Source organism: Diceros bicornis, chromosome 6 (assembly GCF_020826845.1).
Source record: "Diceros bicornis minor isolate mBicDic1 chromosome 6, mDicBic1.mat.cur, whole genome shotgun sequence".
Classification (NCBI taxonomy): domain Eukaryota; kingdom Metazoa; phylum Chordata; class Mammalia; order Perissodactyla; family Rhinocerotidae; genus Diceros; species Diceros bicornis.
Genome location: NC_080745.1, coordinates 36,169,167 through 36,310,847, shown reverse-complemented (window position 1 = coordinate 36,310,847; position 141,681 = coordinate 36,169,167). Strand labels below are relative to the sequence as shown.

At 53.2% G+C, this 141,681-nt stretch overlaps 1 protein-coding gene across 1 annotated transcript; it reads left to right on the top strand.

Annotated features, from left to right (window-relative positions):
- The first annotated feature begins 48,049 nt into the window (after positions 1-48,049).
- COL13A1 (collagen type XIII alpha 1 chain) lies at positions 48,050-136,450 on the top strand. Its single transcript, XM_058543287.1, has 36 exons — positions 48,050-48,054; positions 53,153-53,179; positions 55,977-56,012; positions 58,910-58,936; positions 61,463-61,513; positions 69,542-69,577; positions 70,394-70,420; positions 71,558-71,584; positions 76,092-76,118; positions 76,215-76,241; positions 77,056-77,082; positions 83,812-83,919; positions 86,021-86,047; positions 86,839-86,874; positions 97,337-97,381; positions 98,263-98,295; positions 98,825-98,851; positions 102,272-102,358; positions 103,937-103,990; positions 105,070-105,114; positions 105,516-105,581; positions 106,648-106,671; positions 108,181-108,243; positions 109,313-109,357; positions 109,674-109,826; positions 110,437-110,535; positions 111,898-111,942; positions 114,360-114,401; positions 115,336-115,362; positions 116,306-116,386; positions 122,700-122,753; positions 123,969-124,022; positions 124,968-125,003; positions 130,193-130,279; positions 134,298-134,336; positions 136,013-136,450. Exons 3-36 carry the CDS (start codon positions 55,998-56,000, stop codon positions 136,013-136,015), a joined length of 1,644 nt encoding a protein of 547 aa, XP_058399270.1. The 5' UTR covers positions 48,050-48,054; positions 53,153-53,179; positions 55,977-55,997; the 3' UTR covers positions 136,016-136,450.
- The last annotated feature ends 5,231 nt before the right edge of the window (positions 136,451-141,681 follow it).

Here is a 141,681-nt window from a genome sequence, read left to right as displayed (position 1 = left end):
AGTCACAGCTGTGTGCTGACTTCCCGCTCTGTGCAGGGCACTGTGCTGGGTGTGGGGTTCAATTGCATTCTCCTCAATTAATAATAATGAGAAGTCATAGCTCAGGAGGACTTTTGTAGGTTGCCAACCATTATTATTAGGCCATGAGATTGACAGATGAGCAAGTTTCACGATTCCCATGGGAAGCTGGAATGGGCTGTACTCCTTTGGCAGTGAGGAAGGGTGCTCCAAGAAAGGTTTGGGGGAGACAAGGTAACACTTCTGAGTAATCGCCGAGGCTTTGCCCTGCTCTGGGCCCCTGCCAACTCAGAGTGTGGCCCCTCAATATCCATTGTGGGCAGGTGGCATTCGCAGGACTCTCTGTGGGCCCTCTACTGGACACAGGAGCCAAAGGTCCTAGTAGCCCTCACCCAGGGTCCCCAAGCCAGGGAAGAGAGGCTGACAGATGTCGAGCATATGGGAAATGGAGGGATCACATTCTCCGGAGAGTCAGAGGGCTGAGGTGGGAGTCACAGTTCAGGGGTGCTGCCACGGAAGACGTGAGACCGTGACGGCATTCAGCTGGCCCCAGTCAGAAGAGGGTCGTCCGGGTTAATTAAAAGGGTGTCCAGAAACTCTGGGAAGCTCCCTCCCTCCCTCCCTCCCTCGGGGACCAGGAGATGGAGCCCAGGGATCTGGGAAAGCCATTGGGAAAAGAATGCCAAGGTTAATGAGATGAGATGAAGGCAAGGGTGGGGTGACAGGGCCTGGGCAGAGCAACTGTAGCATCAAGATTTCTAGGGCAGCCTGCATTTCAAATAATTGTGTCTGTTGTCCCCGTAACTCTTAGTCAATTGCAATTGTTTTTTGCTTAAAGCGTAGAATGCTGGTGAAGGGCAGGAGATTTGGAGCCACGGAAGATATAGGTTCTAGCTCTGACATTTACCGGCTGTGTGACCTTCAGGGAATTATTTAACCTCTCTCTGACTCAGTTGCCTTGTCTGAAAAATGGAAATAATATCCACCTTGCAGGTAGATGGGGGAGATTCGGTGAGATAATTGCGGAAAGCACTTGGCACCTTTCCTGATTCCTAGTAAGCACTGTTGTTCTTTTTTCCCCCTCAATTCCTCTCCCACTTTAAAAATGCACAGAAATCCTTAGCACACCCCATGTCCTGGCGCTGGGGGCAATGTGGGCTGCTCGTTTGTGGCAAGGCAGAGGATGGCCCTCCTCCGTTCCCTGCCTGATGGCCTTCACATGTTCTTCCCACTAGCGCAGTGCGTGCCTAACCCATGGGTATCAATTTTGTGCTCGGGAGAGACTAGGTCAGGTGGTCCTGGGATGCCGGGAGCTGGGAGAGGATGGAGCAGGAGGGAGGAAGGCTTTGGAAGAGTGCTTCAGCTCTCCTCACCTTCCTGGAATCTGTGTGAGACCAAGGCTCTTGGACGGGGAGAAGAAAGCTGTGAGGCAGCATGAAGGCCCAGAGGTGGTGGGGAGGAGGGACGCAGTGGGAGAAGGAAAGTTTTGACACAGGTCAGAGCAGGGGCTCCTGGGAACAGTGTCCCAAATGTTAGAGAATTCCCCAGAGGGCAGTTTGACCTGATGTATAGACCAGAACCAGGTGGGTAACACCAGGAGAATTTAGAGAGAAGACCCCAAATTGAGGCAAAATCGGAAGGAGACCCAGATGCTCTCCCAGCTTTTTGGAGAGTCAACAGAGAAGGACTGGAAAGGCTGCACAGAGGCGTCTCAGACGGTGGAACCACGCAGTGAAATGCATCTGCGGGGAGGGGCTGGGTCCTGCCGGGTCCCTGGACCTGCCCCCTCTGTCCAACCTGTGGCTTCTCACCCTGCAGTAAAGTTACCTCCTCTGCACGGAAGCCTGCGGGCCATGTGCCTGCCAACCTGCTCTGAGTAACAGCAGTTACTGCCACTGCCCCTCACTGAGCACCCAGTATGTGCCAGGCTAGTCCTGAGCACTTCATATGGAGGGGCGACCTTCCCCAGAACACTGGAAACAGGCAGAGTGGAGCTCTGACATTCTGCAATATTTGCAAATCTCCGAACTCGTAAGTAACACACCACTCTCGTTCTTGCACCTAAATGATGCATCTCGGGTTATTTCCTTAGGGTGAGAGTTTATAAACCACTTTATGAACCACTTCAAGGCTCCTGATACTTGTAGGAGGACTTACACAACTGTAAAGTGCTACACACGATGTCAGAGCGTTATTCATTTTTGTCTTGCCATCATCTGATATCGTGCCCCAAACATGGTAGATCCTCCATGAATGCTCAGTAAATTATCGTCAGTAATCATTCCTGAGCGATTCTTTCTCGTGTTCTCCATCGGCCCTCTGGTTGGTTTCTGACACCTCCCCCGCCTCCACACACCACACATCCCACCCCCCGCCCCACCCTGAGACTGCGCCTGATGCTGAAATCACCACTGTTGGGACGCAGCAAATAAACACGCTCTTCCCTCCCACTGTAGCCGCTGGGATCAGAGCCTAGAGCCTCAAACCCGTGCCTGCCTCCGGTTTGCCTCTGCGGCCGGCTGGGCTGAGGCCGGAGCCCTGTGGTGGGTGTGTTCTTCCTCGTGGCAGCCCTGGGCCCCTGGGCGGCATCCAGAGGGCTTGGGACACATAATCATGGGCAGAAAACCCACCTCCTTCCCTTCCTACTCTGACCTCGCCAGCATCCTCCCAGGATCCTCCCTGTCCCAAAATAGCCATCTACTGGCGGAGATCTGGCTGCATCCTGCTTCTGGGCTGCATGTGCTGTTTGCCAGGGGAGTGATGGGCCTGCAGGCCTGGGACGGGATGCCAAAGGTCGGGCCTCATTAGGAGGGTCAAGGTGGCCAGAAGTTCAGAGGAATAGGTGTGGGCCATTTGCAAAGCATATGGCCTGGTGGGACAGGAGAAGGGCCTTGGGAACAGATATAGAGACCGTGGGACTTACTAGGCCACTTGAGAAGAATACAAAGATCAGGGAAACTCTCCCATTCTTTGACCCTGTTCTTAGTAACAAATGAGGAGCAGGACAATATAGGCTCCAGCCAGCCAGGAAGCAGCTACTTCAGGCCCGCCATGCTGGGGCTGGGTGGGGCTGGCAGCGTGAGGGATGGTACGAGGTTGCGCACACAGAGGGAGCCGTGACCCGCTGAGCTGTCTGGGCCTCATCTCTAAGGTGATGAGTAGGCCAGAGTTGTGTATTGGCCACTAGACCAAGAGGTCTGGACTGCAATAGCGGGGACAAGGGGTCGATATGGCCAGGTTTGTGCCTTAGTGCCATAGCCAGCTCTGGTACAGAGGATGGATGAAGAGGAGAGAAGTTGCCTTCAGCCTGGCTAGTGGGAGAGCCCACAGCCGTCCTCTGGTTTACAGTGTGCTAATGAGAGGTGCATACGAAGTGCTGGGGTCCCAGGACACTTCACTGGGGAGGTGGCACTGGAGGTTGTTTGTAAGGAACAAGGAAGTAGCAGGGAGGGCATATCATTGGGGTGTAGACTCAGCTGCCACCGTAACAATCGACCTCCGAACACAGGGACTCTGACAAGGTGGGCGGGGGGGTCTCTTCCTTAGCAGACCAGAGGACAGTGGTCCAGAGCTGGGAGGGGCTCCCTGCCATCCATCTCCGGGCCCCTGGCAGCTGCTCCGTTCTCACCATCCCTGGCCAGTGTGAAAGGGGAAGGGCCCTGGGGAGTATATGCCCAAACCCGTAAGTTTTTCTCCAAAACTTGGAGGAAAAAAGCCTGACCTGCATCACCTCTGCTCACATCCCGCTGGCCAGCACTTAGTCACATGTTACCCCCAGGTCCAAGGGAGACCAGGCAGTGTGTTTTGCTGGGCAGCCATACACCCGGATGCAACTCTATTACTATGGGAGGTGTGAGAACAGATACTGGGGAACAACTAGCAGTCTGCATGGAGGGCATTCCAGGCTGAGGCCCTGGCATGGACAAAGGCTCTGCGAGTCAGAAAAAGGCAGGGATATTTGGGAATGGCAAGCAGTTGAAGGGAGCTGGAGAATAGAAGCAGCGATGGGAAGTAAGGGTGGAAAAAGATAACAAAGGGCCAGGCTGAGGAGTTCTGTCCAATGGGAGGGAAATAGTTTTCCTCCTGAGGGTGACTGATTGGCAATGGCTGCCTGGAGGCTGTGCTGAGTCAGATTCTGAGGCTGCATCCAGGCTCAGCAGAATGGCAATCACTTGATGCCTGCTGTGGGTGTAGGAGTCAGTGGCAGCGACACCTGTGCCCTGGCTTTGTTACCCGACAGGAGATGATATGGCATCAGAGAAGGTTTGGGGCACAGCATGTGATCTGATCCAGAGCAATAACTAACAATGATATGGAGGTTGGCTTGGAGGGGAGAAAATCCCCTTCCAGCAGCAGAAGTCTGTGATTCTATGAACGGGGCTCTATTTTCTCAGGTGCTGCTATCTTGGTTCAGGTTGGAACTGCCTTTCCAGCTTGGTTATCGGTGGGGAGAGCTGGTGTCCACACATCCTGAAGCCTCTCCTTTGTCTAGCCTTGCCCTGTTTGTCCTGGCACAGATTTCGCCCCCAACAGTCTCATGGCATTTACGTGGGCAGGGCCTATGGCCAGAGCTTCCACCCAAACTGGGCCCGTCTCACCTCCCCTGGGCTGCAGCAGGGCAGACACACAGCCCCGCCTTTCTTTGTGGTTTTCCTTTTTCAGACTTGGCTAACCCGGAAAAGGGAGAATTCAGACCAAAGTGTCCCTTGGTGCCACTAATGAAGAAAATGATCGCAGAGCTGATGGTTATTTTAGGGAGAACATTTAAACTAAAAAAAATACTCTTTTCAGGTACCTCAGAAACCCTGCTTTGCGTGCAAATAGTTGATGGGTTAATTCTTGGCTATTCCTTGAAGCGTATTCCTGAAGGCCAGGCTGGGAAGGGACCCTTCTATTCGATTCAGATTCTCCCTTGTTCTGCTTCAGCCAGAGGGATGGGCTTTCAGGTGTTGTGTCAGCTTCATTCCCCCTCCGTCACCCCACCTCCTTCCCCTGACTTTACAGTCCTGTCTCACGGCCCGTCTGACCTCCCAGACACCCAGGCTCCAACCCATAGTGGCTGCATCAAAGCCTCCTTCTCCCTCACCCACTGCTCTCCATCGGTTGCTGGGTTCTGTCAATTCCACTCCTCTGCTCAAAAACCAGCCATGGCTCCCTAGTGGTCACACACATCTCCACCCCAATGATAAGCCCACCTTATCTCTCTAGCCTAGTTTCTGACCAAATCCCACTGTGTCGTACTCCTTTTCTTTTAGAAAAATGCGGCTACTCACCTGCCCTGCTCATACGCTAGTGTCTCATCTGTGCACATCCGCTCACGCTGCCCTGATGCCTTTGTTCTCTGTTTCTCCCTGATGAACTCTTCACTCCTCCAGGCCTGCCACAGCATCCCTGCAGCTCCTTCCATCCTTCTCTGCTACCACAGCCTTGTCCGTTAGTTCTGCTGTTTGGTTACTATATTAGCATAATGCCTGGTGTGAGTGCAATGTACAATCCAGGCAAAACCACATACTAGGACAAGTAATTTGTCTTCAAATGAGAAGTAAAAACAGACCAAGATGTGTACACCTGTGAAGGCTCCTCCTTGGCCACGATTGCTAACCAACCATTTGACTTGGATTCTACAGGCCCTTGACAGCAATACTTTTAGTATGAAGCTCTTACCTGGTGAGAGGAGCCTTGGTGCGTGTCCAGCTAGGGAGAACCTTACCCGCCCATGAACCCCCTGGGGCAGCCTCCTTGACATCTCCACCTGGATGTGTTATAGGCTGCTCATCCTCAAAGAGCACATGGCTGAAGCCAGCGTCTTTCCCCCACACCTAGCCTTTCCCCAACATTCCCAATCTCGGGGAATGGCGCCACCAACACGCGTGCCAAGCACCTGGGCTGGTACCTGGGAGTCCGCCTGGACACCCCCTTTTCCCTCACATCCCGTCGATCACCGAGTCTCATTGATGCCGCTCCACTGATTCGCTCCATCTCCACCGCTGTTACCCTTGTGCAGGCTGCCACCGTCCCTCACCTTATTCACTGCAATAGCTCCTAACTGGCTTTCTCCAATCGCTTCTTCACCCAGAAGTCGAAATGGTCTTTTTAAATTAATGCATATCCCTAGTTAAAGCACTTCAGCACTTTCTATCTCCCTTAAGATAGAGGCTCAAATCCCTAATGTGGCCTCCTGTCCTCCTCAAGTCTCTCCTCCTGCCATGATCCCTTCTGCACGCGCAGCAGGCTCCCCGGTAACACCGGTGCTGCGGGTCTCTGACGGCATTTGGATGGAGAGGCTGTAGGTGAAGGGAGCCACGGGCAAACCAGAGCCAGGCTGTTGTGGTTTAAAAATCACACAACCAGTCAATGAAGCTCGGACCCTGGGCTCCGCACAAAGGCGCTTCCTGCAGCTTTTATCGCCCGTTTCAGGCAACCACCTTGCCCCAGAAGGAGGGCTGGCTTCACTTTGGGGAGGACGCCTGGAGGTAATCAAGGCCCCAGCCCTCGTGCAGGGAGGGTCAGGGACTGGGCGTGGGAAGGGTGATGGGGACCCACGGCCCAGGTGCTGCCAGCTGAGAATCGCTCCCCCCTACCTGCCCCTGGAAGCGCCCCTTCTTTCAACGCCGTCTGTCTGCTCTGAGGTTTAGAGCCGTCTGGGGAATTCTCTAAAGTTAATTTCTTCCCCATTTCCTCCCGAAAGCATTTCCAGATCCCCAGCCCTTCTGGACGAGGCTGATAATGTGTTTCTCCTAGATCGGCTCTGATAACACCCGCCCGGGTGGTCGCAGAGATTTGTAGAGAAATGAAAATAAGGAAATGGAGGTCTCCGGACAGGCAGTGTGCTGCGGCCAGGAGAGCCCTGGACCGGGAGCCAGTCCCAGACCCAGAGGGACGCTGAGCAGGTCATTGCCCTCTCTCTAGGCATCAGTTTCTCACTTGTGAAGAGAGGGGAAGGATTTTGAAGACAATTTGGCAGTATCTGGTAAAGCGTGGAATGGCCCCCAAGAGAGCTGCTCCCCTCCTGGGCACATCCCAGAGAAACACTCGCACGTGTGTAAGAGAGGAAAGAGTGTTCACTGTGCGCTGTGTGCACCGCTGAGAAAAGGAAAAGAAAACCTAAATACATGTCAGTTAGCAGAGTGGAGGCACGCTGTGGGGTACTAAATTGTGGAACTTTCACCAAAGAAATACCTTACACAGTAAGCAGAGATGAACTTGACCTCCAGACCAAGCAATACCATGGATGAAGCTCATCCTATTGAGGGATAAAAGCAAATTACAAGAGAATATTTACACTACGTTTCATTTATTTAAAGTTAAAAACATATGAAACAGCACGATACATTATTCAGGGAATACATGCCTGAGTAATAAGTATATAAAGAAATGCATGGGAGTGAGGAATGCAAATTCAGGGGGGAGGAGGGACGAGGTAGAGATTGGGGTCCCTGGGAGTTTGGCTATACTGATAACTATTAAGCTGGATGGTGAGTATACCCGGTTCATTGTATTTTTTGTAGCAACTTTATTGAGATATAATTCACATATATAATTGATCCATTTAAAATGTACAATTCGATGGTTTCTAGTATATTCACAGAGTTGTGCAACCATCACCACAATCAAGTTGAGAACATTTTCATCACCCCAAAAAGAAACACTGTGCCCTTTAGCAGTCATACCCCATTTCCCCCCAATACCCCCAGCCCCAGGCAGCCCCTAGTCTACTTTCTGTTTCTACAAATTTAGTGTAATATTTTCAAGGTTCCTCCATGTTGTAATGTGTCAGTACTTTGTTCCTTTTTATTGCCAAATAATACATTATATTATGTTTATACCTCTTTGAAGCTCTGAAATATTTCAAGATACAACATTTTTTAATCACAAGGCTGAATAGAGGATGTTGTGGATTAGAGGATGTTGAAGGAAGCCTTCAACAACCCTTCGGGCCTGACTCCAAAACTCATTGGCATTCTCCACCAATAGGATGTGTCATTCATTGCTTGGACCTTAGATCCTGTATGTGGGGCCTTCAGACATCTGTGGTCTGGCAGCAGTAGTGCCAGCCCTACCAGGATCCATGTCCAGGGGGCCAAGCCCTGCTCAACTGGACTCTAACTCCCAGTCCCTCCTGATCCTGTGCTCGCCTCCTCTGCCCCTCCCGGCATCAGCACCTCTGAGACGTCGCCCGTGACTCTTAGGGCCGGTGGCTCTTTCTTCTGAGCTCCCCCAGAGTTGTGCTCTGATAGCTGTTTGGCCAGATGGTGAGGGAGCCGCAGCCAAACCTTGAGGGCTGACAGCCCTGCCAGGTCTTTAACTTCTCTGAGTCTCTGCCCCTGCCACCATAAACTGAAGGTGCAGGTACCCGCCTGATAGACCAGAGGTGAATGTTCAATGAAATAAGTTATGTGTTATTATCCATAGTCTTATCTTGTTCAAGATCTGCTTTTATGGCTCTGACTCCCGCATTACAGGAGGCTGGTCCTAGGCAGGGCTGTGCTGTCTGTAGAGAGGAGCAATTGCCTGGCTTCTCTAGCAGTGGTCCCTAGTTGACCTGCCCAGGGAGAGGCAGGTGAACTTGGTGGTTACTTCCACCAACCCTGGGTTCAAATCCTAGTAATCTCATTCTATTCATGATTAGTCATGGGACTGTGGATGAGTTACCCTCTCGACCTCATGTAAAATGGGGATGATTATAGCACCCAGTCTGTTGGGCTCGACATGTGGCCTGACACCTACTTGCCTGTAAACGGTTGTTAGTTGCCATTATGGTGATGATTATGTTGAGAGAAAAGAGTTCTGGTGAGACTGGGTCATGAGGAGAAGGTGGGGTCTTCATCCAGTTGCATCCAGCCGTGTGAGGCCCTGGAAGAGAAGGGCCTTGCCACTGAATACATGCCACGTCATGCCACTGAATACGATGAGAAATGTGGCTTAGGCTGCAGAAGATGTCAGCTCCCTCCTGCTTCCCTCTCCGCCCTGTTGGAGGCCAAGTCATTCTGACACCGTGAAAAATCCTGGGTGCCTCTATTTAGAGGAGTCTATGCAATGCTCTGCAAGATGGGTGAGACACATGTCTGCCCTCAAAGATGTGGCGGTAGCATTTATGGTGGGGTGGAAGCCTTCAGTTTGAATCCCAGCTCTCTATGCCTAGCTCTTCAGCATTGGAAAAGCCACTGAAGCTCTCTGAGTTTCTGTTAGCTCATCTCTTCCGTATAAATAATGATCTTACAGCGTTATTGCAAAAGTTCTTGGTCAACTGTGGAGTACTATACAAATGAAAGACATTACAGAGAATGGAAGTAGACTTGTCCACAATCCAGTTAATTTAGCGGAAGGTAGGCTGTGTTGAGTGCTGTGGGTGGTAAGCACAGGGCCATGGCCTGTGACAGAGGGAAGGTTAATTACAAGTGGGGTGATGGTTGGCTTCTTGGTTGGAGATCCTGGTGATACCTAGGGTCAGAGGACATTGGAACCCTGGTTTATGAAGACTCGGCCTCCATGTACTCCACTGTCTCCAGCCATGGCCTGGTGCAGGAGCTGCAGGGCAGTGGGGCTTTTCTGGAAGGCTGTGTTCATGCCTCTTATCCATACGAAGCCAGGCAAAGGCCTCACTCTGCGTCTTGAGAGGGAACAGGCCACCTTTGTAGCAGCTGTTGACTGGGGTGAGGGTGACCCTGGAATTTTGCAGGAACTCCAAAGAACAAGGGACAGCTGTCTGGCTAGGTGGGCTCGCAGGTTAACGGCAGCCCCTGCTGTGTGTTCATTCCTCCCTGTCTGTCCAGCCCCCTGCCTCAGAGAGGCCAGTAGAGGAGACAGGAGAAAGAAGAGACCATTCTGCCCCAGGTCCCAGGAGGATCATCCACTCCTGTGATGATTCCACGTGTTTATATCACACACTCACCTGTCAGAGCCTTTCCCTTAGAACCTGCCCTGTGAGGGGGGGGACTGTGGCCAGAGGAGTTAAGTGAACCCCCACTTCCCACCCCCTTACCCCAACTCAGCAGAGGCAGGCCAGGGGCCAGTAGCCAGACTGCTGGGCTGGCTGTGTGCTCTTTCAGGATCCAGGCTACTCATGGGCTACATCAGCAGGTGACCTTGGCCCACTATGAGCCATGCTCAGTGCCCTGGGGATACAAGGTAAATCAGACACGGTCCCTCCTATCCAGCATTAGGTAAATGCTACACAGAAGCATAATCATCACATCTGGAAAATGCAAGAGAAGGAATGATTACTTTTAAAATGATTTACATTTTAAAGAAATGCTTCATGGAAGAAGTGGCATTTGAAGCAAGCCTTGAAAGACAAGTGAGATGTCAGTAAATGAAAACATATACAAGGACGTTGGTTGTCAGTGAAGGGAAGAGTGTAATCACAGTGTAGAGACCTAAGGAACGTGGAGGGATGGAGTAAGAGATAAGGCTGGACAGAACAGTTGAGGTGGGGGAGGTAAACATGGAGGGAGCCAGACGTCACCCTGACTATGCCGTGGAAGGTTTCTCAGAAAGGGTGTGACGTGATCCAGCTGTGTGCAGCCTTGGTGTAGAGGACGAATTGGAGTCACAGAGAGGAGCAGGGAGAGGCTGCAGCGGTCCCGCTGAGAGAAGACACGTAGTAGCATGTGGAAGGGGCCGGGGGAGTGGGAAAATCGCAGAGGGGAAATTGGCAAGTGTTGGCCACCTGTTTGGTGTGGGCAGCGGAGGGGTCAGGGCAAGGGTGAGCCTGTGAGCCCAGGTAACTGATAATGGTCATGGCACATGTTTATATTAAAAGATGGCGTCATACCTCATGCTTTAAATACAGTATTGCTTATATTCCCGTCAAGCACTCTGTAATGTAGGGCTATGGTAATCCAAAGATGAGGAAACTGAGGCTCAGAGAAGTTCAGGGATCGCCCAAGGTCTACATGGCTGGGAGACAGGACAGAGCAGAAGGGGAGGTGGGTGGGGAGGAAAGATGCAAAATGCGGTTCTGGACAAGCTGGGGTGGGCCAGGTGGGGATGCAGGATGTCCCTGTGGAAGGGCAGAGGGCCCGGCCAGCCGCTCACCTCAGTTACTCCCTGGCAGATCCTGTTCCACCGTCGAGGGGGTGTGGATGGCCTCTGACAGCCGCTAGCATGAGTGCCCACTTTGCACCTTGCACACCTCACTGCACCCTCCCCACGTCTCTCCGGGGTTAAGACTCGCATTACCCCTTTTTCCAGATGAGGACTCTGAAGCTCCGAGTACTTCGCTCAAGGATACAGGGTTAGGAAGTGGCAGGGTTGGGACTGAAAACCAACTCTGAAACATCAGAAGATATGTCCTTCTCAGGTACATCCTACAGTGACCAAGGTGCTACCCCAGAATGCGTCAGGGAAACTGAGGACTTGGCAATGGCCATGATGATTGTCCAGGGAGGTGGTGTCAGATACGGCTGGAGGACATTAATTAATAGTGATAGCAACAACACATGTATTGAGGACTTTCTCTCACTTTATAAGCACTTTATTGCATTATCTCATTTAATCCTCATAATTATTTTATGTAGCAGGTTCTATTATTATCTCCGTTTTACATATGAGAAGACTGAGGCCCAAGAGGTTATGTAATGTGGCCATGGTCACAGAGCTGGTGTGTGTGCTGGAGCCAGAATTCTTTAAACCCAATTAGTTTGACTCAGAGCAAACCAGAACAGTGTCAGAATGCAGACTAGCTCTCTCTCCGTCTGTCTGTCTGTCTCTGCATTTTTCACTCACTCACTAGACAAACAGTTCTTGAACACTGGCTCTTTGCATGCCCTGTCCTCAGGAGACTCAGAGGAGTTCATGGTCCCAGTAAAGGGATGCACAGGTAAAGCAGTGGCTGCTGCAGAGATCAAGGGCTCGGGCCGGGACAGGTGGGTGTCCTGCATGGGACAGTCTGGCTGTAGTCCCAGGGCCCCAGCCCCTGGGATCCCAGCCCCTATGAGGTGGGCCACAAGGAAGGTGGGACCAAGGCAAGGACACCAGTTGAAAACCACGCTATTGATAGTGGCCTGCACAGCTGGCGTTTGTACCTAAAGCACCAGCCCTGGGCGTCAGAAGGGACCCCATAGCCCAGCTGCACTGGGCTCCTTGGTGAGAAGCAGGAGAGGCCCCCAGCACAGAGGGGAGCCAGTTCTGCATGTGGGCTGCGTGGGGTGTGGCAGAGGTTGGTGGGGGCAGGGCAGGCGGGGAGGGAGGAGAGGATTGCAAAAGGGTGAGACCCTCCAGTAGCTGAGTAGCAGCGGGGCTGGCTCGGGGCCTGCCTGTCGTTATTTCCAGCTCACTTCACAAACTCGTTTTCCGCCTGATGCTTCTTCCCACCCCCTCCAGCCTTTGCCATCTGTCTGTGTGTGGCAGGTATACCAAGCAGGGCATTGTGGGGATGTCTCCAATGGGGTGGCGGTGGGGGAGGGGAGAACCGCTAAAGGAGCCGGAGATGGCTGTTCTGGCCCACATGGAGCTACATCCTTTGGCAAGCCAACTCCTCCACCAAGTGGAGACCCCCGGGGAGGCCCCCGGAGGCTGGAATGAGGGTCGAGCCTGGGCAGAGGGCTCTGACAGTGCCGGCCACTTCAACCCGCCCAAGTGGGGAGGAAATGCGATGAGCCGGCCTGGCGTGGAGCAGCAGCAGGTATATAAGTGGACACCAGCTCGCCACATAGTTATGTGAGCTGTCACCGAGTGGCCTGGCACACCATGAGAGGCCAGCAGGGAGGGCGGGCAGGTCCCAGACCTCCTGGGGGCAAGGTGCTCAGGGCAGAGTGCCTGTGTGCTCCAGACCTGCCTGTGGGCTGGCATGGAGGGCTCTCCCGGCCGCACCTCCAGGCTCCCGGATGCCCGAGGCCCAACGGCTTCGGCAGCCTGAATGTCCCTTCATTGCCCTTTAGGCTTGGAACCTGGTGCCAGTCCTTCTCGAATGAAGAATTTCCTTTCCCTCCTGGTGCTCGTGGGTCTGGACATTATGGCCGCATCGCCCTTCCGTGGCGGCCTTACCCGTTAATCTCGGCTGGTGTTGGTTCTGATTGGTGGGTCCCGCGTCGTTCCAGTTCCATATACTTGACAACACCACCCCTGGCTGCGTCATTCTTTGCTGATTGGCACTCAGAGGCATGACCAGTGCGTGATGTTCTGTTGTTCCTCAGGGAGTGGGGATGAGAAAGGGGTAGATGATTCATTGGACTGAATGTGTGCTGACTCTGATGGACAACACTGGAGGTCCATGGAGATTTTTAAAATCTCTATTATGTTATTATTTTGAAGTCCCGTGCCCCTTTCTACTAAAAGTGCAGTGTTCTGGATAACCGAGGCTCCTTTCTGGTTAATCGAGGTTGTACATGTCTGTGATGCCACTGTGCCTAATTTTTTGTTGATACAGATCATTCAGTTCCCATCCCCACCTCAGCCCTTTGTTCCTTCTCCACCAACCGTGAGGGAGAACTTGACTTTGGAAAGTCTGTTCAACTCTAGAAGAATCAAGCTCCCAACCCTAACAATTATAACACTGGCATCTGCCAAGTGCTCCCCAACTTAGCTGAGGAAGGAGCAGGAGCAGCAGGCTGTGCACTAAGAGAGGGATCATGAGGAGCTTTAAGCTATGGGGCGATATTGGCCTAATTCTGGACTCAAACAACCCCATGACTGGGCACGGAGGAGGGAGTTTCCGCCGTCCCAGTCCCACAGGGACCGAGTGGAGCACATGCCCCCTCCTTACAGCTGCCCAGCCCAGACTACACCACCAAAGGGACGGCAGAGGTCACCTTGGGCAGGGCAGGGCAGCAGCAAACCCTTTCTTTGAAGGGAATCTTACATTCTTGTCCGTAATGTCTGCACATGTGTACATGTGTACGTACACGTACATGTGAATGGACATTCTTACAAGGGGGACTGGGGTGCCCAGGGTGTGTCCCACTGGTGACCCCCTCCAGGCACCTCAAAGCTCTGGGAGCAGCATGTAAAATCCACTGGTGTCGTCTAATCCATTCATTTTGCTGTTGGGGCAAATGAGGCCCTAAGAGGAGAAAAGGGACTTGCCCCAACCTGCATAGCCAGATGGGGAATGGATTCTCTATTCTGGTCAGGCTCTTTCCACCATGTCTTGTCCCCCCATATGGGTCCCCAGAGCCACTACTGGGGACACAGAGAGGCAGGAGTTTTATGGAAACTGAGGTAAAGCAGAGGGATATAAAACAGTCCGGTGGCCAGTGTCGGCAACACCACGGGCCCCTGGTGCCTCCTGCGGCCAAGAGCTCCAGCCAAGCTGGGTATCTGGTTCCGGGTTCATCTGTCCATTAGACAGCCCGTCCTTCCTGATGGAACAAAAGATGCTGCCACATCCCTAAAACTGATGGGCCCTGAAGACACCACCCACCACACGGCTATTTCTAGGGATGGAGTCAGAGCCAATCTTCTCTGCTCTCCCCCGGGGCAGTCTCTCCCTCACCCTTCTCCCGGCTTCTGTGGAGGGTAGTGGATTCCCTTGAGAGTTAGAAATCGGCCTTGACTCTCCCTTCTCCTCCATCCTCCGTGCCCATCCCCGTCGTGGGGTAGACACTTAAGGCAGTAGGATCATGTTTCTGTAGAACAACAGACCCAAAGATTCTGCTAAAAAAAAGAAGAAGAAGAAAGAAAGAAAGAAAGAGACATACAGAGAAGGGACCAGCTTTTATTATCCAGAGGAAGCTCAGGCTGGGAGCCCATCCCTGATGTTCATTTTAGCAGCTCTGTAGTGGGGCTGGATGTTAGTCATAGCATTTGCCCACCTTAAAATCCCCCTGTGGATATGATGAGTCACTTTCTTGGCCTTGGGAAACTCCAAGATCTCCCAGCCCTTCTCCGTTCCCGTGGGACCCTGGGCTTTGTCATCCAGCCAGCACAGGAGGCCGGGGCCCTGTGGATTGGTTACCCCTGGACACTCCATTCCACAGCCCCTGCTCCAGGGTGTCCAGGCAGCCCCTTCCACAGGTTGCAAGGGGCCATAGGAGACAATAGTGGCCATACATCCTGCTCTCATCCCTCCCCCACTCGTCTCAGAGTCACACAGGCCTAGACAGGGTCTAGTATGAACCCAGGCTTTACAGACAGAGCCTAAGACCCAGAGAAGGCAAGACACTCTTTCACCCTGCTCCCCACCCCCCTAGACCCTGGTAACCACCAAACAGTTCTATCTGTCCTTGTGTTGGTTTATCTTCCACATATGAGTGAAATCGTGCACTATTTGTCTTTCTCTTTCTGGCTTATTTCACTTAACGTAATATTCTCCAGGTCCATCCACGTTGTTGCAAATGGGATGATTTTGTCTTTTTTAATGGCTAAGTAGTATTCCATGGTATATATATACCACATCTTCTTTATCCAATCATCAATCTAGGGACACTTGGGTTGCTTCCGTATCTTGGGCTATAGTGAATAATGCTGCAATGAACATAGGGTTGCATAAGCCTCTTTGGATTGTTGATTTCAGGTTCGTTGGGTAGATACCCAGTAGTGGGATAGCTGGATCATAAGGTATTTCTATTTCTAATTTTTTGGGGAATCTGCATACTGTTTTCCATAGAGGCTGCACCAGTTTGCGGTCCCACCAGCAGTGGATTAGGGTTCCCATTTCTCCACAGCCTCTCCAGCATTTGTTGCTTTGTGTCTTGGTGATTATAGCCATTCTAACGGGTGTAGGATGATATCTTAGCGTGGTTTTGATTTGCGTTTCCCTGATGACTAGTGATGTTGAGCATCTTTTCATGTGCCTATTGGCCATCTGTATATTTTCTTTGGAGAAGTGTCTGTTCATTTCCTCTGCCCATTTTTTGATTGGGTTGTTTGTTTTTTTGTTGTTCAGTTGTGTGAGTTCTTTATATATTATGGAGATTAATCCTTTGTCAGATATATGGTTTGCAAATATTTTTTCCCAGCTGGTGGGTTCCCTATTCATTTTGATCCTGGTTTCCTTTGCCTTGTAGAAGCTCTTTAATCTGACGAAGTCCCACTTGTTTATTTTTTCTTTTGATTCCCTTGCCTGAGTAGACATGGAAATCAAAAAGATCCCTTTATGGCTGATGGCGAGTAGTGTACTACCTATATTTTCCTCCAGGAGTTTTATAGTTTCAGGTCTCACCTTCAGGTCTTTGATCCATTTTGAGTTAATTTTTGTGTATGGTGAAAGAAGGTGGTCTACTTTCATTCTTTTGCAAGTGGCTGTCCAGTTTTCCCAGCACAATTTATTGAGGAGACTTTCCTTTCTCCACTGTAAGTCCTTAGCTCCTTTGTCAAAGATTGGCTGCCCGTAGATATGAAGTTTTATTTCTGGACTTTCAATCCTGTTCCATTGATCTGTGTGTCTGTTTTTGTACCAGTATCATGCTATTTTAATTACTATTGCTTTGTAGTATGTTTTGAAGTCAGGGATTGTGATGCCTCCGGGATTGTGATGCCTCCAGGCTTGTTCTTCTTTTTCAGGATTGCTGTAGCTGTATGGGGTCTTTTGTTGCCCCATATGAATGCTAGTATTCTTTGTTCTATTTCTGTGAAGAACATCCTTGGGATTCTGATTGGAATTGCATTGAATCTGTAGATTGCTTTAGGTAGTATGGACATTTTAAATATGTTTATTCTTCCAATCCAAGTGCATGGAATATTTTTCCATTTCTTTATGTCATCATTGATTTCACTCAATAATGTCTTATAGTTTTCATTGTATAGGTCTTTCACTTCCTTGGTTAAATTTACTCCTAGATATTTTATTCTTTTTGTTGCAATTGTAAATGAGATTGTCTTCTTGAGTTCTCTTTCTGTTAGTTCATTGTTGGTATATAGAAATGCAACTGATTTCTGTAAGTTGATTTTGTACCCTGCCACTTGGCTGTAGTTGTTGATTATTTCTAATAGTTTTCCAATGGATTCTTTAGGGTTTTCTATATATAAGGTCATGTCATCTGCAAACAGCAAGAGTTTCACTTCTTTGTTGCCTATTTGGATTCCTTTTATTCCTTTTTCTTGCCTAATTGCTGTGGCCAGAACCTCCGGTACTGTGTTGAATAAGAGTGGTGAGAGTGGGCACCCTTGTCTTGTCCCTGTTTTCAGAGGGATGGCTTTCAGTTTTTCCCCATTGTGTACGATGTTGGCTGTGGGTATGTCATATATGGCCTTTATTATGTTAAGGTACTTTCCTTCTATACCCATTTTGTTGAGAGTTTTTATCATAAATGGATGTTGGATCTTGGCAAAAGCCTTCTCTGCATCTATTGAGATGATCATATGGTTTTTATTCCTCATTTTGTTAATGTGGTGTATCACATCGATTGATTTGTGGATGTTGAACCATCCCTGTGTCCCTGGTATAAATCCCACTTGATCATGGCATATGATCTTTTTAATGTACTGCTGTATTCGGTTTGCCAATATTTTGTTGAGGATTTTTACATCTATGTTCATCAGGGATATTGGTCTATAGTTTTCCTTCTTAGTATTGTCTTTGTCTGGCTTTGGTATCAGGGTGATGTTGGCCTCGTAGAATGTGTTGGGAAGTATTCCATCTTCCTCTATTTTTTGGAATAGTTTGAGAAGGATAGGTATTAAGTCTTCTTTGAATGTTTGGTAAAATTCTCCAGAGAAGCCATCTGGTCCTGGACTTTTATTTTTGGGGAGGTTTTTTTTTTGTTTTTTTTGTTTTTTTTTTTTTTTGGTGAGGAAGATCAGCCCTGAGCTAACATCCATGCTAATCCTCCTCTTTTTGCTGAGGAAGATCGGCTCTGAGCTAACATCTATTGCCAATCCTCCTCCTTTTCTTTTCCCCAAAGCCCCAGTAGATAGTTGTATGTCATAGTTGCACATCCTTCTAGTTGCTGTATGTGGGACGCGGCCTCAGCATGGCCGGACGAGCGGTGCGGCGGTGCACGCCCGGATCCGAACCCCAGGCCGCCAGTAGCGGAGCACGCGCACTTAACCGCTAAGCCACGGGGCCGGCCCTAGGGAGGTTTTTGATTACTGTTTCAATCTCTTTACTTGTGATTGGTCTATTCAGGTTCTCTATTCTTTTTGATTCAGTTTTGGGAGGTTGTATGAGTCTAGGAATTTATCCATTTCTTCTAGATTGTCCAATTTGTTGGCATATAGTTTTTCATAGTATTCTCTTATAATCGTTTGTATTTCTGTAATATATGTTGTAATTTCTCCTTTTTCATTTCTAATTTTATTTATTTGAGCCTTCTCTCTTTTTTTCTTGGTGAGTCTGGCTAAGACTTTGTCAATTTTGTTTATCTTCTCAAAGAACAAGCTCTTTGTTTCATTGATCCTTTCTACTGCCTTTTTAATTTCAATTTCATTTATTTCTGTTCTGATTTTTATTATTTCCCTCCTTCTGCTGAATTTAGGCTTTGTTTGTTCTTCTTTTTCTAGTTCTGTTAGGCATAGTTTGAGGTTGCTTATTTGTGCTTTTTCTTGTTTGTTAAGATGGGCCTGTAATGCTAATGAGTTTCCCTCTCAGGACCACTTTTGCTGCATCTCATATGAGGTGGTACAGTGTATTTTCATTTTCATTTGCCTCCAGATATGCTTTGATTTCTCCTTTAATTTCATCAATGATCCATTGGTTGTTTACTAGCATGTTGTTGAGTCTCCACAGCTTTGTCACTTTCCCGGTTTTTTCCTTGTAGTTGATTTCTAACTTCATGGCACTATGGTTTGAAAAGACGCTTGTTATGATTTCAATCTTCTTAAATTTATATAAGCATGCCTTGTTTCCCAACATATGGTCTATTCTTGAGAATGTTCCATACGCATTGAGAAGAATGTGTAATCTGCTGTGTTTGGATGGAGTGCTCTGTATATGTCTATTAAGTCCATCTCATCTAGTTTTTCGTTTAGGTCCATTATTTCCTTATTTATTTTCTGTCTGGATGATCTGTCCATTGATGAGAGTGGGGTGTTAAGATCCCCTACTACTATTGTGTTGTTGTTAATATCTCCTTTTCGCTTTGTTAATAGTTGCTTTATGTACCTTGGTGCTCCTGTATTGGGTGCATATGTATTTAAAAGTGATATGTCTTCTTAGTGGAGTGTCCCTTTTATCATTATATATTGCCCCTCTTTGTCTCTCATTACCTGTTTTATCTTGAAGTCAACTTTGTCTGATATAAGTATGGCAACACCTGCTTTCTTTTGTTTGTCATTAGCTTGGAGTGTTTTCTTCCATTCTTTCACTCTGAGCCTGTGTTTGTCTTTAGAGCTGAGATGTGTTTCCTGGAGGCAGCATAATGTTGGGTCTTGTTTTTTAATCCATCCCACCACTCTGTGTCTTTTGATTGGAGAGTTCAGTCCATTTACATTTAGGGTAATTATTGATATATGAGGGCTTGTTGTTGTCATTTTATCGCTCTTTTTCTGGTTCTTTTGCATTTCTTTTGTTTCTCATCCCATGTGTTTTGGACTACCAATTCAGTTTGGTAGTTCTGTATGGGGGTTCGCTTAGTTTTCTCTCTCTTTATCGTATGAGATTCTGTTCTGATTATTTGGTCAGTGGTTACCATGAGGTTTGTATAAAAAATCTCATCGATGTGGTAGTCCATTTTTTGATGGCCTCTTTTTCCCTTAGACTGAGTTGATTTGATCCCTTCCCTCTTCCCCTTCTAAGTTATTGTTGTCCAGGCCAGTACTCTTTTGACTGCCCACATTGCCGCTCCTCCCAGGCCTCTGAAACACCACTGCCCTGAGGACCAGCCCTTCCAGAGGAATTTGAACAGGAGCACCTCTAAGCTGCCTGTTGGCTGCAGCAAATGCAGAGATCTCCACTGAGCCCTGCTATATACAGACCCCCGGGCGCTCAGGTGGAGACAGGCCTTTGTAAAGGCTTCAGATCTGCACTGGGAAATGGGGGTAGCCCTGGCTCTCATGTGCACTGTGTGTCCCTGACTCTCGGGGCCTCAGCTTCTGCATCTGTAAAATGGGGCTATGGCAGCCTCACTGAGTAGCTGGGAGGGGTTAGTGAGTTCATGTATATGAAGTTCCTTCAAAAGCTCTAAAAAGGATTGCCATTTTCTACGAACAAGCCAGTTGTTATTTTCGTATTTACACGAAGATAGACAACCTGACCCACTCCTTCTAGAAGCCCATCCCCAACTGAGTCTCGGAGCAGTGTCCCCAGGAAACATTTCACCACTTATATCCTGCAATTTATCCAGCTGTGGAGTTGGTGGTCTTAGAAGCCTCTCTGGGGTAGGCGACCCCTTCACTCACGCATTCTCATGGGCAGGCACGGTGCTCGGCTCCTGGGATACAAGGATCAACCTGACAGACAGGTCTTGCCCTCCTGGAGCTCCCAGTCTCGTGGAAGAGATAGCTAATAAGCACATAAAGAAATAAAGAAGAAAATATCCATCGACAGTTATGACAACAGTGAATCAAGAGCATATTTTCTACAGGGTCTGGTGGGTGGGGGCAGTGGTATGTGTGTTTGGTGGTGGTCAGGGAAGGCCCCCATGAGAAGGGAACAATTGAACTGATGAGAGGGAAACAGCCATATGAAGAATTAACAAGCAACGCAGAACTTGAAAAGTGCTTAGACTAAGCCTGGCATAGAATAGAGCACTATAAAAGTGTCTATTAAATAAGTTAAATAATTAAATCATAGAATGCGGAGTGAGCATTTCAGCCAGCAGGAACAGTGCATGCAAAGGCCGCGAGGTGGAAATGAGTTTGGTGTGTCTGAAGAAGAGAAAGAAGGTCAGAGTGGCCAGGTGGAATGAGGGAAAAGGAGAGAGGAGAGAGAGAGCTCGGAGAGGTCGTGGGGCCAGCCCTGTGGTGCCTCGCGTAACTCTGGCCTGTGGGGTTGGGAAATTTCACCCTCAGTGAACCAGGAAGCCACTGGAGGGTTTTACGAGGGGGAGCCACATGCTCAGGGTTACGTTTTGTGTTCCTCTTGGCGCTGGTAGAGAATGGATTACAGAGGTGGGGTGAAGAGACAGGGAGGGAGTCTGTTGTGGGTGTCCAGGTGAGAGGCAGTGGTGACAGAGGAGGTGGAGAAAGCAGACAGACCTGGGATAGGTTTTGGAGGTGACATTGGCAGGCCTTGCTGTTGGGCTGCCTGTGGGGGTGGGAGACCAAGAGAAGCCTAGCAGGACTAAAAGTTTTTGCCTGGAGCTGTGGCCCAGGGTGGGCTAGGAAGGGGCCGGAGCTGGAGAATGGCTTCAGCCCACGGTGCTGGGTGGGGGCAGGTTTCCTGGAGAGACGGGGACAGGACTGGAAGAAGAGGCTGGAGGGACCGTCACTGGAGGAGCCTGGTTACTTAGGGGTCCTGCAATTTGCACGCCCCGCAGCCGTGGTTTCCGTTTGCTGGAGTGAGAAGTCAGTGCATGGCCTCATTTAACTTGCAGTTCATCAGCTCGTGGCCGGCTTAGACAGGTGCAGAGAGGAGCCTGGGTTTGGGCGGCGAGAGGGCGGCCTATCTCTAGGCCGTTGTGGGAAGACAGCCTGTGGGCTGACGGGATGCAAAGGGCCCCCGGAGTCAACGATGTCCTGAGCTCCCCTTCCCACTGCGGCGGCTCAGGGTGCATTTCCTGCTCCAGTGACTCCTGAAATGCTAGGATGCTCAACCCTCCTTTGAAACTTGAGCGAGGTAAGTTTAGGACAAATTAAAGGAAGTCCTGCTTCTCACAGCAACTGCGGGGCTCAGGGGACTGCTTACTCTGTGAGGTGGTCCAAGCTGAGAATGTCACGGGATCCCTTTTTGGAATGTCACGGGATCCCAAAGGGATCGGAGTAAGAAGGCAAAATGTGGAGCCCTAAACGGCTCCTGAGAGGAAACCTGGGATGTGTGTGACCTTTAAGTTGACGTCAGGGAGCAAACCGGTCCCCTGAGGCTTCTCTGGCAGTGGAGTCGGGAGCCTTCCTAACCTAGCACAGCGTTCCCACCCCGTGGATCTCATACCCCGGGCGCCAGAGCTGGAGGGGCCCCAGACTCGGCCGCGCTTCGTCCTCCCCTTTAACCCGGAGGACACTCCTCTGTCGCCCCTCTACCTGAAACCCCGCAGTGACGCCAGCGCCTTCAAGATAAACTTCAACCCAGTGTCTGGCTGCAGCTCTCCCTGCCGCCCGGGCCCAGCTCGCTGCAGCTCGGCCTTCCCAGGCTCTCTCCCTGCCAGGCCCCTGCACTTACCTCTGCTGAGAACACCCTCTCTTCCCCTATTAACTCTCACCCTTCAGACTGGACCTTAGTTGTAATCTCAGGGATTTCTCCACAGTTCCCAGCCCTGCCCCCACCAAATGCCTCTGCTAAAAGCTTCCCGATAGCTGGCCTCTCTGAGCATAACCTCATCCCACTGTGTCATCAAGGCCTATTTACACATCTGTCTCCTCTCTAGACAGTCAGCTCTGTGTCCTCCCCAGCAGCTGGTATGGAGTAGATACTCTACAAATCATCATTTAAGATATCAGGCCTAGAGAAGTGAATTGCCTTGCACAAAGTCAGAATAGCACCCTTTCATTCGTTCATTCGTGCATGCATTCAACTGTATTATTGAGCACCTATTCTATGCCAGGCCTTTGCTAGGTACTAGGTACCCAAGGGTGAGTAAACCATGACCACTGCTCTCACAGAATTTATGGTTTAGGGAGGGAGGCAACCTCCATCGATTGCACCAGCAAATGTAAAATTGCAATGGTGACCAGCCCTGCCAAAGGGAAATACGAGGTTTCGTGAAAAACTAGAAAAAGTCCTCAGGGTCAGAGAGGTCCAGGAAGGCTCCCCTGAGGAGGTGATCCTTGAGGATTAGAAATTGACCAGGCAAAGAGGGAGGGAGAACGTTCCAGGCAAAGGGAACAGCGTGTGCAAGCACCCTGAGATGGGAAGGAGTGTGCAAGAATGAGGACCGGAAGGAAGGACAGTGTGGCCGGAGCAGGGGCTTGGGGGAGGGAGTGGTACAACACGAGGTCTGGAGGTCAGCAGGTGCTGGGACACGCAGGGCTCTGTGGACCACGTTAAGGTTTTGGGCTTTGTCTTGAGAGTAGTTTTGGTCTTTGTCTTGAGAGTAGTGAGTACTGAGCAGAGCCGTGACCTAATCAGACTGGTGTCATGAAAAGCTCACTGGCTTCTGTACAGAGCAGGGACCAGAATCCAGGTGTCCTCACACCCAGCCCCCATGTGATGTCTATATTCTGTCGCGCTCCCCCCCATGCCAGGTCCCTGCATCTCTCTAAGGACCGCCTTCCCCCTCCCCAGTCCTCCCCTGCCTCAAGCATTCATCTGCCCATCCTCACTCGGGCACTAACATTATCCCCACCCTGAACGCTGGCTCTCCATGATGCCTCAGTCTTCTCTAACCCTTGTCTCCAGCAGCGAGGACAGGCTGTGGGGGTCCAGATGCTGACCCCAGTGTGCTGCAGGGGCAGTATCAGCACACCTGCTGGGCGAGGACTGCTGCATTCAGGGTTTGCTCCTTTGGGAAGCAGGAAGCCCAGCTCCCTGCCAAGCCCGCTGGGCCCCGCTGCACAAGGGTTTCAGACAGGGGCCCGGCAGTGGTTGGGCAGCAGCACTGACACCAGAGCAGTGGCTCTCACACACCTCCAGTCCGCACATGGGGAAGTTGGTGCCGGGACTCAGCGAGGTTAAATATCTCCCGTTGCCTGGGCTGCAGAAATGCAGTAAGAGTAAACTGTTTACGTTCTCCGGCTGTAGAGCCCGTGGCCAGAGGCCTCCTGCACAGAAATCCTGGCTCGTGGGATGTCCGTGCTGGAGGACGTGGGACCGTCTCCTGCAGCGCCCGCTGTCAGAGCTGGCGAGGGGGCCCAGGGAGGTGCAGAGCCTCACGCAGGTCAATCAGCCTGCACAAAATGTCAGAGGACTCAACTGGTGGCCGCAGAGGTCATACCTGCACTGGAGCTGGTGTGATGAGGCTAAACTCCTCCCCACTGCACCCACAACCTGGGGGTGAGAAAAGGGGATGGAGTTAAAGCGTGTGGTTCAAAGTCTGGGTTTCAGGCCAGACAAGCCTGTGCGAGTCTAACCTATATCTCTGGCCAGCTGCGGGCTCCCGGGCAAGTTACTTAACTTGGGTCCTTCTTCATCCACACTGCCACATGTGACCCTATGTTTAAATCAACTAAAGTGAAACGAATTAAAATTCAGTTCCCGGGTCACACCAGCCGTATTTCAAGTACTCCTGTGGCTAGTGGTGATTGTACTGGACAGCACAGATGTAGAACATTCCATTATTGCAAAATGTCCTATCAGACAGCTTTGATCTATAAAATGAGGATCATGAGAAGGCTTACTCTGTGGGTTGTGATGTGGATTAAATGAGATGATGGATGTAAAGCAACCTGCAAAGCACCCAGTGTATAGTAAGTGTCAACTAATGTTTCCTGTGATGGTGAAGGTGGTGACGGGGTTGGTGACTATCCATTCACTTCTGTGTACATTCTCAGTGTCCTGCTGCATCCGTCAGGAGAGGTGCTGCCATCCAATAAAAAGGTGCTGGAGCTGGGCATCAATAAACCTTATCAATAAAAAGATGCTGATCATCTGCTCTGGGCCAGGCGCTGTGACAGGTTTGTGACAGGTTGGAAGTTTGAACAAGACATGGTCCTCATCCTCCAGGAGAGAGGACTACAAATAAAGTGTAGAATGTAAAAAGCACCCAAGGAGAGTCAGAAGCAAAAGGAAAGGAATAGCAAACACCAAGGGCTTCCCAGAGGAGGTATCATTTGATCCAGGTCTTTTTTTTTTTCTTTTTGTGAGGAAGATTAGCCCTGAGCTAACATCTGTCACCAATCCTCCTCTTTTTGCTGAGGAAGATTGGGCGTGGGCCAACATCCATGGCCATCTTCCTCTGCTTTATATGGGACGCTGCCGCAGCATGGCTTGACAAGCAGTGCATTGGTACATGCCCGGGATCCGAACCCCGGGCCACCACAGTGGAGCGCACTCACTTAACCGCTATGCCACCGGGCCAGCCCCTGATCAAGGTGTTGAAGGAGGAGTAGGGTTTGAGTTGGGGGAGCAAAAGGGTATCCCGGACAAGGAAAGAGCATGTGCCGACACGTGAGGCATGAAAGGCTCTCTGCACTGTGGAAATGGCGGACAACACAGCGTGGCTGGTGCAGAGGGCAAGGGGCACAGGCCCCATGCTCAGCAAATGCCAGACACTAGTATTTGTGGGGTTAGTGACCTGATGAAGCTCATAACTGTGTCCTACCTCCCTGTGCCTCACATCTGCTCCAATTATACCCCCTTCTCTACCTCAAACCCCAGGAAACCTGTGACGATACCCAGTGAGGTGAGATGAGAACATCCTGCCGTCCAGATCGTCCCATCACAAACATATGGGGGTCTCGCTGTGCCTCAGGCCCCTCTGTTAAATAGGAAAATGATAGCAGCCACTTCATTGGGTTGTCATGGGGATTAAGCAAGTTAGTATGTGTGACGTGCGTAGAACAGTAGCGAGCATGAAGTGAACACTCTAGAAGGGCCAGCTCTCAGTGTTGATGTGATGACAACAGATATCGTTGTTTTTGTCTTGAGAAGGGAAGCGCTGGGTAACCTGTTGGATCATTCGAGTATGACTTCAAGGTTCCTAAAATCATGGCCAGCCGTGCCTCGCCTACCTTAAAGGATGTTGAAACCATGAAGTACATATGCCGGGTGAATGCAAACTGGAGCGCAGGGCAACCCAGACTGTCAATTACAGCTGTGCCGGGGGTGCAAGTGGGACTGAGCCTCAGCTCCTGAGTTGATCTACTGTCTACAGGGGGTTTGTTCTGGAGGGCCTGGGCTCCATTTTGGGAATCCCAAGGGAGACGACTTCATATGGGTCTTGAGAGATGAGCAGGAGTTTACTGGAGAGCCTGCAAGAGAACCACGTTATGTTAAGTTCTTATGCCAAACCAGCTATTTCATTCTCTGTCCCTCAGCTTCCTTATTTGCAAAATGGGACAATTGGTTGGATGGTGCCTAAGATCCATTCCGAGTAGCGTCTTCTGGTTTCTTCCATGAAAGGCTGAGGACTTCTCTGGAGGTCTTCTCCTGGAAGATGATAGCCTGTAGCAGACCACAGGCTCTCTCCAGCCTCCCATAACTTCTGTATCCAGTGGTGTGTGGGCATCCAGGGAAGATGGAGAACCCACAGAAGGGGCAATCTGGGCCTGAGTTGGGAGGGATATGGTCTCTGCAGAGGGGGCCATTGCCCAGATCTTTGGAGCTCTGGCATCATCTGAGCCACTGAGCACCTTCAGTCTCCAGCTGCCCACACCTTCCCAGTGTTCGGAGCCCAGGACATCACCCCTGATTTCTGCGCTCCAGACCCACACAGTGCTCAGCACACATGCTCTACTCAGCCCCAAGTGGGCCTTGAGCATGAGCAAGGATGAAGACACACATCTCTCCTAAGACCCCGAGAGGCCACATGTGCTCTATGGAGACGGGCTAACAGAGAAGTGGGCTGGCAGCCCCTCACAGGCCAGGGGTTGAGGGAGCTAAGATGGAAGGAGAGAGCCCCAGGTCTCCTTGGGCAAGTCCCCACGCCGCTATGGGACTCAGTTTCCCTACCCGTATGTCCCTACCGAGACCTCTGAGGCCTCTTCTTGTGCTGACCTTCCCTGAGTCTGGTCCAGGGCTGGGGCTCTGGGTGGTCCTGTGTACCCTTCAAGCCTCATGCTATGTGACATCTCTCTGCTAACCTTTCTTCTTGAAATGTTCTCCTCTCTTCGGAGAGATCATCTCTCCTAGGTTTTCCCATGCCTCCCTTCGCAGCCGTCTTTGCTGCCTCCTCATCTCCCACCAGTCCTTTCCATGTTGCACCTAAGCCCTCTCCCTAGTGATCTCATTCCCTCCAATCACTTCTGTTTCCATGGAGATCAGTGGTTTGCAAATTGCAGGACACAACCCATCAGGTCGTGAAATCAATTTAGTGGGCTGTGACCACCATTTTTTTTTTAATTAAAGGCTATCAAATACAAAAAAATAAAGTAGAAAATATCAAGTGCATTGCACATAGTAAGGGCACCATTGTTTCACGAAGCTTTTTGCTTCTGTGGGTGTGTTCCAGATTGTGATTTCCTATGCTAGGTCAGTCAAAAATTTGGAAGCCACACACTTGGGTCCTGCCATCTCCCACATCTACAGTCGTCAGCCCATTTTTCTTCCCTGCGCTCTGGATCTATATGTCCAGTTGCCCACTGCCCATCTCTACTAGGATGGTCCCCAGGGAGCTCTAAGTTATGGGTCCAAAAGTAAATGCCCTGTCTCCTCTTGACCCAGCTCCTTTCTCCTGTATCCCCAGCATCCCCAGCTCCGGGAGTAGCAGCACTCTCCACTCACTACCGAGACTAGAAACTTGAGAATCATCACTGCCTCCTTCCTCTCCCTCCCCCTCAGTTTACTGGGCACCATGTCCTGCAGACTCAGTCTCCTTGGTATTCTCCATGTCTGTCCCCTCCTCCCCACCTCCTGCCACCATCTTACTCCCACCCACCATCAGCCCTCATGGAGAGTCTTGCTGCAGCCTCCTAAAAACTGCCCCCTCCTCTATTCCAGTCCCTTCCACTTTGCAGCTAGAACAGTCTCTCAAAACTACAAACCCAGTCAAGACATCCCTTCTGGAGACATTAAACTCCCCCAGATGCTTCCAAGACCTCACTCCTCGCTCAGCCTGGTCTTTTTCCATGTTCCAGCCACACCAACCCGCTTCACCCCTTCCTCTCCCTGAGCCCATCCACCCTCCCCGGGCAGGAGTCAGCTGCGGTTCACCTCCTCTGGAAAGCTTTTCCTGCCTCTTGCACCCAGTCTTATGCCCCTTCTTGGCACCACCCTGCTCCCTCCATCTCAGTCTTTCTCCAAGTCAACTCCCACATCCACCTGCATCCGAATCACTGGCTCTGCTTAAAAATGCGGGTGCCCCGGCCCCACACCAGAGCCACAGCATCAGAATCTCCAAGGGCGTGGCCTAGAAAGCTGCCTTTAGATAATAAGCCTGCCAGGTCATCCTTTTCCCATTGAGTTCTGAAAGCCACCACTACATGTGTGTTTCATTTTAGCACATCTTTTTGGTCTCATCTCTCTGCCCCACTGGACATGGCAGGTGCTGGGGCAGGGACAGGAACAGTGCCTTGCCCTCTGTTTTCCCGGCGCCCAGCACAGGGTCTGGCGTAGAGCCGGTGCCCAGGCAGTTCTGAATGAACCATTCCTGGACATGGCATGGTTCCCGTGCCCCTCCTTCCAGCCTGTGCTGGAAATAACCTTTTATGAAGTCTTTTGCAAGTGGTTTGTGATCTCTGTGGGAGGCCGTGCATGTTTCCCTCGAATACAGGGGAACCTAGATGAAGAGCGGCCCAGCCCTTGGTGACAAGGGAATGGAGGTGGCCCCAGGACAGGGAGCCTAGATGAGGAGGGGGTCTGGTCGGGCTGGAGGGGGTTGGGGGAGAGTGTCCTGGTTCCTAATCAACAGGAAGGGCCTTCTTCCTCCAGGATCATTTTTCAGCTCAGCTGCTTGGACATAACCTGAGCTGTGGTTGGGGCGGTGGGGGAGGGGCGACGACAGACAGACAGGCTGACAGGGAGGCCAGCATCTGGACAGACAGCCGCCTGGCCCTCACACCCACACACTCCCAGTGCCGGGTAAGGCCTGTGCAGGGAGAAGGCTCAGCTGGTAAGCACGTAACACCCTCCTGCTCCCCTCCCCCAGCCCTTTCCTCCCCTCCTGTTCTCTCCAAGCTCAGGGACATTCAATCCTTCCTTTGATGGACAGCCAAGAAAAGACTTCTTCCACATCCTAAATTTGTTAGCACCAGCTAATCATCTTAACCTTCCTCCCTCCTGTGCCCGCTACAAGCGCCTCCTTAAAGACACAGGACACTTTTTTGATTCTCAGCAAGGAGCTCCAGGAGGGACCAAATGCCCACCCTCTAGTGGTCCCTCCTCTGTGCAGTGGCTGCTGGTGAAAGTGGGTGGGCAGGCATTGAGGTGGGGCAGCGGCTGCAGCTCTGCTGCTTAGAACCCTCTGGTTCCCCCTCCATCGTTCTTTTTTTTTTTTTTGGTGAGGAAGATTGGCCCTGAGCTAACATCTGTTGCCAATCTTCCTCCTTTTGCTTAAGGAAGATTGGCACTGAGCTAACACCTGTGCCCATCTTCCTCTATTTTGTACGGGACGCTGCCACGGCATGGCTTGATGAGCAGTGTGTACGTCCACGCCCGGGATCCGAACCTGTGAACCCTGGGCTGCCAAAGTGGAGCACGTGAACTTAACCACTACTCCACTGCACTGGCCCCAGCTCCCTCCATCATTCCTAACTGGGGCTTCCCAGTGGGAGCTGCAGTCCTCATTAGGGGCTCAGCCTCAGAGTGCTGCTAGGAAACTGAAGCTGGCCAAATCGCAGGGGGAGACAAGAAGAGGAGTTCTCTTGCTCAGACACTCCTCTTACCTTCTTCTGTTTTCTCATCTTCTCTGTCGCCCCTGTCTTTCCTGGCCTCGGCCTTCTCCTCCTGCTCATGATAGCACCGTCTATTGCATGCATTACCAAGTGCCAGGCACCATGCTTGGGGCTTGACTCCAGCTCCTCTAGAACTCTAGGAAGTAGAAATTCTTGCCCCCATGTTACAGATGAGAAAACGAAGGCTCAGAGAAGTGAAAGAATGTGTCTGTGTGTATGAGGTCATCCCATAAGAGTCAGGGCTGGAGTTTGGACCCAGGCCCGACCCAACAGACGTGCTGTTGACCGCTGTACCATCCTATCTCCAACCACACACGTACACACTGCTCACACATGCACGCACCTTAAGTACAAGTGACCCACTGCAACTGTTCAATGAAGTGGCCCCCATAAACACCTCGCACCGGACCAGGCACGTAGTAGGCCCTCAACGTATGTGTGGCCCTTCCTCCATCCCAACTCCTCGTCTCTCTCCCTCCCCTTTCTCCTTCCCTCCCTGCCTATAACCCAGGCGAGAAGAGCCAGGACAGAAGAGAATGTGGCCGCAACTTCATCTTGGCCTTAAGCCTCCCTATAAATAACAGGTCTGTGTATAAACCTCTGGCTCTGCAGCATCTCAGCCTGGAGGACAGGCGTTTTCAGCGGAGGGATTAGGAGCCCTGGGAGGGAGGGAAGGACAGGGGCCTCTGGCCAAGGGGGGGAGGGGCTCCTAATCACTGTCCCTTTACCCTCCCATCTGTGACCCATAAAAGCCATGAGGCAGGCCCCACAAAAATCAGCCAAGAAACTTAAAGTTTGATAGGTTCTTCCCATTAAGGTCCTCAGGAGGGGTGGGACTGGCCAACTGGGAGGCCGGGGGGGCGGTGTCCTCCCTGCGGAGGGCTGGATCCTGACCCAAAGGAGCCAGAGCACCTTTGAGACCTGCGTCCTCTTGCCCGCGGCTCCACCCACCTTCCCCTTCCCGGCTTGACTGGGATCCTAGAGTGGGGTTGTTTGGGCCCAGTGGATTCTGGGGTCCTTTGCTCAAGTCCTCCAAGTTGCGGACATGGGGAAACCACTGGGACCAGCTGAGATGTGGGACTCTGGAGTAGGGGGCAGGACAAACGCAGAGATTGCCAAGAAGATGGATCAGATGGCCGCATGAGTGTCATGAAGCCATACAGCTGAGGTTGCTGACAAAGTGTGAGCGAACCATGGGCTGAAATGAATTAAAATCACCCTGTCACAAACATCCTAAACCCACGTGATGGCTCGGTAATGAGAAGCAAATCTGCCATTTACTGAGCGCTTATTAAGTGCCAGACCTTTACATCCATCTGTCCCGCCCTCAGAACAATCTCGCAAGCTGGTCCTATTAGTTCCATTTTATAAAGAAGGAGACTAAGGCTCAGAGAAATGAAATGAAACTTGCTGGGGGCTCCATAGCTGCTGAGAGTCGCTGGGGTTTGAACCCAGGTCTGTCTGGCTCTAAAGCTCACGCACAATGGTACCTCTGAGAAAACTTCTCATTCGCTGTTACAAGGAATGCCGGGAGTGTAAACAAACCCCACTCAGGAGAAAACAGCCCAACAGGCGTGGACTGACTGTCTCTCCTGGACGACATCTGATCCCCCCCGTCTTCCCCGCCCCAGACTTATGTTATCTTTCTGGAGACAGACAGACAAGGATGTTTCATTGGACCAGAAAGGGATCCTCCTCCCCTAATGAAAACAGAATGGAGCATCCCCCATGGAACAAGCAGCCGGCACTAGGGGGGAGCTTGAGGACAAGCCACGTCACCCCGATATTCCCTCCAACAGCCCACCTTCTCCTTACATGTCACAGGCAGGGTAGACATTGGTACAGCCAAGGGCTGCCGCATCCTGCCGGCATTTGCTCCTGTGACACTGTCCCCATGGGATTCCCTGCTGTTGCCACCGTCCCCAGCCACCCAAGCTTCCTTGACCCCCTTCTCTGCCTGAGCCATGCAGGCAATTCATCTCTATATTCTCCTCCAGCTCAGATGGACTGGAATTGTCTTAATTTGACCAAAAACAAAGAGAAATATTAAAACCATTGTTCTAAATGTCTTAGAATTTTAAAAGGTTCTTAAATCTCAGAGCTTACAAGGAACAGGTTTCTGACCCTAAACTGACAGAAGGTGACTTCCAGGCCTCAGCCGCAATCTCTGGTCCCGCCAGAGACAAGATGGGACTTCCCTCTCCCTGAATGCCTTTCCCCCTCCCTCCAGGAGGGCCACGGGGGCGGGTGGAGACGTGGAGATGCCCTGGTCGTCTAGCCAGGTGCGCGTGGGGCCTCGGGCAGCAGCAGCAACGCCACCGTCGTCTTTTCCCTCCGCCCCACCGCGGAGGCCCACGGTGGGACCCGGCTCGCAGCCCTCCTGCCCTGTCTTTGGGAAAGGTTGTTCCTTCACAATGGCAGGTTTCTAGTCTTATTTATTTTTAATAAGAGGAGAAGATGTTGTTTCTCTCTTTTTCACATCTCCTTTTGATCCTGGCCCCAGCCCTTCCCCCCAGCCCCAATTCTGTGGACTTGCTGACCGTAGTAGCCTAGGGGACTATTTCTTCAGAAGCCAGCCGTGTCCTCTTATGTCATTTTCAGGGGCTGCCGACAAGAATGGTGTCTCCTGCCATCTTCCCAGGCTGCCTCCACCTGTCCCCAGGGCAGGTCACCCTCAAGTGACTCTTTCGTGGGTGTTTTCCCATCGGCTGAAGTCACAGTGTTCCCGGCTTCTTTCCAGGCCTTGCCCTCTGTGAGCTGCTGGGGGATTTCAGCTTCCCTGAATTGTTTTGCCCAGGGCCTGGAATATGGAGCGGTCCACAGCCAGCTTCCGAGTGAAGTCAAGGTCAGGAGAGCAGCTTAGTTGACTGTCCTGGGCTCCACTGAATGATTTGTTAGCCACTGCCTTCATTAGGGGCTGTTAGCACATCAAAGCAGTATTTGCAGAGCCTGGCACAGTAGTGACTTTGACAACATCAGACAGCAGCTATAGCTCTGTGGTGAAGCCCACTGGGTGAGGGGGGGAGGGAGGAGAACGTCGCTTCAGCTCTTGACCACAGCAAAGGCAAGATGAGATCCAAATGTCCACGTTTCTTAAGATGAATTTGTGCGTTAGCTCATGAAATCCTTGAATTTGGAACTGTGAGTTTAGGCTGTGCATCGCAGCACGATACAGGGCAAAAAGAGTGGATTCTGGAATCAACAAGATCTGGGTTCAAATCTCAGTTTTGGCATCTGGGAGCTGTGGGAAATTGAGCTCGGCGTGAACGAGCTCTCAAAACCCAGGCTCTGCTTCTAGCAGGATGAGGATCATAACCCAGCTCTTAAAGCCCTGGTGAGAGGGCCTGGGACCACACGTGTAAACGGCCTGGCACAGGGGATACTCGGTAAATACAATTTCTTACCCCAAGGGGCATATTCAATGTGGGGCCCTTTTGGGGGCCTTCCGGTGGCCACCACCACTTGGAGGAAGCTGCCTTCTGGTCAGGGCCGTGCTTGGCTTAGTGCTGTGGTCATGGTGACTACTTTATCCTCGACTCCTCGACTATCTCCCACCAGTGGGCAAAAGGACAGGCTGTTCTCCTGTGATGCTGAGGGGCTGAGGCAGACTGGCTGCCCTGGGAAGCTGGCTTTGAAACATGGGAAGGGAAGGAAGCAGGACTGGGCAGAGGGAGAGGTTGAGCTGGTGATGCAGTCTCAAGGAAGGCCTCAGCGGACCCCAGGGAGCTCTGGGGCAGGGATGGCCCTTCAGAGCTGTCCCACACTGGGCATGGGGGCCAGGCCACTAAGGGGGCCCTTGGACAAGGTAGTTCTCTTCAGCCAAGGCAATTCCTGAAGAGAACTGGCAATGAGGGCTGTGTCCTGGGGGATTACGTCCTTCATCTCCAGAGGGGATTCTGGGGGGCACGGCACAGCATCTCCCACTGGGGCCTTCCTTCAGGTGCCAGAACATGGGCCAATGGCTTCAGGGCCAGGAGCTCCATCTCTGCCTTCACTAAGGGGAGCCACACATCCCTCAGGAACATGCAAGTCCCTGGATGTTTCTGTGGCATCCTGTGTACTCTTTGGAACTTGTAGGTATGTCAGACTCAGTGAACACAACTGTTCCCCTTCAGCTCTGACTTTTGAGGACTCTTCAGGCTCAGAGAAGTCGGTGAATCAAAGAGGGAGCTCCTTCTCCTCCCCTAAGCCAAAATCTGGGCACCCCAAAGATTTCCCGTGCACTTAGGACAAACGCGAAGCTCCCTGCTTTAAGACCCTTCAAGACCCTCTGAGTTCCGGCCCCTGCCTGCCTTTCCTGCCTCATCTCATGTCAATCTCTTCTCTTCCCCCAAAGCTCTAGGGCAGAGCTACTTAATAGAACTTCCTACAATGATGAAAATATTTTATACCTCTGTTGTCTAATACACTCAGTAGCCACCAGCCACATGTGGATCTTGAACATTTGAAATGTGGTTAGTGAAACTGAGGAACTGAATTTTTTATTTTATTTAAATTTAAATTTAAATGGCCATAGGTAGCTAGTGGCTACTATATTAGACACCACAGCTCCAGCCACATAGGCCTTTTTTCTTAACACCCAAGCTTGCACCTACCTCAGGGCATTTGCACTTGCTATAGCTCGTGTGGAATGATCATCCTTTGGATCCTCCCACCTGGGCTCCTTCTCATTTTTTAAGTTCTGACTCCAACATCACCTCCTCAGAAAGGCCGTCCTCTCCCACCTAGGCTAAAGCATTTTCTCAAATTCCAGTCCTCCTCCATTACATCATCATATTTTAACTTCTTCATAGCAGTTATCATTGTCTGAATTTTTCTCATTTATTTCTGTTTATTGTCTATTGCCTACAACTAGAAAGAATAATAGCAATGTAAAATCTGATATTTACATGGCACTTACTGTGTGTCAGGTACTGGTTTAAGCACATCACATATACTATCCTATTTAATTCTCACAACCACCCTGTGAGGTAAGTATTGCTTTATCCCCATTTTACAGATGAGCACACTGACGCTCAGAGGTTGACTTGACCATGGTCACACACCCGGACTCACTCTGTCTGTTTCACTTCTATAGCCTCAACACTGACGTAGAACAGTGCCAGACACATAAAGCAAGGGCTTCATAGGTGACCGCTAACTGTGGGCTGGCTGGGGCTCTGCTGGGTGCAGAGGCTGGGCTGGTGCGGGCCCACGAAGGCCTCCAGCCCTGCATGTGGGCACCGGCCCTGCAGCTCTCTGGAACCCCAGGCTGGAATGGTGGCTGGAGGCGGGGGGGGGGGGCTGGGGGTGGTACACTCACACCCACCCCATCCTGGAAGACCCCAGTAGGCTGGGTGGGGAGAAGAGTGGGCCTGGCTGGGCTAAACTGACAAACCTTTCTCCTGGGCAATGAAGTGATGATCCCAGCCAAGGTGGACTCTCAGTGGCTGGGGCAGGGGCAGGGGCTGGGGCTGGGGCTGGGGCTGGGGCAGGGGCAGGGGCAGGGGCAGGGGCAGGGGCTGGGGCTGGGGCTGGGGCAGGGGCAGGGGCTGGGGCAGGGGCAGGAGCTAGGGCAGGGCCTGGGACAGGGGCTGAGGTAGGGGCAGGGGCTGGGGCAGGGCCTGGGGCAGGGGCAGGGCCTGGGGCAGGAGCTGAGGTAGGGGCAGGGGCTGGGGCAGGGGCAGGGCCAGGGCCTGGGATAGAGGCTGGGGCTGGAGTAGAGGCAGGTGCTGGGGCAGGGCCTGGGGCAGGGGCTGAGGTAGGGGCAGGGGCAGGGGTAGGGACTGGGGCTGGGGCTGGGGCTGTGCAGGGGCAGGGGCAGGGGCCGGGAGAGGGCAGAGGCAGGGGCAGGGGCTGCTCAACCTGTGTTTGTTGTTGTTTCCCCATGCCTCGGGCAGAAAGGGACCAGAGCTCTGGAGACCACCCAGCCTTTGCCTCTGCAGAGAGTTCTCACAGCAGCCTGCCCTCCCCACCAAAGCCCTCGCCTCGGGCTGTCCAGCTGCAGCGGGGGTGGGCATGGAGGGGCTCTGTGCAGAGCTGCAGTGGGGAGAGGCTTCTCTGCTGTGAGCTCCTTCATGCGAATCAGCACCTGATAACACAGCCTGGTCTCCGGGGTGCCCCGCCCCCTCTAAACAGCATCTTCTCTTAATTAAAAAGTCAGGCAGGGCCTCCTGTTGGGAAGGGACAATGGTGGCCAGCAGAGAGGCTTCACCCTCCTCTCGATGCTGCCATCCCCATTTCCTGTGGGCTCCGCATCCCACCCCATCCCGGTACACAGAACCTCCCCCCCACCCCGCCCCTGCACCCAGGGTTTATAGGGGTGAAGGAGCTTTGGACGAGGAGCCTGAAACCCAAGTGCTAGTTCCAAGGAGGCCTCTTTTCTGCTGGGTGACCTGGAGTAAGCTTCTTAATCTCCGAGCTGAAGTACAGTGCTCTGAAAACTCTCAAGAGTTTCTACATGTGAGGTCAAGTGCAAAAAGTCATAACTGTGTTCATACAAAGTTTTCATGTGGACCCAATGTCCTGCTTCCTTAGCCTAAGAAAATAATTTATCAAAAGAGAAGTGCCAAATGCACAAAGATATGCATTGTAGCATAAAATATAAAAAACATAGAAACTTCCAGATCTGGTAACCAACAAATCTAGGTAAATCATAGTATACTGTGCAGCCATTTAAAACCTGTCATTTGGAAGGCGGCACAAATGTGGGAATGTGTTTACCTTGTCGTGTTAAGTGAAAGAAGCAGGTACCATATTACGTGCACGCTAATTTCAGCTCTGCACACGTAGGCATGCATGTGGACGAGGATCAGAGGGCAGAAGAGAAAATGGAAACAGTTGTGTGAGAGCAGGGGACTGGGGGATTAGGGATGATGCTTTTCTTCCACAAAACGTCCTTTAATGTTCTTAAAGAGCGGTTTTAACAATAAATAAATGTCAGAAAAACAAACCAAACTTTTTTTAGAAAGCAAAGCCAAATGTAAGATCCAACGTGTTTTCACTATTCTCAGCTCGGATGTCTCCAGTTCCTCGGCTCCTCGTTCACCCCAGCACCCCACGGCCCCAACACGTGCACGTGAGGTCACACTCTAGCTTTGCAAACGGGGGCCCCGACCCCAGCCTGTCTGGGCCGGTGCGTAAGACTGTGAGCCTCACTTCATCCTTTCCTTCTGCGCCTTCTCCTGCCACGTGTTTAAGGCATTTTCAGTTCATAAAGGGTTTTCCATGTATCTGTGCTTGCCACCAGACTCTGGTCAGAGTTTCTACATCCTCTGTTACGAAAGTTCTTTCCCAGGCAGTTGTCCGAAGACCCTGGCCAAGGAGGGCATATCAAATGGCAGGTGCCATTCTGATTGATTGGTTGTGGCTGCCAAAAGCACAAGAAGTAGCCCTGAATTAGATTAGTTATGTCTGCCATGGGCCCTGGATAGAGCAGTAGTGGTACGTGTCCCCCAGGTCTTTGCCCTCCCGGGGTAGTCTGATACTAAAAGTAGGGCTCTGACATCTGGGCTTTTATCCCACCCGCCAGTGCTTCCCTGGAGAATCTTGGGTACTGTACAACTTCGTCTGTGCGACAAAGGGTGGATGTGCCCAGTTCTCCAGGCAGTGTGCTGGTGTGGAAAGAGGATGGACTGGCCGTTGATGGACCCCGGTCAGAATCCCGGCTCCATCGTTTATTAGCTATATCACCTCGGACAACCCATTTAACCTAACTCAACCTTGGTGTTTTCATCTGTAAATCAGAGTACTTGCAGATGAGTTGTGCTGTAAAGATCAGATACAGCGAACAGGAAGTGCCCAGTCTGCCACGTGGCACAGAGTAGCTGTTGTCCTGGCCACCATGAGGTTCAGAGGGTTTGGTGGCGCCTTTCAGGCAGGTGGTGGGAAGAAGGCCCCTGTGGAGTCACCAGGCTGCTGCCCGTGAGGCTGCGTATTTCTGTATGGCTCCCTGGCCCACAGTTACGTGTGCACGCCTTAACCATGGCCTTGTGGACAAATAACACAGCTGCCTGAGACACGATTAACTGAGAGACAAAGGCAAACAGATTTTTCACCTGATTATGCTATTGTAAGTTAAAACACTCTGTATTATGATCTAGCATTAACATTTGTTAATTACTCATCACGGTATATATTCTTAATTGTGTATAATTTAAAGTAAGATTTAAGAAAAATAGATATCCGGGGGCAATTAAGTACCTCACTAATTATTAATTAATCCCAATCACTGCTCAACATAACCCTGTTTTACCTTCAGGCCTGAATGAAACTCAGCTTTCTAAGTCCCCTGACGTCCTGAGGCTCGGGACTTGTTCAGGGCTAGTTTTCAGCTCTGGACCACCAAGCCCAGTGGAAGGAGGGAGGCAAAGGGGAAGGATGTAAGTGCACTTGAAGGTGGCATAACCACACTATTCCACACTGGGTTAAAGCTAACTAGCAAATGCTAGTTCAGTTTCCAAACACTGTTATGATATTGTTTCTTCACAGATCCTTGGTTCAGGTGACGGCCAGTGGACCCACCCATACACTCATTCGTGTATTCAGCAAGGATATACTGAGCACACGTTCTGGGCCAGGAGTACTGGGCTAGAACAGATCAGGCCTGAAGGTCCCCAGAGATTGTATAGTGTGGTTTAGCAACTTGAGGACCAAATGCAGCTTTTTTTGGCTTGCAGAGTACTTTTTAAATTTTTTTAAATTAATATCAACATTTAGAAATCAGAAGATTTTACATAAAATATCCAATTTGGGGCTTTTCTTGAATACCTACAGGATCTGACAACCGTGTGTCTGCATCCCCACCTGGCAGTACTTGGTTGGAGCTAATGGGTGGTAACTCCATTTTAGGCACACAAGCAAGCCCTTAGCACTGTGCCACAGTCCCTACCATTCCCTATTGCCCTACACCTGGCCTGCTTCATTTGTTTATGTTACTTGCCTGGCTCCTTGAAGGCACTGGAGTTTACAGCATCTAATCTCCCTCAACTCCTCTTGGAGCAGTGACTAAAGAATAACTGACTGCACCCATTAAAAATCTTATAGTCTAACAGAAAAAACAAGGTAGAAAAACATGGAATTGGTATTTTTACATAGAAAGGAGAATGATAACTAACTGAGTATTTTGAGGGCTTGGGAGAGAACTGAGCATGGTACCGTGGGGTCATGGTAAATCAAAGACAACTGCCCGGAGGAGGTGGTGTGGTGCTGCAGCATTCATGCTGTGACCTTTGCTGGAGAACTGTTTGTACCTTTTGGACATGGCAAGAGAACACCACTTGCTCAACTGCTAACTTCCTGGAAACGACCGACCGCCCGAGGTGAGGGGCAGGGGAGGGGAGCAGGAAGTAACTCTCCTTGGGGGCTATCTCCAGGTCATGTGGGAGGATCTCACTGCTTCTTAGAGACTCACTTGAGGGTGACAAATTCAAGTGACACTCCAGATCCTTATGGGAAGAGTCTGATGGGCGCCCCAGCCCTGATTGATTTCCACCTTGACCACACAGGGGTCGACCGGAGAGAGACCCTCTGCCCATTCCCTGGGCCCACGGCCCCATCTGTGCTCCAGCAGCCCAGCCTCTCTGCCCTGTGCCGGAGGCCGTCCAGGAAGCTGGCGGCCAGAGAACAATGCCTGTCCTTGGCCCGAATCTGCAGAACTGGGCCTGTCATCTCCTCCAGCAAGACCTACTCTGAGATTTCCTCACTCAGGACTTCTGATTCTGACCCCAACCTGAAAGTGTCAGGGGCCCGCGGAAGCACGAAAATACGTAATTTGTCCCACCAGATCAAAGCCGGTGACTTCAGTCTGTGCTATTTTATCCCCGGGGTCGCCCAGCCCATCCATCCTGCTCTGCTTATCTCCGCACACCCTGACCCCTGCCTGTTGGCTCTTCATAGTTCCCAGGGTTTCAGGGGCTGGTCTGAGAGGTAGTCCAGCAGGGAGGCCGGCAGCCTGGACCCTGGAGTCAGCCTGCCCCAGCTGGTGACCCCAAGCAGAAGACACCACCTCTCTGTGCCTCTGTTTTCTCATCTGTAAAATGAGGGTAACAAAGGAGTCCATCTTATAAGACGTGTAAGGGTTATGTATGGTAACATCCATAAAACATCAAGAAGGTGCCCAGCACACAGAAAGAGCTCTCTAAGGTTAGCCGTTCTTCTGGTTAGAACACAAGGAAGGTATCATACCTTTCTGGGATAGGACGTCATTATTTCCAACTTTATAACCATGACTGTCACAGCTATCATTTATTGATTGCTTACTCTAAGCCAGGAACGGTGCTAAACACTTTACCTGTATTCTCTCCTTTACTCCTCAAAATCCAATGAGGCAGATACTATTGTTACCCCCATTTTACAGAAAAGGACACTGGAACTCAGGGAGGTTAAGCAACTTGCCCAAGGTCACACAGCTAGTAAGTAGCAAAGTTGGGATGTGAACCTGTGGCTGTTTGTTTCCAAAGCCCGTGCTCTTACCCATGATTCTGGGCAGGCGCCTAGTTTGATAAGCAGAAGGTCAAAGTTGTCAAGTCGTATTTCTATTCCATTACTTCTAAGTAAAGGGAAGAACGATGAAACCATGAGACCGTGTGTGCGTGTGGCTGGTTGTAGTTCCTGCTCAGACAGGAGCTCAGGGAGCCGGCTTTAAGAAAGCGATGGGAGTGGTCTGGAGTTAGCCCACAGATGAGGCTCCGTGGTCCTCAAAGGGACTAGAAAGGACTTATTGCAGATTTTCTTTCTCAACAGTCTCGCCTGCTCACCCTGCCACCTAAGTCTTGTTGACGCTTACTTTGCTTTCACAGCTGAAGCAATATATGTAAGGGTTAAAAAGGAAAGTTCTAGGGTGGAGCTGATTCCAAATGCCAGCTCTGCCACTCACCAGCCGTGTGACTTTGGACAAATTATTCTGTATGGCTCCCTGCCATACAGAGTTTAAATGCCTTAAACTCCCGCCATGCTGTGGCGGTGTCCCACGTACAAAATAGAGGAAGATTGACACAGACGTTATCTCAGGGACAATTTTCCTCAAGCAAAAAGGGAAGATTGGCAATAGATGTTAGCTCAGGGCCAATCTTCCTTACCAAAAATAAAAGGCAGAGGGCTGAGTGTCAATGGGACGGGCCCACCCAGCCCCGTAGCACCCCTGACAGGAGCTCGCTGGGGAGTTGGGGACCCAGGTGGATGGAAGCCCTGAGGGACAGAGGACAGCGTCACTCTAAGACCCGCAGCAAACCAGCTTTAATCTGGACCACAGTCAGGGACGGGGTCAGGGGGCCTGAGCCTGGGGGGCAGCGTGGGGGCCACTGTCTGATTCTAGGGTTCCTGGCCTCAGTCTGGAGGTCTGCAGGAGGCAGTAGGAGGGGCGACCAGCTTGAAGAAGGCACTGGCCGGAAGCTCAGGCCTAGGGACAGAGTGTCAGGGGTCACTGGAGTGGGGAGGCATCTCCTGAGCTGGAGAAGCAGCCTCGAGAACGGGGACAGCGTCCGACTTCCACAGCATCCAGCCCCGCAGCCCACACGCGGCCGGTGCTGAGCAGATGTTTATGATAACAAACACTTGTGAAGTGAGCCTGAAGGGGCCACAGCTCAAGTGTGCCGAGACAAGTTCTTCACCCTCGTAAAACTGTGCTCCCAGCTCTCAAGCTCCTGCCTCTGCTGAAGGGTAAGACAAATAACTCAGAGTAACTCAGCCGCTTCCTGTTGAATACTTAGCTCTTCGGGCTCACTCTCGGTCAGTTCAGCGTCCCACCGCCTTCTCTCTCATTCTCCCAGGGTTACAGCTGTCAGGGTTGGAGAGGGGACACAGATGTGGCTGTGGCTATCTCTGTTGTGAGCTGTTGTCCATCCTGCTAGGGGATGCCCTGGGCAGGGCCCCGGTGGCCAGGTCCCCACGCCGTTCTCCTCCTCCCTGCCTGTGGCCTCCTGAGGACAGCAGCCCGCGCCCTCATGGCCACTTCCCGGAGCCTCAAGGCTGCTCTCCCAGTTACAGGGTGTGTGGGGGTCTGGGGCTGTGGGAGCTGCAGTCATTGGAATGGGGTCTCCCATCCCTCAGTGTCCTCAGCTGTGGGTTTCCCCCTTCACCTGCTCAAACCCACCCCACCAGAGCCATCTTCACAAGGGCTCCCGGCCCCAGACACTTACCCTCCCCATTCTCAGCTAGGCCTGGGATCACCTTCCCTGGAGACACAGGGCTGTGTGGAGAATGGGTGGAGACTGGAATAAAATCAGGGCTCTGATAGGAAGGAGGAGGGGAGAACAGATGCTGGGGAGGCAACCGAGAGAGTCTGCCACCCAGGCACACCCTCATGTCCAGAAGTGCCGGGCGAGGCATCTGAGCCTCCTCCCATCCCCCCACCCCAGCCTGTCCCCAGGCAGTCGCCAAATAAGATGGGGAGGAAGGACGTGAAGGGGGCAACCTCCAGATTGATGGGAAGGGTTTGCCAAGGCCAGAGTGGTCCAGGAGCCCTGGAACCAGCTCAGGGCCCTGCCAGGCGAGGAGGCTACTTCCATGGTGTCTGCAGGAAGGTAGCCACTCAAGTTGCCCTCCAGTGGCTCCAGATGTGGCAGCAGCCCTGCCATGACCTTGGAAGAATGTAGGTCATCTGGGGACCTCCTGGGGCCAGGGCATGAACTAAACTGGAGGGGATCTCTCTGGCTCACACCTTTCCCTGCTCACACCTCCCAGTCCCGCTGCCAGTCTTGACGGTTGGATGGGGACGGGGGAGAGGGCTGCAATTAATGCTAGTCCCTACCCCTGGTGTGAGATGTGTCTGGGGAGTCCTGGGTACCCAGCCTCTCCGCCTCCATCTCTGCTGCCCCTCAAGGCTAGAGCCAGCCCTCCCTAAGTCGGAAAAGGACCCTCATGTTTCACCTACTTGTTTGCCTGCATCTCACCCCCAGATGGCTGTAGTTCCAAGATGACTAATAGATTCCATCTCATGTGCCAGTTCCTGCTGATTGATAGTGGCTGTGTTGGAAAGAATTGTGAAGCCTTGTCAGGGCTCACTGGGGGAGGACTAGCTGTGATTGATTAGCAATGTCTGCCATGAGTACAGGACTAGAGAGTGTGGTTGTATGGTTTCAACTGCCGCCCACTCTTCTCAAGACCTGTTACTCTCCATCAGCCTGAACTGGAGAGGTCTGGGGATGTTTTGTGGCTGAGAGACATCATCATGGGACAGATCTGAGCTGCAGTGTCCTGGGAAATGGTTAACAGTTGGCTCTTGGGTTGGAGTGGGACTGCTTTGTAGCTTTTGCCAATTTCTGTGGTGTGAATACTCCCACCACGGCCGATTTCCAGCTGCCAATGTGAAATCATTGAACACAGAGTTGGGAAGACACGCATATAATCGGCTCTCGCAAGACTGTAGGACGAGCTGGCTCCAGCACACCACCGTCTGAGCAGTTGTATATTTTTTCTAAGACATGTAAAGCCACCTGCCTCCCCTCAAAACTCTGCCCAGTGGGTGGACTGTTCTGGGAAATGCACTGGACTAGGATTCAGGATCACTTGCCAGCTATGAACCATAGGCAAGTTACGTCCCTTCTGAGCCTCAGTTTCCCTGTCTGTAAAATGGGAGTTGGGTTGTGGTGAAGCTCAATGCACTCTTGAGCCCAGTGGGGAAGCGCTCTGCCAGCCACAAAGCGTGATTGGCCAGACATGCTCCTGGTTGCCAAATCCAGGAGGTCTGCCCCAGAAATCCGCCTTGGCTCTCCTTTTAAAGTCAGAGTTCCTGCCACGGGGCTGTGAGGGAGAAGGGCTTGTTCTCCGAGGTCAACCTCAGAGGACAGAGGCTGCTCGTTCAGTTTCCCTGGACGGGCCATCATACCTGTCACTGAGAAATTCCTCTCAGTGGTTGTGGAAGCTACTCTTGTTTCCCTCCTTCACCACTCCTCAAGGCAGAGGGTGCTCCTTGTATTTCTCCTACATGTGCCTCCTTCAAGCTCCGGGGACCCCGTGGTCCTGGAAGGCTGTGCCGAGCTATGTTCATGCCACAGTGGTGTCAGGCAGATCTGGGTTCAAGTCCTGGCTCAGGCATGCATGAGCTCTGTGATAGTAAACACATGCCTTAAACTCTCTGGGTCTCAGCATTTTCATCTGTAGAATGGCCTCCTTCACTGGGTTGTTGGGTGGCATGAGGGAAATAAGGTACATAAAGTTCTTTGCATAGTGTCAGGCACAAAATAAATCTTGATAAATGCATTGTTGTTTGTCCTAACCAGGTCTTGAGTGGAGCTAGAACAGGCCAACCTGTAGAAGAATGGGATCTCAAAAGCTGCCAAACCACAGGGTCAAGTGAGGGCTGGGGCCTTGACCTAGGGGCACGGGCAGGACTGGAGGCACACGGGGAGCCCAGAGGCAGGACTGGTCCCATTAGTGCAGTGCAGGGCTTCTCATCCTCAGCACGACTGACATTTGGAATCAGATAATTCTTTGTTGTAGGAAGCTGCCTGTGCATCGTAGGATGTTTATCAGCATCCCTGGCCTCTACCCACAAGAGACCAGAAGTAGCCTCCCAGATGTAACAATCAAAAACGTCTCTAGGTATTGCCAACTATCCCTTGGTGGGGCAGAATGGCCCTCGGTTAAGAAACCCTGCCACGGCAGGCACAGTGTGACAGTCACTGTTAGTCACCCCAGCTGTGAGGAGAGCCCGGGATGCAGAGCATCTGTCCTGGCAGAATGGGTGGGTCGGCACGTGGCAGAGCCAAGCGACAGATGGTCAGCTGCAGGCAGCCTGGCAGCAGGCAACAGGAGGCGTGGGTCGGGGCTAGGACCCCAGCTGCTGGGAACCCAGCGGTCAAGCAGGGTCAGATCACGGCTCATATGACGATGAGCCCGTCGCACCCTGTGGCTCTTTACTTTCCTGTCCAGGAGCAGGACTGGATCCAGGGTCTGAACAAGGCCGAGCCCTCCGGGGAAGGGGGAGGGGGCTTCCCTGCCCACATTAGAAGGGTGTGGGGCTGAGGGCCAGACCACCGCCCCTCACTGATGACCTTCATGACCTCTAGCTGGAGAGCACGGGCTTCGGGTAAGAGAGCCCCGGTTCAAATCCGGGCTCTGCTATATGGAAGTTAAACCTAAAAAAAACCCCAGAGGTCACCACTTAAGACAGGGAGACCACCTGAGGCGGGCTGCTTCCCCTCTGAGCTCAGGCTCCTCGTCTGTGACACAAGGAGGGTAATGCCAACCTCACGTGGTGTTGTAAAGATTAAACGCGCTGTTACAGTGACGGCTCTTAGCATTTCCCTGCCACATTGTCGGCACTCCATCAACGTTGTTGGTTGATTGAGTGAAGGGATCCTCCTGCAGCAAACTTTTCTCCCTTACATCCTTTTGTTCGTCTTAGTTCTCTTCTCTGGAATTTCTCCAGCTTTCTAACATAGGAAACTGTTGACTTCTCGACGGGAGGAAATGAGTTATTCATCTCTGTATCACTAGAACTGAGCGGGGGCCTGGTCGATATTAAGTGCTTTAAAAAATGAAGCTTTCCTTTCTGAAAGGGCAATGACTGTGCCTTATTCGTCTCTATATAGCCATAGCCCAGCACAGCAACTGGCACACAGCAGGTGGTCATTAAATGTTTGTTGAATGAATGAATGAAGGAATGAATGAATGAACATCCAAAAAATGGTTGAAGAAAGGCTGACCCAGAATGCTACCCCAGGATTCTTCCTAGGAGTCCATGCCTACATGTCCCTTTAGGAGGAACACGGCTGCTTACTTGAAGGAGGTACCAAACCCTGGGAGGACAGAAGCATCCTCGCTGAGGCGGTGGGTGACAGACGTCAGGCAGAGGGAGGAAGTTCTCAGGCAGAACCTCTGCAGCCTGGGCAGCTACTGCAGACCCTTCCCTGGGAGCCCGTTGCAGGCTGCTCTGCTGGCCCCAGGGCACAGGGACAAGCTCCATGGTGCTCCCTGCCGCAGCAGCACGAGGACAGGGTCCAGTGTTTTCCTGCACCCTCCAGATGTGGCGAGGTGGGCTGCTCCTCTGCAGGGTCAACCACACAGGCCATAGGAGACAGAGGGGTTTGTTAAAAAGACCCATGGCTGGGGAGTCAGGAGACCCGGGTTCTGGCCCCATCCCTGTCACCCACCACACGGTGACCCACATGGTTGCTACCCTCCCTGGGCCTCTGTTTCCCCATCTGTACAATGGGGGCTTGGTGATGCCTTGGGGTGACTCTGTCCTTTGGTGCCTAGCCAGGGCGACAGGTCAGTCAACAGCCATGTTCCTGAGCGTGGCCAAGTGGCCCACACAGGAGACCAACCAATGACATCAAGGCTCTGCTGGGCTTCCCAAAGCCATCGGCTCTCCAGCTGCCTGAAATCTGCTGGGCATTGAACACAGTGTTAGGTGAAGCATCTGCTCTGACATCCAGAGGTCTGCTGAGAGCGGGGAGGGCAGGGCAGCAGTGAGAGCTTCCAAGGGGCCTAAAGATTTTCCAGGGGGACTCCTGGGGATCATCATTGCCAGGGGGAAAATGTTTGTGATAGAAAAAGTCTTTTTTATCTAACTCCCCTACCTCTCTTCCCCTTCCTAAGGCACAGAATCAACTCACAAATAGGGACTTTTCCCGTTGCTGAAGTCTGTGTAACTGACAGGTGGGGGCTGCTAGCCTGGAAGAGCTTGACAGAGCCAAGTTCCCTTGCCTAAGAGAGAGGAGCCCGTAAAAAAGAGGTGGGAGGGTTGTGTCTAGAGAGAGGAGCCAGAGGCTGAAAACACGGGTATCCGGGAGAGAGAGAGGTGTTGCAGAGGCAACAGGTCTGCGGGCAATTTCGAGGTGGGGTGAGTTGCTTTTTGAGTGAGAAGCAGGAAGAGAGGCGCTATAGTGAAGGGCCTTGAGGGAGTAGTTCAGCCTTTCTGTGCCTCCGTTTCTTCATCTGCAAAGTGGGGATAATAGAACATTCTCTGTAATGGAAAACACTTAGAATTGTGCCTGGCACATAGTAAGGACCACGGAGGTGTGTGCAGTGATGATGGGGGTGGTGCTGATATAAAAGCCCCTGAAATCTCCAGTGGAATTTACATCACTTAGGGGTGGACCCAGCAAACGGCTCTCCGGGGACCTAGCTGAGCACCGAGTTCCATGTCAGCTGCTCAGCTACATCTGGTGATACCCATGCAACCGAGACAGCTAACAGCAGGCAGGGCCATCACCGGAGCTCTGCCCCATCGCAGGGGCTCCCCCAGAGCCTGCGGCACTGGGATCCAGGGCCCTGTCAGGCTGGTGGGTGCGGGACATCTGCCCTCCATGTGGCTAAGCCATCCAAAAATTGCCACGGGCTGAATTTTGTCACCAGCCTTCTTCTCACGAGGACACTTCCCCAGCCAGAGGCACAGATTTTCCAGCTGGGCTGGCCTTTCTGGCAAGCTGCACTCGGGGGATATTTTCAGATTCTGGGTGACATTCCCCTGCCCCTCAGCCTAATAGGTCCCAGATGCTCCCCTCTTGCCTCAACCTCCCTCCCTCTCGTTGTTCTGTGGCCTGCCTGGGGCCTCCTCGCCCAGCCACTACACCTCTTGACTTATTTTTTTTAATTTAAAACATTTTGTTCCCCCTTAACATGATGGCTTGACAGAGGCCAGCATGAAAGAGGCTGTTTCCTCCTGGATGGGGACCAGGACGGAGAAGCAGGCAGATGAAGGCGGAGAGAAGGAAGCCGGCTTTGGGAACGTGAGGAGCGAGGGGAAACAGAAGGAGTCCTTACTGGCCGAGCATAAAAGAAGCAAGAGGAGGAACAGCTGTGTTAGCGTTGCCGGGTCACCAGGGGCTGGGCAGATGCACCAGGCCCAGCTGGGAACCCCACGGGCCCGGGGACCCATGACTCACATTCTGCAGAACCCCCGTTTAGTTCACTATCCTGCTCTACCTTCCCTCCCCACCCATCCTCCTGCCCCCTTTTTCGGAACATTTGAATTTGTAATTCTTGGCTGTTGTCGGTAATGAGATGGGGCTGTGGCTGAGGCCTCTGGGGGGAGGAGAGAGAGGGGACACACCAGGAGGAAAGAAAAGAGAGAGAGGCGTGGAGGGAGGGTGGGGCCGGAGCCCAGAGGTGGCCAAGAGAAGAGGTAGTGGGCAGCAGACCAGGAGGGCAGAAAGGCCTGACTCACAGCTTAGCAGAAGCTGGGACAGGCCCACAGCCCTCGGGCCAGGAACCCAGCGAGAAACCTCGTTCCGGCCCCACTGCTTCCTGCCTGCTTTCCGCTGCGTCGCGTGGAAGCGTGGAGAGGATGGTGAGCGCGCTCATCATCACAATCTCTCTAGGTTCTCTTCCACTTTCCACCTTTCACCACATGCCTCCGGGCCCACCTCCCCCCGTTCTGCAAAGCAACCGTGTACACGAGCTGGGCGCGTCCCGAGGAGCCCATTTTGTGGGGCAGGACGCTGAGGCGTGGAAGGGACTGTCAGGGAAGTTAGGGCCGCAGCCGGGCTGCGCCTGGGGCCCAGACCTCTGGATTTCTCATCCAACAATGAAAATATGGAGATGAAATAAATGGGGAAGAGATTATATTGGTGAAAGTGGGCCAGGAAAATACAAACCTCGAAGACAGATGGAAACCCCTCAGCCGAAGAATTCTTGGATGCTGCTTCTAAGGCAGCCCCCCTCGTCCTTACTGACCCTGGCATTTTCTCTCTCTCTCTTTCAGGACCTCCTGTAAGTAACTCCAGCCGCAGCCTGGTCTCCCACTTCTAAAAGGCCTTGCTCCCTGCTGGTAACTGGGCCCCGGGTGGGGGGACTGACAGCTGGCCCCGCTGTCTTCCAGGGGAGCCCCTACATCCTCCGCAGAAGTCCGTGGGGTGTCTCCAGAATGTTGACATGAAGAAGGAGGCTGCCATTTTGCTTTCCACCCACCTCCGCAACCTTCCAGGGCCAGACAATGGCTACTCCCAGGGCAAAGCAGGTCCCAATTTCAATCTGAAAGGCTGGCTTGCCCCATTGTTAGCCCAGCTCCTTTGTCCCCCAAAGAAGCAACTGGAGTCAAAGAAGCACCAGGTATTAGAAAGAAGAAAGAGATAATGTCTAGTCAGTTCTGGTCCTTGAGAGGTCTCCTGCCATTCAGTGAACAGGTCAGTGAGCGGCTCCCAGTGTGGACTGCTCCTGAGGACGTGATGTCCACGCTGCTGTGTGGGCAGCTCCGTTCTGGCTGATTCACTTTGGGCAGGTGGTTCTTGGCGGTGGTGGTGTTTTTGTGAGAGAGAAATGTGAGCAGGTTAAACTGGGAGACAACACAAATTACAGGCAGCATGAAAGCCTCCTTCCCTGGCATCGCCCTACCGTCCGGGGTGGGGCGGCGGAGCCGAGTCATTTCCAGAGAACCTGAGAAGAGCCCAAGGAGACTGTCCCTCTGAAGTAATGGATCCAGGGAACAGGAGCGTGTCTTCTTTGAGGACAGCATTTGATATCTCAACAAAAGACCCAGAGGTCGCCAGGGGAGCGGGGGATTGGAGTTGAAAGGGCCGAGCCCTCCGCATCAGATCTTTCTCAAGGTTACTGAAAGCAGCCCTATCGTCATCCCTCCCTCGGAGAAGTCATTTCCATAGTCGCTTTCCTCTTGATCTGTACCTGCGAGAGCCGAGAGCCGCCGGCCCAATTTGCAATAAGACCATTCTTGACTATTCCATCTGTGTCCTGAAAGGTCCATTGAACCCATGCCGACGAGTCCTGCCCCGCTCCCTGACTGCTAAGTTACAGAGAGAGGAAAATCGTGTCATTGCCTGAGAGGAGGACGGATGATTTATCATGGCATGTTTCGGATGTCAGATCTCAATTCCTGTCATCAATCTTCCAAAATAAACTCCGCCACAGGAAACTTTGACAGACCACCTGCTGGAAATGGGCTACTTTCCTCCTTCTTTTTTGACAAAGCCAAAAGGAGTCGTCACCTCCCCTGCTGAGACCCCCCCATACACCTCAAACCTACAGCCAGGCTGCTGGGCTAACCCGGCAGCATCTGCTCCGGGTTCCTGCCTGACTTGAGTGCCTGCCCTCCCCAGGAAAGTGGTGTTCTCAGAGCTTCTGCCTGCCTCCCCGCAGGACTGCTCCCAGCCAGCGAGGGTGCTGGGGGCTCTACAGTGCAGGAGCAAATGAGGGGGGATGGGTATGAGTCTCCCTGCAGGCCCACCATCCAAACGGTGGAGTGAGGGGAGGAGCCAGGGAGCTTTCCCACATTCTAAGCCTGACACAGAAGAGCCCTGAATCTTCATCCAACTCTGGCTGAAATCACAAGGCATGATGAGGAGGAAATGGACAGCTGGCCAGGGTGGGAATCACTTCCTGGCCCTGTTCTCTCTGCTTCCTGCAAAGGAAGAAAGTCCTTGGCCAGAGGCGAGGGATAGGGAGATGGCAGCTGGTTGCAATGCTTGTCTGCTGCCCTCCGGGTGCATCTCCAGGGCCCCATCTGGGGCGGCTCGGCACTCCACTTGGAAGACCCAGGTTCCTATGGGCACAAGGACGGCCAGTGCCTAGAGAACATGACCAGGGAGGGTGGATTTAAGAAGCAGCGGGAATCATTTAAATGGTATAAGATTTGTGGCCGCCACTGCCCTACCCCTCATGCCCATGGCAGACATTGCTAATCAATTAGGAGGCTTCTTAACGTAATGCTTTACTCAGTCTCTACCAATACATTGGAGTTCACTCCCAAGCTGTTAGCCATCCCTGCATGAGATTTAAGAGAGAGTTTCTTAATTATGGGAACCGTGACACTGAAACAGATGACCAAGGGAAGGAGGGATGTCTCTTTGTCTGGTGGAATACAGGGAAATTATGATGTCCAGCGGCCAGGTTGGATGTGATCCTTGCTGAAATGCTAGCTAACACTTAGGGGTTAGGTACCGCTGGGTTTTTATGGAGGCAGTGTAATATAGTGATTACAAGCATGGGCTCTGGAGCCAGACCACATGGGTCCGAATCCTGGTTCTGCCACTTCTAGCTGTGTGACTTTCTAGGTCTGTGCCTCAGTTTCCTCATCTGTAAAATGGGGATAATAATAGTATCTGCCTCACCCAGGTGTTGTGAGGAGTATATATATAATTATGTTATATATGTATACATACATATATATGTGTATGTGTATATTTTTTTCTATTTAGAATATGTTAACTCATTTAAATCCCGAAAACAGAAGACTTCCCTAGATGATCCCCAAGATTCTGACAAGCCTTTAATTTTAAGGAGGAAATTATTATTTGGTGAATAATTTTCACTAATTAATTTATTATTTCATTTAATTCTACCCCACCTTATTCCAAAAAAACATTGTGGGGTGATTTACAAACTAGCTAAGGGGACAATGGAGGGGGTAGAGAGCAGAGGTAGGAAAACAAGGGGAATCCAGAACTGACAACACCGCAACATCCTGTGCAGATGAGCCACGGACCTGGCTTCTAGCTTCCTGGTGGTCAGAGCAAAGAGGAAAGCAGAGATGTTGCAAGAGTAAGGCCCTAGGAAGGTAGGCATGCCCCTGGCGTTTGGGAGAAGTGCAGCTTTTCCTGGTACTGAGGCTGGAGGGAAGTTCCACCCTGTGCGGATGGTTTGGGGCCAGTACACAGGAGCAGGAGGTAAACTGTCCCCTCTGGCCCTATTCGGGGTAGACCCACTGTGTGAGGTTGAAAACCCTGGGCAGGCCTGCCCCTCCCCTGGGACAGGAGGGAGGCGGCTGCCCCACTTCTTGGTCCTCTCCCTGTGGCATCAAGGCCAGGCAGTGTAGAAGTGACAGGAAGAGGGCGTTGGCTCAGCGCTAACACTCTGGTTTAAGGGGGATACTCGGTGCCTAGCTGTCTTTGCGGGGCCTGGGAAAGAGGGAGGCCGAGTTCCCAGGTCCTGGCATCCGCCCTCAGGGTCATTCATTCACAAGTAGGCACTGAGGACCTACTAAGAGCTCAGCGCTCCTCAAGGCACTGGGGACGCATCCGTGAACACAACGGGAGCTCACATTGTAGTGCTGTGGGGGCAAAATCGAGCAGAGTCACGAGATGGGGACGGGCCCTGTGCCATGAGGGCTGTTACCCAGCGTTCCCCAAGGACCCCCTGACTGGGCCTGAGCTTGGTTCTCCGGGCGGGAGTTGCTGGACTGCCACCTCAGGGGCGGCCTCAGGAACCAGGGACAGAGGGGTGACTTATTCCTGGGGCTGCCTGCGTTTGCCTCAGCAGCCCTGCCGAGGTTGGCCTGTCTCCCTGTGAACACCCTGAGCCCTACCCTGGCTCTGCCCTGGGTTATGGGGAGAGCAGGGTGTCTGGAAGGAGAGAAACCACACCCGAGAGCAGAGTCTGGAGGGAGAGACCGAGGCCAGCTCCACGCACCTGCCCCGCCAGTCCTCGTCTCTTCTAATAATCATAATAGCTAGCATTTATTTAGTACTTGCTGTATGCCAGCCCCTGTGCTAAGTGCTGTACATACATTATCTCATTTAATCCTAAGAGATAGATATTGTTCTCTCATTTACAAGATGAGGAAACTGAGATACAGCGAGGCCAAGCAACTTGCTTCAAGTCACCAACTAGTAAGTGGCAGAGCCGAGATTTGAGCCCAGGCGGGCTGACTCCAGAGCCCGTGCTCTTAACCAAATCCTCCTGTCTCCCTCACCAAGACCCTCCTCCCTCCTGGACCCCATGCCCCAGCCAGGCCGGGGTTGGGGCTCGGCTCTGGAAGCTCCCTCCAGGTGTTTCCTCCCCCTCTGCAGGTGCTCCGTGGCGCCCCAGGAGGCAGCTCTCAGAGCAGTTTCTCAGCCATCCTCTTGTATCAGATCCATTTGGACGTTGGGGGTCAGAGCTAAAAAGACAAAGCTAAAATTCTCAGAATTTGCTTGTTTCCTGAGCCTTATCTATGTTGCAATGATGATAATTATTAGTACTAATAGTACATTTTGTTGAATGTTTTCCTCTTCTCAGTGGGATTTCAGATCCGTTATATGGAGTCTTTAGTCTATGTGCTAGCCGGGGGTACTAGGGTTATGAATGAAGGGTTTGAGAAAGACATCACTGTGGTCGGTGAGGACAGGTTCCTGGAGCCGCACAGGGCCCCACATAGGATGTGGTCCAGCATCCTGCCTCATGCCCAGCACTCACTCATCATGGAGAGGATGATCTGAAGCTGGTTGGAAGCATCAAAGGAAGGAAGTCCTACTGCCCCCTCACCATCCCAACAGAGGGGAAGATGCCCGGGGGTGCCCCCACCTTCTACCACCCCCTGCTTCAAGGTCATGTTCCAACAGCTCAGATGTGGCAGGTCCAGCAGAAGCATCCCGTGGCAGACCTCCTTCATCAGAGCAGGCATCAGGCTTCTCCTGTGTGGCAGGACAGGGAAGACCAGGCCCTGACCCCCTCAGGCCCTTTCCCAGGTCAGGGCCAGCACACAAGTGGTGAACAGAATATTGCACGGAGTGAGGCAGAAAGGCTCAGAGAGAGGGGACATGCTGCTGAGGCCACAGCCCTAATGATCCTTCAGTCATGAAGGACAGAGACACGGGAGGGGACATTCCCATCTTTCTGTTCCCTGCACCTACCCTGGGCCTGGCATGGAGGGGACCCCCCACTCACTGCTTTTCTGAATGAGTGAATGAGTGAATGAATGAAGCTAGAACTGAAAGGAAGCCTAGTGATCAAGGCCCTCCCTTCATTTTGTTCATAAAACAACAGAGGCTCGTAGAGCACACGTGACTCTAAGGTCACACAGCTGCTTGGGAGTGTGGATGCGTCAGATATTACGATACCCTGGCCTTCGTAAACTTTACTCTTTCCCCCTTTATTTCAGGGGCCCGCTGGAAGACCTGGCCTCCCGGTACGTAGCTTTCGTTTCTTCCTTCCTTCGCATCTCTCTCACGAGCTCTTTCCCAACCCAAGGCCTGGCCAGGTTGGATGGCTGCTTTCCTGCAGGTGTATCTGGGTGAGAGGCCTCTCTCCAGCATCACTGACTATAGCTGAGGGTGCAGCTCCTTGGTGCTCCTCCCGGGGCCCCAGGCAGGCCCCTCCAATGCTGGACCCGACTTCCAGACTGATGGCCCTGTGGTCAGTCTGGGCAGGAAGGGGAAGCAGCCCACTGGCTTTCTAGCTATCCTTCTGCACACCAGCCTAGATTAAGACCACTGCCCCCACTTCGTCCTATGCCCTCTAGTAAGAGTAGACTCAAAAACTTTGTTTTCCCCCCAGTTAGCATTTCTGAATGCTAGAGAGGCTGTGCCAAGTAACCATGGGGACTTTGGGACAAACGTAGAAATAATACCAATAGCCATCTCTTATTGAGACCTTAATGCATGCCAACGCACTGTGCTAATCACTCTTCATGCGTCCGGTTGGTTCAACAACTCAGTGAAGTGGATATTATTATGCACATTTTATAGATGAGGAAACTCAGACTTGGAGAGGTAAAATACCTAGCCAGATTGTCCAAGCTTCAGTGTAGACCTGTTGGAGGCCCATGTTATCACACACCATTCCATACTGCTGTTTCCTGTGGTCCATGCTTAACGTTTGAGAACCATCTTTAAAGTCTTCAAAGACATTGCTCTGTGGAGTGTGGCCTGGGGCAGAGATGCATTGAGTACTGGATCCCATTGGCCCTCGGATGGGTAAGGACCCAGGCAAGATGCTGAAGCCAGCCAGGGGGTCGAGGTGGGGATGGCACCAGGCTACCCTCTCTCCCCGCACCAAAGGCCACATCCATTGGATTCTAGACCCTTCTGTGCATCCCTCTTATCCTAATTACTCCTCTTTAGGACATGAATTATACTATAACCTCTTGACTAATCCAACAGCTTCTGGAATTCATGTCCGACAATGACTTTCTTATTGAAATGCATGTGGGAGAATGTTTGGCCTTGAAAATGGAAACTCCCAATAAGTGCGAGCCCCAGAGTGAAGGAGGACGGGTGGATAGGTCCCCTGAAATCCAAGGAGGTGAAAAATCAGATGATGGGGGAATGTGGGAAGACTTTGTTTTTTTCTGATAACGTCCACCTTTAAAAAGCATTTGGGGGCAATTCACAGAGCAGGAGCTGCTGCACATAGTTTCCAGTCCCTGGCCATTCCATGCCCGTCCCTAACCCGAGCATTTGATGGCCAGGACTGCAAAGAACATTAGTTTTAAAAAAGAAACGAAAAGAAACCAAAACACCCAACCTGCAATATCATTCAAAAGCCCAAGAGTGAGTGGCCCATGGGGATGTCACAGCCGATGTCCAGCAGGCCTAGTGTCCTCAGCAGGAAGGGTAGACCACTGATCCATGGCTCATGGTCCTGCTCATGCTTCCGTGTGCAGGCACCTGGAAGTGACCCACAAAATGATTTGCTGATACTGGCCCCTTATTATAAAATGCAAAGAGTGTAAAGTACCAACATGCTTATAAAATTCACTTGCTCGTGGCCGTGCTGGGCTTACTACCCATAGACGCCATGTACACAGCACTCACCAGGTGCCAGGTGCTGGGAGTAAGCTTTCCAGAAGCATCGTCTCGTGGCATCCTCCCAGCAGCCCCGTGAGAGAGATGCGGATGCTCAGGGAGGTTAAGGACACAGATCGATGCTTATAGCCAATGCTGTTACCCTGCCACTCTTTCACAAAGGTGTTGCTACAGTCACCGTCGGTCTTGACAATGTACATGTAACAAGAGCCTAATTCCAGAGCTGATTGCTGTTCTCTGGCACGTCCACATACATCTTGGGATGCTAATTGTCCCTCAAGGCGTTTTGCTTCAGCGGGGCCAACAGATATGGAATCACCCCAGAAATGCCCACACCCTTCAGGGGAGACCACAAACCCAGCTCTCTCCTGCCCAGCAGGCCAGGACAAACACCATCTGATTTTCAGCCCCCATTGCTTTCTGTCCTCCCAGGTTCCTAGCAAACCCCAGGCCCCACCCCAGATTTTATGCTGTCTGCACACATATGATTGCAAAAAAATATTTTCTACCAAAAGGAGGAGGAACAAAACTTAATAAGCAGATTTCCAGAGTGAGAAGATGTAACCCCTGGCTACAAAACAAAGCAGTTCCCCCTGAGCAGCTGAAACTCGTGATGCGGCTGAATCCACATGGCTCATGGTCCTTCCTGTGGGTGCTGGGGGTGGACGCGAGGAGGGAGCGTGGAGAAGGACTCTGTCCATAGCCCTCTCAGACATAGGGCCCGGGGAGGAGCCGGGGAGTGTGGGCCCTGCTCCCCACTCTGGCAAGGCAGACCTAGGTAAGTGATTCACCCATCTGTCTGTCACATGGGAGCTGCCACTCACCCTGCTGTGCCTTGAAGTTGAGCGTGACGAGGATTCGGCACATCCTCCATAGCTGGAATGGATTGTGACAACAGCAGTCTAAGGGAGGAAGGGCCTTGGACCCCTTATGAAACACATAGGGAAACTGAGGCCCAGGCTGGGGACAAGGCCCCTATGGTAGTGCTCTTTCCACAGCTCCATTGCTGAGTGTGGATAGCAATAGGGATCGCTGAATGGGCAAGTCCACCCACACGACAACTGGGCATTGTTCCAACTGCCTGTGCAAACCAAGTCTCAGGTGCCCAGCTAGCACATGAGGCCCTTCACATGCTGGCCTGGCTCAGCCACATCTAATTGTTTCTGCCTCCTTCATCAGGGGGACAAAGGTGCCATCGGGATGCCTGGACGTGTGGTGAGTTGGTGCATTTGTAGCTGCTCAGGTGGCCATTGCTTGCTTCTCCATGCTGACCTATCCTCCAAACCATGGCAAGGTGTTGCCCACTCCAGCCCCGAGGAGGGGGTCAGACCTCTCCCTACCCTCACCCAAGTCTGCTTCAGAGAGGGACAGGCGAGGAGAAGGGAGGAAGTTTATTCCAGTCCTTCAGATCCAGCAGTATGGCTTTACTCTCCAGAGAGCTGCTAAGGCAAAGGAAAAATCCAAGAAGTTGCATGAATAAAGCCCTTTGCTGATCACCTACTGGGTGACAGGGTGAGGCCCGAGCCCCTTGCGACATCGAGAGGACTCCCACCCACTCCACGCCCCCGCCAGGCCAGCAGCACACCCTCAGATTTATAGCTGCTCCTGCCGCTATCCCCCAGCAAGGGCAGTGAAAGATGGCGAGAAACGCAACCTCAAAATGCTCCACGGAAACTGCGGTGGAGCCAGCTTAGATGGGCATGCTTCCAGGCAGTGCCTCTAAATCCTCACCAGGGGGCTGGGAGTTGAAATATTGAACATTTCCCGCTGAAAAATTAAGATGGCGAAAGGCGAACGAGAAGGTATGACAGCGAGAGGGTACCTCAGAAATGGGAAGGCCGGCCCTAGGCCTTGAGGTCCCAGGCCAGGGTCCTTCCTGGTGGCTGGTGGCCTCTGAGGGGCTAGAAAGGGCAGCACAGGCACCTGGTGGCAGCCTGAGGCCATGGTGGCCACAGGCCAGCCTTACTCCCCAGCCTAGTCTAGGACGAGGCCTGAGCTACTCTCCCCATCTGACCCCTAACTCCGCACCAGCCGTCAGCCTCTATCTCCACCCTGGCTCCCCGGTGCCCCCTGACTACCGCCATGCCATCCTTCCATGTCACTCACGTGCTTTGCCTCATAACCTCACCTTCTGGCTGGGTTGGCCTTCGGCCTGGATGTGGCATCCTTGTGTGAGTTTGCTTGCCTGGTGTGGTGCTCAGAGAAAAGGCATCAAATCAGAGCTAACACTCGAGAGCGCTAACTGCGTGCTGGGCTCTGTGCTAAGACCTTGCACACAGTAGCTCATTCGGTCCTCACAAGAACTGCATGCGGTTGGCACAACTTCCACACCCATTTCTCAGATGAGAAAACTGAGGCTTGGATGTTAAGTGTCTTTCCCAAGGTCACATGGCGAGGAAGTGGCTGATCAGGGACTTGAATCCAGGCAGCCTGACTCCAGACCTGTGCTCTTGACCCTGACAGTGCTACTCTCTGTCTCCTCCATTGGCATCAGCTCTAAGGAGGGTCTGGTCCTTAGGGTGAAGCCACAGTGCCTAGGCCTAGGACCTGGGACATTTCAGAGGTTCAGGACAAGTGTTCCATGTCACAGAGCTTTGAGCTCCCCAGAGCCCACCCAAGAGCTGTCTGTCAAGACATGGAGGCTGGGAGTCCTGGCCCACCCCACGGGAGGCTCTCTCACCACTTCCCAGACCAAAGCGCTGTGGGATTCCTGCCTGACTCTGTCTCTCTGCTTCACTTCTCTAGCTCCAAACCCTGAGTCCCCCAGGCTGTCACTGGGTCCTTCCCGTGTGGAGCAGGGAATCGACTTCACAGCCTTTCTCAGGGGCTCGCAGTGGGTGGGCCTGAGCCAGGCACGTTCTCCACCATGGCCTTCCAAGACCTCATTTTATTGATGAGCATGTTGAGACTCAGTTTGCCCAGGATTGGGGTGGAGTTGGGTTTTGTACCCAAGCTGACTGTCAGACCCCAAAGTCCTTGCTCCTAACAGGAAGCTTCAGGAGTCTCTACCCTGAGCGCAGCTGCCAGCCTGTAGGGAAGGCTGCAAAAGGCAAAGCAGCCCCTCCAGGCCTCCCCCTCCTGCCTTCCTTCTTGGGTCCTGTGGACATGTCCCCCCAGGAAGTGTCCATCTGAGCCTAGTTCTGACCCACAGTGGTGGGGGCAGGAGGGAGTGCGACAGGAGGTCTCCCCATTTCCTCTACCCAGGCTATTTTTCAAGCCACTTTGGGGCTTCCATGCTGCTTGTGCTATTTTAAATGTGACAGTGGACCCATTTGGCTGCCCAGTAGGAGTCCTGGCATGAGCCACCTGATAAGGACTGGGGTGGCCAGTGGATGTGAAATGCCTGACTTGTTCCCATGGTTCACCAAAGGTGGCGCCACTGGCTTCTATGGATTAGGGTGGATTGGGGCTCTCCACCCTATGGTTACAGGGACCCATCCTCCATCCTCCCAGATGTGTGGGTCCTACCATCTGTCTTCCCATGTTCTTCCACGCCCTTCCCACCATCTTGCCTGGCCAGCCCTCACGACTCCTGGCGTGTCTAGCTTGGCAAAGCTTTGTGCTTGGTGCTCAGCTGGCCCTTCAAACCAACTAGATCCCACCCCACAACACAGTCCTTGGGAAAGTCTCCTCCATGCCCACCCGCACCTCAAATGACCCCACCAGCTGAGGCCATGGCTCCTCAGGCAGATTTTCTGACCTGGGTGGGTTCTCCTTCTCTGTCTGTCTGTCTGTCTGTCTGTCTCTCTCTCTCTCTCTTTCACTCACTCACACACACACACACACACACACACACACACACACACACACACACTTCGAGAGGGCCTCTTAAGGCCCCTGACGCTGTTTCTCTGTCAGTTATGTGGAAGGGCCAGCTGGGGCCGGACCACAGGGTGAGACAATAGCCGTCCACGTGCTGTGCCTGTTGGACATGGAGCTGTCACGTGCCAGCATCTGTGTTTTGTTCGGTTTCTTATTTCACGGTGATTTCCTTGGTTTGGTCGTTGTGCCATGAACATGGATTCTTGTGTGTGTGCCTCCCTCATTCTCTCTCTCTTTTCTCTCCCTCTCTCTCTCTTCCCTGCACCCTGTGTTGCATGTGGCTGTCCCAGGGCGTAAAGGGCCAACCAGGCGAGAAGGTGAGTCCCCGCTTTCCCCTCTGCCCTTCTGCCCCAGCCTCGCTCCCAGCCCACAGATTCCTGGAGGTCCTTTCAGAGGTCCCCATCTCAGCCCTCCTCCGGCACGCAGGCCCCAGTACCGCGTGCCAGCCGGGCCTGCTCTACTCCTGCAGCCTCTCACAGCCAGTTTCCTAACAGCTTCCACACCATCGGGCAGGAGTCTTGGATTCCTGGGCTGAGGTCCCTGGCTGAGTGGGTCTCCCCTGCCTGCTGAGGCTGCACATGGCCTCGTCACTGATTCCTAGCCTTAGGCAGTCACCCTTCCCAGGGCAAGGAGAGCACCCATCGCTGTTTTGTGTAGCTGGTTCTAGCCCCTCCTCAGCCCTCAGACTTAGAGACTCTCTTTATGCTGCCCCAGAGACAGTCCCCCAGGGAAATGCCCAGAGAGACTCCAGCGTTGTAGATAGAGCCCCTGGAACATCAGCCCTGGTGGGTTCCTAGAGATTACACAGAGCAACATATCTAACCAGCTCACTTTACAGATGAGGAAACTGAGGCCCAGAGAGGGGGTGGGGCTTGCCCAAGGTCCCACAGCAATAGTGATGAGTAGGGACTAGAAGCCAGACCTCCTGATGCCGAGCTCTGTGCTTCCCTTCCTGTACGTTGCAGTGTGTATTTCTGCAGTAGAGTCTCCCTGACTCCAAAATAGTAACAATGACAACGATAATAATAGCAGCTACCACGTATTAAGCACAAACTGTGTCAGGTGCAGTTTAATTGTTTTGCCTCTGTTCTCCCAATTAACACCAACACAACCCTTCCAGCGAACCTTTAATAGTCCCATCTACATGAGCAGGAACTGAAGCACAGAGAGGCAAGGTCACATACCCAAAGTCACACAGCAGAGAGTCACAGAGCTGGAGATGATCCCTGGTGTGTCTGAGTCCAAGGCTGGGGCCCCTATCCGCCATGTCTGCTGTCCTCCAAATGGAGCAAAGACTGTCGGTCCCCCCTCACAGGGGGCTGAATGGCCCGGGGGGCAAGGCAGGACACGTCACTGTATACGGACAATCACCAACACTCGCCAGCCACTTCATACACCAGGCTTTCTGCTAAGCACTTGAGCGCCTCATCTCATGAACTTTTCACATCCACCCTATGAACAGCTGCTACTATTCCTGCATGACAAATAAAGAAACTGAGGCGGAGGGAAGTTCAGTAGCCCAAGGTCACACAGCTGGGAGGGAGCAGAGCTGGGCTTCAAACCTAAGCATTCTGGCTCTTAGCCACCACACAACACTGCCTTGTACAAAAATTACTGTGTAATTGCAATGGCATCAACAGTTACGAATCGAAAATCACTCGTCACCTGTGTGTGAGCACGACATTTTTACAAATGTAAGGGCAGCAGAGCAGCTCTCTGCATCCCTGTTCACGGAGGAGGTATGTGGGCTCAGAGAGGTTCCCTGACTTGCCTGGCAGAGAAAGACCTGGAAGTGAGGCCCTGGGAGTTTCCTCTGCCCAGAGGGTGGATTCCCAATGGGAAGTAGCATCCTGTCCTCCTCCCAGCAGGGCACAGTCTCGGTCCTTCTGCCAGAGCATCACCTCTTACCCTCATCTGTGTTCCATACACCCCTCCTCCTCCTTCTGTCCCCCCTCCCCAGCCCCCAACACACACACACACACACACACACACACACACACACACACACACAAGGATTATCTAGGCAGCTCGGCCACCCTTGGACAGCACTTTGAGCTCCCAGCCCAGCAGCATCCACCATCCTCTCAAGGCTGAAAATTCTGCCTCAGACTTAACCCCTCGGTGTCGCTCTCGAACCTAGGAAGTCCCTCTCGACTAGGAAGTTCGAGGCAGCTCCAGCCTTCAGGCTCAGGGCTGCTGGGCCCACACAGCCAGTGTGTGCCTTGTCCCCATCCTCTGTCTTCAGCAACTCCACCCACGGGGCAGCCCTCTTCAGCCATTGTAGGGTGTGCAGCCACATGGGTACTTGGGGCTGGAGGTGGGAGAAGACCTCAGGGGTTTAGAAACTTGGGTGGGGCTGGGGCAGTTTGGGGAGCAACCTGAGCAGGGCCACAGGGGAGGCCTCTGGAGCTGAGCAGCCGTGGCTGAGCTGAGTGTCCCCTGCCTCCCTCCCTCCCACCCTCCCTTTGCCGCCCTCTTGCCTATCACTGCCCTGAATCCTTTTCTCCCTGCTCCCTGGCCTGGGGTCCCACCACCTTCTTTCCCTGGTCCCCACACCTTACGCTCTCACTCACATCTCCTCTCTTCATTCCTCCTTCTTCCCTGCCGCCCTTCTCACTCCTTCCCAAATGCTCCATTCATCCCCTTCGTGTCTCCTCTCCTCTGATACCCTTATCTTCCTCCGCATCTTCTGGCCCCCCTTTGTCCTCCGGGCCTCTGGCTGGGCCCCCTGCCCTCGCCTGCTCCTCCTTCCCCACCTGCCAGCTCCTCCTTTTACTCTCCCCCGCCCCTCCTGCCCCTGCCCCTCGCTCCCTTGCCCTCTCCTCTCTCTTTCTCTCCCACAGGGGGCCCCAGGAGATGCCGGCATGTCCATCATCGGTCCCCGCGGCCCCCCTGTAAGTGGTTTTTGCTCTTCTTCAGGGTGGGGGGATGAGTAAGTTAATGCAAAGGGCGTGGGGGTGGAGGGAGCACTACTCCTGGCTGTGCCTTGAGGGTGGCAGCCACTGCATGTGATGTGATGGGCCAGCCCACCTCAGCTGCTGCTGATGTTAAAAAAGTGGCGTAGGGGACGGCCTCGTGGCATAGCGGTTAAGTTCGCACACTCCGCTGCAGCAGCCCGGGGTTCATGGGTTCGGATCCCGGGCACGGACTTAGGTACCGCTTATGAAGCCATGCAGTGGTGGCATCCCATATAAAGTAGAGGAGGATGGGCACAGATGTTAGCCCAGGACCAATCTTCCTCAGCAAAAAAGAGGAGGATTGGCAACAGATGTTAGCTCAGGGCTAATCTTCCTCAAAAAAAAAAAGGGGGGGCCTGACTAAATACACCTAAATTACAGCCTCTCAGGAGCGTCCACAGGGCTACCCTCTTGCCACCAAAGTACAGCAGCTGTGAGGCGGCCCTGCTGCTTACAGGCAGAGGGGAGAAAATGCTCGCTCCTCTCCAGAGGGGCTGCTCCAGCTTTCCAGGGGATGAGCCTTGTTTCCGGAGCCATGGAGCAGATACCCAGAGTCCAGATTCCCTGACCCAGGCACCCCCTCCTGGTCTCGGCAGAGGCCCTACCCACTGCTCAACCTCAAACGCTCCTCTTCGTGCTCAGCCGAGCCCTGTGTCTCGGTACCCTCCCCTCAGTGGCAGGGGCTTGGGAAAATCATAGAGGCTTCCCCTCCAATATGCTCCCTTAGGGACCAAAAGGGGGACGTGGGCGATGATTCGGGAAGATATTGTGATTATGGGAAGGAAGACCAGCTGTTTTTCTCAGAATGCCCGAACCACGGAGCTTCAACAAAATCACCAAAAAGTCAAAGTGGAAAGGACCTCAGCGATGGTCTAGCACAGCCCTCTTGGAAGGGGAAACTGAGGCCCAGAGAGGGGAAGGGGTTTGCAGGCCATGCCACATAGAGGCTGGGGCACAATTAGCACCCAGGACCCCTGGCACCCAGAGCTTCCATCACAGCAACAGGCTGCTGTCTCCACGCTCTGCTATATGCTTTTCCTGACCTGCCATGCACAGTAAGCCGGTGAGGGGAGTGGAGGGCTAGTCTCTGGGAGTCTGAGGCTAGCCCAGTGGATGGATGAAGTCCAGCCTGCCCATTCCCCTGCCTTCATCGGAGAGAGCCAGCGGGAAGCAGGGGTCTCTCCTACCCACAGTCTAGGGAGAGGGTCAGAGAGCTAATGGCTAAGTTATATCCGAGGGAGGGGTCCCGCTGATCCAGGCAGCCAGGAGGGGCTGTGGTGAGAGCTGGGAGCTGAGAGGTGGAGACAGTCGGGGCTGCTGGGAGACTGTGGAAGGTCAGAGGGGGAGCATACGTGGTAACTCACTTAATCCTCACAGGAACCCCACAGGGAGGTACTATTAGCACCTCCATTCTATGGATGAGAAAAGTGAGGCAGAGAGAGGTTGAGTGACTTGCCCAAGGTCATACAGTAGAGTGTGGCCATGCTGGGATTTGATCACACAGCCCGGGCCATGGGGCTCAGTCTGCGCTCTAAACCCTGCTGCTGGAGCAGACCACCAGGCCGCGGGGTTACCCCCCTCTGTGCTTCTGGGCTCACGTGGCCACTGCCCCGATGGGCTGTAAGCCTCCTTGTCTGTTGAGGGATCCACAGCATGGATGCCCTGAGCCCAGGTATTCCTGATGACGATGGCGCCCGGCCAGGGGGTGACTCGGAGATGGGAAGGTCACAGAGAAAGACAGTCCACAGGTTCTAAGGGCAAGGCCTGAGCCTGGGGTGGCCCTGTTAGGAGGACAGGGGAGTAACACGGAATACAGGTCCTACCCTTGGGCCACCATCTCTGCCTGCCTTCCCGTCTGACCCCAGAGGTTCGATTGTATCAGTCACGCTGGTCCTCTAGCACCCTTTTAGCAGCATCTTTCAGCAGCAGCGTGTCAACGGACTGCCTGAAAGTTGTTGAGAAGGCCCCGCTTGGGGAGAACGTGCTCCAGGCAGAGTCGGCCTCAGCTCCCCCTGGCTTCCGCCCAGTGTGCATAAGTCTAATCGAGAACAGACCTCCCGCACTGGATCCGATGCCAGTGGTGAAAAGTACCTTCTGTCCAGGTAGCAGTGATAACTTCCGTCTCCTAGGGAGCTATCACATCCTATGTCCTGTGCTGAAAGCCCATGTATGCACCGGTCTCCTTCAGTCCTCCCGACAAAGCTGCGAGGCGGCCCCGCCAGCCCATTGCACAGAGAAGGACACTGAGTGTGTCATAACTCGCCTGTGCCCACCCAGCTTGTCGGTGCTGGAGCTGAGGCTGGGCCAGGTCGGCCCCATTCCAAAGCCAGCATTCTTTCCCCAATACCCCCTTCCATGTTTTAAGATCTACTGTTTAAAAAGGACATTTACCTTAAGGAGAAAAAAAATTCTCTCTCTGGGTGCCATGTTGGTGCTATGAGAGGTTTTATGGCACCAGGAGGCTTGACTAAGCCCAGTGTCCTCTGACTTTGGCCTGTGTGGGTGACTGTCACCCAGATGACAGGGGCCATCCCTGCTGAGTCCTCACCAGACACCAGGGAAACTGCCTCAGCTCCTTCCGAGAAGCCACCCGAGCTGGAGAGCAGGGGATGGAGGAAGACAAAGGGGCTGTTTGTCATTAAGGGGTAGAAGTCAAGTGGGCAAGCCCTCTGTGGCCGGGGATGATGGAGAACATGTGGCTTTCCACTCAGCCAGGAAGGGTCCAGAATAAATGCCGCTAATGAGAACCAGCCTTGCCGCTCTCAGGGGCCACCTGCCTCCTCTCTTGGAGCTTCATAAATAGTTTGGGCAAAGGGAGAATCACCCAGGCACTGTGGGGAAGGATGGTTCACATTCTGATGCAAGAAGGTGCTGGAGTAGGTGCCCTGTTAAACAGATGGTAGGCTGGGACCTCGAAGACCTGGCTGGAACAGCAGGCACTGAGAAGGTCATCTGCCAAGCTAGGAAATGCCCCCATCTGAGAGGGAGCTCATTCCCTCCCTGAGCCCCCCAGCTTCCCTTTAGGGGCCCGGAGGAGCTATCTGAACTTCCAGCCGTCGTTCACAAGGAGACACTCCATACCAGGTCTACACACCTGTTGAGTGTTTCTTTGTTTATTCAGCCCATTAATATTTGTTAGGCACCCACTGCATGCTAGATGATGGGTAGACAATGGAAAGCTTACCACAGTCTGCTTGCCCCTTTGCAGAGAGACCAGCAATCCCATAGTGATTACAATACAGACAGACAGGCCGTGCTCAGCCAGGGACGGTTAGGGAGCTGTGAGGACACAGAGGAGGCACTTGACTTGGGGTGGGGGCAGGCAGGGAAGGCTTCCAGAGGAAGAGAGAACTAAACTGTGATCAAGGCAGAGCAGAGGTTACCCAGGTAACGAGGCTGGGGACGAGCACTGCGACTCCGAGGCAGGAAAGGTTCCTATACACTATTGGAGACATGGGGAAAGTTCTTTCCAGAGCAAAGCAGGGGCAAAGACGGTTGAGAGGTGAAGCTGGCAAGGTGAACAAGGACCAGATCACGAAGGACCTGGATACGACATTCAGGGGTCTGGACTTCATCCTGAGGGCAGTGGGGAGCCCTGGGGCTGTGTTCAGCTGGGAAGGAACATGATCAGATTCACAGTTTAAATGGAAGATCTCCTGATCTCCCTGCTTGGCGTAGAGCATGTTTAGAGGAGGCTGCAGGTGGGGGCTGGCTGGGTGACAGCTGCAGTGATCGGGGCCTGGAGTGGAGCACAGTCAGTGGGGCTGGGGGGAGGGCTGGACCTTTGAGCTATTTTGGAGGTGGAATTGGCAGGAGTTAGTGATGATAAAAATGGGGATTAAGGGAGAAGGAGGAGGGCAAGTTGACCCCACATTTCTGACTTGAGTAACGAAGCGCGTGGTGGTGCCTTCACCAGAGGGAGAAGCAGATTTTGCCATGGCAAATGAGTTTAGTCTGAACGTGATGAATTTGAGATGTCCCGGTGACATGCAGGGGGAGGCGTTTGGCCCTCCATTTGCTGCTGGAGGTCACTTCGTGTGGTGTGCTGGAGCTGGCTCACGCTGGCTCACAAGAGCAGGTCGTAGACACCACTCCCAACTCTGTTCAGTGACGTCACGTTGGCAGCTTGCAATCAGCCGTGGTGGGAGTATTTACGCCACAGAAACTGGCAAATGCTGTACAGAGCAGGACTCTCCTCTGCCGCTCTCCCTCACCCCAGCCAGTGGTTAAACACCTGCCAGCACAGAGTCTTGTTTGAAAGATGGGCAGCGCTGGCTTGGAGTGGGAGAGGTAAAACGAGGGAGGCTCTGGGCAGACACACGACTAACCTACTCTTTCAGGGGTCAGATAGGAGGGAAGGAGACTTCCTGGTGCACTCTTTCCAACCAGAACCTTCTTTCTGTCTGTTGCTATACCCCATACAGGTTGCAGGTAGGAGGAAGGTGGGGAGGATAGAGTTAGGAGTACACTTCAAAACAGCGGGGATCCACTTGGCTCTCTCTCCTGCCTGGCCTTGAATTAGGGAGGAGAGTTCAGAAGTGATGCAAAACTTATTTCCCTTGTTCTTGTATAGAAGGACATAATATTGATCCATAAATTAATCTACAAATAAATCTATAATCCGTAATATTAATATGATTCTAATTGCAGTGAGTTTTTATGGGATTGACAGTCCAACAAAACAATATTCAATTTCATTTGGAAAAAAATAAGCTTGTGAGAATGTCAGGAAAATTCTGAAAAATAGAGTAAGGGGGATGGAGGAGGGAACTAATTGTTCTCCTAGATATCAAAGTGTATGATAAAAACAGAGCAATTAAAACAACAAATAGAACAGAGTGGGGAGACCAGAAATAAAGCCAAATGCATCTGGGAATTTGGTCCATGATAAAGGCTTCATTTCACAGTACGAAGAGAAAAATCAATTCAGGAAACGAGGCTGGGACAACCGACAAGCCATTTAGAAAAAGATAAACCAAAAAAAAAGCTTTAATAAAAAAGCTGAATCTCTACCCCACTTATTATATCAGAATAAATTTCAAAAGAATAAAATACTCAGATTGAAAACACGAAACTATAAAATACAAGGACAAAGCATCAACAAACATTTATAATTCTGAATTGGCGAAGGCCCTTTGAAACATGACATAAAACCCAGAAGCCATAGGAAAAGATTGATAAGTTTGTCGACATAAATATGAAACTTCCACATGGCAGAAAATATACCATAAAAAAGACAAATGTCAAATTGGAAAGAATATTTGCAACACACACGACTGTCAGAGAATTACTGTTCTTGACAAAGAGCTTTATTCAAATCGATAGGACAAAGACAAATAACCTAGTAGAAGTTATTGGTAATGAATACGAACGGGCAGTTCACAAGTAAGTAGGACCCGCCAGTACACACTGGAAGAGGTGTCCAACTGCAGCGTGTAATTGAAGAGCTGGAAATTAAAAGCCAGTTCCCAGCCTCTCCGAGTGCCTTACCCAGGCCCAACCTCCCCAGGAAGTAGAGTTCCAGTTTCCATTTGGTCAATGACAACATTCCTCCCAAGATCCCTGAAAAAGCCTTGGTTCGCCCTGGATTTGGCTCTGAGTTGGAGAGATGCATCCTGCTTCCAGGGCAGGCTCTGTAATTAGCAAACATGTGATTATCCCTACCGTGTAAACATCATCCAGAGTGGGACTTGAAGATGTTCCTTGGAATCCTCTCCTCCTAACCTTTTCCTCAAGCCTCTCGGCATTCAGAGTAGTTGAAAGTTTACGCTGGGAGGTTTCAGAGGTTACACTGCACAGTTTCCGGGTTTTCTCCTTAGTGCTATTCTTAGCATCACTTATCCTTGAGAGGGGAGAAGCCCGGGGCTCTTCTGATATGTGAGTGGCACCTCCTCCCTCAGGCGTTTTGGACAGCTGCCTCAAGCCCATCCTGAGCCTGCAGATACTCCAGCTCGCTCCCCGCCTGACCCGTGCACCCACCCTGATGGCAGTATCCCCATCGCACCCAGCCTTGTCCCCTAACCATGTCTCCTGAGCAGAGGCCTCTGGGCATGCATGTCCATAGCTTCAAGGAAGACCCAAGCAGGCTGGAAATGTTTAAAGTTCACAGCAGATGGATCCAGAGAAATCTTCCTCTTGATAGGATCTGATTCTGAAACTGCTGCTTGGCAAGGACAAACCTCCACTGATCCTAAGACGTATTGGGCTCAAAAGCAACCTTGCTTTATGCTGGCACTCCTAGGTTCCATTTAATCCAACAAACATCCGATGATGGCAGATACTATTTCAGAAGTCTTTTCATATACAGATCGTCCCAGACTTACAATGGTTTGACTTATGATTTTTTGACTTTACGGTGGTGCAAAAGTGATACGCTTTCACTAGAAACCGTACTTTGAATTTTGAATTTTGGTCTTTTCCAGGGCTAGGGATATGCAGTACGATCCACTCCGTGATGCTGGGGAGTGGCAGCGAGCCACAGCTCCCAGTCAGCCACGCATCATGAGAGAAACAATGGATACACTTACAACCATCCTGTTTTCCTTTCAGCGCAGTATGCAATAAATTATGTGAGATATTTGACACTTTATTATAAAATAAGGTTTGTGTTAGAGATTTTGCACAACTGTGGGATAATAGAAGTGTCTGAGCACATTTACTGTAGGCTAGGCTAGGCTAAACGTCTAGTAGTTTAGGTGTATTAAATGCATTTTCGACTTAGGATATTTTCAATTTACGATGGGTGTGTAGAGATGTAACCCCATCATAAGCTGAGGAAGATCTCTATAATTGAATGTAATTTAATGGCTCTATGATATGAGGTTATACTGTTATCTCTATCCTATAGGTGAGGAAACTGAGGCACAGAGAGGCTAGACACCTTGTACAGAGTCGCACAGTTGTCGTTGGTGGAGGCAGCCAGACTCAAAAGCGCAAGCTTGGGAAGAGACTGTGGCCATCTCAGTCAAGGGAAGACTGCAAGCTGAGAGCAAAGCGTGTGAGAGATGTGGTGGTCCAGGGCAAAGCCAGTGAGCTAGTGTGCTGAGCAGGGTAGCTGGGAAGGTGGGGCAGGAAAGGAGCGAACACGGTGGATCGGGATGAGGTTCAGGATGACCTTGAATGATGTGTGAGTAGAAGAGAACCCTGGCTGTTTCTTGAGAAAGGAAGTGACAGGACTCAGGTTTCTTAGCTCTCCATTATCCTTGCCTTACTGCTTAGCCCTCCCCAGCCCTGGGTCTGCACAGCCTCATGCTTCTTGTAACCTCGCCACATCTCTTTTGTCCTGAATCTTGACCGTAAACCACTGGGCTATGACCGATGAACCTGCTTCTAGTCTCCAATGTGAATACGTATCCATGTTGCACTCTGCACCTCCAGGAAAATGGGCATGAATTGACCTGCATCCCACAAAGCTTGGGAGATCCAAAGGCTATAGGAGAGGCCTGCTGGCCAGGGTAGAGGCAAGTGAGCAAGTTGACCTATTCTGGCCTGAAAACACACATTCTGAAGGTCAAGTTCTGATATCCAAACCATCCTTAGATAAGTGGCTGTGAGCAATTCCTGTGTAAATAAAAGGGCCTTAGAGGACCGCAGTTCCTGCGTTCAGTGTGCTGTGGGCCAAGTCCCCACCGTCCTCACTCTCCATCTGCCCGTGTACATGCCGAGGCTCAGGTCGTCCAGGCAGTGAGGAGCTCTCAGGGGCCATGTCCCAGGAAGACCCAAAGGAGTCTGGCCGCCTGCTTGTCCCTTCCCCACTGCCAGTCCTTGGAGGAGATTTCCTATGTTCTGCTTCCATCTTTCTCCATCCTCCTTCCCAGCCAGCTCACCGTGGTGAGTGTCTCTCTCTGATGATCACAGAAAAAGGGAGGGAACTTACGGGCCCTCTGGGAGCAAAGGTGAACCAGGGGCCTAAGGATTAGCTTCATCCTCTCCTCACCCAGCCTCACTCCTCTCCATTCTTTTCAGGGTCAGCCAGGCACTCGAGGTTTTCCTGGATTTCCGGTAAGTGGGGAGGTTGAAGTTCACTGGGTCCCCGGTGACTCCTGGGCCTGGCTGGGTGAAACTTCATGCAGGGCAAGCCCTCAAGCTGCTCGTGCCCTTCCAAGCCCCCATCATTAAGGACCCTCTCCCGCAGCCTTCCATGGAGAACAACCAAGGAGAGTAGCTGGGCACTTGGCTCATAGTGCAAGAGAGGATAGGGAAATAAATATGGAGATAAAGGGGCGGTGGGGCAGGAACAGGCGAGGGAAACCACAGGCTGGTGAACCCAGCAGGACACTGGAATGTGGAACAGATGATGACCACAGGGAAGCAACCTGCCACCTGGCTTTGAGAGCAGATCCCCCAAGGAGGGGGCAGTGAGGTGGCCGTCTGGACATCCTTTGACCCCTGCCTAAGGGCACCAAGACAGGTTCTAAGAGGGAGGGCAGAGGAGCAGCTAGTTCCCCTTTTCCACAGGGCTTGGTGCTGGCCAGGCCCTGGCTTTCTAGGAGCACACTGTCCACTGTCCACTCAGGGAAAGAGAGGGTCTGGGATAGCAGTGGTGACTGCCCCATCAGGTTCTCCCTCTTGCCAGGCACCTGGCAGACAGCATTCCACTCACTCCTCACAAGGACCCTGTGCAGAAGGTTCTATTATTCTCCTCTCCATTCTAGGATGGAAAACTGAGGCTTAGGCTTACCCATGGTCACATAACCAGCAGTGGTCCAGCAGACCTGAACCCTAACCTGTTGAAGTCCTAACCACTGCCCTAGGCTGCCTCTTTGGCAGGAGACCTGTGACGCTCAGTCTTTACATCTGGCCTCTTTCTGCTTTCAGGGTCCCATTGGGCTAGACGGCAAACCGGTAAGTGGACCCTCTCGGGCTGTGGGGTCCTCTCCCTCACTTGGTCCAGGTCACTAAGCTGGGGTCTCTCAGTCCTTCTGCAAGACCCTGACTCCTTGGAAGAAGCTTCAGATGGAATGAATGTTCCTGGGGTGGAAAGTTGTGGCCAGTGGGAAGGAGAGGGGCCCTTAGCATGAGTTGCCCCTGACCCCAGTGGGCCTCCCCTGGGCACAAGTCCCTGGCCGCCAAGCTGAGCTCCCAGCATCCGGAGCAAGAGGCGTCCCTAGAATTTGGTGATCCTGGGGCACTCCTGGAGGGGCCTGGGGCAGGGAGTGAGGCAAGGAGGCAGCAGAGAGAGAGGAGGGGTGGAGATCAGCCCATTAATTCTCCAGGAGCCTGGATGCTCCTTCACACCCTGGCTCCCAGCCCCACCAGGCTGCCCCCTCTGTCTCCACTTCTGCTGGGGTCTCCATCCTGGTGGAGACCCCACACACACCCAAGGCCACTTGGAGTTGCTTCCTCATCTGTAGCTCCTCTCTTTGTTCATTTCAATCCTTTTGACTTGCCCCAGACACAAATGTTTCTGGGGGAAAAGAGACCTCTCCCCACCCCTAGGAAGGAGTGAGCTGGGGGAGAGCTCGACCCCTCCAATGCCCTCAGAGATGCCCCCCACAAGTGAAGGCAGTGGGTGCCAAGCCTGCCCCAGCCACTCACCTCTCCCCTGAGCAGCCAGCATCCTCTCAGAGGAGGGCCCGGCAGCCCGCCTGGTCACTGCCCCACTGCAGACCAGAGCTAGGCACAGCCAGGGGGCTGTGGCCATCATGTCCATTCATCTCACAGGACCTAGCGTCCCTCGAAGCTGCCCAAGCATGTAGAGGGGGCAGGGATTGGGGTCCAGAGAAACCATCCTCCTGCCTCTCTTCTCGAAGGGCCAGCAGCTGCTAAATAAGACCCAGCAAAGGGCCACAGGCAAATGACCATGCCTGGTCAGTAGGTCAACAACTGGGTGGATGAGCGAGTGAGCGAATGAACGTGTGGGAAAAGAAAGAAATGTGTAAAATGAGCAATTGGCGATGGAGGGGGGAGTCACGGAGGGCAGGGCAGGGGGCTTCTGGGTTGCACACAAGGCACCTGGCACTCATGCTCTTCTTCTTCTAGGGCCACCCCGGACCCAAAGGGGAGATGGTAAGACCCCAGCTTTCCTGCCTTCCCTCGAGTGGTGGGGGGTCGGCCTGGCCCTCATGGGCCACAGCCAAGCACCACCCAGCAAAGGGGGCCAACAGGGATGGGGAAGTGGCTACCCCCACAGTCACTTGCTGGCTGTGTACAAAGCATGCCCCTAGGCCCTCACACCACACAGGCAGGAGAGGCAGGCAGGCGGCTTCTCCACCTGGAAAAAGAGGTCCAGAGAGAGTCCACGCTTGGCCACTGTCACCAGGAATTAGAGGCTAGTGCTCCCAAGCTGCCACTCGCCTCGGGGACGAGCTTCAATTCAGCACTCGCTCTGGAGGCGTGGGGAGCCCACGCAGCACTGGGTCTTGGCCTGACTTTGGGGTGCCGACCCTCCCTCTCGGGGCTGCCCCGGGACTCCAGGCGCTCTGCCCCAGCTGGGCCCAGAGCAGACGTGGAGAAGCAGGCCGCGGCCCCCACCTTCCTCCTGGCCCCTCCACCTTCTGCACAGCCTTGTAAAGGAATTTCCACTCTACAGTCTCCCCCAGGGCACTCCTTCCAGAAGGGAAAGGCCCCCTTGTCAGGGGCCATCCACTCTGGGGAGGGGCCAGTTCTCAGGGACTGCCCGGGGCTGGATGCTTTCCTGCCAGTGGGTTGTGAGGACCATCTCCTGTGGACGGGCCTGGAGCTTGTGCCAGGTGGGGAGGGCAGTGGGGGCTCCCGTCTCCCTGTCCGGCTGGGCTCCAGCCTGTGTCTTGCTCCAAGTGCAGGTGTGTGAACACTCTCCACCCACAACTGGGCACTGCCGGCGTGCGGAGGCCAGACCCTTGCCCCCTGAGGGACGTGGATAACCTGTGGATGGAAAGGAGACGGGGAGTGTCGGCTGGGAGACCTGGGCGTTAGCTTGACTCAGACTCAACTAGCGTTTATGAGGGTTTTCTATGTGGTGGGCACATGTGTTATCTCCCTTAACCCGCAGCATAACCCTGTGCTCCAGGTCCTGTTAGTATCCCCTTTGACAGCTGTGGAATCCAAAGCTCAGAGAGCCTAAGTAACTTGCCTGAAGTCACACAGCTAGGGACCATCCAAACCCAATTCTCAAATTCCTTCCCTCCACATTTTATTGCCATTCTCCCTCCTTATTTCCCTCTCTTCTTCCCTGCCTCTCTGCCTCCTTCCTTCCTTTAACACACTGTTATTGCGTATCTACAACATGCTGGGGCCTTTGCCAGGTGCTCAGGATACAGACAGGAGCAAGAAAAACACCATCCTTGCCATCCTGTAGCTCACAGTGTAGTGGGGGAGACATATGTTTAAATAATCACTCATGTAATTAACAAATTGCCTGTGCAATCAGTGCAATCAAAAGGCAGTCCCGTTATCCTGAAAAACCTCGAGATAACAGCACTTCACACAGGCCGAGGGTCAGAGAGGCTTCCCTGAGAAAAAGACTTGAACTGGGGCTTGAGGGATGAGGGGCCTAAGAGAAAAGGGATTGGGAAGGAGCATTCTGGACATGCGAGAACAGCATGTGCAAAGGCCCCGAGGCAAGAAAGTCCTTAAAATAGCCACAGAACTGGAAGAAGGGCAGAGAGGCACTGGAGGCCGTGGGTGGAAGAGCTAGCATTGGAATCCAGGTTCCCCAGCCAGCTTTCCTCCCATCGTAGCCACCTCCACGGCAAATGCCTTTCTTGTAGCCCCTACCCTGTTCCTAAGCATGCTGTGCACATGCATGAGGTCATGGAGACCGAGGCAGGAATAAACTTCCATGCTGCTGTTGTTATAGAGGCATAAGGAGTTTGGATGCCAGAGTTGGAGTGCTTGTCCCCTCAGCCCCCTTCCCGCCACCTTCTTCCCTTTCCTGGTGGCCTGACGCTACCACAACGTAGTCCGTGGCACCCCAGAAGCGATAATGATGGTCATCAGCTAGGCATGTTCTGTCTTCCTCATAACAGCTCATCAGCCCCACTCTACAAAGGAGAGATGGCGGCACAGAGTGATTGAGTGTGTTGCCCGAGGCCCCACAGCTCCCAAATAACAGAGCTGGGATTGAGACCCACGTGGTGGCATCTTGCCCCTCCCCCACGCCTCCTTTCTGCTGCCCGGGCCCTTTGTTCTGAAGGAAGGAACCCTTCTGTGGGGCTCCTCTTCCTGCCGTCCCTCTGCCCCACCCCACTTAACCACCCATGAGTCTTCCCTGTCTGTTGGGGGGTCAGAGCTAACTTGGGGGGAAAGGGTGGGGCCATCCCATCTCCCATGAGCCCACGTCAGCATGACAGATCCCCTGTCTGCCTCCTAGTCATCCATCCACATCTGACAGGCCGCAGAGCCATTAGGCTCCTATTTGGCTTGGCACGAGGACCCTGAGCTATTAATTCAGCATGCTGTCTAGCATAATTACCTTGGCCTGCTTATCGTCTGTCCGTCTCCCACCCACCTCCCTCCCCAGATGGTGGCCTCTCTGCTGGGCATCCGACATGGGGGGCTGGGGCTCACCCTCACGAGCTTAACCTGTGTCCTCACCTGTCAAAAGGGGGTCACCTCTGCCCCACCCCATCACGGTAGCCCCGAGAACCTGATGTAAGGTGTAGACAGGATCAGGGGTCCCACAAGTGCTGTAAAGGAGAGCCGAGACTCTGAATTCACATCTTAGCCCACCATTCTCATGGTTGTCCTATGGGTGAGAGGAGCTAATTCACACCAAGTGCTTAGAACTTAGTGCCTGGCACATAGGACACGACAAGCAGCTTAGTTAGCATGTCACCCATGCCCTGTCTTACAGGGGCAGCCGCTATTCAGCTGGAGCTAATTGGTGCCATGTGTTGTTGGACCTTGATATATTTAAGAGAAACTTGAAATCCAGATTTTTGTTGTACTCCCCTTGCTCATAAATGTTGGCAAGTAATTGAAATAAAACTGCTTGGGATCCACAAAATACCTCTGGGGACCACGATTGTCCCATGGGCCACCATTTGGGACATCTGGACTCAATCTTCCATGTTTCTGCAGTCCCGAACCTTTGTGTCATTTTTCTCGGCCCCTGGCCCTCCTGCCTCTCATCATACCCTCTCTCCGTCCTGAGAGAATGTGGCCTGGTCACCTTCAGTCTGGTTTCCTGCCACATGCATCATATTCTGCTGAGTTTGATACTAAATACTTGGTCAGCCACATGGGCTGGGGTACCACATGGATTGTCCCAAAGGCCACTTGTCCCTTCCCCTGAACCTCCTGGGAATTTACCAGTTTGGTAGTTGGTCTAGTTGGCAAATCAGGGGCCAGAGAAGGCACTTCTCCCACCCAGATGGATCTGTCCCCTGGGATCCTGAGTTTTTCAAGCCCCAAAGGGACTGGTCTAGCAGGGGAGCCTCACAGGCCCTCAGGATGTTGGCTGGAAGGGACCACAGGGCTCCAGGGGCTTGGGCACTGCCTGTGGCTCTAGCCAAGTCTAGAAGCCCCACCTCCAGGGTCCAGCCCAGTTCAGAGAGCGTGGCAGAGTGGGAACAGCTGGATCTTCAAGGTCAGACAAGCCTGGGCTCGTGTCCCAGCGCCACCACTCGCTGAGCCGCAGGGTCTTGTCTCCATCACCTCGTCTGGGAGATGGAGCTGACATGAGCACCTTCGTCACGGGCCAGAGTGGGTGTGAGCCGAGCATATACTAACAGCCTGCCTCAGAGTGGGTCCTCAAAACACGATGTGCATGTCCTTCCCCTTGTCCCTCCAACCAGCCGGGAGGCCTCCTCGACACTGGCCTCAGGTCAGGCTCCTGAGAGAGCCAGCTGGACGCTGTGTCCTCCTCAGAGAACACGAATCCACTCTGAACCCAGGCTCCTTTCTCAGCCCTGTGAACTTGACAAGATACCCTGGAAACCCCAAGGCCCCTAATGTTCCTCCGAGGGGGCTAGAACATGACCTAAGTCACCAACTTCCTGCTTCCTCTCTCTCGCCAAAGGTTTCTCCAAAGCCCCCAATGTCTGCAGTGCTGCCCCAGCCTCCCATGTCCCCAGAAGCCCTTCTGGCTCAGTGGGTTTCATGCTGAGGCCGTGGAGAGTAGAAGATAGAATGTGCCAGTGTCTTCTGGAGGCTTTTGGCCTCCTACTTCTTGGCTCCATGTGGAGATGGGCATGGATGAGGCCCGGCATCCCATGGGAGCAGAGCACCACCTGACACGTAGATGCAGCCTCCTTCCTGCATGGCAGGCCCATGAGACGAGGGCAGCTGGAGGAATGAATGAAGGATGGCATTTGTTCTTCATCTCGGCCGCGTGTGGGGGGCAGGGCACACCTAGTCTCACATCCATTGACCAACGAAGAAGCTGAGACGTGGAATATGGCCCACACCCCTGGAACGTCTCCAGCACAGGAAGACCGGGGCATGGGTGGCGGAGCCCAGCCTCTGGGACTCTGGGCATTCTGAAAAGCAGCCGGAAGCCCTGGTTTCTAGCACAATCCCCACCCAGACCCACGTCTCTGGTTCTGCCCGACTTCCTGTGCACCCACTGACCCGTGTGTGTTTCCTCCCACAGGGCCCGAGGGGTCCCCCAGGACAGCCGGTTGGTATCTCACCCTAACGTTCCCCAGCAGAGGGGCTTCGGGCCGCTGTGTCCCCAGCTTCAGTCTCTAACTCTCTCATTTCCATCTCTTCTTAGGGACCTCAAGGACAAAAAGGAGAAAAGGTAAGCACGATGGAGGTTTTCTAGAATTTTCATCTCAGGGAACAGCCTCCCAACAGGCAGAAAAGAGTCCAGAGTGATTCTTTTCAAACTTTAGTTTTCATCAGCTGCACCCGGGACTCCTCTGTGGCCCCATGGTATACGAGAGAGAAAAGAGGAGCTGCTCCTGAAGATCCTCTTCTCTTGGGGGAAGGGGCGGCCCGGAGCCTGGCCCTTCTCAGCCTCTTTCTGAGCCCCTCCCACCTGCCACCCCCACGCTGTTTCCTGACCCACCTCCATGAGCCTCTAGGATTTTGAGGTGTCGGTTTTTAAACCACTGGCCTGGCACACTTCCTGACCTCCTATATCTCTGTCTCCTTGAATTTCTGACGGAGACTGTGCTGGGCTTGCCCCCAGGTGGGTGGTGGAGGAACCTGGCACCTCCGGCACAGAGAAGGCATCTCCCAGGGCCCCATTGCCCACAGCCTGTTCAGGGCCATCCGGTGGACCCACCCAGAGGGTTGACCTTTCCAGTAGATACCTCCAGCTAAGGATGGAGCATAACTCCTGACCCTGCCGTCATGGCAAGTGGTATATGGCAGCGGAGTCCTGTCCTAGGCTCCATTGGGCTACATCAGGCAGGCCCTGGGGGTTTCTTCCCTGCTGCCACCCAGGGACGAGGGAGGGGATTAGCTCTCTTGCCTCAGAGAGCTCAGTCCAGGACCAGAGCAGGTCTGGCAGCTGAGGAGTGTGTGTCCACAAGTCCTGAGGGTACCCCTGGGGGACAGCCCCCACAACAAGTGCCTAACACCCTCCTCTCCCTCCCTCCCTTCCCCAGGGTCAGTGTGGAGAGTACCCACACCGGGTAAGTGAACCCCTAAAACTGATCCCTCCCTGGGGCACAGCCCCTAGCTCAGCCTCATCTCCCTGGGCCCCCAGCACCTACAGAGTTTGGGGAACAGGAGCATACAGCCCCCTCTGTGCTCAGTAGCCAGAGCAGTGGCCGTGGGGGTGGTAGTATGTTTGCCCGGCCCCCGGGAGTGTGCCTGGTGGTCAGGAGGTGCGTCTGTGCGGAGCCGTCTCCAGCACTCGTGTTTGCCCACCTGTGCGCGTGTGTGTGTCTCTGCCCCTGCGCTGGCTGGGCCTGCGTGTGTGTCTGGAACTCGCGTGCCCAGCTGTGCGCCTCCTCTGCACATCGCCTTCTCTGTAAGGCCGTGCGGCTTGTGCAAGTCTGGGTCTGACTCCCTACCCAGCATGTGTGTGACTGTGTGTGCGTGTCTGGCTGCCTGCCCTGGCCAAATCAGAGGGACTTTTGAGTTAGTCATTGTTTCAGATGACCCAGACCTTGAGGGTGGGAGATAATTGGGGGCTGACTGTATCGATTCAAGGATAAAGTCTCTGCTCTGCCTCTTTAAGAATAGAGGAAGCCCTCTCCACACAAGGTAGGGGATTTCATGGCTGGGATAGTCCCCCACTCTCCCCCGCAACCCCTACCCAGCTCCTTCCTCTTCCTTACTCCATGCTGGGATACAGAGCCCAAAGCCCGCTGTAGCCCTATTAGAAACCTTCACACGCTTGCACCGACAGCAGGGGGCCATTCCTGGGACAGGGAGGGCCAAGGTGTGCACTGCTTCCTCCAGCGGCAGCCCCAGTGGGCTGCAACCAGAAAGATACCCCTCGTTTTGTGGATCAACCTCGCTGCTCTCACACCCAGACAGTAGGGTAGCATCCCCTGTCGGGGGTCTCATTTTGCCCAGACACACGCCCAAGCCCACAGGGTGGCTCCCCTGGCCGCCGACCCCTGCCAGGCAGAGGGACTGAAGGAGTGGAGACAAGCACAAGCCAGGTTCAGAGTCCACCTGGCTCCGGAAGGCCACAGGGAGGACCTTACTAGCAGGATCCAGCCTCTGAGACTCTGACCCCTGGGTTCCCAGGCCAAGGAGAGGCCACGGGGGCCTAGACCGTGAGCGGCTGGGTGGGGCTGAGGCCAAGGCTGGGCTGGGCCTTGGTGGGGGGTGCAGGCTGGCAGGAGCGCAGACAGAGCCCACCTGTCAGTGGCATGTGCTCCAGGGATGCAGGGGCCCTGGTGTTCCAGCCGCCTGATCCCAATACAATAATAGAAGGTCAGCTGTGTTTATTTGAAACGATGGGCTCACAGGATTGTTATGTCACCCAAAAGAAAGACAGCATCCCCCAGCACAAGAGACAACACAACTGCAGGCACTCTGGCAGTGTGTCATCAGTCCCCAGCAGATGTGTGGGGCGGACAGAGGAGAGGGTTCTCTTCCCTCAGCCCAACACAGGAAGAGGGAGAGGGTGGGGATAGAAGGCTCCAGAAGAACCTTGGCCACAGTGTGCAGCGAAGCACAGCGTTATGACTATGGCAGTGTGGGGAACAAGTCAGGCAAGAGTGAGAGTGGATTTGGGGAGCCAGCTGATGGGCAGGGCAAGGCAGTGGGCACCCTCTGTTTGTTTGCAAGTGAGTAGGAAAGCAAGGGGTTTCTAGGTCTGTCTGCTTTCCGAGGGCATGGTGGGGGTGGCAGGCCTCTAGGCCTGCAAGATACCAGGAGATCCAGGCTGGTGCCTGCCTCTGTTTCAGCCTGCAGCGTCCTCAGGGAGGGAGGGAGAGGAGGGGTGGGAGTGAGGGGGATGGGGTGCCCTGGGACGGGGAGCAGGGGGACTGGTATCTGTGGGCTCCAGCACTCACTCTCCCCTGTTGCCCCGTCTCTGCCACCTCCACTCCCCCCCGACACCAGGAGCACCTAAGCAGCACTCTTGCAGCTCTGCGCTCCAACCAGATAATTACCCTGAAGGTTTGTAGGTTCTGGAAGGTCCCTGGGCCCCTCTCTGCTGAGAGGCTCCCTGGCCGCAGGGCCCAACATTGCACGACCCCACGTCCCACAGGGGGAGGGGTGGGGCTCTCGGTGCAGCAGCTATCCGTGGAGGCAGCGACGACCTGGAAAGGCCATGATTGGGCTCCCAGGTCCCCAGCTGGGTGCAGTCTCAGCCCGGGCAGCCCTGATGCTAAACGCTCATCCTAGAGGGCTCATGTGAGTTAAAATACTTTCAAAAACAGGAGGTTGATGATACACCATCTTTGTTTTCACATGGGTTCTGACTGCTTTCTAAAGCCATGGGGTGCCCAGCTTCAATGGGTAGAGGTACCGGAAGCAGCAAGAATTTCCAGAAATGAAAATCACATTAGATTATGTGATTGCAAGTTGCTTCCCCCCAAAAAGTGGTTGAACATGCTGGAGACATCTTTGGCCAGCCTCTATTTTCCAAGCCCACCAGCTGGGGGTGAGACCTCAGTAGCACTTAGCTTGTGCCCACATTGGCCACACCTCGGCCGGCTCAGCCCCCAGGAGGCCAGCTTGGCACTGCCCTTGACGGTTCTCCCCAGATTCGCTGACACCAGCCTTTCTCGTTCAACCAAAAAAAGAACCCGGAGGTCGCTGCACACCAGCCTGGCGTCAAGTACCAATTTAGTTAGTCCTGTGGCTCCCTAGCCAGAGCCTCTGAGTTGGCTCCCCTCTGTCCATGACCAGGGACGGGTGGGGCCCCCACTGCAATGTTGGGCCGCGTGTCAGGCAGCCTCTGCAGCCACAGAGGGCAGGCCCGGCCAAGGAGGGCCACTCTCCCAGTCAAGGGGTGCTGCTGGCCGATACCCTGAGGGCCACTTCTCCTTCTGGGGACCGTGTGGCATCCCAAGGCAGGCTCAGCGCTGTGCCCCACAAGCCGAGAGAGTGCCCCGTCCACGCGCTCCCTCCCTGTGCCTTGTGCTGGCTAATCTCTCTTCTCTCTTCCTCTCCTCCCCTCTCTCTTGGCCGCCCTGGCTTCCTGGCGACTGGCGGCATCCTTCTGAACACGCGTGATCTTTGGCCTTTGCCCCCTGGCCTTCCAACTCATCTTTCTCCTCAGCTGCTGCCTCTCCTCAATTCAGTGCGACTGGCTCCACCCCCAGTCATAAAAAGGCGGACCTTCCAGGTAGACACCTTCCCTTTGCCCAGACCCCGTGTGGCTTCCCCAAGGGGCTTCCCCAAGGGGCTCAGCAAGTCTCTGGGCCCTGGCAGGCCAGCTGGGGCTGCAGAGGAAGCCAGAACCTCACTCTACTTCAGTGAAACTAGACAGAAATAGACCCATGAATGCTATAGACGTGGAAATACACAACACCCAAGCCCAGGAGAGCCACAACCACTACCACACAATTACTACTCACAACAGCCACCAACAACAGGCGTCACCGTGTGCCAGCCACTGTGCTATGCATTTTACAGGCCTGATTTCATTTAATTCTCTCAACAGTTTTATGAATTAGGCATGATCATCCTTATTTCACAGATGAGGAAATCAAGGCTCAGAGATGTTGAGTAAGTTGCCCAAGGTCACACAACCAATAAATGGCAGAGCACTCAGGTTCTCCACCTCTTACTAGCTGTGTGATTTGGGGCAAGTTACTTAACCTCTCTGTGCCTCAGCTTTCTCATTTGTGGAAGGAGGGTGATAACAGTTCCTACTGCCTAGGGTTGTTATGTATACAAAGCACTTGGAGTAGTTCCTGGCACAGTTTAAGTGCTGTAATTAAATTGAGGATCAGAGAAGTGAATTTGTGCCCAAGGTCTTACAAACAGCGAGAGGCAGAATGGGAGCTGGCAGCCAGGTCTTCAGACCCCACATCCAGGCTCTCTCAGCTGGACCTACACCCTTTATATTTAGAAATGCAGCTTACCTAGCATCTGATCACTTGTAACCTGAGTTTGAGGAGTGAAGAAATTTGCAGAAGAAAATGTAGCCCATAACCAACAGGTGTAACCATTGTGAGCAATTGCTGCCTTCTTCCTTCCTTACTAACCCAAGGAAGCTGAGATAGGACCAGATGACAAAGGACAAGAGACCACAAACCCAGGGATCCAGGTGTTGCAGCTTGATTCCAGGCCAGGCAGCCCATGGCCACCACCCGTGCCCCTCGCCTTCCTTCCACTGTGCAGGGGTCTCCCCCATGGCCACAGAGTTGCTGGAAGTGGCTCCGAGAGGCTCTCTGAGAGCCTGACAGCAGGGCCTGGAGCTACTACCATCTGGCCTAACTCAGGAGTCAGGGGCCCAGGGGCCTGCGTGTTCAGGCAGCTGATTGAACAAGGCTGAAAAATCACTCCAATTAGCAGCTAAAAATACAGAGGGACACGTGATGCGTGTGCCACCCGAGCCTGCGTATCCCGTTACACCGCCAAATCCTCGAGAGCTCCCATGCACTCCGAGCGCTTACCCTGAGCATGGCTATGCAGGGGGCCCGCCCCACTGTCACCCACCCCTACCCGTGTCAGACCCCATTCCAGGAGAGCCGAGTCCTTGCTCTCAGAGCAGCCATTCGCCTCAACCCCCAACAGCCACCCCCTGGCCTCAGTTGATTCACTGCTGTTTGTTGAGCCCTCGCCGGGTCCCGGCATTGTTGTAAGAACTGTGCATGGATTGTCTCCTGTAACCCACACCAGCCACCCAGCAGTGGAGGGGCCATCATCATCATCCCGCCCTATAGATGAAGAAATGGAGAGGGGCCCAGGCGTGTTCCTGCCTTCCTTTTCAAGAGCAAGGGGTGGGTGAGCCAGAACTTTCTGTGCTGCCCTGACCTGGTTTCCAAAGTAAAGAGAGAAGAATAGGGGCCCCTGTTCTGCCCGCTGCAGGTTCTGCCTGGAGAAGAAGGTTGTTATGCTGTCAGCCATCATGAGACATAAAAAAACTTGTCCATTTCCTATCGATAAACCAATGTTGATTTTACAGGCTCTGTAAGATGCTTAAGCTTCGGGTCTAACATTAGTTGAAAGAGGAAACTTTACATGAGATGTGATGTGCTTAGCAGATGGTGTTGGAGGTCATTTCCAGAGTGCAGAAAGTTGGATGGTGAGCAGTTTTTGCTGAGGGCTTATTTGGAAGGAATAGGAGTAGTCTGGAGTTCTGAGTGTGGGTGCTGGCTCCCCCTGAATTCTCCATGTGACCTCGGTCAGGGGCCTCAACTTCTCTGAGCCTCAATTTTCTCTTCTGTAGAAGGGAACTTGTGACACGTTTCTGTATCTGCCTCCTCTGCCATGGATACACTGACCCCTCAAGTCGCTTCTCAGAGGATGTGCCAGGATGAAGCCCAGGCCCGAGGTGACACCACTGGGTGCCATCTGCCCCAGGATGTCCCAGCTAAGAGATGGTTCCAGCAGTCATTACTGAAATCTTACCGTCCTCCTTCTGAGGTTGTGCACTCCCATTTATCATCATCACTTTCCTCTGTAGAGTTTGCAGCAAGCAGCATCAGCTCCTTTTTCATACAGGGAAGCAGGAGTGGCACAGAGGCTTGCTGAGATCACACTGAGGAGAGTGGGCCGGCCCAGAACTCCGGCCGCCTGTGTCCCCCTGCATCCCAGCCTGGAGCTCCCACATCTGCCAGGCTGTTCTGCTGTAGTCTGTCTGCAGGGGCCGGCCCCTTCTCACAAGAGCTGAGCCTAGATGTCCCTGGAGAGGTCACTTAGAAAATAACATAATGGCATGAGTCTAGATCTAGGATAACTCTGACCCCCAGCCCCAAGACCTGGGTCACATGGACCAGGCTCTCTCCTCCTCCTGAGGGAACACGATGCCACCCCTACCTCCCTGAGCCCTCGGTCCATCCTGGGCACAGGCACGGTGGGTGACGAAGGCTGGGCTCAGAGCAGCCGACTGAGGAGTGGGGCCAGGGCACAAGAGTAATAATAATGCCCCCACACAGGCAGAAATCACTTGACAGTTTCAAAACTCAACCAAGCTAAGGTTTGCAAACTCAACTGTCCTCTGAGGTCAGGCACATTCACGGAAGTGACAGAAGCAGGCTGCGCGTCTGAAGGATAGGGAGCGGGGACTGAGGCAACTGGAGAACTCATGCCCGGCCGGAAGGGGGTGCCACTCCCCGGGCCCAGCCAATGATTGCCCCCAGGAATGTGGGCCTAGCTTGCCGGGGCTCCCAGGTTGTCATCAGAAGCCACTAATCCAAATTTTTTACATAGAAACTCTTGCCCAATTGTTTAGTGAGCCAAACAAAATTCTGTGGCCTCTGACCTAAGGATCTCATTCGATCCTCTGGGCCAGAATCAAAGATGGCAAAGGCTGTGAGAGGAAACAGGCACAGCTGTTCTCCTTCGATGACCAAGAGGCCAGGGCGTAGAGATGATGTGACCCGCCACACAGAAGGAGGGGACTAAGGCAGGCCCAGGCCACAGACCACCTGGGCTGGACTCTGGCCATCCAACGAGGCTGGGAGCAGCCCTTTGGTCAGGCCGGGGGTCATCCCACCCGCTCCTCTGCCGCTGCCCCCCACAGCAGGACCCTCACCCTCAGGACCAGCTGCTCATCCAGCAGGTCCTCTCTGGAAGCCCCTCCTCCTGGGGGCCTAATGTCTTGGCCATCTCCTCGCTGCCACCAATCCCTGCATGTAGTCACGACCACAGCCTCATCACCGTCACGCCACCACTGCCTCCCCACAGAGCCCACAGCGAGCCTTCACCGGGTGCATGGCACTGGGGCGGGAACCTCTCCACAGCCTGGGAGTCTCTCTAACACTTGTTTCCATGTACCTCAGGGTGAACAGGGTCAGGCCGGCATCCAAGGCCCACCAGGGCCACCAGGACCTCCTGGACCGAGTGGACCTCTGGGGCACCCAGGACTGCCAGGGCCCATGGGGCCGCCCGTAAGTACCCCCTCCTCTCTTCACCACCTCCTCTCCTCCAAGATTTGTCCCAATAATTCTCTGGAAGCCTCCAAACTTTGCATAACCAATGGCAACCTGGGTCCCTACCAAACGGCAGAAACAACTTGGCAAGGCCATTGGATGTGGGTGGCCTATGCAAGGTCACACTCACCTGCTGCACTCTGGTTCTGAAAACACACCTCCTGGGGCCACGTCCCCACTCCACTCATTGGCTTCCAGGGAGGGAATCACTAAGAGGCTGCGCCTTTCCCAGCCTCAGCAGAGAGGAGCTTGGACCACTGCTGGGAGGGGCCCAGGGAGGCCAACAGGCACCTCCCTGCAGGCAAGACCACACTCAAGTAACAGGTCAAGTCCAGGGTCCACCAAGTCACCCGTTTCCAAGCTCTGGCCAAGACTTGACTCTTTCTCAGCCCAATTTAGTGCAAGAAAGCACCCGGGCAGAATAACTCAGCAGACGCCTGGACTTCTTTGGAGAAAATGGCTTCTCCACCAGAGCTAAGACTAACGCCACACGTTACTGGAGGGCCAGGGGATAAGGACAAAGTCTGTTTAGTAATCGTTTTTTCCAGGTGGCTAAAAACAAAACAAAAACAAAAAACTGTTTTTCTCTCTTATGACAAAAGCATCATACGTTCATTGTGAAAAATTTGGAACATAGACAAAGAAGTTTTAAGTTGTCTATTTTCCCACATCCAGAGTTCACCATCATTACCGTTTTGGAGAGTCCTTCCGTTTTCTCCTTAGACCTATCTGCACATAAACATTTTCCAGGTTGGCAATGTCCTGAAAAACAAATTAGTGCGTGTCCTGTTACATTTTTCACTTAACCTCATCAACCCTGCCCTTTCCTGCGTCGGGAGTGTCCTGGGATGTGTATTTTAGGGCTGCTGGGCCCATTTACAAGGTAGCTAACGAGTCCCTCTGTAATCTTTATCCTTGAACATCAATGTTTGTGCACATCTCTGATTCTTTCGCAGCAATCGATTCCCAGAGGTGGAATTGCTAGCTGTCCTTGCCAAATAGCCCTCGATGAGGACAGCTACCTTCCAGGTCACTCGGCTTCTCATCTGAGCCCCTCAGCTGCTCCAGCTGCCAATGCTGAAGCTCACTATGGCGTCCTCTAGGCTGGGCGACAGCTCCAGCTGACCAGGGTGCAGAGCTTGGCCAGAAGGAGGCACAGCAGTGTGAAAACCTAACTTGCCAACTCTCTTGCCCGCTTGACCCCGTCAGCAGATTTTAAATATTTCTGTGATTTGCCCCAGGACCCAAGGGAGGAAGATTAGTCTCACTTCCATGGTTTCTAGACGGGAAAACGGAAAACCTGAAAGGAAGTGAAATTTAGGGAATTAAACCAAACCAAGCCAAGAAAACCAAAAATGTGCTCAAAATCCACTTCTTTGCTGACGCCCTCCCCCAAACACATGGGGCTCCCACTCACTGAACCCAAGCCAGGTGGTTTTCTTTGTTAGGCTGTTTAAAAAGAAAAAAAACACAGAAAGTGTGTTTTTAAACCAATTGAAACAGACCAGACCCGGGCGTCATGGTTTGCGCCAGCCCATGTTTGCCTGAGACCGCAGTGGAGCCAGCCTTGCCTCGCCTTTCCCTCGGCTCCTGCAGGTGCTGGGCCCACACCACCTCCTCTCGGCTGGCTGCCATGGTCACAGCGCCCTGGGCGGAAGGAGACAGAGGGCTCCCTCGCAGGCTGGCCAGGCTCTGCTAGGCAAGGTCGGCTTTCCAAGGATGGGTCCCAATTAGGAGGTGGGTGGGGTGGGGATATGGACCAAACCACACTGTTAATTTTACATGATGCCACTGACCTATTTTCCAGTGAGCAAGCAGAGCAGAAATGTCCATGGCATCCACGTGGCTCCAAAGAGGGATGTGAGTTTGTTGTCCCCACGTGCCCTCAGCGGGTTCCAGATACCGTCCAGGGTCTCTAGCTCTGTTCTCTAGCACGTTCAGAACCCATTACAGCTACTGGAGGGCTACTCTGCCTTCCAGCCTCCACTGGAAACATGACCAGCCCCAACCATTTGCCAGTGGAATCCATCTCCACTCATCTTTTTCCTTGTTTTCACAGGGCTTACCTGGGCCTCCTGGACCGAAGGTGAGTGCCCTTCTGGTGATGCACTGAGGGGGTGGGAGAGTTCCCTGCAGGAGGGAGGGAGGGAGGCAGCACTGAAGGTTACCTAGTAAGGAGCTGCAAGGGATCTCACTGAGAGATGGATCATGCGTGGCTCACTTCCAAAATGCCACCCTTCTTTTGGGAATTGTGGGGTCCCACAAGGATTGCACTTTTGTATGCTCAGGCTGAGCAAGTGCTATGGCTGGTATGGAAGGTGCAGTCCCACCCTCCAAGGAGCTTATAGTCTTGTTGGCAACTCAAGGTTGACGCCCAGGACACTGTCACAACATCCCAATAAAGTAGTGTTTCCTCAGGGGTCAGAACTGGAAGAGACCTTCGGGGTCATCCAGTCTCTTGTGAAACCTTATCTGAAAGCCACGATGTCAAGCAGACTCTCCCTTTGAAGCTGGGGACCCTGGGGCTCTGGGGGTCCCCCGAGAAGTTGCAAAGCCCAACCGTTTTACAAATGTGGAAGCTGAGAGCCATGGAACAGAGACTTGTCCAGGTTTCACAGAGTCAGTGGTAGAACCAGAACTGAGACTGAGTCTTCTGAGCCCCTGCCTGGTTGACGCTTCCCACCATCCCTCTGCCTCTGCCAGGCAGGGACTTGTTCTGAAGGGTAGGACGGTCTCTGTTGTTCCAGGGATGGCTGGAGGTGGAGGTCAGAGGATTTGGAGTCATTTGGAGGAAGAGGGTGGTGATGTGAGGGGAACAGCATGAACCAGGGTTTGGCATTGGGAACCCCTGTAACGGTCTTCTCTTTGTTCCCCCAGGGAGACCCAGGGATCCAGGGCTACCATGGCCGGAAGGTAAGAAGGAGAAGGAGAAGGAAGGGCAGGACCTCACCCCCTAGTGGAAACCCAAGTGGGGCTTCACCATGGTGCACACAGGGTCCGGACTTGGTCGTGCTCACACGCTTTTGCACACACACTCTCACAACGCTTGTGGGGTTGGCTGGACAGGGGTTCATGTCTCCACGTGGGGGAGAAGGAGGCTCAGCAGGGGCAGGGCCTTGAGCAAGTCGGTGGCCCAGCTGGACCTCAGACCCAGGAGGGTCTCCCTTGCCAACCTGAGTGGCTGTGTCTGTACCAAGGGGGGCCAGGTTCTCACTGGCCCCCTGAGCGCCTGGTAAGTGGGAGCCAGCCTGAGCTCCGTGCTGAGCATGGTGGGTACGTGGGGGTAGGGTCCCAGCCCTGCTGTCCAGTAGCTCACAGGCCAGAGAGACAGGATTTCTGCACAGATAACCCTGGTGAAGGCCACAGTTGGTGAAGGCCAACTATGCTAATTGCTACCATCACAGAGTACTGTGTGAATACAGGGGGCGGAGAGACTAATTCCGCCCGGTTGGGAGGAATTGGGGAAGTCTTCCGGGAGAAGACAGCCTGTGAGCTCAGTCTTGGTGAACAGAGTATCCGTTATCTATTGCCATGTATCAAACCATCCCAAACTTACTGGCTTAAAATGATGATTTATTTCTCATGATTCTGTGGATTGGCCGTCTGGGAGTTCTGCTGGTCCCCCTTGGGCTCAGTCATGCAGTCCCACTGGATGATGGATGGAAAGGCCAGAGGGGCCAAGACAGCCTCATCCACATGTCTGGTGATTGGCACTGGCTGTGGGCTGGGTGCCCCTGTTCTCCCCACGTGGCCTCTCAGCCCCCGGGAGGTTAAACAGATGTCCTTACAGTGTGGGGGAGCAGGGCAGCGTTCAAAGTGAGCAAGTCCACTGCACAAATGCCTTTCCAAAGCATTCCCCTCCATCACATTTTCTGATGTCCTATTGGTCAAAGCAAGTCACGTGGCCAAGACGTGCGAGTCAGTGGGGCGGGGGACTCAGCCTCTACTTCTTGTGAGAGCAGTAGCAAAGCATTTGTGGCCATTTTTGATCCACCACTGTGGTCCTTCAACCAGCAAATTTCAAGGGAAATGGCATTTTAGACAGGGAAACAATTTGAGCCAAGACCCAGAGGCGGTCGTTACAATAATTATAATAACATAAAAATAATTTTAATAGAAGTCACCGCTTACTGAAGGCTGACTATGTGCCAGGCTGTCCTTCCACATGACCTGCATGATTTCTAATCCTAAGACTACCCTGTGAGGCTGGGACTGTTCTCCTACTTAACAAATGAGGAAACTGAGGCACACCCAAAGTCTCCTGGCTCATAAGTGACAGAGCAGGAATTCAAGTCCAGATCTGGGTCCTTCCCATGGCACCACCTGCTGCAAGGAGCCCACTCTCCCCTCCAGACCCTAGCTGGGAGGCCTCTGGAGCCTTCCAGGAGAAGAAAAGAGTCAGGAAGGAAAGGGAGGATGGTGGGGGGGGCGGATTTGGAAAGGGAAGAATCACTCCGGAGAAGCACATTCCGCACGCTCTGTAATCTGGCGGCTGCCATCACCGCATTGTTTTATGGGTGCTTGGTGGGTGAATGCAGAGACCTGAGAGATCTTTAATTAGTTCTGCATAAAGTGAGAAGTTTGTATTGTGTCAGGAAGTGGAAATTATAGCCCCCGCTGTTGCCTCCATCCACTCATGCAGACTCACAAAATTTACTGCCTCCTGGAGCAGCACAGGATCGCTTTTCCCATTAGCAGCCAGACCAGCTCTTTCAAGCTGTGAAGAAACTGTGGGGCCAGGAGAGGTTTCTGTGGGGTCATGGCGATGCCCACAGCTGGCATCCGTACCATGGCGGGCATCTGCTTTCTCCTGTCAACTGGAAGCCTGGTTCTTCCAGGTAGGAGGTTGGGGGCCTGTTGTCCTGAGGGTGAGGAGGCCTCAGCGTAGGGCTAGATATCATGATGATAGGGGGCCTGGTCCCGTGAGTGTGGCAATCCTGGGCTCAGATTGTGGGAAGACTCATTCAACCACAGCTGCATTGAATTTGCAAAGAACACCAGCATGGTCCTGCTGACAGAGGGGCAGCTCCTGACCCCTAGGAAGCCTGCTCTGGGGAGAGAAGGCTCTAGCATGGAAGGGGAAACGTACTTCTTTTGCATGACTGGAGTAGAGCAAGTCCTGATGGGTACCTTGGGAGGGAGGAAGCTCCCCATCGCCAGAGGTATTCAAGTAGAGGCTGGATAACTAGGGTTCTGGCATGTATTAAGAAATCTTCTATATCAAATGAGACCAGACTAAAATCCCTTCCAGCTCAGGGAAGCTACAGCTTCCAGAGGACAGCGTTGGCTCCATACCCTCTGGAGAAGAACAGACCCCTGGCTTTGTGGGGAGTCTGTCTCCTTGAATCTTTGTCGAGGTCATCCCCATCCTTTCTTTCTCTGCCAGACCACCCCCTCTGCCCTTCCACAGAGGCCTCTTCTCATGGAACCCGGAGGGGCTGTGAGGTTGCTCGCTCCCCCTCACTGCCTCTCTGGGGTTCTGGAAGGCTCCTCCTGCCTCCATTCTCCCAGCCTGTCCTCAAGTCTTTTCAGTGGGTGCTCCTGGAGCCACCAGCCCCAAAAAGCCAACCGGCCTGGGGTGGTCTCAGCACCCTTGTCTCTGTGCTGGCCCTCACGCTGCTGGGACCATTGTCCTGTCATCACCTCAGCCACAGCCTCCTAGTCCAACAGAGGCCAGGGGGCGTGCTCTGGGGACTGATGGCCAGCAGTAGAGGGTCCACCCCACCACTTGGGGTCATTCCTCAAGGTCAAGTGACTCTCAGGAGGCTACAAGTACCCATCTCCCCACCCTAGCCCCATTGAGGCAAGTGAGCGTCTTGACCCCTGTGATCACCATGCCCAGGCAGAAGTTTGCTTCCCATCAGAACTCAGAGATGGAGAGGCTGGTGCCCATAGACAAGTGTAGCAATACTTCACATGTCTGGTTTAGCCAGTTCATTCACTCCCCATCTCCTTCGGTCCTTCCCAGGCCCAGTACTTAGAGCTCGTTTTCCCCACTGTACAGATGAGAAGCTCAGAGAGGCTCATACTCTGCCCAAAGTTGGAAAGCTGGTGAACATCATGCTAGAATTGGAAGCTAAGTCCCGTGAGTCCAAGCCCAGAGGCCAGCGCACTTGCCCTGGTGCAGAAGTCTATGTCTGCTCCGGGGGTCTCGCCCCGGCTGAGCTAACTGCTTGCAGACCACTCTCCGCTGTGGTCTCTCTGGGATGCGGAGCATAATCCCTCAGGCTCCCTTCTTCTGTCCATCAGTTCTCTCTCTTTCTCGCTCCTCCCCTCTCTGCTCTCTGTTTGGAGTGGGTCACTAACATGAAGGGCGGCTTGATTACAGATGCTGGGAAGATGACTTTGCTCCCATCCCGCCACCCCGGGGAGGAGCGGGCACAAGCGGGTGGGAACACTGAGCTGGGACGGAGGCCGTGGGACTGCCCCTTGTGTGCAGGGAGTAAGGGGCACCTGTAGGGTGACCGATGGACCCTCCACATCGGCTTCAATTGCTCTGTCCGGCAACTTGACACACAGGCAGTGGGCCTGTCTTTCAGCGTGGGGTGGAATTTACCTCTCAGCAAAGACGTTTCTCGGCCTGTGAAGTTTGCTAATGATTAGGTCCTTCCACCACCACTACCACCCACCTCTCCCTCCTCCTGGGCAGCTGGACCCGGCCTGGCCTCCTCTCAAAGGCCAGCGAGGCCAGCAGAGCAGGCTTCGCCGTCAGCTCCTTGGGATCAAAGCCCAGTGTGGCCAGCGGGCCCTGTGCTGGCCCCAGCCCCACTCGGGGCCAGCCCTGCTGCCTAGACACTGCATGTATTGTTGTGCACCCATGTGGTACCTATTTGATCCGAATTTATGACAGCGATCTACTTTAAATATGTTGCAAGACGCAAAGTGTGTTTAAAACATTACAACCTTGGCGCTCTTTCAAGAGGATTGGCGAGTATTGTCAGACTTTATGTGGATCACAGAACCTGGTGAGAGCTTATCTCTGAGCGCATCGGAGCTGGCCTGTCTGTCTCTGCAGCAGGGGGTTCGTTTGACGCATGTGGCAGCCTGGGTGTTAAGCCTCAGGTTTGCACGAAGGACCATGGCTGAGCGCACATTCCCCTCCCACAGGCGGTGGGCTGTGCATTTTCAGACAGAGGAGGCGGGAGGTGAGAGCCTCGAGCTAGAGCAGCTTGGGACTGCAGTTACTCCTCCCGGAGGCTGAGGGGCTCCCCAGAAACAGGGACTCCCAGGGGAGGAGATCCCGTGGGCCCTGTGACGGATGGCTAGGGCACTAGGGTGAGGGCGTGAGGAGCAGAAGCTCACCCGCCCTGGCCCTTCTCGGCCCTCCTTCTCTGGCGGTGCTGGCCCTCCTCACTCCTCCTCAATCCTTCTACAAAAGTGTGTGATCATTCTGCTCTGCCAGTCAGAGCAAGGGGCCGTGTGGGTGGCCACACTTCTGTAGAATGACAGCTACTATCGTTATATCTACCTTACTGGGCCTCGTCCACACAGCAGGCTGTGTACAAGCACTTTCCCTGCATCATCCTGCTGGATCCTTGTAACAATTCCTGGGAGGCAGGGTTTATTCTTATCCCCAATTTACAGATGAGCAAACTGAGGCTGACAGAGGTGAATTCCTGAAGGTCCACAGCTGGGAATTGGGGAAGCCAGGTCTGGCTGACCCCAAAGCCTTGCTCTGAGTGACTTGACTACCTGTGTCTTCTGAGCCCTGGGGGACCCCGGACATGCCTTCCCCCCTTGTCCTCCACTAGCAGGAAAGGAGGTAGCAGTTGAGCTGTTTTCCTTCCTGTGAGGAGAAGGTTGTAGCTGGATTCAGGCCGTTCTCTGAGCCCCCCAGGCTCTCTGTGAGCAGAACAGGGGGCACTTGGTGCGTTTTAGTCAAAGAACCAAGGAAGTGGGGTGCTTTGTCCATTGCCACAGATTCAGCCCGAATGATTCCCCCAGGGAGTTGGGATGGTCCTGGGACTCCAGTAGAACCAGGAGGAGGCGGCTTGTCTCAGCCCTCCTCCACAGCTATTCCCGAAACCTTCCTGCGCCCCTCTGGCTCCCGGGGGACCCGCGCAGCCCCCGGCTTTTCAGCTCTCACAGGCAGCCGAGCACTCCACGCACAGGGAAGTGGGGACTGCGCTTTCCTTCAGAGCATGAAATCCCAGTGGGGACATCCAGACCGTTTAAATTAAAGCAGATCAGGGAGCTGAGACATGGGCCCCAGGTCTGAGGCCCCTCGGGGGCTGAAGGGACTCCAGCCCCCCAGCGTGTGCTCTCTGGGCCCTGTTTCTCCTGAATTCCCAAGTCCACAGATTAATTAAAGCTGACTTTTCTTTTTGGAACTAACTACTAAATAAACCGATCTCAAATTGAGATTACAAGCTAGCCGCCTTTCCAAAGCCCCGGGCTTCCAAGGAGCGCCTGACCCCTGTAATTCCCCAGATCACTTCCTGCCGGCCCCAATTACCGGAGGGCCTGGATTTCCTTGGTTCCAGCCCTCTCCGGTCTGGAGCTGACTAGGGCAGAGAAAAAGGAACTGAGCTGCCTTTTTCCCGGAAGGGTGTCCTGAGAACTCTTTAGGAGAGAGAAAGATGTTAGCCTTCCTCCCCTGACTTTTCCAGCCCAGGAAAGGGCCCAGGTCCAGGCCTGAGGCCTGCAGCTGGCCTCCCCCCAGCCCTCCACTCCCCGCTCACACAGGCCTTCCTCCTCCCCTGCAGAGAACAAAGAGTCTGTGTGTGGAGGTGGAGCTGCTTCAGCCAGGGGGCCCTCCCCACCCAGAGCCGGCTGCAGCGGGGGCCTCACTTCAGGCAGGTCCCTGCATCTCCCCATGCTCCTCCGCCTGACCTTTGCTTGGCTGGGGAGCTGACCTTGAAGCCCCCCACCTCCTTCCAGACTATGTCTTCTTGCCAAGTCCCTGCCCCGCTTGTTCAGCCACCAGTAAATCACTAATTAAGAGGCCACTCCCACAGGACAGGAGCACTACTGGTTTGTGCTCCAAGGAGCTTGCTTCCATTCTGTCATCTCAGTAAAGGAGGGTCCTCTCACCTGAAAGTGGGGACCAGAATAGAGAACCTATTGATGCTGTAATGCGCTCACATGCAATGGCCCAGCTGGAGGGGCAGTGGCATGGTAAAAGTTGGGGCTGGGAGAGGCTTTCAAGGTCATTCAGGGCAGCCCCCTGTCTACCCATCCGTGCTTACCCAGAGCTTTCTTAGCCACAATGACTGGGACCCACCCCTTCTGGGCCACCAATCAGGTGTTGGTTCTTGGCACCAAGGTTAAAGAGCCAGCCTCCCAGATGGTAGGCCAGGCCTTGGCCTGGGGGTCACAGGCCTGGTTCCATGGCGGCCACTGCCGTCCACCCTCTGTGCACCTGGGCAAAGACTCTTTGTACTGCTCGGGGCACCGGCACCAGCGGGATAGCCCAGATCAGTGGCTGAGAGCCCACTGGAGGGGCCTCCGGGGTCCCAGCTGGGAGGACAAGGGAAGGCAAAGGTAGAGGAGATACATTGGGGCCCTCTGGCTTTGACAGACGGTGAGAGCTCCCTCCGCTCTTAAGGCGAAGACATTAGTGAGTTAGTGGATCCAAATTCAGCACAATTCCAAACTTAAACCTTTGAAACAAGAAAACCTTTAAGAAGGGAAAGGGGAAAGAAGGAGGCTCTAGATGTGCTCTCCAGACACGCCACGAGGAAGAGCTCTGTGAGCAGAAGTGTGTCCTCATCCTCCCTTATCAACAGCTGCCAGAAAAACCCCAGCCTCGCTCCCTGCGAAGAAGCACCCTTGCCCACAGCCACCCTGGAATCCTTGACAGTGACTCTCGCCCCTCTCCCCTCACCCATGTCCAGGAGTTAATGTTTTCTGGTGTAGACGAGCCCAGCCCCCATTCAGAGGTCAGGCCAGGGCAGGCCCATCGAGACAAGCTCTGGAGAAAGAGACTGATGAGAGGGGAAGGGGCCTGCAGGGGGGTCAGCTGGGGGCAGCCCTGCTTCCTGCCCAGCAAAGGGCTGCAGTGAGGGAGGCCCTGGGGTGGGGATCAAGGAAGCCCAGGTCATTTGCAGAATTAAGAGACTTGACCCAGAGGGGAAGGAAGGGGCAAAGGTCAGCCACCCTAACGAGAAGGGCTGCCTCCTCAGGAGGCTCCGAGGGGCCCAGATTTCCCTTGAGTGTGTGGTTGTGTCTACATACTCTAACTAACGTGGGCTGAAGACAGCACCAATTAGCCAGAAACCCTCAATCCCAGGGTTCCACTCTGCACAGCTCCTGCAGAGACTGGAGGCAGGAGCCCAGAGATGGAGCGTGAGCAGACCCCACCCTCCTTCCCTGCTGAAGCACGGGGGTAGGAGGAGGGGAAAGTAGAGACCTTCTGAGACCCCTCCTAGAGCTGCATTTTCACCCAGAGCTAAATTCCCCCCCCCACCCCCCACGGAGCCTTGTTCTGAAGCTGCCAACATACCCAGTGTCACCTCCCCAGCTTTGGCTTCTCCCTCCTGAGGGCCTTGGGTAGCAAGGCTGGGAGCTGATGGAGAAAGATGGAGGAGCAGGGTAGGTAGGAGGTATCTAGTCTGATCTCACTGCGCAGACGAGGATCCTGGACCCAGAGAGGGAAAGTGGCTTACCCAGGATCACAGTCTTTCCTGACTCCCAGCCCAGCTTCCCAGAATGGAGGCAGACCGAGGAGGGCAAGACAGGGGAAGAGGAGGAGCGGGACAAACGGGAGGTCCCTGAATAGTCAGGGACCCCCAAGCTGACCTCCCACCCGTACCGCCCACCCCAGGGGACTCTGTCTGGTGTCCTCGGAGCTGAGTCAACCCAGTGGGTTGTTTTGAATGTTAGCAGGGGACCTGGTCCTCGGAAGGAGAGAGTGACAGAGGCCCTGGGCTGGTGCTCCTGAGGAGGGGGCTTTGAGACTGGTATGGTCACAGTTGTCAGACTTCTGATGAGGTCTTCTGGCGCCCTCTGCTGGCCACAGAGCAGACGTGTGCTGGCAGGCAAGGCCCGCCCAGCTCTTTTCTCTGGTGCCTCTGGTTAAAGACCTAGCCCTGGGCTGAGCCGCCCGCACACACTGACTCCTTCATGCCCACGGGGCACAGCCTGAGGGCTCTCCAGCAGAGAGGGCTTTGCCCTGCTTTCAGCCTGCAAAGGGTGTTTAATGGAAGCAGATGGAACACCAGCCCATCAGATGCTTAGTGTTGGCAGAGAGGAATGGGTACCTGGACTTTGGCAGACAAAAGACCTGTGTTCAAATCCCTACTCTGCATGACCTTGGCAACTGTACCTGGCCTCTCTGAGCCACAGTTTGCTCACCTGTGAAATAGGAATAGCCTCCACTCTCAAGCTGGAGGGGATTCTTGGAGACTGAATAGAGGAAGAATGTAAAGCCCTTCGCCCAGCATCAGACACGTGACGGACGCAGTAGATGGCCGTGCCTTTCTCTGCTCTTTCCCACAAGAGGGATTTCCCAGAATTTAGCAGCTGAGGCAGACCTGGGCACTGGCTTGTCTGCTGCGGTCACTTCCTGAGTCCAGTTCCCCCATCCGCGCCTGTGGCTCAGGGGTCCTGGTGGGGTGGGGGTGAGGCAGGACTCCTGTGTTTGGAGCTAGTTTCTGGGCCTTTTGTAGAATTCAGAGACTTGGCCCAGAGAAGATGGAGGTGAAGCCATGCCAGGCAGACATGAAATCGTGCACGCAGGTTACAAACGCACGGTGGGCCCTGCTGCACTGAGGAACCAGCACGGGGTTGTGGGGCACAGCAAGGGCTTCGTAGAGGAAATGGTGTTTGACCAGGGCCTCCAATGATGAATAGAGTTTTGAGCTGAAGAAAAAGCAGAAAGGCATAGAATCGTGGAAATGAGTGGTGTTTTCAAAGAAACAGAGAATAGATGTCCAGAAGTCAGGTATGAGGCCAGGAAGGAAGTGGGGGCAGAATGCCGTGCTCAGGAGCCTGGCCCCTACATTCTACAGCCAACACCAGGTAGTGGCTGTTCTGAAGTAGGGGACTGTTATTGTCCAGCCCATGTGCTGGGAGCTTACCTGGATGCCAGCGTGGAGGCCCGATCATGGAGGGGAGAGGCTGGAAGCAGCTCTGGGCTTGGCAAGGAGAAGAGGGGACCAGGACTTTCTGTGAGATGGCAGAGAAGGGCCGAGGATAGCTAAAAAGATGGAGGCCAGGTGAGACCAGTTCCCTCCTCTGCCTCGAAGCCTGTGGGACTTGAATATGGCCTGCAGGCCACAGGTCTGTCAGGGCTCCGTATGGCTATCCACGGCACAGGCCTTCAGACGCAGGCTGGCAGCTGCCGGCTGTGCTGCACAGCATCCTGGGCCCTGGCTGGGGCTTCATCCTGGGGCTTCATTTGGAGTTCAACTCACGGAGACGAGAGCTGCCTCCTTCCTCCCCTGAGCGCCTCCCTCTCTGACACATTCATCTTGACTCACCTACTCTTGGGCCCCGTTTGTCGCTGGCTGTCATCTCCAGCCCTATCTCCTCCTGGTGTATCCTTCCAAGGAGGGAAGAGTATGTACTCCCTGTCCTTCTTCCTGAGCTCATCCCCACCCCCATAGATTTGGCGTTTTCATGAGGAGGTAAAGAGGTTGAAGAAAAAGACGGGACACTGGCCGGAGGGTAGAGCAAATCCCACGATATCCCGGAGAGGCAACAGCTTGCCTGGTGTCTCTGGACGGGCAGGGTCAGGGATGCGGTGCAAAGAAATGAGGGGACTCCAGGGCTCCAGGCAGCGCCCTGCCTCCATCCGCAGTCCCTCACCACCCAAAGCACAGGCTGACCCTCTGCCCCATGGGGCCAAGGCCCACATGCCCTCGGGAAGAGTTAGACCCAAGGAACCTGGGAGGAAGAGGAAGCCCAGGTGAAGAGGAGAGACAGGAGCCGTGTCTGGCTCAGCCAGCAGCACCACCCCAGCAAACCTGCTGGAGTGAAAATGGGCCAGGAAGTACCAGATGGGATGGGAGGGAGGGTGTGCAGTAGGTAAGCAGCCAAGTGGGCAGCTTCCGCCCATGTGCCCACCCCGCAGCACTGAGTTCCAGGCTAGCTGGGATCCTGGCTGGCAGTAGATCTTGAATAAGTCCCCTGCCCACCTCCCCCACCAGGTCTCAGGCTCCACTGGTGGGCTTCCCTCTCTGGGGGCCTTTCCAGCTCTGTAATCTGTGACTTGGGCCCTTCTGTGAGTTCACAGGGCTGAGAATGGTGGCCCATGGTGGCTGCCAGCGATGGCAGGGTCCTCAGAGCTCACCATGAGCTGGACGGCGGTCCCAAGCTTCCAGACCAGCCTTCTCACCGGCGTCCTTGCAGGCCACGCTTCGCTTCAAGGGCCCAGGCCTGGGGGTACTGAGTCGGGTCCTCCTCTCATTGTTTCTCTTGCTTCTTCCCTCAGGGAGAACGGGGCATGCCAGGGATGCCGGGCAAACAAGGAGCGAAGGTACCTGCCCCTCACATCCCGGGTGGCCTCCCCCAGCCCTCTCTCCCAGGCTCCTCCTCCTTCCCATGTCCTGCTGTGAAGACAGCTCGCACATTTCCTCCCCGGCCCTCTCGTCGCTGCACCTTCCTGTCCTTCCGGGCAGGTGTGTTCCTGCTTGGCCCATGAGCTGTCCCTCACCAGTGCCCTCCTGACGTGGCCGGGCCACCTCCTGGGCATCTCTGAGTCATAAAAACCTTCTCAGGTAACCCCAGCTCTGGCTGCAGTCCTGAGACCTATGTGGGGAGTAGGGACCCCCCAAAAATTGCCTTCACTTGGGATTTACTAAGTGGTGCATTTGGCAACCTATACCTCAAAGTAGGTGGTCTTGGCTGATGTGGAAATGGGGCTCACTCCCAGTCACTCCCCAGTCCACAAGGACATAGGTCCAGGGAGTTCCTTGCGAGGAGAATCCCACTCGCACACTCGGGGGTTGACTGTACCTGATGAAATCAGCCACCTTCTCTCCTCCACCTCCCCACTGCTCTCCCTCCACTCCACCGCCCCTCCCTCCTCCTCCCCTTCTTTCCTACCCCAGGGAAGCCCTCCCGCCTGCCTCCAGGGATGCCCTCATCTAGCCTGCCCTGTGGCTCCCTGCCAAGGTGCCCACTGTGTCCCCCAGGAGGGCCTGGGAGCTGAGCGGGTGGGTATATGTACTGCTTAAAGCCTCTTCCTGGGGGCCCACTCTCCCTGTGCTGAGCTCAGCAACCCACCTTTCTCATGGGTCTGGGCAGCTGGCAGAAGCGAGCAGTCCACCTTCGCATCCCCCCAAGGGGGGCTGGCCACTTCCTCCAGGCTGCCCCCTGACTGCAGCAAGTCTCCATGCCTTTTCTTCTCTCTGCCAGGGGGCTCCTGGAATCGCCGTGGCTGGGACGAAGGTCAGTGGAACATCGTAACTCAACAAATGAGAGGCAAGATGAGAGAGATGGAGAGAGGAGGACAGAGTTGGGGCTTCAGGGGCTCAGTGGGGTGGCCACTGGACCAAGGAGGGACAGACAGGATTCAGAAACATTTCTCTTAAAGCAACATTTATGCCAGATTCACAACTTGAACAACAGATGTTGAACTAAGCCTTGCAAGTAAGGAGCAAGGGTTTACCAGCCTCAACTAAAGGTCTCACCAGCCTGCCAATGAGCGAGAGAACCCAGCGCTTTCCTTTACACTCCAGAATTCACAGCTACATGCCTGCAAGCTTAAGAAGGGGGAGCAGGAGTCCTTCTCCTGAACCCCACCCTAATCGCCCATTTTATTGGCAGACAGATGGGTGGGGACACCCCAGAGGCACAAGGAAGAAAGCCCTGGGCTGGCCAAATGCTTCACCTACCCCCAGAGTACCTTTGCTCCTGCGCTCGCTCTCACTCTCTCGCTCTCCCATTTCTTTACCTGAGTCTTCTTTTTTCCACACAGGGTGAGCCAGGGACCCCAGGAGCCAAGGTACTGAGACAAAGGGAATGTTCTGGGCTGCATGGAGAATCAGGTGTGGGGTGGAGGTGGGAGTGGCTGCTGTTGTTTTGCTCTTGGTTGCCCTGAGGCTGGCCCAGGGCTGGGCAACTGACCCAGCAGAGGAGGGCCCGCCTACCTGGAAGGGACCTGCTTGTCAGGAACGCACTGCAAATGCTTCCCTCTCCCTGGATCCTGGCCTGGGCGGCTGTCCAGTCGGCCTGCACATCAGCTCCAGTGGCCAGTAACCATTGTCCCCTTACCTGCAGGGCTCTATCTCTCTCCTCTAAGACAATAAGAGATGCAACATGAAAAACGTTTCCGTGGTCAACCGTGTTTGAGAACTATGGGGTTGAAAATATTACACCAATTTCTTTACTGCAGGCCTTCTGAGAGCCTTTATTATACCAAATGTGCACTGGGAAGCTCCAAAAAGGGTAATATCCTGTGCAGCATTTTCAAACTTTTTTGACCAGGTCATCCTTTTTTTAAGAGGAGCATCTTATGGGACTAATATTTTGGAAACACTGGTCTATAATCACTGTCCATTGGCCCCTCTCTGCCCCCCATCCTCTTATCAGTGACTTTCTCTTCTTACCCCAAAGGGAGACCCAGGAGCAGGAGGGAAGCCGGGGCCCCCAGGTTTGCCTGGAAAGAGGGGGCAGAGGGTAGGATATTGTGTCTTTGAGTGTGTGCCCCCTTCATCCTGGCCTCCGCTGGTCCCCCACTCCCTGCCCCCTGCCACCCCACCCCCATGGCTGGTGTGCTGCCTGCAGTGTGCTGTGGGTGCATGTGTCGCCAGGAAGGCAGGAGTGCCAGGATGGCCTGGCAAAGCTTCGGAAATTCATACTCAAGAGCACACCCTCCCTCCCTGAAAGCCACTGGTTACCCCAGTGGAAAGCCCAGCAGAAGGAAGGAAGGCTCTCTGTAGGGCAGCACTGGGTCCTTTCCCTTTAGACCTGGCCTGTTTCAGGGCACATCCCAGCCAAGACACACCCCAGCTACAGCCCAGGCAAAGCAGGGCCTGCCGGGGCCCCAGGACTGACTTCCCTCCCGTCACCTGGGCCATTACCCAGCCTCCTCCCCTCCCTTGGCCAGTTTCAGGCCATTTTGTCATCCTGCTTCTACCCAAAGGGCAGGTGACAAGGGGATGACACCCCAAGAGTTGGTGTGGCATCTTTTGTGGCTTCAGCTGGAAAGTTCATTGGGACATCTGAGCAAATTACGACTCCAGGGCCCTCGATTTATATTATTACATTCAAGAACCACCGAGCATCAGGCTAGGGAGAGTAGAGCTTCTCATGGTGACCTGGCGGCGTGCTCTTGGGGGCTCTCCTGACGTGGGACACTCTGTGAATACAAAGTGACATCTTCACATCATAGAAGGCAGAGCATCAGGAGACCCGAGTGCTAGACCTGGCTCTGCCACTGTCGCAGTGAGGGGTCGCCCTTCATCTGTACAGTGAGAACCAGGCTCAAGGATCTCTAAGGGACTCTGTGATTCAGGTCGTGGGGGAGACAAAGGGTGCTTCAGTAGCGGAAGAGGCTGCTCAGGGAGGAGTGTTAGTCTGCTGCGGCGGTCCTAACAAAGGACCACAAACCATGTGACTCACACAACGGAAACTTGCTGTCCCACAGTCTAGAGGCCAGGAGTCCGAGATCAAGGTGCCAGCAGGGGTGGTTCCTTCTGCAGGCGGTGAAAGATAATCTGTTCCACGCCTCTCTCCTAGTTTCTGGTAGTTTGCTGGCATCCTTGGTGTTCTTGGCTTGTAGAAGCATCACCCCAATCTCTGCCTTCATCTTCACGTGGAGTTCTCCCCGTATGCATGTCTATGTCCAGATTTCCCCTCTTTATAATAAGGACACCAGTCATATTGGGTTAGGGGCCCACCCTAGTCCAGCATGACCTCATAACATAGCTAATTACATCTCCAATGACACTATTTCCAAATAAGGTCACATTCTGAGACACTGGGAGTTAGGACTTTGACATATGAATTTGGAGGGGGGACGCAATTCAACCCAGAACAGGAGGCAAACTTCTCAGAATATCCCTCCAAGGGAGAAGGTCTGGATGGATGGCTTTTGTCTTCCCTGGACACAGGGAGGAGGTGGGCAGAAAGCTCTCCCTAGAGGCCAGGGGCCTCCAGTTACTAGACATCACGAACATGGATAAGAGCATAGTGGTTAAAAGGAAGAGATTTTACTGCCATTTTGCACTGCTCTCCTCACCCCAGGAGACCCCCAGACAGGACTAGATGCTCTTGGCCTTGGTTACGATCTGTGACAGTGTCACTCCTCCCCTGCGTGAGTGATGAGGGCCCAGCCCACGTGGGGACAGGAGGACAATGATGCGAGCTGTGGGTCCGGCAGGAAGTGGAGTCCCTCAGAAAGCAGCCCACATGGGGCAGGGAGGCAGGAGGGAGAAGCCAAGGCCCTATGCTGGTGGGCTGGCGCCTTCCTGGACACTCTGAGAAGCAGTTCCTAACCCCCCACTGTCTGCATTTCCTCCACAGGGCGAGAAGGGGGCTGCAGGCCCCCCTGGGCTCCTCGGCCTCCTGGGGCAGAAGGTGTGTATCAATGAGCTCTGGACAGTGGGTTTTGTGTCCATCCCCACCCACATTCCCAGCCCCGCACATTCGCATGGGCTCCAGCATTGGAGGTGTCCCTCCCAGATGGAGAAAAGCAGCTGGAACACAGCCAGATTCTGTTTCAGGGGAGGGGGGCAAGGGATCCTCCATGGGAGGCCCTGATTGTTCCCAGTGCCCAAATTCAAAGAACTCAGTAGCTATGACCTAGTCACCAGCTTTGAAAAAGTGCTTCATGGTACATGAGATATTCTATTTTTTAAAAAGATATTCTATTGAAAAATAAGCCTTGACGTCAAATAAGTTTGGGGAGGGCTGTGTAAGCCAGGCCCCCTTGGAGAGTCACGGGCACGTTAGCCTATCAGCTCTGGGCACCCTGCAGGGAATGAGCCTGCAGGCTTCATTTCCCTCTGCATCTCCTAACATTATTTGCCCACCAGACCACTGTTTCACATTTTGAATATTCCCACCCCGCTGAAGGAGCATTCTGTGGAAGACACTTGAGAAACACTGCTCTAGACCCAGGTCCTGATGTGTCTCTTGTTTCAGCCCTACACCTGTTCCCCTTCAGTAACCAGCTCCCTTCTCCCCTCAAATCCCATGACCAGATCAGATCAGGCCGGGCTTCTGAAGGCCTCTGGTCTGCAGCCATCCCGGAGCCCACAGACTGCTAATGTCCCCCCGACGCTCAGCCTGGACTGAGACTGCTGCCTCCACTCCTTTGACCTGTGAGGGGAGAGAGGCAGAGGAGTGGAAGGAAGGGGGCAACAGCCTCCCTCTAGAGCCAGGTGGACTTAGTGATGGTAACTGTGCCTTCCACCCCCAGGGAGAGAAAGGTGATGCTGGCAACTCCATTGGAGGAGGCAGAGGGGAGCCCGGCCCCCCAGGGCTCCCTGGGCCCCCAGGGCCAAAGGTGAGTCTTTCCTTGGGATCAGTGCTCAAGGAAGATGTTCGCCTGTGGCCTTTATCCTCAGCCCATTCTTGGGGACTCCGTGTCCTGGACACCTTGCCTTCTCTAGTCTTCTCCTGTTCCGGATGTGTGGTCTTTCCAGTGGATCCTAGAAAGGTCATTTGGACTGAGCTCCTGCTTCCAAGCAGTGACTGTTTGCCCATCCAGGGGAGATGTCCCTGCTGGGGCGGATGGATGGTCCCTTTGGTTCAAATGGTATGGTATAACTGAGTCAGGGAGCGATGGCTGCAAGGCCGCAGGATGAAAGGCCCATCGCCTAGGCTCTGAGTAGGTCGCAGGTCAGCGATCAGCTGGGGCCCATGGTGCTGGCATCCTGGGGGCGGGTAGCGGCAGACGGACAGCTGCGGTGGACTGTCCGCACTTCTTTGCACTGGGTGGAAACTGCAGTGTTGAGATTTGTGTTTCCCAAAGCAGATGCCTCCCGTGCTGCTCGGTCTATTTTAGCAGCACAGGGGAACGAGTGGTCTCTTTCTTAGCTTATAAGGAGAGGATTAATTACTCCACATGATTTGAGGCAATGGACGCATTCATTCCACCGGCATTTATCCAGGGCCTGCTATGGGCAGTGGGGCTGCAGAGAGCCTGCCCTCAGCTAGCCCACAGTCTGGCAGGACAGACAAAACCACAGTTCATGGGCATATAGTGTAGGGAGTCATGGGGAACCGTGTAGACAGGCGAGAAGAAGTGGCGGGAAGGGCCTTGGGCTAACCCCCACCCCCACCCCTCCACCTCCCGCCCATCTGCCTGTGGCGGGAACAGAGCTGCCCAGGCACGAGGACCAGCTTTGCCAAAGACGCCCGCCCCCTGGGCTCCAGGTCATCCCCGTGCTGGGGTCTGTCCCGCTGGCCCTGCAGGGCACGGACACCTGGCACGTCTTCGGTCTCAATTTGGAATTGGGGAAACCTGGTCACTATTGTCCCTGTGTCCTGAGACAAAAGAGAGGGAAGGCTAGAAGACCGTCCCCAAACTCACATCCTCCTTCCAGGACCAGGCAAACGTTTAGGAAGTGAAGTGTTTAGAACGGGCCTCCTCCTACCTCTCCCTACACCTCCCGTCCCAGGCCTCCTGGGCCCCCTTCCCCACGGGCCCACTGCCTTCACTCTCCCCTCTGTCTCCCAGGCAGGGCCTGAGGAGGTGCCTCGACAAGTGTTCCAGGCTCCAAAATTACCTGCCACCCCACAGTCGGGGGTTGCGGCAGAACTGGGCATGTGTGTGTTCACTGAGAACTGAGCAGGGCCTGGCAGTGCGGGCTGGACATCAGCAAGTGGTGCAGAACTCAGAGGACAAAGGGAGTAGACAAGGAGGGCTGCCAGGAGGAGGCGAGGCCCGGGCTGGGCCCAGGGGTGTGTAGGAGTCAGATAGGTGGAATTGGGTGGGTTGGTAGAAGCCAGCGGGGAAAAAGATGGAGGCCCAAAGACACTTAATACCCAGGACATCAAGCGCAAGACCACCTTTTGTCCGCTTAAGCAGCTGTCCGAGCTGCCTTGAATGCCCTCGACCCATCCCCCTCCTCTTCCCCAGGGAGAGGCTGGTGTCGACGGCCAGACCGGGCCCCCAGGACAGCAAGGAGACAAGGTACAGAGGCCCCCAGACCTGAGAGCTGCAGGATGAGGGTCAGCTTGGCAGTTCAAGCCCAAGCTCAGAGAGAGAAGCAGTCTTGGCGTGTCCCTGTGGCTGGACCCCCAGGGCCCAGGCTGCTGGACCAGGACTCCTGGCTGCCATCTCTCCTGGTTGCCTTGGGTTTGGAGAATCTTCCACTGAGACAGCAGTCACGTGAAGGCTGGCCCAGGGGTGGGATGCTTGGGTGGGGAGTGACCCAGACCCCCCTGCTCTGTTAGCTTCCAAGCCACTGGTAAAGGTGGGGCTCCCACTTCTCCAGGTGCTCCCTGTGGAAGGGCCGGGTCGGTGCCGCTGGGTCTGGCACAGGTGCACGATGACTGAAATGCTGTGGGGGCGGGGAGGTAGGGGCAGTTTACCTGGAGGTGGCAGTGGCTCGAGGCTCCGTGAGCTGGCCAACTGCAGGGTCACCAGGAGTTGGGTTATAAGAAAGGGTCGTTTTTCCTTTATTTTTACTTTCAATCTTGGTTTTTTAAAAATTGTCTTCAATGTTACCATCATCCCAGAACAAATGGAACTGTGGTTTGTTTTTCACAATTTACACTTTTCCATGTATTCCCCATAGTTCTGTCCTGTTTCCATAGGAAAAAACCCACCCCCCCCACCCCACACCTGCCCTGCTCTGGGAGGCTGGGCGTTCCTAATACCCTACACTGGCCCGTGTTTCCTCCCGCAGTTGGGGTCTTTCTTAGCAGAGAGGCCCCTGAGAGAACCGCAGGGGCTCTCTGGTGGATACGCACTGCCCAGGCAATGGGCAAAAAGTTACTGAGCCCTTGTTACCTGAGCAGAATGGAAATGAAGAGAAGCAAAGGGCCTGGTCCCTACTCCCAAGGAGGTGGCTGACTTAGGGGACTGGAGGGAGGGGCAGCAGGAGATGCTTCCTGAGGGGTAGAGGCTGTCCTTTCACGCACAGGGAGCCTGAGGAAGATAAGCCTCCTGGCCACTCAACAGCCCCTAACACGTGGCCCCTGTGGGGACACCACGTTCCCTCATACCCAGCTTTAGCCCCATTTCACTCCTATTTTGTCGTGCAACAGGGGGAGCCTGGAGCAGTTGGAGCGCAGGGGCCAGCTGGCCCCAAGGTACGTGCATCTCCCACCCAGAGTCACAACATGACATCTCACCTCCCTGGGCTCATGGTGTGAAGTGGCTTGTCCCTGGGGTCTTGAGGGGGAGGGAGAGGGAGAGCATTCTGGCCCCAGATAGGAGCCTGACCTTGCAGCCGTGATTGGTCTGTCTTCTGCAGGTCTGTGTAGTCCAGAGTTCTCACTTGGAGTCTTCTGTATTTGCTCTAGAAGCCCTGGGCATCCTCTGAGAGTGTTTGGAATCCCCTGACAGGCTCCCCCTCTTGCTGCTGTGGATCCACCTGTGTGCAACCAGGTGCAGCCAGGGTTGGCCCCGGCCCCATCTGATAGAGAGCAGGCAGAGTGGTCCTCAGGTCCCTGCCGGCCAGGGCCTGGCTTGAGATCTCATTGTCTCGTAGGGCTCCAAGGGAGAACCGGGGAAAGAGATGGTGGATTACAATGGAAACATCAACGAGGCTCTCCAGGTGAGCGTGGCCAGCCCAGAGACCAGAGACCTGGAGGTGCGCTTGGGCCTCCGGGCTCTGCCCCGAGGCCCTGATGAGGGAGCGCTGCAGGACCTCGGTTAACATCCCTGAGGCCAGGCCACTGGGCAGAGCTTCCAGGAGAGTCTCTCCCTTGCTTCCTCTCCTTTGGCCTCTCACTGTGCAGCCTCCAGGCAAACGGCCCCCCTCATTTGGCATCCAGCTGGCCCATTATCCTGGCTCTGGATAACTGAGAGCGGTAACTGAAGCATCTGGCACCCTGTGGGGTGCTGGCCCATCCCGGGTTCTGGGGCCCCGTTTCTTCAGTACACACTCCTCTTTCGTGTGGTAGAATCTGTCTTTCTGAAATACATCTCGTTTTGTGTCAATTTAGTCATATTTCACATTCATACGGTACCCACCCTTTAAAGCAGGATTTCTCGGCACTGTTGACATTTGTGGCTGGATGATCTTTGTTGTGGGGAAAGGCTGTCCTGGGTGTTGTAGGATGGTTAGCAGCAAACCTGGTCTGTACCCACTAGATGCCAGTAGCACCCCACCCCCAGTTATAACAACCAAAACATGTCCCAGACATGGCCAAGCGTCCCTGGGAGGCAAAATTGCCCCATTTTGAGAACCACTCCTTTATAGAATCTTTGTACCTGCGTGAATCCATTTACAAGGTGTAAATTCCTTTTAACACCAACAGTTGTCCCTCTAATTTATTTTCGAATGGTTCCATATTTGCTGTACCGCGTCTGTTTGTTTACTCCCGCTCTGGTAGGGAGAGAAGGTTGCGGGCCATTGTAGGGCATGTCTGAGGCCGTTGTCGGACAGCCTCAGAGCAGCACTTGGTGAGAGGTGGGGTATTCTCTGCCCAGTGATCACAAACCCCTGGGGGAGGTGGGGGTGGTGTGGGGCTGGAAGGCACAGAGCCCACCCCAGAGGGTCTGCCTCTACTGTGCTCCTGGAAGGGCCCCGCTCCCTCGTCTCCATGACTGGGCCGAGGGCACCCGACAGGTGGCTCTTGACTTGCTCTTCAACTGACTGCTTGGTGTTGGTCTTGTAGGAGATCCGAACGCTGGCCTTGATGGTGAGTCTTCCTCCTTCCTTGCTTTCCTCGGGCACCGGGCTGGGGGGAGGGCAGCCTGCCAGCAAGGACTTGAAGTCTCACCTCCAGAAAGCAGGCGACGGCCTTCTGGGCTCGGGTGGACCCTGCGGTGCTGGGCAGAGGGTGATCTGAGCCGGAGCAGGGGGTCTCGGGAGCTGCCCCCCCCCTGGGTCACGGCTGTCTGCTGGAGGGGCTCTTCACTGTTCAGCTGTGCACTCTTGTCGTAGTGTAAATGCTGGGGTCTATTTACAGCTGTGTCAAGGAAGCAGCGGTATAAGGGAGGGTATTGTTATATTTCTCCTTTTTCTCAACCTTCAGCTAACGAAATCCATAACCCTAAAAAATCAATAGCAACCCCCACATTTCCCCTCCCTAGAAATCAATTTCGTTATCTGCACCTAGAAAACCAGTGCCTTCCAGGCCTTTTTTTTTCACACATATGCCTACTGGTAACAGGCCCTCAGTGAATGTTGTTGTTAAAACCACTACCACCAGGTTTAACTTTCAGGTGGAGAGGAGACGGGAGATCACAAAGTTCTCAAACTACTGGAATTTCATTTCACTTAATATCTTTAGTGGCCACGTGCCACAGAACACACTTCGGGGTGACACAAACCCAGAATCAAACACCAATCATCTGATGCCCCAATCCCAGAAATTGGCATTAACCCCATGATTCTGGAATCAATGAGCTTCATTTAATGGGCACATCAAAATATATTATTTGAAATAGCTATTGAAAGCCAAACTTTGCTGAAAACTTCTTTTTTTTTTAATCAACCTTGAGGTATAATTTACATGCAATAAAATGTACCCATTTTAGTTGTAGAGTTTGATTAGTTTTGACAAATGTATATACTCCCGTATCCACCACCCCCACACTCCAGAAAGTTTCTTCATGGGCCTGAGGAGTCAATCCCACACCCACCCCCAGCCCAGGCCACTGCTGATCTGCTTTCTGTCATCATAGATTAGATTTATCTTTTCTAGAGTTTCCTGTAACTGGAATCACACGGAAGGTAGTCGTCTGTGTCTGGCTTCTTTTGCTTAGCGTAATGTGTCTGGGTTTCCTCCATGACATGGCATGTACCAATGCCTGGTTCCTTTTTCACTGCTAAGTAGTATTCCATTGAATGGATGTACCTGCTGTTCACCTATTGATGGACATTTGGGTTTTCCTGGAGACACTTTTAAATCACTGTTAGGGGAGGTCAGATTTGTCTTCTTGGAGCCCAAGGAGTCCCCAGGGGTGCTGTAGAGGGAAGAGGAGGGAGAGGCTGTTGGGCATGGCTCTAGGATCCCCACCCCCCACTTTAACCCAGACACACTCAGTGCTTATCTGCTTTATACTGTGGGGTCTCTGTGTTATTTCCTTTGCAAAAAAGTGTTCATGCCACTGAAGAAATGTTGAAAATGTTTGAAAATGCCACCCCTCTGGCAACAGGCCACCCCTCCTCAGTCGGAAAGTTCTTCCTTTCTTTTCTTTCCTAGGGGCCCCCTGGTCTTCCCGGGCAAATCGGCCCACCCGGAGCTCCAGGGATCCCAGGCCAGAAGGTAATACTTGTCTTCATAAGAGGGATACAGACCCTGCAGAGGCACGTTGTGTGTCCCTGTGCACAAGACCCCAGAGCTGCCCCTTGTCCTGTGACCCTCTCATCCTCCCAGAGTCCCCACCGCACTCTGACCTGCAGTTCCTCCCAGTGCTCCGAGACCCGCGGGCCCTGCTCACCCGCTCCTCCCACCCTCCACTTGGCCGTCCTTCCCTTGCTCTCTGTCCTGGGCTCCTGCAATTCACATGCTGTCCTCTATGGTGAGCCCCTGCCCCAGCCAGACCCACGGCAGGGACCCCAGCTCGCCATCAAGGACTTGAGCTCCCCCAATCTCCACCCCCCTCGCTCCCTGCCTTGCTCCCTTTTATACTCTGCCTCCCACCCCTGTGATTTTTCTCAAAAGGCCGTTCATGTTTGCCCCTCGCTCCTCTGCTCATGAGGGCCCCTGCCCTGAAGTTCCTTCTCCTCTACGCTACCTTTCAAAGTCCTCATAATTCAAGCCCAACTCAAAAGCCGCCTCCTCCTTGAAGCCTCCCCTGATCCATCAGGCAGAATTCACTGCCCTTTCCTCTCTGCTACTCTCATAGCACCTACATCATTTTGCCTTGGTGATGCGGCTGGCTGTTTGCCTGGCCTCAAAGACAGAGGCCGTGCCTCCTTTATCTCCCTCCCTGAACTAAAGAAGGGGCTTGCGTTGATGTGAAGATGAAGGGATCTGCCTGTGGGGTGGCAAGGACAGGAGGGCTAGGTTTGAGGAGGCAGGAAGGCAAGCACACCCACCCATGGAGCAGTGGAGGGAGTGCCCAGGGCCCTCAGAGGCAGCCATGCAAGGTTGTGGCTAAAATGTGGACTGTGGAGCCAGAAGGCCCGGACCCGGGTCTGGCTCCACTGTCCACCAGCTGCAGGCCTGGGCACACAGCTCTGCCCTGGGGTCCTCACCTGTAAAAGGGAGACAGTGCAAGCGCAGACCTCCCTGGTGAGCGCTGAGGATGCTGGCGCACAGGAAACGCTGCGTACATGACGGTGATCATTCTTCTCTGCCTGACATTGACCTTTAGTTGTTCTGGCTACAGGGGGAGATTGGACTGCCAGGCCCTCCAGGACACGATGGGGAAAAGGTAAGGACACTCCCAGACAAACCTCTGAAGATGGTCCTTGCTCTGGGGGGCGAGGGGCAGAAGGCTCTGGAAGAGGCCCAGGTGTGAGCCTTGAGAAGGGAGAAGGGGAGGGGAGCGGGGACGGACCCTGCAGAAGCCCAGCCGAGCCCCACACTGCTGCCCCGCAGGAGCCAGCAGAGCCTCGCTGGGATGGGCTCTCTGCCTGGCCCCAATCAAGCACGAAGAGCCGAGTCCTGTGCACCTCCCATTCTTGCATGTTCTCTCTCCCCTTTTCTCCATTAGTGTATCTAATAAGTGTTGTTGATGTTTTCTAAAGGGACCACGAGGCAAACCAGGAGACGCAGGCCCCCCTGGTCCCCAAGGCCCTCCAGGGAAAGCTGGGCCTGCAGGAATGAAGGGAGAAGACGGACACCCGGGGAGCCCAGGAGAGAAGGGGGAGAAAGGGGAGCCAGGGCAGGCAGGCCCACCGGTGAGTGCCAGGGCTGGCTGCCAGACACCCCTGCCCAGCGATGCACATGCCACCCCCAGCATGACCGCCACACGGCGCCCTGCCAGCTGCAGCCTGGGCTGGAAACCCAGAGCCTGGAACTGGGGGCTGGGGACTCACCCGGTTTCCCCTCAAGCCACTTGCTCTGTGAAGGCCGGTTTCCCACCTCAAGAGTCCTGGGTCCTGTTCTGTCATCTCCTGTCTGGGTCCTGGGGAAAGTCTCTGAGCCAGGCAGAGCCTCAGTTTCCTCATCTCTAAAATGGGGATAATAGTGCCTTCCTGGATACCTTGCTGCGTTGTTGGGAAGGTGATGAGGTCGTGGGTGTAAATCTGCCTCTCAGGAAAGCATGCAGAAGCCCTATACCAGAAGAGGTTGCATGGACAAAAAAGGGACCTTAGCCCAGTCCGGTTAGGTGGCTGATTTGACTTGGAAGCCTTCTCTGAGCCTCAGTGCTTTCCATCTGTGAAATGGGCACCATCCTAGACACCTGCCCTTGGAGGAAGGGAGCCATGCGTGCATGCCACAGCTGGTCACGGACGCTCAGCGTGACGCCCTTGCGCTTGATTAACAGAGATCTTTGTCTATTTGTAGGGTCTAGACGGCCCAACTGGGGAGAAAGGAGAGACAGGCAGCCAAGGGAGACCTGGAACGACAGGATTGCCTGGCCCCATCGGGCTCCCGGGATTTACAGTAAGAGGCCGGGTGTCGAGGTTGTCAGCAGGCAGCTGCAGCTGAGGGCATGTGAGCGGGGCGCCCCTCACTGTGGTCACAAGCCCAGTGGGTCCTTGGTGCTACAGTGAGGCCTCACTAACCCCCAGGCTGCCCACCTGGCCTAGAGGAGAGGGGGGGTTCCTCCAATGAGCAGCTACTCCCTGAGGGGCATTTGAGTGTGAACAGGGGCTCCAGATTCTTCAGCTCACAGCACGGTGGCCTCTGTCTTCAGGCGCCAATCCAGTTCAAAGGTGCTGGGATCTTGGACTGAGAATTCTCCTCTTAGAAGTGCAAAAGGAACCTCAAAAGTCAGCCGGTCCCACCTCTGACCCAGCGCAGGACTCCCTCGGCAGCCCCTGACCGCGGCTGCCCGGCTCAGCTGGGATGGGCAGGAGCTCGTGGCCTCCTGACACGGCCCCTCCATTGTGGGGCGGCTCCAGCCGGAGGGAGTGCTCCTGGTGTGGTGTGGAAGCTTCCTCATCAACCTCCCCCACTGGCCCTCACTCTGCTTCTAGAACCATATTTATTTTCTGTAGCTGATGACAAATCACACAAATTTAATGGCTGAAAACACACACTTGTTATCTCACAGTTTCTGTGGGTCAAGAGTCCAGGCCCGTCTCACCTGGCTCCTCTGCCTAGGGCCTCGCAAGGCTGCAGTCGAGCTGTGGGCCAGCTGTGTTCTCCTCTGGAGCTGGGATCCTCTTCCAAGCTCGCTGCTCTTGGCGTAATTCTGTTCCTTGCTGCGGTGGGACTGAGTCCCTCAGCTCCCAGAGGCCGCCTACAGTTCCCGGCCACGTGGCCCCCCGTAGGAGGCAGATCACGTTATAGCAGCTTGCTTCTTCAAAGCCAAGGCCAGCAGGAGTCTCTCAGTGTGTGCTGGCAAGACAGAGCTCTGTGTGTGTGTGTGTGTGTGTGTGTGTGTGTGTGTGTGTGTGTGTGTAACATAATTGTAACATGTTACATGGTATCATTTATATGATGTTTGTAATTTGTAACATAATCACAGGAGTCACATCCCATCCATTTGTCATATGTCATATTCTATTGGTTAGAAACAAGTCACAGGTCCACCCTAGGGTCTGTGCCCCGCACGATCCTTACAGAATATCAGCCCCTCCTCCCACATGCTGGAACCTCGGATTCTTGAAGACAGTGATCACAGGGCCCCCGCCCCGGTCTTCGTCCTTCAGGCTAACTACCTCCACAGCCTCCGAGGTGTTCCTTGCTGACACCTAGGCCTAGTCTAGTCTCAGTCTGGTTTGTCACAGATTTGAGGCTGTGTCTGTCCCCGGGTCCCCTGAGTGCTGGCATCCACGCCACGGTGTTTTGTGCCCACAGGGAGAGAAAGGAGAACGCGGGGAGAAGGGTGACCCAGGAGTGGAGGTAGGTTGTGCCTGCTCTGCCTTTTGTGTCACAGGATTGTTTGACAGGGACCTCATCACACCATGATCTCTCCAGTGAGCACAGCATTTCCGTGCTCTAAAATGACACTCACCATTGCCTGACAGGGGGAGGGGGCGAGAAGCTGAGCATTTCTGAGCACCACGGTGGGTCTGCCGTGGAGCCTCAGGTCTGCTCCACAGTCTCCCCATTAAGCAAGTCCCTCAGCGGCCTTCACAGAGCACCCGCCATGTTTCAGAAAATAAACAGAACCATCCCTGTGTAGCAAACATCTCCAGTAGTGGGCACTAGGATGGCAGCTGCTCAGGGAGTCAGCTGAGCACCCCAGAAGATGGGTCATTTGAGCAGGGTCTTGAAGACTTTAATTTGTAGGAGTTTGCCTAGAAGCTCCAGAGGCAGGGTTTCCAGACAGAGGCATTATTCTGTTAAGAAGTGTGGTGGTGAAGGGAAGATGAGGAAAGAGTAGAGTAAGAGGTATCGAGGACAGAGGCCAGGTTCTCATAAGATGGGAGGGAAGTGGGCATATTTGTAGGCTCAGGGGAAAGAGCCAGGAAAGCAGCAGAGGTCAAGGATACGAGAGGGAGAGGCTGTTTGGTGGGAGGGCCTGGGCCACCCAGACACCACCGCAGAGCTAAGGGAGAGAATGCCAAGTCTTCTCGGTCCCCGGAGAGGTCCCCTGGGCCCTGTCACCCTTCAGTGTCGCCAAGCCCTGTCTGCATTTAGTGAAACAGAGCTGATTATATAACATGTATGTTACTTATTTGAAGATGGATGGCCTCGTAAAGAAATGCTCTGAAATTCAGGAAAGGCATTATACACAAAAATGTTCCTTCCAGAAGTATTTAAAGTAAAAATTGGAAACAGCCTACATTTCTAACAAGAAGGAAATGATTCAATAACTTATGGTAACAATACTAATGGTAGTAATAGTCCTCATATTGGAGAGCTGTGCTTGTGCCAAGCTCTGCTCCCAGCCCTGCTAGGTCATAACTCACGTTCATTCCACTCAACCAGCAGCCCATCAACGTTAAAAGGAGGCTTTTGGGGAACATACAAAAAAATGGAAAAATGGGTTTCAAGTTAAGTGAAAAAGAGCAGAGAACCAAATGATATATATAATACCATCAGAAATATAAACATATATTTAAATACATTTTATGCATCAAAAAAGAGTGGAAGGGAATAAAGCAAAATATTAGCATTACTCAGAGTTATTTATTTTTTCCTTCTTTCAATTCTCTTGAATTTATTAAATATTTTAATAAGGCTGTATTCTTTTTAAATTTTTTATTTTCTAAATTATCATACAGTAAAACTGACATTGGGGAGTGTGTACAGTTCTGTGAATTTTAGAACGTGCATAGATTTGTATAACCACTGCCACAATCAGGATAAGGAATTATGTATAATAAGAAAAAAAGCAGGACAATTTTTTATAAGAAAGTGGAGTGTCCACAGACTGAGTTCCCTACAAGCAGACTGCAGTATTACGGAGCTAGAAGGCCACAGGTCCAAGGGACATTGGAGATGCCCCGTTTGCCCAGTGCAGGCTCTCCCTCTATGGTGCGCTGGCACACGGGTCCCTGCACTGGCCACGCTCCAGGGGATTCTAACCCTGGGAAGGCGAGGTGCCCAAGGGCCAGCCTCAGACGGGAGCAAGCAGCTCTCCTTCCTGCCTCTTGGGTGGCCGACTGTGGATAAATGGATGTCCCTCTTTGTCAGAGACAGAATCTGCAGAGCACACCACCCTCCGCAGAAAGGAAGAGGGCCCTGGCTTCCTCCATCTTCACTGGCCACTCTGAATCTCTTCTACTTCAACCTGCCTCCAAGGGAAACAGAGACCAGCAGCCTCTGTTACAAACTTGAGGGGACTTGAGATGTATTCTTCAGAAACATCTCAGCCTCCCCCCATTCCAGATAACCAGTCTTTGCTCCTCTAAGCCAAAGGTCTCGAATTCAAATGCCTACAAGGGCCAGGCATTCAACAAATGAACATAAAGGTCCAGGTGAAATACAATAGGGAGTGATGGGGACTGGGGTAAACTGAAGATCTCGTGCCCCATGTGGAGGGGAAAGCTCTTCTTCAGCTCCAGGCAGTTGTTGCCATGCGTGAACAAGAACCTAGTGCTGCCGGGTTTTCTGGTTTTTCAAGAAAACGTGGAAGCATAGCTGTTTTGGGGGCATTTCCTGGCAATGGTTTTTTTTTTTCAACATTGTGCAAGCTAATGAGTTGCTATGAATTTCTGACCTGTTCTAAGCCTTCTTTTGGAGACTGTGTGCTAGGCAGTTCTGTCTTCCTCTGGTTTTGCAGTCCCCAGCTGGACCCCAGGCCATGTGAAAAGGGAGGGCCCCTTAGAGTGTAACAGAGGATGGGCTAACCATCTCCCTTTGGCTTCTAGGTTTCTGGGCCACCAGGGCCAGAGGGGCCTCCCGGACCTCCGGTAAGTTTGGAGGGCTTGTCAGCATTTTGGTCCACTGGGATTAGTCCCTAACATCCCCTCCCCACAGCAGTCACTGGGCTCAGTAGGTCACGATCATCTTCTCCTCCCAGGGTAGGATTTTCTCATCCACAAACCCCTCCCTGCTCCTCCTGCCTCCCATGTTAAACAGACACCTTGGTGACACCGAGAAGCCTGGGCATTGCCCAGTTTCCTGGAAACAGTCGACTGGCCTGGCAGCCCAGGGGCTGGACCCCTGTCCTGCAGGAGTCACTCTGTCACTAAGCTCTGCCCTTTACCCTCAGACATCTGCTCCTCCCCTTCCTTCTTCCTGCTAACCAGCCAGGATGACGGCCAGGATTAAAACGGGAAGTGATCCATTTAGAACCAGCCCCTCTGGATTGGCCTTTCCACAGTTACAGTTGATGAGGCCTTTAAAAGGACCCCTTTGCACTGCACCTAGAGGGCCCTCAAGCATCAAACCAACAGATGCTGGTCCTTCCCTCTGCAGAGGTCACGGTGGCACTGTGTTGCCCATTGTCATTAGTAGAAGTAGAAGTAGTAACAATGATAGAAGCCGACATTTATTGAAACTTGCTATGTGCCAGACACTGCTCTAAGCACTTTGCACATATTAATTTCTTTAATTTTCCTGTGGTCTCTCCTAATCTTCTCTTCATGAGACTCTGGGTCAGCCATGGGGGCCACAGAGAGATTCCCTGTCAGTGCCTGGCTAGGGAAGCCTGGCTCAGACCCCACCCCAGCGAGCCCCAAGCATGGCCCCTCTTAGCGTTCCCTTCCACCTCCCCTGGGCTGGGACCCCAGCCCAGGCTCTGTGCCTGAAGCCCTTGCTCTTTTATGGTCCAACTTGTGGACAAGCAAGTTGACTTAACCAGAAATGCAGTTCTGAAGTGCCTTATTTTGATTCCAAATGCAGGGGCTCCAAGGTGTTCCTGGACCAAAGGTAAGAAGAGGTCATGTGACAGGTGCCGGGCGAGGGGTGGGAAGAGGGCCACATCCATGAGGGCAGAAAAGAGGGAAGGTGCTTCTGGGGCGGCTAGCCCAGCTGACCCCTTCCCTAAGTGGAATCATGTGACACTCCGGCCAGTGGGGTACGATCAGGACAGAATGAAGTCATATGGTCCCTTTAACGTCCATCATTGACACCTGGCGTGCTTTGCGTTTAGACTTTTCCCATCCATCAGTCGACCCTATAGAGTCACAGGTTAGATCCTTAGCAAATGATGAAATCCTTTTCCCACGTAACCTGCCCCCAGACTCTTCACTCACCCTGAAGTTCGGTGGGAGACAGAGAGTGGCATAGCTTGGTCCCTCCCGGGGACCAAGCCCACTGGACTCTGACCTGGGGCTCTCCCAGTCAACCCCCCAAAGCATTTCAAATGAATAAGGCGGCTGGAGGCTGCTGGTGTGACAACAGCCCTTGCCTCCTGCCCTGACATTCTTCAGGGGACTATTGGGCAGTATCTTCTCCCGATTACTTTGGGAGCCTTGGAGCTCCAGTGGTGGCATTTCAGGCATCTGCCAGCCAGTCTCTGCAGGGTCTCAATTTTCCTGCCATGCAAACGGTCACCTGTGCCAAAGCCTGACCTGGAACTGCCCTGTGGGTTTGTCTCCACTCTACTCATCCCTTATCCCTTTGGGGACTTCAAAGTTACCACAGGGATGCAGGGGACCCTAGCCGAGGAAGAGCCAGCCTAAGAATTCAGGCATCCTTGGAGGCCCTAGCCTGTCACCCTTGGGCCAGCCACCTCCACCTCCTCCTTCCGCCCCTCCTCTACCTGCCCCACCACCACCTCCCACCCCTGTCTCCAGGCCCCCAGGATGCAAGAATGCGTGTGGTCTGGGACATGCCTTCCTGTGATGTCCCCCCTCTCCCTTTCCTTCAGGGGGAAGCAGGACTAGATGGAGCAAAAGGAGAGAAGGGTGTCCAGGGAGAAAAAGGAGACCGAGGTCCTCTGGGATTACCCGTAAGTATCTTGGACCCAGCAAGACTGTTGTGAGGAGCCCAGCGGGCTGATCCTGATGAGGTGCTGGGCAGGCCCCCGGGAGAAGGCCACTGGAAAACTCGAGGTTCTAAAGTTCTGAGCATTCCAGAACTCCATGTGGTTTTGCTTTCCCAACTGGGCAAGACCGTGGGCTCTAATTCTCTCATTGAAGTCCTCCTCTGGGCAGGCCCTGGCCTAGGTGTGGGGGGAATTCGAAGCTGAAAAAGACGGGGTCCCCCACCCCAAGGGGCACCCAGCTGGAGAGTCAGAGGTGGCCTGACAACAGCCTCAGGCCCTAATTGTGGCTGATTAAAATCTGCCCTTACAGGGGCCAAGCTTGGAGGACTTGGGAGCGATGGGACAGTGGAGTGTTCTCCATCTCTCTCCTGTTTGCCCAGAGGGACCCCAAGAGAGCCCTGCTCTCTGCTCTTAAGCACTGGCTGCAGCAGAAAAGCTTGTAAAAAGTCAGATTCTCTGGTCCCAGCAGGCTAAGGCCACTCAGATCCTGGTTCCCCAAGATCTCTGATCTCAGTCTCCGCTCAAGACCCCAGGTCAGGGGGGTGAGCTGCTGAGAAGGCATCTGCATTTCCAGATGTGGGGCCTGGCCTAGGGAAATCCTTTGCCCCAAGCTCCCGTGGGCTGATGGCCTCATCACTGCCTCACCTGTGTCTAGGTGATCGAATCCCAACACCCATCCTGGAGCCCTGGGCTCCAACCTCCCTCGCCCCCCAGTGAGATTGGCACTCCTTTTGGTTTGCTTTTCAAGATCCGGAAGGGACTTGAGCGATCCATCTAATCATTTTACTGATTGGCCCAGAGAAGGCAGTGAGTGACTTGAGGTCACATATGAAGTCAGTGGCTGGGCCAGGCCAGAGGCTGCTCCTCCACTGAGGCCACGGCCTCAAAAAGGGGCTCTTTCCAGCCACTGGGGCTTCCTCTGTCCTGGGCACAAGGCCAATTCCCACCCCAGGAAGCCGTAAAGAGCAGGGGAACAATGGGAAGCCCAATTACCCCAGCTTGGCAGAGCCTGAAGGTCTGGTTAATGTAATCGCAACAACCAAACAGCTAGAGCTAAAGGTATGATTACAGCCTCGTTAGTGCATCAAATGCAGGAATATTGCCGGAGCTGATTCACTTGACAGACTACAGAACACTGATGACTTTCGCAGACATTTTCCCATGTCTTAAGCTGTGTCCAGAATGATTAAGTGCTCCTTACTATTAAAGAGACTTCCTGCCCCCACTCAACCACAACTCTCTCCACGTCCACCTTCATGGCCCCAACAACCCTAGTGAACACCGGAGAATTCAGTCAGGGGTTGAAAAGGAAATGGCATGGAGACCAAACAGGTAATATAAACAGAAAAAGTGCCAGAGGAAAGACAAAGTACCCAGTCTATCTTTAATTTTTCAACTTTTTTTAGAGACATGGCTATAGAGAAATACTTTTGCTATCTTAAGAAAATAACAGAGCAAGCATATTCATAAATGGCAACTAACATGGACTTCAGGGACACAATAGGGAGTGGTGGGGACTATGGTACACTGGGGACCATGTGTCCCTTCTTTAAGAGACCAGCCCCTTCTCAGTTCAGCTGACTGTCGCCTTGGGGGAACGAGGGTCCAGTATTTCTGAAAAATTTCAAATTTTTCAAAAGCAGTTGGACATCTGGTGTTTTACATGAAATCTTTCCCATTTTCTAACATTAAATCAAAATTACTTGCAATGCTATAGACCACACAAAATATGTCAGTGGCCCACATATGGGCTGAAGACCTCCAGTTCATGCCCTCTGCTCCAGATAACCCAGTATACTGCTACATAGACAAAGTTTGTGGATATTTAGCAAAAGTTCTAATTTTAGGCTTCACCTCAATATTTTATTCCATATAGTAGCAACCTGTTTTTCTAGGCATATCCTACTGAGGTCCTATTTGCCCTACAAAAGTGGTTCTCAACCCTGGCTGCACAGGTAGTCACCTGCAGCCTTTCAAACATGCCATTACCCCAGCCTCCTTGTTGGAGACTCTGGTTAAATTGGGCTGGGGTGGGCACAGGCATCTGTATTATTTTACATCACCCCTGTAAAATTCTGATGTTGCAGCCAGGGTTGAGAACCACAGCTATGTAGACTATGAGTCAAGATTGTCCCAGAATTACGTGGTCCTACACCTGAGAAGCGAGGCCCTGTAGGATTCTGCTACCTAACACACTTTCCCCAGGAGGAAGCAGCTCCCTGCCCTCCCTTTCCTGGAGGCATTGCCCCACCTTTCAAATCCTGAGGCCTAAGCTCATTTCTGAGGCTCAGTTGGAAGCACTTTTCAAAAACTCAGTCCTTACCTGGCCAGAGTGCCCCCGCTGCCTTCTCCCTGGTTTGTCACATTGGAATCATTAGATAATTTCCCCCTGGTTCTCCTGGTGAGTCACAGGGGCAGCTTCATAGCCCAGCATTGGAGCAAGAGTTCCCATTCCCACTGCATAGAACAGGATGCTGCATATGGTGTGGGTCTTAATAGCATCCTGCCTGCCAGCCAGTTTACTCCAAGGGATACAAGGCCTGAGACCTCTGTCCCAGTCAGCTGCCCCCAAAGCCTTTTCCTATAACAGAGCCCTTGTCTGGGATAATATAAATGGATTGAGTTTGTGTTGACCTTCGAAAACTGTGAAGTGCCAGACAGATGTCAGGCATCATTAGGATTATCATTCAAGGGCCAACTCTTCTCACCCAGCTGAAGTGGAAGTAGGCCAGCTTCTACCCGGGTTTCAAAACCAGGTGCTCTAAGTCACTTCTGATCCTCTTGGGTTTCCCCAATGTGGCCTAGTCTCAACAGCTGTGCAAAAGAGATTAGAAAGACCACCCTCACCAGGGCCCCACCTCCATATAGGCTTGTTCCTCCCCAGTGAGACTAGTCCCGGGAAGAGTGTGCCAGCTCTGGTTCCAGACACCTCTCCATGAGTTCACTTTCTGTATCCCTTTCCCTGGAGCACTGCAACCCCTTGGGAGAGGGACTTGTGAGAAGGGATAAAAGGAGGGCACAGAGGATCAGAACGGCCATCTGCACTGATCTCAACCTAGCCTGCTCAGCAGTTGGCCACACTGCATTCAGTGTCTCCATGTTTTTGTTGGTTTCCATGTGAATACCATCACCTGTCCTCCTAAGCTTATTTCTCCCGTTTTGTTTGATTACCAGCATTTATGTCTGTCCAGAGTCACTGCTTCACTCACCTCTTCCCTCCCCGGTCCCTTTTTCTCCCTCCCGTTCCTCCCTTCCCCTTCTTTTGGTCAAACTGTTCCCTTCGTCCAGGGAGCTTCAGGTTTGGACGGCAGGCCTGGGCCACCGGTGAGTGTCACTTCTCCATTATCTCTCACCCTGCCCCACCCCACCCCCAGCCTGTGTTCCCTCTCGTCTGTCCCGCTGTGGCCTCGTTTTCCCAGTGAGTCATGCCTTATCCCACCACTGACACCAGAATGGTACCAACTGTGCTCAGTTCAGAAGTGCTTATTCAGGCCTCTTGACCAAAGACAGCTGGCCTTCCTCTGAATTCCTCTGTCCATAGTATGCACTCAAGGTCCTCAAATCTGAATTTCCACACTGCTGGGCATGGGGAAGGAGGCCACTCCAGCAGCACAGACTCTGTTCCTAAAGGAATGCTGAGTTCAGCCTAGGAGCCCAGCCCTAGAGGTTTGATCCATGACACATCCCCAGCAAACACAACAGTGTCTGTATGTGCCCGTCATGCTGTGTTGTCTTCCTGCTCTGTTCATTTCCTGTCTGCCCATGAGGGCTTCCTAGTCCTGTGCAGCCACCAATCTGGCGTATAGGGGGGTGGGGACAGATTGAAAGGTGAGGGCAGGTGTAGCATTTAGGATCACACAGGCCAATCCCAGCTCTGTGTTCTGTGGACATGTCACAACCACGCCTTTCACTTCCTGTGGTGTCACAGCTGCCCTGCACCCCAACAGATGGGTTTATACAAAGCAAAGGAGGGACGCTGGGTCCCCTCTTTATCCATTCTTCCTGATTCCAGAAAACAGGCTACTCATGACTAAGAAGCACCTGGCCTTCTTCTTGTGAGAAACAACTAAAGCATCATAAACAACGCCCCCCCTCCACCTTCCAGTCCTTACCACCGCGTGGGCCTGCAGGGTGGTGGCGTTCCTGATGGAAGCCTGTCACCTTCCCGTGGTGTAGGGATCACTGACCGTCAAGGGCCAGGAGGCTGCACCCCCCTGCTCCGGAGCCGTAACCAGAGCTATACATGTGCCCAGCCCCTTCCAGCCAGTGAGCCCCAGCTCTGCCCTTTCAGGACAATCCTGAGGCCACAGATGCAAGATCTGCTTAGAAGACGAGGCTCTAACGAGCTGGCTAGAGTGACACAGGAAAGACGAGGGCTTGCAGAGGGGTTCCTGTGTGGAGGGGAGGACATGCACATGGGGCAGAGGGAGGTGTCAAAGCACAATGGCAGCAGGGTTCCTGTGGCCTGGAGGTGGGCCTCAGAACTGACCCCAACAGAAGCCTGGAGCTTGGAGAGGGGGAAGACCAACAGTGACTCCACTCGGAGGCTCGTCCTATTGCCGGCCTGTTCTGAGCCCTCATAAAGAAGAGGAGGTGACATGGCTTGCCCAAGAAGACATCTTTTCTGAGCCCCTCCCCCCATGCATTTATGGAGTTGATGCTATAGACTCTCACATACAGAGAATATACCCATTTTCCAGGCATTATTTTGGCTTTGCTTCTCCATCACAGGGCCTCCCTTTCCCTCCTCCTAGCACCTAGCACACCTGTCTCAGGTGGCTAGTCAGGGCTGGGGGATGATCTGTAGCTGGAATCAGAGAAACAAGACTGTCCTCTCAACTACTTGGTCCATTCATGTTGGACAGAGGGGAGCAGTGCAAATTCATATATTCTGTCCCCTTTGGACCTGAGGTTTTATTTTTCTCGTAAGAGCAAGATCACAACCTTAAAGGAAAATGTTTATGGGAAGAATAGTACTGCTCTGCCAATACTAACATTTACTGGGCACTTCCTAGGCGTCAGGCCCAATGCCAAATGCGTGACACGCATTCATCCATTTTAACCCCACAGCGGCCTAGGAGGCAGACATTCATTTTCATCCCCATTTTACAGGTGGGAAAGCTGACCCTCAGAGAGGCCAAGAAACTTCTCCCATATCACAGAGTTTATAGCCCTCAAGGCAGGACTAGAATGTGGCCAGCACCTCTGGAGTGCCGTTGTGAACCATCACCCTGATCTGGCTCATTCATTTTTGACGTTCTTGTGTCCCAGACACCCACAGCTTTCCTTTTTTTTCTGGTGGTAGCAAAGGGGGCACGAGAACGTTTCATTGTTCTTTTTTTTTTCTCACGTAAAGGAAATCAGCATTTCCCCACTTGCTCCTGCCCCGCCTTTCACAGCTGTACCCGGAGCGCCACCGGGAACTGCCCACGGGCCCAGCCCCGTGTCCTCATGTCCTCGTCTGAGCAGGAAATAGAAACACTGAAGCAGAGCAATAGGAAGCTCTGAAATACAGACTCCATGTCATTGGGCTGTAGATTGGGAACCTGGGGAGGATGTGTAATTGTGCCACTCCATCTCTAAGCAACACAGCTCCTGTCACCCCAGCTGCCCCAACGCCCCTCCCACCCCAATCCCCCACAGCCCTGAGTCAGGAGTGCTTATGGCACACCTCCCTGCCAGGCCAGTGTCAGCAGCTCTCCAAGGCATACTAACTCACTCTCCAGTCCAGCCTGTTCCGTAGGGCCTGGAAGCGAGGACAGAAGGCCCAGCCAGAGGCTGAAGGCTGGGGCCAGGCAGCGATGGTGGTAGATGGGGTGGGCGGTGGCTTATGACCCTCCCACGCCTGCCTCTGTGTGTGCGTCTGCATTGGTCTCTGTGGCATGAAGACCCTCCCGCTGCATGTGGAGCTGTGACAGCAAAAGGGTGCCAGCCCCCAGCCCCTCAACCCTGGGATGGCGTCAACTCCCTCCAAAGCGCTTCTGGGAGCAAGATAAGCAACTGCTCTCCTACCGTTTTCAGCCTTGGCAAGCTTGGTTGTGAAGCAGAAGGGTTTCCTTCTTCAAATCTGGCTCTGAGGAAGGGGGAGGCTCTCTCTCCCTGAGGACCCCAAACCCAAACAGGAACGCAGCCCAGTCGAATGACTGCTCTGAACAAGCCTGGCCTCGCCAACCCTGAAAACTGGGCCTCTGGACTTGCTCATCTCCAGGCGTCGGGCGGGGCTCCCAGGGCTCCCTCAGCGTCAGGACCCTCATCTCTGCTTTCTTTCACTCCCCAGGGTACTCCAGGACCAATTGGAGTTCCAGGCCCAGCGGGACCAAAGGGCGAGAGGGTGAGTGCTCAGGGAGCTGGGGGCCTGGGCGACCCGGGAGAGGGAACCGGCCACCCCTCCTCAGCCTCAGGTCCTCAGCCCTGGTGCCTGTGACCCACGGGGTCACCATGTCAGCCTCAGCCCTCATCCGTTCCTCCTAGACCAGCAAGCACCTCCATCCATCTCCACTGCTGATCCTCGCGGCAGCCAGTGGGGGAGCCGGGCAGGCTTGGGGGGCTCACTTTGTAGCCACGAGTGGACAGAGACTTGGAGAGCTTCCTCCACTCAGCCTCTGTCACCTGGCGTCAGTCACAGGCTCCATCTGGCAAGGCCCCAGGGGCTGTTGGGGCCAGACATGCCTAAACTTTGTGTAATGATTTAGAGACAGCACGGAGAGAATGCCAGGTGGTTTTAAAAAATCTTGGGGACACCAAGAAGTCAGGAGGCCGGGGCGTTAGGCCGGTTCCCACAGCCGCGCTGTGGGCGTGTGCAAGGCGAGGGTGGAGGGCTTGGCTCAGAGGAGGCAGGAGAGCTGCGTGTCCTCTCCACATCGGCTCTTCCCAGCCAGGCCCCAGTTTCCACAGGTTCAGGGCGTGGGATGGGAGGGCCGGCTCGGGCGCTGGACCTCTGAGTGGGCATCCGTTGAGCTCTCTGCCTGCGTAAGCAGCAATCCCCCTCTCGCTGTCCGCCCACCTTGCCGACTCCGCCCAGAGGAGGCTCTATCCCCCTTGCTCTCATACCACACAGCTGAGGGTGGGGAGGGTGGGGAATGCTGAAGATGGTGGGGAGGGTGGGGGGCATAGGCTTCCCTGAGATCGCCAGCCACTTAGGAAACCAGGATGGCAGCTCTGAGGGCTGACACTTGCAGCTTCTAGGAAGAAATCAAAGCTCTCTTTCTCTTCCCTGTCTCTCTTCCTTGTCCATGCCCATTTCCTGCTCCTTGTTCTCTTCCACTGCTTCTGCGTCCAGCCAGCCAGTACCCCCAGGACACTGCCCAGGCCTTCCGGAGGGTCTTAGGGGATAGGCTGTGCTGGAGGGAGAGTGAAGGGGTCTTCCAAGCCCCCTCCCCAGGTCAGAGTCCACACTGGTCACCCCACCCTCTGCTCAGCCCTTGCTTCCTGGAGGGCTCTTCAAGGGGACTGGAGAAGTTTCCCGGGTTTTATACAAAAACAGAAAATGGTTGATGGAAAGTTGTTACCACGTCAAGGAGGGCTCATGGGTTTCCTTCTGTTTCAGGGCAGCAAAGGTGACCCTGGAATGACAGGACCAACGGGAGCAGCTGGGCTTCCTGTAAGTCTCATGGGATCAGAGGTTTCTCTTCACCCGCCCCCGCCCCCCAACAGAAGCACTGTCAAAACAGAATACCCAGAGCCTGGAGCGAAAAATCTAGGGCCAAGTGAGAATTCTCATTTCTATGACAGAAGAAGCTGCCAATAGCCAACTGGTCTACCACGCTACACCTGCCCTGCTGGGCACCGCTCGAGGAAACCATGCCCCTGCTGGGGGACCTGGTCCTCAGCTGTGTGGCCCATCTGATGGGACGCAGCAAACACATCATGAGCCTGCTCCACCGCAAGCCTCTGAGTTCCATGCAGCGGGGGGTCTCACAGATGGATGTGCCGTGGCCCCTGCCCTCACGGAGGGGCAGAATCAAATCCAGATCACTCTGATGCAAGAAGGAGACGCTTTATGAGAGGAGAAGCTTTCCCAAGGGCCTGGCTTTCCATTTGCAGCAGATTTTCCCATTGCTTGGTTATAAAAGTTGATTGCCTGAGAGAGCCAGCACTTTTGTCTCCCACCACTTGAAGGTTGTACTTCTGTTCACCAGTTCCATGCTCCGCTTTGCTCTGGCTAAGCAGACAACTCCGCTAGTCTTTGCTCATTCCCCTAGCTGGAGACATGGAGAGCAGCTTGCACGCCCAAACCGTGTCCTCAGCACCCACCACTCCTCAGCATGAGTGATCTACAAGAACACAGCCACAGGCCAGTGCATTGGCTACAGAGCGAGAAAACCAGAACCGTGTTCTTGGCTTGGCCCGTAACTCATGATTTCTCTCTAGGTCAAGTTCCTTGAGCAGCTTTCTCCTTCGTCCTCCTTCTGTAAAATGGGGATAATTAAACTTGTCTCCGATGAATTAGGCATCAGTGAAGAGCTTTATGAGGCTGGAAGGAAGGACCGTATGGCCGTCCTGTGTGTTCTCATTAACATGTCTTCATTTCTCTGATTTACTGCAGGGTTTACATGGACCACCCGGGGACAAAGGAAACCGGGTGAGTCTGAACCCCTCACTTTGGCTCTGGTTACTAATGTCTTCATGATGTGGTGGAATGATCAATTGGCGATTCCTGACCCAACATGGCAAATACAGTTTTTCCTGATAAATCGTCCTAAATTAAAAGGCATTATAATGAGGGGCTTAATCCATGGCGTGCAGGGAGCCTGGGGCCTTGTCCTGAAATTGAAGCATGTATTTTTCCTCATGACAAGGGGAGACTGAATCCCACAGTGACCATCAGATTAGCATTGCCATCCAGTAACAGGAGTCACGTGCCCAGCTCTCCCTGTGTTGCCCTGATAATGGGCCCCTAAATGATATTTTTAAATCCATCATTACCTAGTCCTAGCCTTCTGAAATTAGTTTCACCAGGCATTCTAGGCTACTGGTGAGAGAGAAAATAAATTTCATTGCCAAGAACAAGCAGACAGCTATTGCAAGCAGCCAATCCTTTAAAAAGAATCGTAGCCATTATTTCTCTTGGAAGGAGTCGGCAAGACTAGGAAACGAATTGTGCCTTCTGAGGCTCCTTGCTCTCCCTTTGGTTTCTGCCGTCTTCACCAGGACACAGTTATTGAATGTCCACAGCACTCCTCACCATGTGATGGTATATGACGCATGCCATGTATGTGACACATGACACATTTGGGCCCAGCAGGCATCATTTAACTACATCTAACCAAGATATGACCGTTGGGTTCCTTTCTAGAATGTCTCATCTGCTGCTTCATCACAGTGGTCCTCAGAGTGTGACGCACACCCCCTAGAGGCCCAGGAGTGTCTTCTAGTGGGTCACGATATCCAAGGGTCTTAGAGGTAGAAGAGAAGGAGTGGGGAGAACAGATGGAGAAACAAGGCCCAGAACGATGATAAGATATTCTGGGTTCCCACAGAGTGTTAGAGGCAGAGCGGGTGGCTTCTGGAACCCAGGCTTCTAGAACACTGATAACCGTGTCCATGAATAGAAATTGCCAGAATCTGTATGCTTATGTCTGGCACCAATTCCAGTCTCTTCAATTTAAGATGTATTTATTGAGCACTTCTCTATCCTTAAATTCTCCTTTCTGGAAGCTGGTCAAAAGCAACTCAATTTGTCCCATATATTCTGTAAACAAAAAGAAGCAGGCAGAGCCACCCCTCCTAGACCGTCCATGGGAAGACCAAGTCTAGAAACCACTGGGGGAAACAGACCTACTTCCAGAGCTGCGCCAGCCTGTTAAGGCAGACTGGGAAGCCTGCCTTCTTTACTGTGGCATCAAAGAATTTAGGCCACTAAAAAGTTGATCATTCCACCTCTTAGTTGGCATACTAACCTCCTTTCTAACTTATTTCCAAAGTGTTCTGACTTTATTATATTCAATTCATACTTTTTAAACCTGTTTCTTAAGACTTTTTCAGTTGGCTTGAGGCACTGAGCCATTTGAAGGCTGCAAAGCCAGTTCTTGGAGTAACGGTGACTGTGTGGCTCTAGAGGTGGAGGCAGGGCAGGCCGATGCCCTTGTCACCCATGGAGGGGAGGTGAGGAGCTGGAGGCTCTGATGTCTAAGGAACCGAGGTCATTGAACGAGCCAGGAAGACCTCAGGAATCAGTGGGAAATATTTCTTCTCCACTTCCCCTTTCTAAGGTTTTACACACTTTCCCCCATCCCATATATAAATTAGCAATGTATCTCTTAGTAAAAGTCAAGTCCAGAAAACAGTCAAGTTGTATGAACTTTCTTTGAAGCCATAAGACCATATTGATTTATTCCAAAAAGCAGGTTTCTGGATCATGCAAGAGATTTGACTCTCAGGATGCCAGAAAGTCCTGGAAGAGTACCCCCAACATCTCCCCTCGTCATTCAGACCTCTTTAACCACCAGCCCTAACAGCACTTTTAGGGGGTGATGTGAGGGCTTGGTAATAAAGCCTCCAAAACAAAGGAACGTCCGAGCAGTGTCAGCACTTTGCCGTGGACAGTTTTTCTGATGCCTGCAAGCTCAGAATACTGACACTCTGGACACGGTCAAAGGCCGAGGGGCCTACACGACATTCTGGTTAGAAGCTTCATTGTTGCTTGTGAAGGTGAAGCTGGAGATGTGCAAACCCCCCACACCCGGTGGCTGCCGAGAGCACTCCCAGACTTTGCCCCACCTCATGCCTGGGGGCCCCCATCAGAGGGGCTCCAGTGGGTCCACCACAAGCCTATATTGTTCTATCTTAACAGTGAGCCAAGACAACCTTAAAATGATGCTTCTTCATGTCCCACCGAAGGATGGCCGTGGAGCCTTTTTCCTGTCCATGGAAGGACGAAGCTCCCCGTAGTGGTGGGCAAGGCCCAGAGCCCAAAACAGGCAGCTCTCTAAGGGGACACACATGCCAGTGGAAAGAATGTTCTGCCCTTGTCATTAAGGGCTCTCCCTTGTCCCTTAGCAGCTCTGTGAGTTTGGTCCAGGAGCCACTTTTAGGATGAATAAATTGGCCAAAGAATAAAGGGTGGCAAGAATTTAGCAATTTGGGCATCAGGAAAATTGGGTGTTACCGTGGAGCTGCCTGCAAGCCAGCCAACTGAGAGGTCTGAGTGCATGCAGTGAGGCCGCTGTCGCTCTCCAAGATGCGCATCTGCGGTGTGTGTGTGTGTGCACACGCATGCATGAGTGGATGTGAGTAGGTGTGCACACATGCATGTGCATGCATGTGTGTGCGTGTGTGTGTGTGTGTGTGTGTCTTGCTTCCCAGGTGCCCCTGGCTTGCTTACCTCTCCTTCCTCGCCATCTCTTTTGGCCTGGGCCTGCCTCTTCCTTCCTTTACTCCTTCCATATTCCTCCCCCCTAGATATGTTCACCCCATTATAATATCCCATGTCCCTCATCCTTTCCCCTCCACTCCCCAGCTTCAATTTATTTCCTCTAAAATCAATTTTTACACATTTATTTATTTTTTTAAAGAATCCTCTGCTGCTTAACTTTTTTTTTTTTTTAAAGATTTTATTTATTTATTTTTTTTCCCCCCAAAGCCCCAGTAGATAGTTGTATGTCATAGCTGCACATCCTTCTAGTTGCTGTATGCGGGACGCGGCCTCAGCATGGCTGGAGAAGTGGTACGTCGGTGCGCGCCTGGGATCCGAACCCTGGCTGCCAGCAGCAGAGCGCACGCACTTAACCGCTAAGCCACGGGGCCGGCCCGCTGCTCAACTTTTATTTGCCCCTTTCCCGGTAGCAGCCAGAACTCCCCTTTGTCCAGGGCCTCTTTCACCGCACTCTTTGGGGATGGATCCTCAGGGAGGATGTAGATAAAGCTACCACTCTAATGTCTTCAAAGGGCACCCAATTTAAGGCCATTTCCTGTGCCCTTAGAACAAGACACCCCCATAGTGTAAGTTACCCATTCTAAAAGTCAATACCACACAGACCCTCTGTTACCAAATCTCCAGGTAACAAGACCACACAGACCCACCCCCTGAACTTAGGAAACCGTGCTCACTTTCACACTGGCCTGGCCCAAGGGGAATGAGGGACCACACTCCTGAGAAGGTGTACCATGGGGCTTCCTCATCCCGACAGCTCCTGGTTTTGCTTGTCTACTGTTGGAGATTATTCATGCCATGATGTTCTCATTGGTGGGCGTATCTCAGAGCCAACACAATTATACCTAGTATGCATAAACATTTCCTCTTAAAGACATATCATTTTCTAAGCAAACGTGCATTTTAGGAAACTCACTAAGAACAATGCATTGGCAACTACAGAGAACCTCTGGCATCAAGAAATCTGAGTAATTTCCAAACATCCAGGGAAACATCAAAAATATTCTTACCCTTTGCCTCCCTCTAATGAACCCTGGTCCCTCCCACTACAGGAACACAGCAGACATGACACGACCACAACTCTGGCGGCAGCCTTGGCTCTTACACTAGCTAACAAGAAATGATAATAGTTATTATTCTCATTACGAGGCAGCAATCATGTACTGAGCACATACTATACACCACTATTAGGCACTTAATGTGCACAAAGACCTCACAACAAAGGTTTAAGGCCAGGGTTATTATCCACATTTTACAGGTGGAGAAACTGAGGCACGAGAGGTTCAGTAACTCCCAAAGTCACACTGCTGGTCACAGGCAGAATCTGCTCTGGCTCCAGGTGTTTGCTCTGATCAATACGCTGCCGCCTCCAAGGTCTTGTCACCTGGAGTAACACTGTGGAAGTCCCCAGGTGCGAGACAATGGGCTTCTGTGGAGGAGAAGAGCTCCCGGGAAGACTCCCCAGGGGCACGTGTGGCCCCTTTATAAGGAAACTCAGCATATGAAAATCCAAACTCAAATTCATCACAAGGAATTCCCCACAGCCCTTCTTTAGTTGGAGAGAGACATGACACATACAAAATGGATTTCAATTTAGAAAGGTGATATTTACTGAAGCTTTGCAGAAACAAATGAATTCCTTGAGCCAACATATCCAGATACAAGCAGCTGCCTATGACTTCAGACCAGGATGGACCAGAGACACACACAGAATGGGAGGACCCAACTGAGGACCTGGGGCCACCCATGAGCCCTGGAGACACACGTGTACTTGTGCACTTGTACATGCATGCAAAAGCACACACTCATACATGCCCACACTTGTATACACACACAATCATGTGTATGCACACATACACATGCAGGAGCACATACACACCATACATGCACATGCACAACCATGTATGTGCACACATTCACGTATGTCATGTTCACACACACATGTGCACACATGCCCCAGCACTCTAAACAAAATCATCTTGCCTCCTAATAGAATATCAAAGGATGAAAATCAACTGGGACAAAAGTTATCAGGCCAAATTCTTTCAAAAATGGGCCCTTAAAGAGAAGGAAGTGGGTCCCTCTGCTCATCACAGACCCACCCTGGGCTCCGTATTAGCAAAACAGGCCATCCGTATCTTCTGTCTGCATCTCCCCCCACCTCCAGATCTCAGCTCCACTGCTCCCTGCCCCTTCCCACCTGCCTTAGCCGGATTCTCAGGCTCCTAGAGGGGTGAGGTGGGTAATGACCCCGAATCCTATTGGGAGAATATCCTAATTGAGAGAATCTATTTCTCCCTCTTTAATTATTTTTTCTTTTTCTGTCGCTAACCTTAACACATGAGTGATCGTAAAGACTTGATGTTTTTTTTTTTCTTGGACTAACCCATTATTTACAGGGGGAGAGGGGGAAGAAAGGCTCCAGAGGGCCTAAGGGGGATAAGGGAGACCAAGGAGCGCCTGGACTAGATGCCCCCTGTCCATTGGTATGTTTCCATTCATCGCCTGCATTGTTCTGGCTTTTTCCTTGAGAAACAAGGAAGGCAAATACACTGAGAACCGAATGCCTACACTGATGCTACCAAAATCTGTCTGTTCATCTGGCCAGTGAAATCCTGCCTGCTGCTGGTGTTGCCCTAAAACCACAGCTGCAAGTAATTCTGAGTAAATTCCTTTCTTTTGAAGATGCAGAACAATTGGTGTGTGGGAATGGGGAAACCGTGAGGAGAGGGATTTTGGAGAGGCCTCAGCTCTCAGCTCCACGATGGCTTTGGAAGCCAGTGTAGCATTTGTGAGCCACACATTTGCCTTCTTTGTTTTGTGGCCACTTCTGTGGCCAGCAGTTCAAGCTATCAGAATCCTCACTCTGTCAGGATGCAGGACACCAAGGTTAGTGTCTCCTGAGGGCCACCTATACCCAAAACTGGGCAGAATGAGGCCAGAAAGGGAGTTTGTAATAGACAGCCTCCCAACGCCCACCAGCCATCCAGCTAAAACCTGTAGATCTGCGGACCAAAATCAGTAGACAGACACCCCCAGGAAGCCTTCCCAAAACAGCCAATAAGGACTGATTTGTGGCACATTGGCCGGCTCCTCAGGTGCCTTCACAATCCATCTGAAGGTTCTGAAAATTGTGATGCGCTAACGTTGAAGTTAATCTGTGTTTACTCCAAGTGAGTCCTTAAATGGAGAGGGGGCTGGTTGTACAGGTTTCAAAGCTCAGCTCTCCCAGAAGACAAAGAGGGCACAGAGGTTGAATTTAGTAGACGGGAATCAACAGAGATTTGGCCTCTACTTGTGGATGCCTCAAGGGTCCTGCATCCTGGCCAGGGTGGAACTGGGCCTCTCCACTCCACGGTTGGAGCTGGCCAGCCTAGACCTGAATAATCATCGTGGTTGGTTTTGTGAACAGGGACACCGAGGTTTTAAAGGAGAGAAAGGGGAGCCGGGGTTACCAGGGCTGGACGGACTGGATGCCCCGTGCCCATTGGTATGGCATCACCCTCCCTTGCCTGCATGGCCGATTTGGGCCTCCTCACGTGTGTGGTTCTTGCCTGCATGCCTCTCCACATTCCTCCTGCTCCATCCATCCATTCTCCACTTCCTGCCTCTTCACTCTATAGACACCAAGTGTCACCTGCCCCGGCTGGCCCTCGGGGGTTCCTGCCATGCCTCCCTCCTGCATGCAGAGTTTGCCAGAACATTTTCTTGGCTTCCTCCTGCAGCTGCTTCAAAAGCACATCACCTTAACGTGAGCCGTCCCTCCCACCCCAAAGCCACCTCTGGCAGCATCTGATCCTCCTTTCAGAAATGCTTCTAGACAAATCTGCCACCAGAAAGAAAACAAGGAAAGTAGATTCTCTGGACAGGTTCTTAGGACTGTGACTTCTCTGCCTTCGCATACTACAGTTAGTTTGGAAACATTGGCTGAGCACCTGGCAAAGCATTTGAATGAGATGCCTGAGTGGGCCCACATCCCTCCCCACTCCACCATCCCATGATTTGGCAGAGGACAGTTGGGCAGGCTCATAAACATGGGGTAGACTGAGGGGTTCTAGAACTGAGGCAGAGGAGGGGGCTACCCTGACTGTTCTTCCATGATGGGTCTGGGGTCGCTGCCCTGGTGACACCACCAGAACTAGGGGATGGTCCAAGATCAAGATTTTAGATCCTAAAAGGTTCATCCTTTTTGCTTAAATCCCAGAAGGCATTATAAGACCCTCCCTTGGTTTCCCTTTCTTTCATCTTTATATGGTTCACCACCAAAAAATCTGGAAGGGAATGGAAAGGTCGAGAACGTAGTTAAGGAAGAGAAGGGAGGAGATGGGGAGGCAGAGAAAGGGGAGTGACATTTATGACCCCTCTCCTAAGCATGTCCCGGCCTGAGTGGCAGCAATTCTGATCCCACCGGACCCAATCCCTCTCTAGGCAGGAACGTTCTAGGCCGTCACAGCAATGCCTTCAACTGACTGCAAGGGAAGCAGAAGATGGCACTTCATTCCAAGGCAATGGGCTTAGGAGGGTCCTGCTCTCCTAAATTTCCCCAGGAGCTTCGGAGTTAATGGAGCTATTTTTTTGCTGGTAATAGATGAGAATTCCCACCCCCACATCCCCACCTAGGGTCACACAGGAGTTATCTTTGAACAGAAGAGAAAAAGTTATAAGAAAATATGCTGTGTGATCCTGAGAGGTGACCTAGAGCCCTTTGAAGGGACCTTTGGGGACCAGGATATGCAACAAAAGGAGAAGGTAGAATAGCATGCTTCCTGCCCCTCACTGCTAAAGCCCTCAGTCGCCGCCCCCACTCCACTGCTGGCCCCGCCTCCTGAACCCAAGCATGCAGCACGCAGGCTCCTTTCTCAATCGTGGAATTTCCCAGTCCCTCCAAAGCGCCTCCATTAACCATCAGCCAGGTATCCTCTCTGCCACGTCCCTTCCACAATCTGAGCACCTTGAGTTTTGCCAGGTGCAGCCCTGGCCACCCTGCTCCTCTCTCACACATCACCATTCTCCTCTTCCTGCCCACCCTCCTCTGTCCCCTCTGCCACCATCCATGTGCCAATGGGAGTGCCACTATGGCCTGCGGAGGCTCCTCTCCCTTCCAGGGTCCGTGTGAAGTGTCGCACTGTGGCGGGCTGGGGAAGGGGGCAGAAAGTCATCATGAAGCCCTGGAATGCACCACCTCCCCCTGCAGACCCTCCCTGACCCAGAGGGGACAACAAAGGTCATCTTTATTTGACCCTTAATGCAAAGGGGCATTTTTTCCAGTAACATCCCATATCGATGTGTCCTTTGTCTATTAATTTTGCTGTGGAAGTGTACGTATCTTCCCTGTCTTGTTCCTCATTGTTGCTGTTTTCCCTGTCTCCTGCACTGTGTTATTGTGGGCATGGGGGCGGGGGAGCTATTGATCATGACTTTTAGTACAAGATAACTACACTTCTTCGGCCCTCCGGGTCCAGCCGGCTGCCCACTGAACGCCAGGTGAGAGGGTTAGGCGCCTGTCGTGGTGGATGAAGTTGGTCCAGGGCACAGGGGGCTCCCATTCAACCTCCTCGGGGCTGACCACTTGCTCTGGTCCCCTGAAACCCTGTGTCCATCTCCTTCTCTGCTCTAGAGTCTGGAATTCTAGAATCTGGGCTGCAATTCTAGTAGACATACCTGGGAACCAGATGTTTGCCCTAGTTCAGCCTTACTCTCCCCACCTGTCTCTCAAAGATCCTAGATTCCCTGCAGGTGTGCCAGAGAGACCAGGAACCAGGGCCCAACAAGACTCGGGACATCCTGAGGCTACAGGGGGCTCCATGGGTGCCACCAGCAAAGGGGACATACAGCGCACAATTGACTCGCATCCTGTCACTGCATCTTCCCCCAAATTCCCAGCAATGGCTAAGGCTATGCCATAGCCCTTGTCTCCTTGCTGAAAGCACTTCAGGGCCATTTGCAATACCCAAGAGGGTGCCTGTCCCTTTGAGCCTCCTCTTCCTCCTTATTGATCATCAGATAAGAACCGCCTAGATTTCCTCGTCCCACTGCTAAGGAAGAGAGAAAAATAAGAGAATGGGAGAACTGGTGGAGGGGGGACCCTAGCAGAAGTTTCATACGGCCACACCTTCCCCAGGCTTTACAGAGGGGAAAACTGAGGCCACCAAGCGCTAAATGATGTGCCCATGAGCACCTCGTACAGTGGAGCAGAGACCAGTGGGTCTCCCAGTTGTCCTTTCCATGGCATTCCAGTTGCCTCTGCTCGCTGACCCCACAGGCTAGGACAGCCCCTCTTGGCCTTGCACTGTGACTCCATGTGATCCTAGCCAACGGGAAGACAGGCGGACTTGCTTCCCACCTGCTTCCGAGGCTCTGCCCAGGGGTAGAGAAAAGAAATAGTAACAGGTGGGCCACATCCTAATCAGCTGCCACGATGTATGTGGCCCTTGTCCCCCTGTTCTGCCTGCTTGGTGGGCCATCCCGGAGAGTCTGAGCATCTGCCTTCCTTCCTCACTGCAGGGTGAAGACGGCTTACCCGTCCAGGGCTGCTGGAACAAGGTAAGGCTTCCCGGGGGTCTGCAGGGCCTCGGGGACACAGGTGTACTGGGGGTCCATTCTCCACAGTGTGATAAAGCATCCACAATTTCCATTCTGGGCCTTTCTGCAGATTAGGCAGCAAGACATGGGTCAAAAAGGGATGATCGCAAAGGCAGGGTGCCCGTTACGCATCCCACGCACTGCACGCACTGGGAGCACACTTAAAAATGCTTTTTAAGGCATCAGCAAACCTCAGTTTATGGAATTTCCATGTAGCCACACAGATGACATCTTTATGCTTTGTGTGGTTAATATATACAGTACCTTTCCTCCAAGGAGTTCTAGACCATGTTTTAAAATCAGTTATCATTAGCTATTCTCATAGTGTTCATATGAGGTCATTTCAGTCATACGATGACATTTATCCAGATGTAGGAAATCTAAGTTGCTTAAATTATAAACTCACATGGCTTCTACACCTCCTCATAGAGACTGCCCAGCTCACCACTCTCCCCTTCCCCTTGAACGTCAGCTGTCAGAGCTTCATGCCTCACACATGAGACCCGCAGCCCCAGCTCTTCCAGGTTCCCAGAACTCCTACCAACAATGAGTTTTCTTTTGTCCACACTTGCCTTGGCATTGCCACTATTAAAGCCATCTGACACCACAGGGCTGTGCCCTGGCATGCAGTCACACCACTCAGCCACAGCCCCCACGGTGCGGGGCTCCCCGGCCTGACCAGGGCCGTCGGTTTGCTAATGGTCCCAACTTGGTCCCTGGCAAAGGCAGCAGCTGCCATGCTGTCCCACCCACAGCCTCCCGCACCTTGCCTCCCCTCGAAGACTTCTCACCAGCCCTCCACCACGGTGATCTCGAGGTGTTGGTTCATCCTCACGAAGGGGCTGGAGACCCCAACCTGTCAAGAGTTTGTGCTTAGCTCATCCAGTCCTGTCCCAGGGACAGCACAGGCACACTCACGCTGAGATGAGTAGCTTCTCTGTGCTAAACGCTCAGAGCTCATTAGTCCACGGCACTGAGTAAAAGTAGTGAAACCACCAAGACCCCTGGCCCGGGGTGGAGTGCCTACTCACCCAGGTCCCTAGAGCACCCCTCACCAGAGAAGGAAAAGCTCAACCCTCAGGGAGATGCCTCCCCAAGGATCTCTCCCTCCAGCCAAGCCTCATCCTCTTGGTGAGCTCCCCTGGGCCTAGTTAAAGCTCCACAGACGCAGGTAAGAGCTGTGTCGGATAAGACCCCATGCCCTCCAAGAAAAAGATTTTCTTCTTCAAGGTTGCTCTGATGGTTAGGACATAGAAATGGTTAAGCTTAGCAGGGGAAGAACAGCCACTATCGAGAGCTACAATGTCTTGGAGAAGCGACTAGAGAGCCCTGTGTCGGTTGGTTCACACCATAAATTCAGTCTGGGAAGATGCAGTAATTCAACAATAGCCTGGCCTCCAAAGGCAGCATGGAGAGCAAGTGCCCTCTAGTGGCCAGGAAGGGGAGTGACTGGAGGAGGAAGCGGTTTCCCACCCTCGGGGTCTTCCGTCTCCCAGCCCGTGGTTCCCCCAACTCCGCTATCCAGAGCTCTCATCCAACCACGACAGGATCTCCCTCCTTTCCCACGAGGGAAATAAACACCCGCAGACCCCCTGACGCTAACTCTGCGTTGTTTTGTGTTTGTTTTTGTCTTACAGTGATGCCTCTAACCTGGGATTGGCCTGTGTGTGTGTTTGTACATAGAATATTTATTTTTATACAGTTTTCACTTTTTGAAAATGCCAGAAGTATGATGCATCTTACAGATTATTAAAAAGGAAAAACCTGCCTATTTTGTACAGAAAATACCAACCTCTTCCCTTTTGTTTACAAGACGTTTTGTATAAGTCTACGACTCTAATACACTTTTGTTTATGACTATGGTCATGTTTGCATGATATTTGTGCACACTTATTAGGTATTGAAGCTTAATAAATTATTGTTCCGGTGCCAAAGGGGGCCAACCAGCACTGAGGGGCTGGCTAGCTTATGTGTGATTTCATAGAAACGTGGAAGTCCGCGGTGTTTGCCAAGCTAGGTATGTCTAAGAATATTTTAAACTCTTATGGATTTTCATTATTAAAAAAGAAATGAAACATGGCAATTCACGATCCTGATTAATCATTAGATTAAATGCATTCTTTCGTGTGAAAGCAGGAAGTTCCAGAAGCAGGGGTTCTCAGAAGTATAATGTTTTGTAATGTTACATCCAACAGAGGGAGGGAGGGGACTGTATGAAGCAACGTCTTTTGTAACATGTCCCAAGTTCATTACCGTGCCATTTGAGCATTTAAGGTTCAGTTTTGCTGAATCCCCCCAGGGCCCCCAGGGTTACAAAGGGCTATTTGCTACTGCTTTTGTTTTTTTGGTGGTTTTTTGTTTTTCTGCCTTTTGAGCTGCAGTCACTAGTAACAGCTACTGCTGGTCGTTCATGTGACATGGATTTGCAAGGTCCACTCACAGCTAGCAGTTGAAAAGTTTGCCTCATTGCCATTCCACGCCAACAAAGAACATTCAAAAAAGACTCACAAATCTGCGCCAGATTTCCCGTCTGAAGTTGTTTTTATTTTTTAATAAGTAGAGTGTTATAGAGTTCTATTCATAGTACACTGCTTGGTACAGGTCTCAGACCTACTCTAAAGACTAGGTGAGTATTACCTGTGGTGCGGCGTACAGGTTTATGGTAAGATGTTTTACAACATAAATCGGTGCCTCTAAAGGGCTTGAAAATAGCAAACGGCTCAGGTAAATGCCTCCCTGGTTTTATTTACATTTTAATTTTTCTTAACATATCCTTTCTCCCTAGACAGTACAATGGCAAACTTAAACTCAGACTCCGCCCACACACAGTCACACGCACTCTAAATTAGGAGCTCCACATTCGTGAGCCCCCTGCCACACTGTGTTCCTGGAACCACGTGCTGCCCAGACCCGAGGGGACGGCACGGGAATTCTTACTCGAAACGTCCACTCAGACACTTTGGAAATCAGACACCTTCCTCCTCTGAGTCTTTCTTGGCTTCCTCATTTGGAGAGGGAAGCAGTCGGACTAGAGCTGATCCCTAGGGTCATTGAACAGAGCTCATCTGTCCCCTCCCCATGTGGCAGAAGCATGAGCGACCTGGGCCCAAACCACCAGCTGGCAAAGTTGCTTTTCCTACCGAGGGAGAGTTCCAGGATGTACTTTCCAAATAATCCTGAGCCCAGGGATGCTTCTCATCCAGAGCCAGCTTCCCAGGACCCCATCCAGGGCTCACTTCTCTGCCAGGCCCAGTGACACAAGCCTACGCCCATGGTACTTTCAGAGGCCAGGAAAATATTTTCATTTTCATTCCTTTTAAATTCGGAAGAAAAAAAAGGAGAATATCTAATCATGAATCCAGTCAGGGTTTTATTCGTCCTTCTACCAGAGCAGTCATAAAATATAATTTCTTATATTTTTTATGTAGGAGGGAGCCCACAAAGTCAAAAGGGCCTACAGCCCACGAAAGTCATAGTGTGTCCCTGCCCACATCTCTGCTCCTTGAGAGGTGCTCTCACCCTGACTCTGCTGACTAAGGCCACCTCCAACACCACCCTCCTCACCCATTTTCTTTTGGTTCCTCACCTCCCACCTCCGTCCGAGATCCTGAGGAATCAGAGTGTAACCTGGTTCTTCGAGACCCACTGCCTCCTTCCCTTTCAGACTCTCATTGCAGCAATCAGAACCCACGGATGATCTCAAAATACAGTCAAACATTAACTGGAAAGCTCCAGAAACTGAGATCTGTGTTAGCTGAATATCCTGGATAACTTTGGGCAGACAGAAACCTCATTTACTTTGTTCCAGTCCTGGTGTTATTCGTTGACCTATTACACCTCAGATAATACCGCAAAGGATTCCGAGTCCCTTGCAAGAATATAGATAATAAAATAGAAATATGTGTAAAGAAAAGTTTAAAAGAGTCAAGGAAAGGGGCCGGCCCGGTGGCGCAAGCGGTTAAGTGCGCGCGCTCCGCTGCGGCGGCCCGGGGTTCGCTGGTTCGGATCCCGGGCGCGCACCGAAGTACTGCTTGGTAAGCCATGCTGTGGTGGCGTCCCATATAAAGTGGAGGAAGATAGGCACCGATGTTAGCCCAGGGCCGTCTTCCTCAGCAAAAAAAGAGGAGGATTGGCGGATGTTAGCTCAGGGCTGATCTCCTCACAAAAAAAAAAAAAAAAAAAAAAAAAAAAAAAAAAAAAAAAAAAAAAAAAAGAGTCAAGGAAAAATAAGCAGAGGAGGTGGCAGGAGAGCCCCAGACAGGCGGGGGAAGGTGCTCTGCACATCTCCCCTTTCACCGAGGTCTGACCCGTGTGTGCACGCACATTCTCTCCCTGCATAGTTCAGTACCTCGTGTGTCCTCGGCCAGGACCTCCCCCCGTCACAGGGCTGCAAGCTGCACACCCCACACCCTGGGGATCCTGACCTCGGGGCCCCTGAGCCTCTCCACTTGGACCTTAACTCAACTCAACTCTGTGTTACATGCAGCGCAGAGAGATGAGAAGTAGGGAAACAAATGGGCGAGAAGTTTGCAGGGTAGCTGGGATGAGCACTCACGCTGGCAGACAGGAGAACAGGAATAATGGGGGAGGGGCAGAAGGAGACGTGCAGGTGTATGCAGAAGGGATGGACCCGGGAGGGGCTGCGCTGAGGGGCTGGCGGCCAGAGAGGGCTCAGGGAGGCTAAAGATGCTCACTCCCCTCCTGATGAGAACTGCCTGCCCAGGGAGCCAGCAGTGCACCCAGCCCTGCCCCGTGGGGCAAATTACGGTCCTGTTGGTGAATGTTCTCTGTGAACTGTAGGGCGCTGAGTCTTGAGGCCTGAAGCCTTCTGTGGTTCACTCTCCCATCCAGTGCTCTGTGCTCTGACACAGGGGACCCGCTGTTACCTAGCACTGTCTACCTAGAGACTTGCAAACACCTAGCTTGACAACAGACTGAGCCAGTGCCCCCATGGGTGACAGGGTAACAGGTGATCTAGGCCCTAATAATGGCTCTCATCAAGGTCTGCGGCTTGTGCCTCTGGAGTCATGTGGACCAAAAGAAGGCCCACTCGCTAAGGAAGAGAGGGCCCCTCCCACACACCACACTCCAGTTCAGCCTCCCCCGTGCCTCCTCCCTGCCAGGCGGAGGGCTGGCCTCCCTTCCTGGGGCCCTGACTTCACCTGGCAGAATGTAATGCCACAGACACCCGGAAGGTTAGGCTTGGCCCGTGAAAGGGGAGAGCACTGGCCAGCGAGTCAGGAGGCTCAGCTTCCAGTCTCTTCCCCACTATTAACTATCCGGTATGGGGCAACTCCGGGTCTCAGTTTCCCCAAGTGTCAAATGAGGAAGTTGACTTGGGGGACATCTGACACCCTGAAACCCTCCGATTCCATCGACCGTCAGCTCCTGGGAGGATTGGGACGCTGGGGATTCCATGCCCCTCCACCTAGAGTTATTTGGCTGTGATAATATCATGCATGGAGTTGGTGTTGCGGAACTGTGTGCAGCATGTGTGTGCTTCCTAACCCTGAATAACAAGATGCCAAGTGGACCTGTCCTGCGCGGGAGGAGGTGAGTGTGGTCAGCTGCCCCAGGGCAGGCATGGCTGCAGAGGCTGCTTCTCACATTGGTGTCTACGCTGCTGAAATCATCAGAGACTAAACACTACAGGTTAACCACTCACTGTGCAGGGGGCTCACCAAAGCCCCACAACGTTCAGGGATATTGTGCTGCCGTGGTAGGCTCCCCTGGCCTTCCTTCACCTCAGGGTCTCTGCGCCCCTCCCCGTGCACCACCCCATGCTCCGCAGCCTGGCTCCCATGGGCCTGCACCGTCACACATTTTCAGGCAACTTGAGACATCCAGCACCTAAGACCCCACACCACTGGAAAAGACGAGAAAGGCAGGCCACGGGTGAGCGAACCAGAAAAGAGGAGGAGATGCACGTGGAGGTGGAGGGCAGAGAAGGAAGGCAGGAGCAAAACAGGAACGAGCCACTCCTTTCTCCAAGGAGTGGAATTTTCGAGGGGGTGGTTTCCTTGAAGCAGCATGCTCCTCACTGTGGTAGAGGAAGGGGGAGGAGGGCGCAGGGAAGGGAGCGGGATTTTATATGCTAAGGCAGAATTCCACTTGCAAAGTGACCTTCTGGTTCCTGGAAAAATCCTGCCTCCAAGGAACAGCCAAGTGTCTGTCGAAAGAAGATGTAGATAGAGCAGAGCTGAGCTAGGGACAAAGCCTCAGCACCGTGGGGGCCTCCCCAACAGGCCCTCTTCTTCCCAGGGTCCACTCACTCCGCACACTTCCCCCTCCACACCCTTGCCCATGCTGGGCCCTTGGCCTGGAATGCCCTTCTTTCTCCCTAAGTTCTACCCTCCTTTCAAGGCCCAGCTCAGACTCCACGGCCCAGGGAAGACTTTTCTGGGTTCCTCAGTTGGATGAGTCTCCCTCCTTGGAACTCTGTGTCCTTTTCTTCCTCCACCTTCTATTAGAGTAGGAAAGTCAGTCTTCCACATTAGACAGTGAACTCTTAGACGGAGAGACTTTCTTGTTCATCAGGATCCCGAGGGACCTAGCTCAGTGCCTGCCTGCAGTGGTCAAGGCTCTTAAATGTCTAGGACCTGCTGAGTTATCAACCTACTTCATTAAGCACCCACCACGCGTGGGCAGTGGGATGGGAAGGGAGGGGTCACTGAGGACTGTTGAAGACCCAGCCTGTCCTCCAGGAGCTAACAGGGACACCCAGCAGTGCCAGGACGTGTGTGCAAAGTGCTAAATGAGGGCGCAGCCGGAGGACGCTGTGGCGGCCAACCTAGCCAGAAGGAAGAGAGGACCGAGTAGGCCCGGAAGGGATTACAAAGCAGAGAGAGAGGAGCTGGCTGCTGCAGGCAGGCAGTCCCTTCCCTTGCCTTGCCCTCCTTTCCCTGCTAGAATCTTCCAGTGAGCGTGATCCTGGGCCACACTGACTTCTCAAATCAGAGGAGGGCAAATGGGATTGTGGCAGAAGAAAGGGGGTAGAGAGAGCAGGTCCAAACTGGGAGGGCACAAGGGGTCTGCCAAGGTCAGCGGGTCTGTAGAATCCCCCTGACCTGGAGGGGCCCCACATGCCAATCTCCAGTGCGACTCCTTCTCAAACATCTTCTCTGTCCCTCCTCAAGGGCCAGAGTCCATGGTTAGTCGCCAAGAAGTGAAGCCAGCCAGCCCAGAGCCTTGGGGAGAGTGCCTTGCCCAGGAGGAAGGAGAAGATGGAGCTGTCCCTGGACAGAGGGTCGCGGGCGAACCCTCCCCGGGGGCCTGGCTTGAGGGGGTGATCAGAGGGTGACCACGG

What these genes read in the sequence shown, in the direction of transcription:
- COL13A1 (XM_058543287.1), top strand. An exon ending in TCGGTCCCCGCGGCCCCCCT is followed by an intron (nt 61,514 to 69,541) that starts GTAAGTGGTTTT and finishes CATTCTTTTCAG; the next exon opens with GGTCAGCCAGGCACTCGAGG. An exon ending in GTGGAGAGTACCCACACCGG is followed by an intron (nt 77,083 to 83,811) that starts GTAAGTGAACCC and finishes CATGTACCTCAG; the next exon opens with GGTGAACAGGGTCAGGCCGG.